Source organism: Magnolia sinica, chromosome 17 (genome assembly GCF_029962835.1).
Source record: "Magnolia sinica isolate HGM2019 chromosome 17, MsV1, whole genome shotgun sequence".
Taxonomy (NCBI): domain Eukaryota; kingdom Viridiplantae; phylum Streptophyta; class Magnoliopsida; order Magnoliales; family Magnoliaceae; genus Magnolia; species Magnolia sinica.
In genome coordinates, this window is record NC_080589.1 from 9,743,656 (window position 1) to 9,887,834 (window position 144,179).

The 144,179-nt window shown below is 41.3% G+C and overlaps 3 protein-coding genes across 5 annotated transcripts; 1 reads left to right on the plus strand and 2 right to left on the minus strand.

Moving 5' to 3' along the window:
- Positions 1-25,572: 25,572 nt before the first annotated feature.
- Positions 25,573-44,278, minus strand: LOC131231447 (uncharacterized). 2 transcript variants are annotated; one of them, XR_009164355.1, is made up of 4 exons: positions 44,005-44,278; positions 43,784-43,889; positions 27,161-27,338; positions 25,573-25,726 (listed from the first exon to the last, which is right to left on the minus strand). XR_009164355.1 is itself a non-coding variant. In XM_058227638.1 (3 exons), the coding sequence occupies exons 1-3, from the start codon at positions 44,158-44,160 to the stop codon at positions 27,256-27,258; spliced, it is 345 nt and encodes a 114-aa protein (XP_058083621.1). In that variant the 5' UTR covers positions 44,161-44,258; the 3' UTR covers positions 26,945-27,255. The 2 variants fall into 2 exon arrangements, 1 of the variants encoding a protein (XP_058083621.1); XM_058227638.1 differs by lacking the exon at positions 25,573-25,726 and having other exon boundaries at positions 26,945-27,338; positions 44,005-44,258.
- A 2,249-nt stretch (positions 44,279-46,527) lies between these two features.
- On the minus strand, positions 46,528-69,101 carry LOC131231163 (uncharacterized). 2 transcript variants are annotated; one of them, XM_058227270.1, is made up of 13 exons: positions 67,978-69,101; positions 65,876-65,957; positions 65,552-65,743; positions 64,920-64,984; positions 64,669-64,828; positions 64,340-64,585; positions 64,128-64,217; positions 63,836-64,027; positions 63,656-63,737; positions 62,569-63,545; positions 51,833-52,343; positions 51,556-51,746; positions 46,528-47,578 (listed from the first exon to the last, which is right to left on the minus strand). In XM_058227270.1, exons 1-13 carry the CDS (start codon positions 68,997-68,999, stop codon positions 47,129-47,131), a joined length of 4,260 nt encoding a protein of 1,419 aa, XP_058083253.1. In that variant the 5' UTR covers positions 69,000-69,101; the 3' UTR covers positions 46,528-47,128. The 2 variants fall into 2 exon arrangements, with proteins under 2 accessions (XP_058083253.1, XP_058083252.1); XM_058227269.1 differs by having other exon boundaries at positions 64,128-64,244.
- Positions 69,102-77,658: 8,557 nt separating this feature from the next.
- LOC131231197 (glyoxysomal fatty acid beta-oxidation multifunctional protein MFP-a) lies at positions 77,659-89,577 on the plus strand. The gene is made up of 18 exons (XM_058227311.1): positions 77,659-77,889; positions 80,966-81,037; positions 81,133-81,198; positions 81,285-81,341; positions 81,884-81,951; positions 82,050-82,131; positions 82,242-82,297; positions 82,678-82,980; positions 83,256-83,342; positions 84,549-84,723; positions 84,849-84,970; positions 85,286-85,449; positions 85,526-85,780; positions 86,210-86,331; positions 86,998-87,119; positions 87,647-87,795; positions 88,085-88,223; positions 89,321-89,577. The coding sequence occupies exons 1-18, from the start codon at positions 77,802-77,804 to the stop codon at positions 89,354-89,356; spliced, it is 2,163 nt and encodes a 720-aa protein (XP_058083294.1). The 5' UTR covers positions 77,659-77,801; the 3' UTR covers positions 89,357-89,577.
- The last annotated feature ends 54,602 nt before the right edge of the window (positions 89,578-144,179 follow it).

The window sequence follows — 144,179 nt, forward strand, 5'->3', positions numbered from 1 at the left end:
GAAACGGATTGGATACTCCCCTGCCACTAGCACGGTGGCTGATGGTCCGTTATATGTGGGCCCCACTATGATGTTTGTGTTTCATCCATGCTGTTCATCCATTTTTATAGATCCTTTTAGGCTTGACATAAAAAATGAGATGGATATAAATCTCAGGTGGACCACACCACAGGAAAACAATAGTGATTAGATATCCATCGTTAAAATCCTCCTAAGGCCCACTGTACTGTTTATTTGACATCCAATCTGTTGATTAGGTCATACAGACCTTAGATCAAGGAAAAAATAAATATCAGCTTGATCCAAAACTTTTATGGGCCCTAAAATTTTTTTTACAGTCAACGTTCATTCAACACTGTTTCTTGTAATGTGGTCCAATTGAGATTGGGATATATCTCATTTTTGGACTCCTACCCTAAAATGATCTAGAAAATTAGACTGCATGGATGAAATACATACATCATGGTGGTGGGGCCCACAGAGCACGGACCACCAGCCATTGGCTGGTTGCAGGGGTAGTAGCCAATCCGTTTCCAAGCTCTGCTCGCCCCATCAGGCCTTCAGCCCCACCATGTGATGATCCAGACCGTTCAACTAGTAGTCCCCAGTATAGTAATCCCAATTTGAAAGGTTTTCACTCTCCGGATATCTTAATATCCATACGAACTAAGGTAGAAATAATGGTCTGATTTTCAAGTTGAGTATATCCTATCGGAGATTCCAGATGAACGGTCTGATCGTCAAGTAGAGGGGGTGCACGTTTTGCAGTTCCTAACCCGCCATAGCATGACTGGAGATGATCAACCCACTCAATGGCTGGATCAGTCTGATTCTCATGTCATGTAATCATCATGGTGTGGCCCACCTTTTGTACGGAATGGATATTGTACGCGTGTGAAACTGCACCTGATCGTTTCTCACATCGCCATCCTGAGTTCCTTGCTCAGGTTTGTAAACTCGCTCAAGTGAACATTATATGGGGCATCGCTCGTGGACAGGAGCCACACGTGTGAGGAATCTAAACCACTAACGAGGCGATCTTCACTATTTTGATGCCATTGAAATCAGGACGAGGCAAGATCACGAGGTGGGCCTCTTGTATTCGAAACAAACGAATGGTCTACAGAAATCGACAAGCAACATAGGTTGTGCGTGCACGTTTCGACCACCATACCGCGACATGCGTACGATTGAATGGTAATGGGATTTGGACACCATTTTGATTCATATAAGTGGGCCTAAAGTTCATCAAGGACTGTGGATCATGTCACGCCCCAAACTTAGAAACCAGGTTCATAAAACTTTCGATCGCTGAATCCGATACCAACAGCCTCTGTAGTACCTCATTCTCGGCTCCCAACGTTCATATGCTAGATTATGATTCTGGGATCCTACAAGGAGGATTTTCCAACGTACATTTGACTCGTAATAAGCATAACCACAAGTTTACCCAAATCACAAAGGCAACATCATCATCACAGATCCACTAATATAAACATTTGAATACAATGCTGAAGGGGAAATACATATGTCAAAATCAAAGCTCCAAGAGTCCGCTGCACGCTCTAAACTCAACGCTGTTGTGACCTAACACCACCTGCACGCATCTGTCGTGCATAAGCTTATAGAAAGCTCAAAGGGTGTTGAAAGTGTGTGCGCAAGATAGGTGCCAAGCACATAGATATCAGAGTAAGCGGAAATACTGCAAGTCTATAAATCACTCAATATCAGAATATGCAATGCGGATCAACTATGCAAATGAAGAGTCATAGAGAGCTAAATATCAAATGCCGATGATGCAATGCAATATGCAAATCCTGAAGAGTCACAAATACCATCAACCTCATTTAGGCCACACATCAAACCTGCACATATCGCGCGATCATGTGGGGATAACTTCGTCTCGTAAGGAGTCCCATAAACATCTCAGCCCAATGGCATTTGCTTTAATCAATTATCCATCATAACATGCATACGAATGATGGGAGTCCATAGAAGGATGGTAGATCTAGTCCAAATATCAAGATAAACTTAGAAATTTAAAACGTGTCATGATAGTTAAGGAAAGAATCCAACTTATAGCCACCACAACATCGGATGATGCTCCCGATGTGGGACAAAGTTCTACCTTCACTATGTGCGCAGTAGCCTGCCAGCACAGTAGCTTGCCAATCACTGGTAGCTCACTCAGGTTCTCATGCCCCGCCCACTTAGTGTCTGCCCACGTGCGCTCGCCCACATATGATCACAGTGATGGTGCGTCACAATATCCCCCACCGTGGGCAGATCCAAGTCTAAGTGAAATAAGTGGGCTTCCTTACCCTCCCTATCGAGCAATAAACTAGACTTCCTATGTGGCTCAATAATTAGGGTCAACCCACTTAGAAAATGATGAGAATGGGTCTAGCAAGGCCTAAGGGAAGGTCACAATGAGGATATTTAACCATCATTGCCCATCAATGTGGACATTTAACTAACATTGCCCCAAGGAGTGGCCCACATAGAGCTAAACGTATCGTGGGCCCATGGCCTCATACACAATATAGTGGGCCACATATAATCTCAATGAGCCTCATACAATCACAACAGACCTCATACAATCACAATGGGCCACATATAATCTCAATGGGCCTTACACAAGGGTCTTATACATCAAGAGGGCTACATCACATGGGCCTTATACAACACATTGGGCCTCATCATACATCCAGTGGGCCACATTAATGGGCCTCATATACATCCAGTGGGCCGCATTAATGGGCCATATCCCATAGGCCGCACCACATGGACCTAACACACATCACGATGGGCCTCGAATACATCACGATGGGCCACTCACACGGGCCTAATATACATCAAGTGGGTCACATCTCACGAGCCTAATATACATCGCAATGGGCTTTGTATACATCAAGTCGGGCCTCATTATATGGTCCGAAAATATATAATAATGGGCCATGTCTCATGGGTCTCGAATACATCACAATAGGCCACACCACCTGGGCCTCGAATGCGTCACAATAGGCCATAACCCATGAGCCTCAATACATCACAATAGGCCACAACCCATGGGCCTCAAATACATCACGATGAGCCTCATCACATGGGCTTCAAATACACATCAGGTGGGCATTGCACATGGGCCTCAAATACATCACATCAGGCCTTGCCATAAGAGCCATAAATACACAACAATGAGCCCCGCCAAATGGGGCCCAAATACACAACAGGTGGGCACTGCACATGGACCTCAAATACATCACATGGGCCACAACCCATGGGCCTAATGCACATCATAATGGGCCTCACTAAATGGGTTACAAAAACATCACAACGGGCCGTATCACATGGGCCTTACACATCGTAATGGGCCGCTCACACGAACCTAATATACATCACAATGGGCCGCTCATGCATCACACTGGACCTCACCCATGATATTCATATACATATACACATATATTATATTATATAATATTATTTTATTTAATATTATTTTTTTTGTTTTTGTTTTGTAGGTTAGTAGTGTCCAGCGTCCAGTGATGGACGGCTGGATAAAATACATACATCAAGTGGCCCATGGATGCCACATGTGTATTGGGTCCATGTGATGGACGACATGAATGGAATACAAACATCAGTGGGGTCCACTTCCCATGGGCGGACGTACAGCCTGGATATAGAGTGCATACATCAAACAGGGGTCCCCACCGTCCAGAAAACGCTGGATGACGTGGATAGAACATATATGTCTGGTGGGTCCCACCGCCCCTTGCTGGACGATGTGGACACCACACCATCAGGTGGGCCACACGTAGAGAGAGAGAGAGAGAGAGAGAGAGAGAAGGGGAGGGACCCCGCCACTATGGCCCTCCCTATACAATGCATACATCAAGATAAGTCCCACCATATGTGGGCCATCAAATATATCATAATGAAAACAACGATGGAAGTCATGAAATCACCCACCTATTGCTCCTCTTCTTTAGCTCCTTGGACTCCCTAGCTCCAAAGCTACAAGTTTGATGGAGGATGATGGAGATTGGACGGTTGGATGGTGGGGATCTTGGGTAGGAAGTGGGCCACACAAAACTTCTTTCTCCATGGAAGCTTAGACGTCCACCTCTCTCACGGGTGTTGCTTGGGAGATGGGTTTGAGAAAGAGAGAGAGAGATGATGTAAGAGAGGGAGAGAGATGGTGAGTGATGGGTGTACTTGACATGTATGGGTTGTGTAAGAGAGAGACAGAGAGTTGACTTTAGGGTTGCTTGTACTTGACATGTGAGGTGATTGATTGATGGGATATTCTCTTGGGATTTGAAAATACGTGAAGTTTTTCTCGAACTGAACGTGGGCCTACATCTCCTGGCCTGGGTATCGCATCGGCACGTGAGATGCGGCGTTGAAACCGCAATGACGGCGCGGTCGCTAGGGTATAAGTTTCGCGTCGAGCTGACTTAAATATTCGGGATGCAACTTAAGGTCGCCCACAAATGCCGATTACAAGTCGTGGTTTGCCGGAATTCGACCGGAAGGACCGCGGGAGTCTACGGAACGGTATGGACTAGGATACAAGCCTCACAGATCATCCCCAGAGTTTTTCATCATCGTCGAAGAGTACAGTATCTGTCTCTGATCCCTCAAACTTGGGCAGATGGCATAAAATTAGGACACTTTTGTTTAGACGGCTTGAATCTGCTATAAGACTATTCTGTTGACCCCACACATGATATATGATGGGTTCAGTAGGTGGGTCCCTTGCGTGGGAAGGGGACAAAAGGCCATTTAACATTTTCTCTCTCTCTCTCTCTCCCCTTAATGCAATAGCTTGCCTTGAAAGTTGAAATGAAGAGGTGATTATGGGTCCCAATTGTTAATATAGTGGGGCCCCGTGGAATTTGGCCAAAGTTACGTATAGGATTTTGCTGGAGATATAAAAAAATCCTCTTCTTTTTTACTAAAACTCCGTTGGAGCTTGGCTGAAGTTGGTTGTCATTGCTGGGGAGTCGGATGTCGGACAGTACAACTACCAATCGTCGAAGATGCTTGGTGTGGTCCCCTCCTCTGAAAAGCAAAAAAAGAAAAAGAGAAGCAAAGGTTAAATGGTCTTTTCCGTGCAAAGGACTCACCTATTAAACCCATCCCATATCTTATGTGAGGCTCATTGGATAGTATTGTAGTATATTCAAGCCATCCAAATAAAATGAGTTTTAATTTCATGACATTTGCTTAAGTTTTAAGGCAAAACTCATCACAGATGGACCACACTATATGAAACAATTCGGAATTAACTCACAGTATTAATGTAGTTGTGGGCTACAAACAATTCTAAATTTTTTTAAATGACCCTACTGTAATTCATGACTGTACGAATAAAGTGAACGAATCAGATCAATTGAAGAGTCGCCCCAATCATTAATTTAGTGGAGCCCACACCCCGTTCTCAATAGGCCATTTCGACTTTCAAAAGAAGCTAACATAGTGAAAAAAGACAGACAGTAAAGGAGTATTTTTGTCATTAAAAAGGTCAAAAAATATTAAGAGACTAAAAAAGATATGTATTCAAAGTATGGTGTAAGTGCTTTTATTACATCATACTTGAGAGTCAATTTAATTAGTAACCCATCAGGAGCAGGTTATGCACCTTCTAGCCCACCCTAATGTATGTTTTGTATATTCACACATTCATCTACTTTTTCAACTTATTTTTTAACACAAGATCAAAACTTAAGCCGATCCAATAACTCTTAGGTAGACCACACTACAGGAAACAGTGGTGATTATCCATTAAAAAACTTCTTACAACCCATAAAAGTTTAGATCAAAATGATATTTGGTTTTTATCTTCATTCAAGTCTTCGTAAACTTATCAACAAGTTGGATGGCAAATAAATATCACCATTTTTAATAGTGGGCATTCATTCACCACTGTTTCCTTGGTGTGGTCCACCCTAGATTCAGATCTGCTTCATTTTTGGACTCATGTCGGGCTTGTTTGGCCAGTGGTATTAAGTTGTATTAAATGGGATTGCATTGCTAATCCCACCTCGAGATTAGGAATGATATGTTTGGAAGGAGCGTGAGATGGGATTAAAATTAATTTTATAGGCTTTGAAAAATGAGCCTTGTATTGGAAAGTGTGAGATGGGATTTCCGGATCCCATGGATGATGAATTTTTCCTTTACCTAAGTGTAATTTGAAAGGAAATCCCGGGACTTACTTTTAATTGCATACATTTCAAACATGGTATTGGAAAACATGGGATACACTCATTCCAGGACAATACCTTATACATGCATTTATTATTACTTTTACAATTTCATCCACCTTAATCCCACCTAATGCAGTTGGCCAAACTGGCTACTGAAGTATGTTGTTAGCTAGTCAGATGCATTTAATGTTGTCAGTGGATGGTCAGGTGGTTTGGGTGTAGACGCCAATCCCATGACCAGCTACGGTTCTGTTTGGGTGTTGTGGTATTGTAACCATCCCACCAACTAAAACGACTTTTCTCTCGAAAATCTTAAAACGACTACCATTTCTCTCTCTTCTCTACCTTTCCTTCCATGGCCGATTCCCGCAACAGCTTCCGGACCTGTGGAGGAGGGGAACGAAAGACGGAGATGCCGAACGACAGTGCCTTTGGGTAGGCCTACCAAAAATCCACACACTCGCCTGATCCTCCCTCCGAATGGTGCTCCAGCAGGCCGAGGACGATTTACAATGTGCCTTCGACATCCATGTCGCCTTCGTCCTCGGCCATCAACGATCGTGAGCTACAGCGAAGAAAAGGAGTCGCTAGTTACAAGTCGTATGCTTTGGGCGGGCAGGTTAAGGCCTCTTTCCGTAAGGGATTCCGTTGGGTCAAGAACATTTGCTCCCATTTCGTCCATGGCCACTGAAATAGAGAAAAATTGACGAAAATAACCCTCACTGATTTTTTTAATTTATTTTCTTTCCTGCTGGAAATCGCTTTTGGGAGATCAAGGGACATTTCTGGGAGAGGAAGGTTGATGGATTTGTATGTCTTTTTGTTTATTTGTTTGGGTGTTTTGGGGGAAGGTTTTCTTCTTCTAGGGGGAATTGATTTCTATAAGCTGATTCTTCGTTTTCTGGGTGATTTCATTCCTGATGCCATTCAACACCACAACACCCAAACAAAACCGATGCAGTGAGAAAACCAGGGAGGGATTTGCTAATCCCCCGTCTCATCAACTCAAATCCCGGGCTATACCCTATCCACCCCAAACAGGATATCATGCGGCAGCTGCTAGATTTAACAATCCAATCCCATGTAACTTGTACGAACACAGCCTAGTGTACAAATGGTGCGTGTGGAACAGGCAAATCTTCAACCTATCTTGACGTCTTGATGGTAACGACAGCCATACACCTTTGGGCGCGGATTAGCTACTGAACACTTCAGTAGCCATGTTGCTACTGAAATGATGTGGTCGCTTTTCATTGGCGCAAAACTTGGCGCTCGAAAGCATTTAATGCCCCTCCGTCACAGAAAAGAAAGGCCGTTTACTGGCCGCGTTTGTACTCGACCACGGAAAACCTTTATTTTCTTTTGCTTTTCCTTCTCCACCAGTGCTGTCTCTTCCAATCTCTCTGTTTTCCTTGTGATAGACACATCTCAAGCTTCAGTATTTCTCCTGATAAAAGTCCCTTCCGCAAGTTGAGGGTAGATGTGGCTGATTAGCCGTGACATTCCCAGTGGCCCTAGCTTCTAAATCATACATCCGCTTGAAATTCAAATTTCAAACCGAACAAATTCGAATTACTGGAAAATCTTGACCCTAATCGTCTAAAGAAAATCCCAGCTCGTGAAAGATTTGGGGAAAAAAAGATAATTTAGGATTTACTATGTGTCGCGCGCAGGAAAACAGAGAGAGGAAGAGAGCCATGTTGCGGAGGGAAAAATGAAGAAATTCAATTGGGTTGTACTGAGTGAACTTTGTTGGCCCCATCCTGAGTGTATGTGGTTTATCCACGCTGTCCATCCGTTTTTACAATTGATTGGAGCGGTTAAGCCCAAAATTGAAGTATATCCAGATCTCAAGTGGACCGTACCACAGGAAACGGTGGGAATAATGATGTTCGACGTTGAAACCTTTTAGCTCCTACAGTGATGTTTATTTGTCATCCAACCTATTCAAAAGATCACACACATGTATTAAAAGAAATCATAAATATCAGCTTCATCCAAAACTTCTGTAGCCCCCAAAAAATTTTCAACAATAGACATTCAATTTATACTGTTTCTTATGATGTGGTCCACTTGAGATTTGTACATAATTCATTTTTAGTCTCATTCTCTTAAAATGTTTGGTAATATAAATACTGAGTGGATAAAATACATATATTACCATGTGAGCCAAGGTGTCACGCCCCAAACTCGGAAACTGGGCTCACAAAATTCCCGATGACCGAATCCGGCGCCGATAGCCTTCGTAGAACCCCATTCTCGGCTCCTAGCGCCCATTCGCCAGGTTCCGATCCTGGGATGCTATGAGGAGGATTTTCAACATCAGTTTGATTCATAATAAGCATAACCAAAGGCATAACCCACAAACAACAATCAAAAACTCCATCAGATTTCCACTATGATCAAAAACTTTGCAAGAACAATGAGCATAAAGGGAAATACAATGACAATGAACAATAAGCTCCAAGATGATTTGCAAAGCGCTCCTGCCTCAGCGCTACTGTGCTCCAACGTCACCTGCACCCAACGGTCGTGCATAAGTTTATGGAAAACTTAGAGGATGGTGTAAGTGTGTGCGTAAGGTAGTAGTTATGCAGTATTAGAGTAATGCGGAATATGCTGACGAATCCATGAATACTATTAGTCATACCAAGGCTATGCGAGCAAGGCATGAATGATGTCGGCCATACCAAGACCATGCAATGTGAGATGTAACTTAAGCATATGAATCCTCATCTAAGTCCACATATCAATACAACTCAATTCTGGAATATAACAGGGGTCTAGTACACTCCAACCAGGTTGCCGCCCCATCGCTCATAATAAGGTGAGTGGAAAAGACCTCACTATCTGCCTACCAATATCGGACTCAGCTCGTCGATAGCGGACCCATTCCTCGAGCTGGTCAAACTCAGCCTAGCTTTGCCCCCTCCTCTCGGGCGGGTAAGGCCGCACCCCCTTCCAACCGACCAAGACACAGTGAAAAGCGCAACCGTCTGGTAATCAGCACTCGGCGCTCATGCACCCACTCGGTCTAGACGTTGGAGCAACCTCCTGGTACCATAAGGGTTTAAGGACTTTCACCCAGGGATATCTATAGCACCTTATGTAGAACAAGATTTTTGGTATCCAATCCTGCCAACCACGATATGCCTGTGGAGGCTACGGCCCTGATGTCGCTAGGGCATAGGGTAACCATGTCACACAATACGAATGCATGAATCACACTATCCAGTTATGCAGAAATCCTGCGTGTGTCGTGTGCTCATGTAGGGCAACACCGCCTATCTAGGAGCCCCTAAACAATCTGCCCGAAGGCATATGTTATGATCAGTCACTTCTCATATCAAGCATACATATGATGCGTATGATCATGAGTTATGGAGCTATACTACACATGTTATAAAGTAATGCACTATCCTTACAATGCAGATGACTTAGACGGCCTACACACAACAAGTATGGGCCAAATAATGGGCCCTAGAGAGAGTTGTAATGTGAACATTTAACCAACATTATACTTGCAATGTGGACGTCAAACCATCATTGCTCCCAAGGCATAGTCTGTCGTAAACATCATCACATAAAACTATGTTGGGATCACACATTGTAATGGACCTTAGGTACATCCCATTGGGCCTTAAATAAATCAAATGGGCCATATCATATGGGCCTTATATTCATCAAGTGGGCCACATCAATGGGCCTTATGTACATTGCAATGAGCCTATATATATATATATATATATATATATATATATATATATATATATATATATATATATATATATATATATCAAAGTAGGCCTCAACCACGGGCCACAAATACATTAAGATGGTCTCAACTAATGGTCTTATACAAATCTCCAAAATGGTTGGACGGTTTGGATGAAACTCATGCATCATGGTAGGTCCCAAAAGGATGGAAGGCATAGATTAATCACATACTCCATGGTGGAGGTCCATACTGATGAAAGGTGTAGACACAATACATACATAAGTGGGTCCTAAGTAAGACCCACCAAAATGTTTGTTTTCCACCCGACCTAGGCCTAACATAATGTTTATTTTCCATCCAAACTGTTCATAGGGTCACATGGACTGAGTGAAAGGAAAAACCCAAATTTCATCTTGATCCAAACTTCGTGGCCCATAAAAGGGGGTTTCAATGGCGGAGGTTCAATAAAAATAATAATGTCCCATTTATAAAATTATATGTGGATGGAGTGAAATTTGGAAGGGGCCCACTGGGAGTGGCCCACCTCGTGAACGGTGTGGATGCAAAATATACATCATGGTGGGGGCCTCGGCGGGGACGTGGGTTCCTGGCCCCCGTCCTGTGCGCAGTGCATCAAAAACTTTTTATAAGCCAAGAAATCCGATGTTTATTTATTTATTTATTTTTTTAAATCGCGTTTTCTTACGATTTTTGGTGTGCGGCCGCATCATGTAAATCTACCCTAGCCATTAGTCTTTATGGCTCATGATAGACCCAACAAGTCCAATATTCAATATATTTTTGGCACATCAAAACTTAAGGTAGATTTTAATGGTAGAAATCACTGTTTCTTTATGCTATGGTCCACCAAAACCTCAGATTGGCTCCATTTTTCTGCTCAATAATGGTCTGGGGAAAAGGTTGGACGGCTTGGATTAACGACATTCATCAAGGTGGGGCCTGAACAAGTGGTCCACCCAAAAAGCTTGTGAATCAAGCTAATATTTTTGTTTCCCTTACACGTCCAGCATCCCTGGACGCTGGATAATGTGGCATAGCACGTCCTTTAAGGTGAGCTCTGTTCAGGTGGGCCACTAAATGATGGATGGTGTGGTCACAACATATATGTAAAGTGGGCCCCACCTACAAATGGCTTGGATCAAATACATGCTTCATGGTAGGGTCCATTCAAGTGGGCCACACAACCATATCATGATCTCATAAAAGAAAATGAACTAGAGAAGGAGAGAGAGAGAGAGAGAGTGGGACAAGCGTGATGGAGGGACCCCAACACTATGGGCCCTCCCTTACACTAAATCATACATCAAGTGGGTCCCATTACACATGGGCTCATTAAATCAAAATCCAACAGTGGAGATCCCTTCTCCACTAAAATAGATGGTCTAGATGACCCTAGGTATACAAGAAAAATAAACAACATAATGGGGTCCATGGAGAATGACCCCATCATGGAATGATCATGATGGTCAAAGTGGGCCATCGACCGCATCTTAGGGTCCCAAGTGAGATCCAAACCATTAGCCGGTTGGCCTCACTTGGCCCATCTTAAAAACATTAAAACTACTATATCAAAGCACTCACCGCTTGATCTTCTTGCTCCCTTGGCTTCCTTAGCTCCTTAGCTTGGATTCTAACGGAGGAGATGCAGTTTGGATGGTTGAGATGGGAGATGAGAGGGTGGGAAGGTGGGCCACACTTGTTGCTTGGGAATGCTTGGAAAGGCTTGGACGTCTGGTGTTTTCTCTCTTGCTTGGGAATGAGTTTGAAAATGAGAGAGAGAGAGAGACTTGTAAAGGGAGAGAGAGTGTGATGGGTGATGGAGTGATGGATGTGGTGAGTGATGGGTGTAAGGGACTTTTTGACTTTTGTGGCTAATAGTGTAAGAAAAGTATGGGCTTTATAAGAACTTTTTGACTATTGTGGTTGCTTGGGAATGGGTGAAAGGTGATGTGTACTTGACATGTTGAGATTGAAGAATTGATTGATTGATGTGACAAGTCGTAGAGATTCTCTCGAAATTTGCACGTGCGGCATTTTTCACGCACCGAACGCTGGCCCACATCTCCTAACCATGGTATCGCCTTGGCGCGCGAGTCGCGACATCAGAACCGCGGCGACATCACGGTCGCTAAGGTATCAGTCTCGGGTTGAGTCGACTCGAATTGACGGCGTGTGAATCAGGGTCGCGTGCAAATACCGGTTAAGGGTCAAAGGTTGCCAAAATTCGACCGGGAAGACTGCGGAAGTCTATAGAACGGTACGGTCCTGGATACGGGGCTTACGGCTCTCCCCTCCTAATAAAAATTTCGTTCTCAAAATTTATATAATCATCGCAACTAGTCATAACTCAAGAGGAAGAAGAAACATAACATCACTATATAAAATCGTAGATAACATACAACATACAACACAATCAATCATAAAAAGATGGGGATAACGCTCTCGAATCTCGGCCTCGCGCTCCCAAGAAGCCTTCTCGACATAATGGTGACCCCACCGAACCTTCACCAACGGAATGATCTTAGTCCGAGGACTGCTCCTTCCGATCAAGGATACGGACCGGATGCTCAATGTAAGAAGCGTCCCCACGAACCTCTAACGATCGCCACAATAACATGAAATGATGTCCGACCCACACTTCCTCAACATGGAGACATGAAAAATGTTGTGGACGTCGACAAGTGAGATGGCAAGGCAAGCCGATAGGCTACGATGCCAACGCACTCGTGATCTCAAAAGGTATTATAAATCTCGGGCAAGCTTACCCTTCGCTCCAAATCGAATTACGCCCTTCATAGGCGAGACCTTGAGATACACATGGTCCTCTACATCAAACTCTAAGGACGATGCCGACGATCAAGAAACTCTTCGCCGGCTCGAGCCGTGCGCATCCTTTGCTCGATGATATCAATAGCATCCGACGCTCTCCCTGCACAAGCTCGGGACCTAGGAGACGACGCTCTCTAACCTCGGTCCAACAACTCGGTGATCTTGCATGGTCTACCATATAGTGCCTCAAAAGGAGTCATGCCGATGGTTGCCTGATAGCTGTTATTGTATGCGAACTCGGCCAATTGCAGATGTTCATCCCAACTACCCCGAAATCAATCGCGCAGCCCAAAGCATATTCTTAAGGATTTGGTTGACCCTCTCGGTTTGGCCATCGGTCGCGGATGGTACGCAGTCTTGAGCCGCAAATCATTTTTCATCGCTCTCTGAAGCTCCCCAAAATCGAGACTTGAACCTCGGGTCTCGGTCGAAAATGATTAGACTGGAACGCCATGCGGTCTCACAATATCCTCGATGAATAATCTCGTAAGCCGGTCCAAAGGCCAAGTCGCACAAATCGCAATAAAGTGTGCCGACTTTGTCAGACGATCCACGACAACCCGGATGGCGTCATGACCGCTGAGTCCTCGGCAAGCCCATAATGAAATCTGCCGACACGTGCTCCCACTTCCACATCGGGACACTCAACGCCTGTAATAGACCAGGGGGCTCTGATGATCGGCCTTGACACGCCGGCATGTGTCACACTTGGCCACAAACCGACGATCCGACGCTTCATCCCCACCCAAAAATAATGTCGCCTCATATCGCGATACATCTTTGTCGAGCCAGGATGAATAGAAAACGGCGATCGATGTGCCTCGGTCATAAGATCTCTGCGTAACTCAAGAATATTCGGGACACATAATCGGCCTCGGCGAAGTCCACCATCGTAACCAATCTGCCACTCCGAATGCTGCCTCTGCTCGGTAATCCCGTAACGACTCCTGTCTGCCGAGCCTCGATCACCCTTGCGACAAGAGAGGGTTGAATCGATAGGCTCGATAATCGAACTATGAAGACTGCAAGCCAAACTCAAAGTCGTACTCTGCTATATCCTGAGCATCTTCCACTCCCGAATCATCATATGCGCCATCGGGCCTCATAGGTTGACGGCTGAGGGTATCCGCCACCACGTTCGCCTTGCCCGGGTGATACGAAGATCGAAGTCATAGTCCTTCAGAGCTCCATCCAACCCTCCGCCTCATGTTCAACTCAGATCGCGAGAAGAGGTACTTCAAGCTCTTGTGGTCGAAAAGAGCTCAAACCTAACCCCGTAGAGATAGTGTCTCCACACCTTCATGCGAAGACAACTGCGGCCAACTCTAAATCATGCGTGGGGTAATTCGGCTAATGGACCTTGAGCCGACGAGACGCGAAGGCCACTAGTCTCCCGTGCTGCATCAGGACAGACCCAAACCAATATGCGAGGCATCGGTGAATACAATAAATCCATCACTCCTAAGGGAAAGAGTGAGGAAATGAGCGGACGTGAGGCGGTCCTTTAACTCCATAAATGCTCACTCGCAGCGTCGCTCCAAATAAACTCGGCGCCCTTCCGAGTCAACTAGTCAACGGGCTGCAATACGAGAGAAGTCCTCAATGAAACGCCGTAGTAGCCCGTCAAACCAAGGAAACTGCGGATCTCGGATGCGTTCATGGGCCGGCCCCACCGACGCACCGCCTCAACCTTCGAGGGGTCTCCTATCACACCCTCCCTCATCACCACGTGACCAAGGAACTTCACCTCCTCATACCAAAACTCGCACTTCTCCAGCCTTGTATACCACTGGTGTGCGCGGAGGGTCTGCAACGTAACCTCCAAATGCGCTCGTGCTCCTCACGGGTCATCGAATAGATCAGAGAATATCATCGATGAAGATTACAACAAACCGATCGAGATAAGGGCGAAAGACCCCGTTCATCAATTGCATGAACATTGCGGGCGCATTGGTCAGTGAAGGACATGACCTAAAACTCGAAATGACCATAACGCGTCCGAAAATGTCTTTGAAATGTCCTCCTCTCGGATCCGAATCTAATGATAAGGAACGCAAGTCAATCTTCAAAAAGAACTCCAGCAGCTGATCAAACAAATCATCAATCCTCGGGAGCGGGTACTTGTTCTTGATTGTGACCTTGTTGAGCCCGCGGTAATCTACGCAGAGCCTCAACAAGCCATCCTTCTTCTTCACGAAGAGTACCGGCGCTCCTCACGGCGAACTGCTCCGACGGATAAAGCCCAACTCGCGCAACTCATCCAGCTGCTTCCGTAATTCCCGCAACTCCAACGGTGCCATATGGTACGGGGCCTTCAAAATAGGCGCGGTATGATGCAGTGATGGATGTAGTGAGTGATGGGTGTAAGAGACTTTTTGACTTTTGTGGCTAATGGTGTAAGAAAAGTATGGGCTTTGTAAGAACTTGTTGACTTTTGTAGTTGCTTGGGAATAGGTGAAAAGTGATGTGTATTTAACATGTTAAGATTGATTGATTGATTGATTTGTGTGACAAGTCATAAAGATTCTCTCGGAATTCGCGCGGGCGTTTTGATCACCTTGAGCTCTCACCGTAACTTGATCTTAAAAACCAGATGAGTGGTTTGGATCTCATCAAATCATCACCATGGGACCCACTTGAGAATTGTTCATGATTCTTTTTCAGTCTCATTCTCTTAAAATGTCTGGTAATATGGATGAACGGAGTGGATAAAATGCATATATTACCGTTGGCCAAGGAGTTTACTGTGGCGTACTGAGTTTCTCAGTACCCAATCTGCTTTCTGTAAATCAAAGGAAAATGAGGATGTTTCTGTGGTCGAGTATAAACGCGGCCAGTAAACAGCGTTTCAGTATTTTACGGAGGACCATTAAATGCTTTCAACGGAGCCCAAGTTTTCGGCCAATGAAACGTGACCACAACACTTCAGTAGCAATATCGCTACTGAAGTGTTCGGTAGCGAAGCCGCCCCCTCGTCTGTCTCCCTCCGAAACTGCGTTGGAAATATCCATGCTTTACCGTGATGTCTGACAGTGGAAAACGTGGAGCCAAACAAGACGCTGTTATTACTCATCACGCTTATCCTTGTAATTCAGGCAGCAAAGCGTAAAACAAACAACCCCTTCCTAAGGTGAGTCCCACCAAGACGAAGGGAAAAAATATCCATCATTAAAATCCTCCTAAGGCCCACTGTACTGTTTATTTGACATCCAATCTGTTGATTAGGTCATACAGACCTAGATGAAGGGAAAAACAAATATAAGCTTGATCAAAAACTTTTATGGGCCCCAAAAATTTTTTAATGGTCGACTTTCATTCAACACTGTTTCCTGTAATGTGGTCCACTTGAGGTTGGGATATATCTCATTTTTGGTCTCCTACCCTAAAATGATCTAGAAAATTAGACTGCATGGATGAAATACGTACATCATGGTGGGGCCCACAGAGCACCGACCACCAGCCATTTGCTGGTGGCAGGGGTAGTAGCCAATCCGTTTCCAAGCTTTGCTCGCCCCATCAGACCTTCAGCCCCACCATGTGATGATCCAGACCGTTCAACTAGTGGTCCCCAGTATAGTAATCCCAATTTGAAAGGTTTTCACTCTCCGGATATCTTAACATCCATACGAACTAACGTAGAAACAATGGTCTGATTTTCAAGTTGAGTATATCCTATAGGAGATTCCAGATGAACGGTCTGATCGTCAAGTAGAGGGGGTGCACGTTTTGCAGTTCCAAACCCGCCTTAGCATGACCGGTGATGATCAATCTCACTCAATGACTGGATCAGCCTGATTCTCATGTCATGTAATCACCATCGTGTGGCCCACCTTTTGTACGGAATGGATATTGTACGCGTGTGAAACTGCACCTGATCGTTTCTCACATGGCCATCCTGAGTTCCTGACTCAGGTTTGTAAACTCGCTCAAGTGAACATTATATGGGGCATCGCTCGTGGACACGTGTCGCACGTGTGAGGAACTAAACCACTAACGAGGCGATCTTCACTATTTTGATGCCATTGAAATCAGGACGAGGCAAGATCACGAGGTGGGCCTCTTGTATTCGAAACAAACGAATGGTCTACAGAAATCGACAAGCAACATAGGTTGTGCGTGCACGTTTCGACCACCATACCGCGACATGCGTACGATTGAATGGTAATGGGATTGTGATCCGGGCACGGAGATATTCCTGTGCCCGGGGCTGTGTGGGGCCCACACTCAGTACGGATTAGGGAAATCGGATTGCGTACTGAGTTACTCAGTACGCTTTTATCGTACTGAGTAAAATCAGTTGGGCCCACTGTGAATGTATGTGGTTTATCAACACCGTCCATCCATTTTTACTGCTAATTTCAAGGGTTGATCCCAAAATTGAAGTAAATCCAAAGCTCAATTGGACCATTACATAGGAAACAGTGTGGAATAATGATTTCCACCGTTGAAACCTTCTTAGGGTCCAAAGTAAATTTTATTTGTCATCCAACCTTTTCATAAGATCACAAAGACATGGATGAAGAGAAACCACAAACATCGGCTTGATCCAAAACTTCTTTGGCCTCAAAAACATTTTCAGTGGTAGAGGTTCAATCAAACTCTTTCTCTTGAGATTTTAATTTACTTCATTTTTGGGATACAGTACTAAACTTATCTTTTAACATGGATTAATAGAGTGGATTAAATAAATAAATAACAGTGGACCTCACACAGTTTACTCAGTACGGTAAGGGTATTGAGTTACTCAGTAAGCAATCCGCTTCCGTGAGAGATATGGGCTTTCATTAGGACATTTGGTCGTACTGAGTAAACTCAGTTGGGCCCACTGTGAATTTATGTGGTTTATCCACACCGTCCATCCATTTTTAATGATAATTTTAGGGGTTGATCCGAAAGTTGAAGTAAATCCAAAGCTCAAGTGGACCATTACACAGGAAACAGTGTGGAATAATGATTTCCACCGTTGAAACCTTCCTAGGGTCCAAAGTAACTTTTATTTGTCATCCAACCTGTTCATAAGATCACAAAGACATGGATGAAGAGAAACCACAAACATCAGCTTGATCCAAAACTTCTTTGGCCTCCAAAAAATTTTCAATGGTAGAGGTTCAATCAAACTGTTTCCTGTAGTGTGGTCCACTTGAGATTTTAATTTGCTTCGTTTTTGGAATCTAGTCCTAAAATTATCTGTTAATATGGATTAATGGAGTGAATAAAATAAATAATAGGATTGTGACCCGGGCACGGAGATATTCCTGTGCCCGAGGCTGTGTAGGGCCCACAGAGATGTTCGTGAGAAATCCTCTCCGTCCATCTGTTTCGCAAGACGACAGTAGGATAGGATTCTTAAAGCAGTCAGATACGACACTTATGTGGGCCATGCCACACAAAACAGTGAGGATTGAACGCCAGGGGGTGACAGAAGTTTTGTATAAGGATGATGTTTCAACGTTGGATGTTTTCATGTTTCCACTGTTTCGCTGGTGTGGCCCATCAGAGTTCTAGATCTGCCTGATTTCTAGAATCTAATCCTATTGTAATATTTCAAAACAGATGGACGGAGTGGATTTGTCACTTACATCTCTGTGCATCCCACACAGCCCCGGGCACAGGTAAATCTCTAGCTGTACCGGGAGTCAGATGGTAAATTGGTAATGGCCTAATGGCGAGAAATTAACGACTGTGGATCCCACCTTCAACGGTGATGTGTTGACATTAGGCTCTCTGGGGCCCAACAAAATGTATCTACTTTCTATCCACGCCGTCCATCAGTTTTTACAACTCATTTTAGGGCATTAACCAAGAAATTAAGTAGATACAAAGCTCAAGGGAGCCACACCATAGGAAACGGTGGGGTTTGTGACGCCAATCGTTGAAACCTTTATAGGGCCCGTCGTAACGTTTATTTCTCATCCACCTTGTTGATAAGGTCACCCAGGCCTGGATGAAGCGAAAATACAAATATCAACCTGATCCAAAACTTTTGTAACCCCAAGAAGTTTTTAATGGTGGGTGTTCAATTTCCTCGGTTTCTTGTGGTGTGGTCCACTTGAGTCTCCATCTACTTCATTTTTGGATTCATGCCCTAAAATGTAGGGGCAAAACGGATGAATGGTGTGGACATAAATTACATAAATCACGTTGGGACCACATCGTCCAACACACCACACCACACCACCAGGGGGGAGGCTTCGGTGGATCCGATCCCTGTGGGGCCACAGTGATCTGTTTGTCTTACATCCCTGCCATCCATCCGTTTTGACATCTCATTTTAGGGTATGATTCCAAAAATGAAGCAGATCCAAATCTTAGGTGGACCACACCACATGAAACAGAGATACCCACCATTAAAAACTTCTTGGGAGCCACCGAAATGCTTATTTGTCATCCAACCTGATGAGGTCTCAAAGACGACGACACAAATAGCAGCTTGGAGTTTTTAATGGTTAAGATTAGGATCTGCTTCATTTTAGATCATGCCCTAAAATGAGCTGTAAAAAGGGATGGACGGCCACATACATCAATGTGGGCCCCACAGTCAGGGATCCACCAAAGCCGTGCCCCACAGCACCCAAGGTGTCAAAACTCTGTGGCCCATGTATGTGTTTTATCCGGGCCATCCATCTATTTTTTTCAGATAATTTTAGACATGAGCCTAACAACGAGGCATATCCAAAGCTAGCTCAAGTTGACCACATCACCGAAGCAAAAAAAATTGAATGCCTACCATTGAAAACTTCTTGTGGGCCATAGAAGTTTGGATCAAGCTGATATTTGTGTTTTCCTTCATCCATGTCTGTGTGGCCTCATGAATAGATTGGATGGCAATAAACATTATGGTGGGCCTTAGGAATGGATGGTGCCGATGAAACACATTCATCATAGTGGGGCCCACAGAACTTTGCCATGTATACACATATATTTTCATCATGACCGGGCCCGTAAAAATCAAGGGTGGAAGTCTCTCTCAATTGTTTCAATTGGTATGGCCCAACTTAAATCATTGATTAGCCTCCTTTTTTTTTGCCCTAGCCTAATATGGGATTACATAGGTAATGATCTAAGTGGATTTCTAAAAAATGTCATGGTGGGCCCTTAAAATTTGAAGGGTGGGCGTAGCTCAAACTATTGTTGGTTCTGAGAAAAATCATACACTTCCCAGAAAGTGGATTAGGTACTAATACTTATGGGCAAGTGTACTTTTTCATAAACGTGGGCGCACCATGATGTATTGGTCACGTATCTGTGCCGCCCCTCAGTTTTTAAAGATCATTTTAGTGCAAGATCCTAAAAATGAGGCGGATCTAAATCTCAAATGGACCACGCACAAAAAAACTGTAAACATTGAACCCCCACCATTAAAACATTCCTAAGGCCCGCCGTGATGGTTATTTACCATCCAACCTGTTCATAATGTCACATGGACCTGAATGGATGGGACGGGGATTAGACACTGACGGGTTGAGTAGCGAGTCAAGTGACATCACCAAGTTCTGTGGACCCCACTATGATGTATGTGTTATATCCACACCGTCCATCCATTTTGAGATATCGTTTTAAGTCATGAGCGAAAGAATTAGGGAGATAAAAACCTGTAGTGGACCCCACCACAGAAAACAGTGGGGAGAGTGATTTCCACCGTTGAAACTTTCCTAATGCCCACCATAATGTTTATTTGAAATCCAACCTGTTCAAAACTTAAAAAAGACATGAAATAAGAGATAACACAAATATCAGATTAATCTAAAACTTTTGTGACATTTAGAAGTTTTTAATGGTGGGTGTCACTGTCCTCACTGTTTTCTATGCAGGGGTCCACTGGAGCTTTGGATTTAACTCATTCTTTAGATATTGGCATAAAATGATCTCTCCAAATGGATGGAAGGTGTGGATACAAAACATACATCATGGTGGGGCCCATGATGTTTATTTACCATCCAACCTGTTCATAATGTAACATGGACCTGAATGGATGAAGGGAAAGCACAAATATCAGGACGCGGACTAGATACGCCATACTGGTGGGTTAAGTAGCCAGTTGGCTACAGTAGTGATGTCACCAAGTTCTGTGGGCCTCACTATGATGTATGTGTTGTATTCACATTGTCCATCCAATTTGAAATATCATTTTAGGGCATGAGCCAAAGAATAAGGCAGATAAAAATCTGTAGTGGACCCTACCACAGAAAACGGTGGGAAGAGTGATTCCCACCGTGAAACTATCCTAAGGCCCACTGTAATGTCTATTTGAAATCTAATCTGTTCAAAAGTTAAAAAAGACGTGAAATAAGGGGAAAAAATAAATATCAACTTGATCTAAAACTTTTGTGGGCTTTAGAAGTTTTTAATGGAGGGCGTCACTATCCCACCGTTTTTTGTGCTGGGATCTATTGGAGCTGTGGATTTAACTCATTCTTTAAATATTGACCTAAAATGATCTCTCCAAATGGATGGAAAGTGTGGATACAAAACATACATCATGGTGAGGCCATCGAACTTGGTGACTTCACTTCAGTAGCCTGTCTCGCTACTTAACCTGTCATTAGCTAATCCGCGCCCCAAATATCAACTTGATCCAAGACTTCTACGGCCTCCGAGAAGTTTTCAATGGTAAGCATTCAATCCCCACCGTTTACTTGAGCTTTCGATTTGCTTCATTTTTTTGGGATTTTTCCCTATATATATATATATAAAATTAATAGCTAACTATTCTTTTGCCAAAAAAGTGGGCTGTTAGAAATCTATTCCAACAAGCTAGATTCAGCTTGTATATGTGTCACTAATAATAAAAATCATTTACTAATTTTCGATAGATAAAATTAAATTAGTAAGGTTAATTTAATAAACCAATTAGATCTATGATATATATTTCTATCATATGGATATAAAACTGGGTGTCACATAAACTCCAACAAGTGGACATTACATGTGGATAAAAAAAATATTCTTATCATTTAATGCACCACTAGTTGGATCAAAGGACGTCAGGCCCTGGACATTATATATATATATATATATATATATATATATATATATGTGTGTGTGTGTGTGTGTAAGTATTGCTCTTATATATAATTCCCTCTTTTATATAATACATATGCTTACATTGAGGGATTTTAGAATGCCTCTAATAGCTACGTAAAGTGACACAAGTGTCAAAGATATAAGCCATTCATCAGTTAAGACTTACTAAAGAGAAATTACGTACCAAAAAACTAAGAAACTACACTTGTAAGGAAATACAAGTGAAAGTATGTATGTGTGTTAAATCTGGATCGTTGGATTGTTTTATTAACAATCAACACTTTTCGTAAGTATTTGACTTGATTAATCATAAGATCATTAAATTCTTTTTTTTGCCCTGGCATGTTGACATGTAATCTATCTAATGCATGGATTTGATTTTGAGTTGGATGGTTCAAATCTATAATAGCATACAGCCCCATCCTACATTTACTCTTCCTCACGTCTCTTCTTCCCAAATATTAGTCTAAAGTTTGCATAACCTTACTGAGAGTAACAGGGCATTGCTTTCGGACCTGGAAGGAAAGAATTCACGTGGAGTAGTTTCATCCCGTCCATCATGTGGGCTACTCATGTTTGAACAAAGGTTTAAAACTAAGGTAGATTCAACACTCGATTGAGCTACACCATGATAAATAGTTAAGATAGAAATTTCCACCATTAAAATCAGTCAAATTGTGTTTCGCCTACTGGCTTATCTATATATATATATATATATATATATATATATATATATATACACACACACACACACACATGTTTCATGAAGTTCCTTCTAGAGTATGGGTCCGTAGCTGGGTTCAACGGTACTCCAACTTGGACTTGTATTAGAAAAATTAATTTCAGCGGACGCTCTATCTTGATTTTTTATGGGGCTCACCTTGATGTGTATATGTGATCCACTCCAACCATTAGATGTGTAATCTCACGTCGGGTACAGAACTTAAAAATCAAGCCCACCTGTAATTCAGGTGGACCACACTGAGGAAAATAGTTGGAATAGAGACATCCACCCTTGATTTTTACAGGGCCCACCATAGAGATTATATCAAATCCACTCCAATCACTAGATGCCACAATAAAACTTAGACCTAGGGTCCAAAATTCAAGTCGAAAATAATGCCACTTCTTTTCTCTGCCAGGCATTGTGAGCATTAATTATCATCTTAAATTAAGCCAAGCGGTAGTATGTTGGGAACAGGGTACCGCACGGACTCCCGCATCTGATTTTCTATGAGCCCACTCTAACATGTACGTGAGATCCACTTGGACCATTATATGTATAATCTAGTTATAGACACAGAACCAAGAAATTAGGCTAACCTGTGATTCAGATGGGCCACTCCAATGGAGGAGGGAGACATCCACCCTAAATTTTTACGGCCCCATCATGACGAAACTGTGAAATCCATTCCATCCATTGGATGTCATACCAAAACTAAGCCTGGGTTCCAAAAATCAGGTCCATACATGATTCATGTGAGCCACACCAAAGGAAATAGTTTAGTGGGTGAACCTTTCCATGTACAATGTTTCCAATCGTGTGGTTGACCTGAACTAAGGATGGGGATGAAATTTGAGATCTTGATCTAATATGGGGTGACATAATTGATGGTTAGGGTTGATTTTACATTAACACCACGATGGGCCCACCCAAGCAGTGGCCCCTTTTCCATGCCAAAATGAAATTAGTATGCGGTGGAAGCATTTACTTCCATTAATTAAGAGGGATTACTTTCAGTCAATGCATGGCTAGTCGGACGAAAATGCAATGTCCAACTAGTTGTACCTGAGCATTACTCGCCACATATAGAAATGCTCACTCACAACTAGTTAGACAATTTAAATTGGTCTAAATAAGTATGTATTACATACAAATGACATCTCTATTTATTCAAATGTAATGCTTTCTTATGAAAGGGTATATGCATCAAGTTTTTATATCTACAAAAGGAATATGTGTCACATATCTAATCTGTTTAGTAAACAAGGTATACTAATTTAATTTTATTTGTAAAAAAATTATTAAATAATCCTAATCACTTAAGCCACACATGCAACTTGAATTTGAATGGTTAAAATGAATTTCTAACAACTCAATTTCCTTGTAGAATATGTAATTATTAATTACAGAAAAATAATATTTTATATATTTCAACGCTTATATATTTATAACAGACCATGACTGTTTAACGGACCAGATTTGTTACACATCTGGTAGATTGACCAAATAAATCACAAGTGTACATATTCTCTGCATATTTATTCCATTTTCTTTTAAAACAAGCTTCCTTCTCTCTCTCTCTCCTCAATTAATCCCTCTTTCCTTCATTAATACTCTCTCTCTCCCCTTGTATTGCTCGAAACGGAAGGCCAAAGCATCCAGCTGCAACCAGAAGCACGATGGGGCCCACCGTGATATTTGTGATAAATCTACCTGGCCCATCAGTTTTGCTGGATCATGTTAGGACATGGATCCAACAATAATATAAATCTAAAACTTGAGTGGCCACACCACAGTAAATGGTGAGGATTGAACTTCCACCATTGAAACATTCATGCGGAAACGAAGTTTTGGATCATGCTAATTTTTTATTTTTTATTTTTATAATTTTATGAACAATATAAATGACATCCATACATCATGGTGAACCCATGGAGGTTTCAACGGTAGGGATTCCCCTACCCACTTTTTCTAGCTGTGCGGCCCACATGAGTTTTGGATTTGCTTCATTTTTAGTCCACATTATGAGATGATCCGGAAAAATGGATGAACAAGGTGGACTTATCATAAACATTACGTTGTGCCTAGCATCCCGTCAAAGGAAGCTACTGCAGACGGCGGCTGGGGCCACCATGATCCACGAGTTCCATCCACACTGTTCATCTATTTTTTTCATATAATTTTACGATGAATTCCTAAAAATAAGGCAAACCTAATTCTCAAGTGGATCACACCAGTGGAAGCAACGGTGATAATGACACCCGCAATTGAAACCCTTGTAGGACCCACTCTACATTTTTTATCTGCTTGATTTTTGAGTTCATGATCTCAAGGTATAAATTTTTATGATTTCGGTAATGGTTGAAATAAATTTTATATAACCCTCTGAATTGTTGCCCTAAATGTAGCTCTACCTAAATCGTGTCAGCATAATTTTTAACGTAACAATGGATGATGCAAGGGATGATTGGCGTAGATTTTACATAAACATCACTGTGTGACTCATAAAAACTCAAGAGTTTGAGCCCCTTTCCTATTGCTTCTCATGGTTTGGCTCAACAGATTTATGCGCTGTCATCCAGAAGAGAATATCAAGGGAGAGAGTACTAAATGAATGGGGGAGAGAGAGAGAGAGAGGCAACCTTTCCAATAAGAGGGTAGTTTGAAGTTGTACTAGTGTAATTTATTCAGATAATGAATCAAATTTATAAGGGATTCAGTCCATTGAACAAATATAGTACCTTCTAATCATGTTATGTAAAATAAATAAAAATTTATTTTCTGATTAGTAGTTAAAATAATTATAGAAGAAATTTGGACAGTTTAAAATGCATTACAACGGTCCAGATTTTACTTGCATCTATGGGTAAAGTAATAGGTATATTTTGATAAAAAATTTTACAAATAATATCTAATTAGCAGGCCCATTTGATAAATGGTTCATAACTTTAACATGTGTACCTATCTTTATTACGTAGGATATAGTATACACAATCTCTTCCGGAGATAATTACGAAATCACACACACACACACACAACTCAGGTAGGCCACACGACAGGTAGCAATGTGCAATCACACCTAAAACCCATAAATTCACTTGTAGCGGGTCAGGGCACTTTGGCAGTGTACCTTACCTGATGAATGGCCAGGATCTGTGACATGCGTGCCATCGAATACTAGGAACCAGGACACACATTCTATCAAAACCAAACCCAAAAAATTTCATCAATCCGAAAATCCTAACCCATCAATCCGGTGGTATGCAAATAGAGGGATAAGAAAGAAAATTATACAAACGGTCCACATCAACTGAAAAGAAAAGGCCATAGATCGAATGCATAGGATATCCAATCAGATTGCTTTTTTTGGACATGGTGCAGCCATGGCGGGACTCACCATATGAACGTTCTGGGCATTACTTGCATAAACTGAAAACTACTTGATCTGACGGCTGTCCTTGGATCAAGGAATGTATTATCCCTCCCATGATCCTATCCAAATCCAGAGTGTAAAACCATGGAGTCCTGATCACCTTTAAAGAGGTGGCCAACCGCACAATGCTCTCAATCTAGCTTTCGATTGGTGGGGCTCACTTACTAGTGATCCGAATTGTTCATATGTGGGTGAGAAATCACAAAAATCTATCTGCATTGGGCTGATCCTAGTTGTCCAATTTGGCGATTCCAGCTCGATTTGAACTGGGTTTGGACCAAGTGGTGAGGCCCGTGGGATGCACCTGCAACAGATCTAGGCCTGATACATGGCTGGGCTGGACTTCGGCTTGCATCTGTGGAAAGGCTTGACAATTGGAGCTATTTTAACATTGGTGAGCTGAGAATGTTGATGGTGATCGCGACCCAGCCCGAGCCAGGTTTGGTATTGGATGGGGGCGGCCTCAGCTCCTCAGGTCATGGAATGGATGTCTTCACCTGGCCAGAGTTATTTAAACACTACACGGCCATTACAATCTTGGCGAGGGAGGTCCATTGCTTGGAAATCCAGACCATTGGTCTCGTGTCCCACCATGGGTGGGGAAACACCCCAAATTACTACCAGATTAAAATATCCCAGCAACTAATATCAGAACCTATTTCAGATGAATCTGGACCATTGTTGTGTTTGTTATCAGTCATTTATTTGTAGGCCACAAATCAAAAGACAGTGGTATCACGGTCCATCCATGGTGGGACCCCACTAGTAAGAACTGAAACTATCATATAATGCGTCTTTTCTAAGTCATTTGATACTTTGCAGAGTATGAGGTCATATGCAGACACTCAAAACTGACCATGGCTGAGCCAGTCCCAACTCCCAAAAGATATCAGAATGGTTGAACATTCCTAACCTCTGATTCATGGATGCTTATTTGTTGAAATAGGACCATTCGACATTTTTCTATTTAAGGGTCATATAAATATCCACCAATCCAATAGTCATACAATGAAAAAAGTGCAACTTTGGGTTCATGATGCATCTAAACTGGGATCATTAATTTGGACCCTTTCATTTGAACTACTTACACGCCACGTATGCAATTTTAGTGCTTGCATATCATCCATCACACTCTGCTAGAATATCAAAGTGCTGACTAGGATTATTCACATGGAAAAGTGCAGGGATGGGGCTTTTACAAGCAAAACTTTGACCGACGCCAAAGCTTTCAATTGACACATTGGAAGTGTGCTGGTTGCATTTGCTGTCTTCCTCGTCAGCATTGTCATCATCGTCAACCGGACTTGAATAATAAGATCGCCTTTTTATCCAAATAGAGATAGACGAAGTGGTTTGTTTCATGAGTCACAAACGAACCTGCATGGAACAGTAGCTAAAGATATCAAGACCATGGTAATAGCTTAGTGAGGGATTTGGAACATTAAAAACCAGTCATTTTAGAAGGCATTGAGAAATTGGAAACTGGGTTCAACAATAAAAACACAGAGTACTTTATACCATTTCCTTGGAAGGTAACAACAGAATGCTTGATTGACAAAGTGATGCAGGATGAGGTTTTCTAACTGAAGATGATAACAAATTCAGATTTCAGATTTTGTGAGCAATAAACATAAAATTCAACAATCTTATATAAATTCAAACAATAATCAAATAACTATATGTAAAGCCCTAAGCTACCATATGCTCGAAATAGGAACCATTAAATTACTATCACCATAGGTCCCAAATCCCAATGGAATTAAGGAATTCCACAATTAACATGGGGTTAGTCTAACAATCAAAGGGAATTATTTGAATCTAAAAGGGATTGGCAAAAATTAGGGTTTAAGATGATCTAGGGTTAGGGTTTTGAGAGAAAATGGGAAAACCTGAAAATTAGGGTTAGGGTTTTAAGAAAAAATGGGAAAACCTGAAAATTAGGGTTTGGGGTTTTGAGAAAAGGGGAAACCAAACACGGCTGTCCGTACGGACGGTTGCACGTGTGGCTCGTCCGTACGGACATACGGATGGGCATGTTCCCACATGCGTAGGTTGGGTTATGGGATGTGAGGGTTTGAGGAGAAGTTAGGGTGGCGAAAATTGAGAAAAGGGAAAAGAGAAGAAGATGTAAATAGAAGTAGGGTTAGAGAAATACCTTGTAGAGGGAAAAGAGAGAGGGAGAAGAAAAGAGCTTGGATTCACATCAAATAGTAAACCCTTGGAATCACACCAAGAGATCGAAGATCTCTAAGCACACAAACAAAGAGAAGAGAAAGCTCAAATTTATTAATTCCTCAAATCATGCACAATGATGGGGGGACATCCAAGCTTTATAGCCTGTTTGGGCTACAAATTACAAAAAACGCCCTCTCAATTCTATTTTCTTCCCACCATGTCCTACTCATAAAATAAATGTACGAAAAGCTTTGGAATCTGAAACTAAACATCTAAACCACTAAATAACATATAATAAAATAATTCTAAAATAACATAATGTCCTTTGATGAAGATGGCCCACGATCAATGGTCCGATCATGTGTAACATGTGATCCAACGGTCCGATTGTCACATTCATCTAATCTAACGGTCCAAATATCTCCCTCTAGCAACCCAAATGCATCTTCCCAGTGCGGGGTCTTCCAGATGCTCGTACATGCTATGTGAGGTGATGGGGACATCTCGCGCACATGCACACCCCCTTACACACGTACGCAAGGAGGAGGGCCCCACCTTTGATCTGGATTGATGACAACATCCATGAAGGGCCTTCTAGTTAGAGGACTGTGTTTTGGTTCCTTGGGGTGGACCCGATTATTATGTGGATCCCATCATTGGATCTCATGATCGTGGCCCACTACCCTAGGTGACCTAGGACTTTGAGTTTTGCTTATTACCGTTATTAGGAACATCATGAATGGTTTAGATTGCATTGATTAGTTGTTATTTTTTATTTATTCGTCTTTAAGTAATAGTATGCGCACATGGCGCGGCTTTTGGGGTACAAGTTTTTCTTATAAATAGGCAACCCCTTGTAGGGTTTTTTTTTTTTTTTTTTCAATGAAGATGATTAATAAAATTCTGTGTTTTCTTGCTACTCTAATTCTCTGAGTTGTCGAAACCTAATTGGGTGCAAAACTCTCCCTTTTTCGAAGGGCTAACTAACGTGGTACGAAGCCACACCCATCCCAAATTGCCCCCATCTCCTACCCTCCATATTTCTCATCTCCTACGACCATTCCCTCATCAAATCCACTCATGTTTGCAGCTAATCTTTCCCCTACAACAGATTTCCAGAATCTGGCCCTGCATGAGGGCTGAAACTTCTGCGGAGCACCGTGTTCAAACCAATCATCCGTTTGGCCTAAAAATTAGAGGGAAGGTGGCCCCTCCCTAGCCGACCAGGCCCTAGCTAGCCGATTTCAGATTCGTGGGCCCCACACACGTGTGGGGAGCCATCCATGCACGTGCGTCAGGCTGGTTTGTTGTCCAAACGTGTGGGCTGATCACAGGTTCCCTCTCATCTCTATTTCACTTCTCTTTCGCCTTATTTCCATAACCCTAACTCTCGATCATCTCAAATCCCCAAGTTCTATTCCACTTTTGAAACCCTAGGTTTTCCTGAATTGAAACGTGAGAATCCCTTGGATTGGGAAATAATCTTTTGCATGTGTGGATGAATCATTTGAGCATTGTTTGGTCTATAATTTTTTAATTGATTCAACTCTAGCATATGTAGGCTTGGACCCTCATAGATTCCTCTTGTTGAATGCTTGACTTTATGTAGGATGTGGAAATATTGTGATTGTTTCTAAATTATTATGATCTAAAGCCTGAAATCTTGCACATCATATCTAATTTTCAAGTCCTGCATCATGAGGTCTTCAACATGTGTACTCACCTAGCCACAGAGAGATTGGGACCCGCCTCCTCTAATATGTGCATTAAGGTGTGTGTGATGTCCTCTTTTCTTTGTAATTTTGCTCCTTTAATATATCTTTGTCACTTTAAAAAAAAAAAGAAAAAAAGGTGTGCGTGATGTGATGTCCTTATCAACTCTCCCCGGCGGAGCAGATTTCGCCTATAGCAAAATAAAACTCATGTACCGCTCAAGTGAATCCATATCGACGCTCTTGGAACTCTCTAGGGGGTGCTTGAAAATGGGCACCACCACGGCCGCCAACTTGGCCATGGCCACGTCCATGTCCTCTAACAGGACCTCCTACCTCAACATGCACAAGGTCTCCCACTTGGGATTGACCATCTTCCCCAGTATTGGGGTTGGCTTGTAGCAAGGCCTCTATTTACCTAACCACCATATGCATTGCTGCCCCCATTTGAGATAAGTGCAGCATTCCCGCAAGAAGCATCAGACAAAGATGAGGAGGTGTTGATACCCGCAACACCCGAGCAAACACATCAGATAATGTTGGAATATGCTCATTACAGAGTTCTTCTTTAACTGGGTCTAAGAATGGGTGGACTGTGGCAAGAAAGAGAACAACTCCTATTTCTTCTCTCTAATGCTATTGTTGAGAATTGTTTGTGGTGAATGGATGATGGAGCTTCCATTTATCAAACAAACCCCTAAATCGGGCATGGTGCTCATGAAGATCTTCTCCCTGCCACATTGTCTGAATTCTTTAAAAATGTCATACAACCGCTGTAAGTTTTTCTCATTCAAGTAAAGCTAATGTAGAGCATCCCAAACTTCTTTAGCATTCTCACCATACATCACATTGAGATAAACATTCTCTTCCATTCTATAGAAGAGCCAACTCATGACCTGACAATCATCTGCTTTCTATTGGGTGTAGGTATCAGTTTCGTCTAAGGTTCAGCATCGGTTAAGTGTTTCAATCTCCCCTTGGATGTGAGAAAGATTCGAACAAAGCAAGCCCATGGCAAGCAGTTATCATCCTCTCAATTTAACGGGGAAATTTACTGATTGTCAATTCTAGAATCTGATTTAGAGTCCACAATTTTTTCAGCCACAAGGATTATAGACCACCAACATAGCAGGGCACAAAGAAGACCAGCAAAAAAAAAAAAGAAAAAAAAAAAAAAGAACAATGTTCAGAAAACCCATGCCAGAAATGGTAACGACAATGGCCAGCAGGACAATGGGGAGGAACAATACATGCTGGAAGAATACCAAACACATATTGGAAGAATCAGCAACACGCTGAAGTTCCAGCCCAAAGAACCACAGCCCACAGTTCAGTGCTGGAGACCTAGCAACACGCTGCTATTGTTCAGTGATCACAGATCAATGGATCTCAAATAGCAACATATCAGTGGCCCAAAACCAAATGCAATGTCTAAGCAGCAGATCTTAACCAAAGAAGGCAGCAGAAAACACACTCAACAGCAGAAGATCTCAAGCAACAGATCACAATCAATGGCCACAGAAATTCACATTCAACAGCGGCATAAAGTCAAAAACAGATTGGACATCATACCGCAGATCAATGGCCCAAATGGCCACTAAAACCAACTGATCCGGTGCACAAACAAGAGAAGTAGATCGTCATCACCGCATTGTACGATCTCACATAGAACCCAACTGATTCTTAAACAAATGAAGAGATCTGATCACGCTTACTTGATCAAAACAGCAGATCTCTTCAAAACGTCCACATAATGATGCCCCTCATAGATCCAATCAACCAAAAGGCCCTTGACGAAGATCAATTCTCTGATACGGTGATAGCCCATGTAAAATCTGTCAAATATTGCGGACAGCAATCAGCCCAAGGTGTGGGCAGTGTGCAATGTGTGCACAAGTGAGGGACGGAGAGAGAGAGTAGCCCTCATGCGAAGAGAACAGAGAGAGAAAGGAGAAGGACGAAAGAGAGGAGAAGTGCTGCAGAGGAACATTTTAGAGTTGCCCTAAACATCCCTCTCTTCCTTTTATTTGATTATCAAGCAAACAATAAAAGGAGCCCAAATGGCCCAGTTGGGCCCAATCCAGCCCCAAGCCCAATAATGTTTAGAATATGAATACAAGAGCCCACTCAACACTTGTCAACAGGTATTCGGAAAAAGAAATCTGATAAAGGCTAGCTACATAAACATTTCAAGAATATGACCAATGATATCTCCAAAAATTTGCTCCCCAACTTTTATGAAGGAAAATGGCCCCAAAACATGAAATAGTATCCATTTTCAAGCATTTCCCAGAAACCAAACATGTGCAGCAGCCCTTGCTAATGGATTCCATTTCCATCAAGGCTACTTTCTAGGAGCCAAATGAACCTCTGAAAATACATTAATTTTCAAGATGGTCTATTATCAGATGGTATCAGAGAGCAACCGGTGCTCTCCAATCCTTGTCTTCCTCGTCATGGTCAACTGTTCGAATCTTTGCAATCTGACTAGAATCGTATACAATACCTACCGTATGCATCGTCTACGATGCCTGAGACATATAGGGTCTGTTGTGTTGTGTTATATCACATTGTTCGAAGAACCCTAGATACTGCCAAAGTAAAGGATTGTCAACTGGGAAGATCTAGTGGGTGTGCCCACTCGTTCTCATTTGTTATGTTTCCAACCCATCCACACAAGTCCTACATGCTGACATGGGTAGTAGAGGGGCTATCTTAGTAGTTGTTGTTAGTATTTGTAATTAAATAGGAGATTTGCTTAGTTGTTAGTATTTACGCTTAAATAGGAGATTTGCTTAGTTGTTAGTATTTGTGTTTAAATAAGAGATTTGCTTAGTTATTAGTATTTGTGTTTAAATAGGAGATTTGCTTAGTTGTTATTATTTGCATTTATCCTACCAGCTAAGCATGATATGTTGCTCTTTTTATATAGTTCTTTAGGAAAAATAGAACATCAAATGATTTTTACTTTCAACCGTGTTTTACACAAGAGGACACCCTTCCCCTCTTTCACATGGACTTGGTATGGTTTGGACCCTATCATTTGGAATCAGAGCCACCCTTCCTAGAGCATGGCAAGGAAGACAGAAGCAAATGATGCCAAGTCTAATGGAGAGACATGTGGAGCACCAGGAGGAAGCTTGGGATGAGATGAACACCAAGCTTGAATCGATCCAACAGATGCTGGAATGCCTCACCTTGCGGCTGCCCCTCACCACCAATATAAAGCAATTGAAAGTTGGAGAATCCAACGTTGCAAATCCAAACGAGCAGAGTGACAGAAGGATCCAATTGCGTTTCACTCAGATCAATTTTTCCCACTTTGATGGGCATATGACCCATTGGAGTTCATTTAAATCTGAGCAAAATTTCCACTACCATCGAACAACAAGAAATGAGAAGGTTCACCTTGCCTCGTTCTACATGGATAGACCTGCATTGACGTGGTTTCAATGGTATAGCCGTGTGAACCCTGACACCTCGTGGAAGGGAACGATGGAGTTCATGTTGGTACATTTTGGGCCAACTGATTACGAGAATCTTGACAACTATGTTGGCAAAATTACAGCACAAAACAGGGACCATCTAAAGCTATCAAGACAAATTTAAGCGCCTTGCCAACCATGTTGAAGGATGGGTAGATCGGGCTCTGATAGGCACATTCATTCAAGGGTTGCGTGATGAGGTTGGCCAAGAAGTGTTAATGTTTCGACCCTCTACTCTGCAGGGGGTGATGGGGTTGGCTTGTTGTCAGGAGAAGAAGCTTGCTCGGCTGCAACAGATGAGCCGACTTACATCCACACGTTCAACACCACTCTATGTCGTCCATGGGATCCAATGTAGTTGGTGGTTCAATTTCTGATGCAACCATTGCATCAGGTGCGGTCAAGGTTGATCATCGCCCACACAAAGAAAATTTCGGGTGAGGAGATGAGAGCTAGGCAGGAGCGAGGCTTGTGTTACTACTATGATGAAAGATTTACACCTGGCCACCATTGTAAGAAGATGCAAATTTACTTAATCGAGGAGTCTGAGGACACGAAAATGACAAAGGTTGCGGCCGAGGATGAAACCCATATAGAGGTATCTCTCAATGCCTTGACAAAGGTCACACGAGCACAAACCATGTGGTTGGAAGGGTTGATTAAAAATGTTGAAGTCAATATTTTGGTTGATATGGGGAGCATACATAATTTTCTCACAAAAGCTACAGCTCGACGACTTGCGTACCTAATCTACCATTCCAAGGCTATCTTCATTGCTAATGAACAAGTTTGCATTACACTCTGATGTAGAGCGGGTCGCGGACACTTTCATATCCAAAATGGAAAACATAAGGCCCGATTGGAGACAGAAGTCATCAAGACCATCAGAAATTTAAAACAGGCATATCTCGCAAACCAGAACGAGTTACTTGGCATACCATATATGATTTTGGGGTAGGACAAGATACTTTAGCCAACCAACCCAACTATGCCGGGTTGCCCATGCCGAATTTGAGAGATTCCATTATATCGACGGTCGAATTCCATGTTCATTTCCGTTTTTATTATTTTTAGTAAGTTTTGGTTTGATTGCAACTCTTCATCCATTGGGCTTTAGGAGTTGTGTGCAACATGAAAAGTGTTTAGAAAAATTAGGAGAATAACGTGGTTAAGCCATATAGGACACTATAAATAGAAAACTTACTATTTATAGTAAGTTACGAATTTTAGAGAGTTTTAGTTATATTTTAATTCCTAAACTTCTTCCAAGTCTTGGTATCCCTATTTAAAGGGTTGTAGATTCGTTTATCAATCATTAACAAATTTATTTCAAATATTTTAGAATTATTTCTATTTCTTTTCCTCGTGTATTCGAGAAGTCTCTGTGAGGAGTCCAGAGAAGCTCCGTGGATTCGGAGTAGTTATCCTTGAGGAAGACGGTGATCGACCTCATCACATTCATCCCTGCGTCAATATAACACATACCTCATGATGAGACCCACAAAACTTGCTGATGTCAATACACCAGTGGACGGTGATCCAGGGATTCGTTATCTTTCGGACAGAATGGAAGCTTTCCACGAGGAGAGTCAGTTGACGATGCAAGGGCTGCAAGCAACCCTCAACCATCTTGCGGATGTGCTGATTCCGCCCTGAGCTCATGGCGATGCTCAACCGCCCTTAGTTGCTATATGGCACAACCTTGATTTCCGTAGAGCACTACCAGTGGTGAATCGTATGGCTACACCAGATAATTCGAACTCTAGTGACGAGGACCTTGATGAAAGCTTTGCCCGACGACCAATCAATGGGGCGATCGTCTAGATCGTGCTGAAAGAGACTATCGAGGTAAGGCCGAACTTCATAGTTTTAAAAGTTTATTATGCATAGAAGATTTCCTCGATTGGCTAGCCGAAGTAGAAAGATATTTTGATTATATGGACGTGCTAGAGCATAAAAAGGTAAAATTAGTAGCATTTAAATCAAAATCTGGTGCATTTGCATGGTGGGAGCAATTACAACTCTCACGTGCCTGACATAACAGGGCACCCGTCTCATCATGGCCACGGATGAGATGCCTTCTTCGATCACGATTCCTCCCTAGTGATTACAAGCAGGTATTGTTCCAACAATACCAAAAGTGTCGACAGGGGTATTGAACCGTCATAAATTGCACCAAAGAATTCCAGCAGTTGGCAATACGAAACGATTTGTCAGAAACGGAATCACAAAAGGCAGTACGATTTATAGGTGAGTTATGATTGGCGATTTAAGACCGAGTTCAGATACACCCAATCGAGACCATGGATGAAGTAATTCAGTTGGCAGGTAGGGTAGAAACACAGCTTGCAAGAGTTCCTATTCAGCCTTACCATTCAACTCGACCCTCCATGACAGATCCCACTCAGGATTCAGAACTGACACGGGGAAAAGAACCAGTAGGAGGACATCTTCAACCTTCTGCAACTAGTGGGAGCGGCCCATCTAGGCCTCAACGCCTCGCAACCCACTTGACCAGTAACAAAGGGGGCATTGAAGGTGACGCAGCAGAAGAAGACCTTGGCTTTAATGAAGATGAACAAGCCACTGAGGGAGGAGCACATGGTAAAGAATAGATGGGTGAGGATCGTGGGGAATCTCTAGTTGTGAGGCGATTAATGTACACCCCACAAAAAGAATTATATCCACGACGACATAATATATTCTGTACGCGTTGCACCGTCAATGGCAAGGTCTGTGATGTGATCATAGACAGTGATAGTAGCGAGAACATTGTCTCGAAAGTGATGGTGGACAAGTTGCTTCTACCTGCGACAAAACATCCTTCCCCTTACTCAATTGACTGGATTAAAAGGGTGAACGAGACCAGGGTAACTAAACAATGCATTGTCTCATTTTCAATTGGTAAAACTTAAAAAGATCAGATACCTTGTGACGTGGTAGACATGAAAGCATGACATATGTTACTTGGTCGACCATGACAATCAGATCGTGATGCGACCCACCGAGGACGAGACAATGTTTACGTCTTCGTTAAGGATGGTCGAAAGATAATCCTTGCCCCTATGGCACCAGAGAAATACCCCAAAGCTTCTAAAGTGAAGGGGAACTCCCTCTTAACTATTCGAGATTTCGTGGAGGAATCCAAGGAAGCCGACCAGGAATCAAAACCCTTAGACATTCCTCCAAGTTTGAGGCCTTTCCTGAACGAATTTAAAGAAGTCTGGCATGATGATTTACTCGAAGAATTGCCCCCCATGAGGGACATCCAACATCACATAGGCCTTGTCCTTGTCCTTGAGGCTAGCTTGCCCAACCGCCCTCACTGTCAAGTGAGTGAGAAAGAATGTCAGAACTTATAAGCAGAAGTGAAGGAACTGATTGATACTAGTCAAGTCAAGGAAAACATGGGTACATGTATCGTGTCAACTCAAGATCCTAATGCCAAGTATAAGAAAATGGCTAATAAATATCGGCATCAGAAGTTATCTCAGAATCATGAGCCAAGTACCTTGAATAACTCGAGGACGAGTTTTTTTCAAGTGGAGGGGTCTGATGTAGAACGTGTCACAGATACGATCCTAGCATGGTTGAACCAAAAGGTGGACCATAAACTGATCGTAACTTTTGATCTAGGTATCATTACAGCGCACCTGACTGAGTTTCAGGAATCGAAGTAGGATAAGAACTCGAAGACGAGTCCTTTTGAAGTGGAGAGGACTGATGTTGAGCGGGTTGTAGACACTTTCACGTCCAAGATGGATCAGAGAAGGCCCGATCGGAGGCAAAAGTCATCAAGACCATCAGAACCTTAAAACAAACATATCTCGCAAACTGAAATGAGTTACTCGATGTGCCATATATGATTTTGGGGTAAGACGAGCTACTTTAGCCAACCAACCCAGCTATGCCGAGTTGCCCACGACGAATTTGCGAGATTCCATCAAATCAACAGTTGAATTTCATGTTTATTTCCGTTTTTACTATTTTTAGTAAGTTTTGGTTTGATTGTAACTCTTCATCCGTTGGGCTTTAGGAGTTGTGTCCAACATGAAAAGTGTTCAAAAAAATTAGGAGAATAACGTGGTTAAGCCACATAGGAAACTTACAATAAATAGAAAATTTACTATTTATAGTAAGTTGCGAATTTTAGGGAGTTTTAGTTATAGTTTAATTCCTAAACTTCTTCCAAGTCTTGGTATCTCTATTTAAAGGGTTGTAGATTAATTTATCAATCATCGACAAATTTATTTCAAATATTTTAGAATTATTTCTATTTCTTTTCCTCGTGGATTCGAGAAGTCTCTGTGAGGAGTCTAGAGAAGCTCCGTGGATTCGGAGTAGTTATCCTTGAGGAAGACGGTGATCGAGCTCATCACATTCATCCCTGCGTCACATTCAGACCCTTGAAGATTGTTTCTGATTTACATGTGTTGGCACTGTTTGAATATAATTTTGGGGAGTCCAATGGTTTCAGACCTTGGGGCTGATCAATTGGGACTTTACCCACATCACCATGGCTTTTGATTATCAAGGGATTCCCTATCTCTTGCATGGGACCCGAAATACAAATAAAAAGACAATTGATCAATCCGACATGCAACAACTCCCAAAAAGAAATTTGTAAGTTGTTGTCATCTAGCTGAATGCAAGCATAGAATAGGGGAATGCTTCCGATGTTCCTGAGAATCTCACTGAAATTTTGTGGTCATATCAATCAGTGTTCCACCCACTGCATGGACTACCCTCGCATCGTGCTCATGATCATCAAATTCCGTTAAAACCAGAGGTGCTGCCAACCAATGTGAGGCCCTATAGGTATCCTCGCATGAAGAAAAATGAGAAAGAGTGCTTTGCCAAAAAAAAAAGCTAGAGACTGAAATATACGTCTTAACACAAGTCCCCACTTCTCACCCGTTCTTTTGGTACGAAAGAGAGACAGATCGTGGTGCATGTGTATCGATTATCAGGCCCTTAATCATTCAACTGTCAAGGACAAGTTACCTATTCTGGTGATAGATGTAATGTTGGATGAAGTCCATGGAGCTCATTATTATTCCAAACTGGACTTGCATTTAGGTTATCATCAAATTCAGGTGCATGAGCCCGACATTCCCAAGACCACCTTCAAGACTCATGAGGGAAACTATGATTTTTAGTAATACCTTTCAGCCTCACAAATGCTCCCTTCACATTCCAAAGTTTGATGAATGGGATATTCAAAGCATATCTGTGCAAGTTTGTTTTGGTTATTCTTTTACGATATACGAATTTATAGCCCCAACTGGAGCAAACATTTGTCTCATGTCAGATTGGTGCCGAAAGAATTTGCAAGCAACAGTTGTAAATTAAAATATCCAAATGAGCTTTCGGACGCACCCAGGTAGAGTATTTAGGCCATATCATTTCAGCCCAAGATGTGTCCGCTAATCTCAAGAAGAGATGGGCCATGGTGGAGTGGCCAAAACCAAAAAATCTCAAGTCTCTACGAGGTTTTTTGGGTCTTATAGGTGATTACTGTAAGTTTGTTCATGACTACGGTCAAATTTGTGCCTCGTTGACTCAACTATTAAAAAAGAAAGTGTTCCACAGGAATGAAGAGGCCGAAGTGGCATTCGAGAAACTCAAGGCAGCCATGTCATCCACAACAATGCTCCACTTACCCGATTTTTTGAAGCCTTTTATTATTAAGTGTGATGCTTCTGGCACGGGTATAGGGGGAATTCTCATGCAAGAACGCCCATCGCATTTTGCATCAAAACCTTATCGGGGACGCATCTCTCACTATCCATCCACATATGAACAGGAGATATTAGCAATTGTTCACATGGTGCAAAAGTGGCGACATTATTTGACGGGCCACCATTTTCAAATTAAGAAGGATCATCAAAGTTTGAAATACTTATTGGAGCAGCGTGTGAGGACTTATACGCAACAAAAATGGGCAGCAAAATTTATGCGGTTGACCACAAGATTGTCTATTGCAAACGGAAGGACAACGTAGCAGCAGATGGTCTCTTGTGACAGTTTCAATAGCTTGCAAATATCATTGAGTTGTTTGCTATTTCAGTACCCTTTTTTTCCGACATCAAGAAGGAAATATTAGAGGACCATGCTTCCAAGTCTCTCCTTGACTAGTTGCAGCGGGACCTGGGGTGTAAGAAGGTATTTTTGGTGGAAGAAAATCCCATTCACTACAAGGGGCGTATATAGTTGCCCCCCTAATTGACGCACATTGGTAAACTTTTGCTTTAGTTCCACTCTACTCCAAAGGTGGGCCATTCTGGAGCATTACGCACCTACAAACAACTGTCACAAGCTTTCTATTGGTCTGGTATGAAGCAGCAAGTACAGGAATTCGTTGCCGCATGCAACACGTGCCAACATAACAAACCAAAAATCTCTCTCCCCTTGGCTTCTGTCAGCCACTGCCATTCCCGATTTTGTTTGGTCTGATATATCAATGGATTTCATCGAAGGGCTTCCCCACTCTCACAGGAAGTCAATTATTTGAGTGGTGGTTGACTGTCACTCTAAGTATGCACATTTTATGGCCCTTTCATACCCTTACACGGCTGCCTCAGTTGCTCAGGCATTTGTCAAAGAAATCACTCGTCTTCATGGAATGCCTAAGTCCATTGTAAGTAGCCGTAACAAGGTGTTCCTAAGTCAATTTTGGCATGATTTTTTTATTACAATGGACCCAGCTATGCGTGAGTGCTGCTTACCACCCTCAAACTGACAGTCAAACTGAGGCATCACCCGTTGCTTAGAAACACATTTGAGGTATTTTACAAGTATTCAACCCAAACAGTGGAAGACGTGGCTTCCATGGGCCGAATGGCAGTATACTACCACATTCCAAGCTTCAACACAGACAACACCCTTCGAACCTGTTTATGGCCAATAGCCTCCTACCATGGCCATGTATACTAATGGTAGTACGATGGTGGGACAAATCAAGACTGAACTCTTGAATCGTGACCACATTCTCTACTACCTTAAGGAGCATCTCATAGCATCATATAGGGTCCTACAGCGCATTGGCCATGTTGCTTACAGGTTGGACCTTCCTTCTTCCTCCAAGCTTCATCCTGTTTTCTGTGTCCAGCCTTAAGAAGCAGTTAGGGTCTCATGTACATCCATACGTGGACTTGCCTCAACTGACCGAGGCCTCCACTGACCGAGGAAGGCCACCACAGCCCCGAGCCTGAAACGGTGTTAGATAGAAGAATCGTCAAATGTCATAATCGTTTTGTCACCAAGTTGCTTTTCAAATGGAAGAACATGCCACGTGAGGATGCCACTTGGGAAGTCTGGTTTGACCTGCAAAAACGGTTTCCTACCTTTACACCACCAGGACATGGGCGAGCTTTAGAGGGGGGCAATGTTACGTCCCCATCCCATCCCATCATCCACGCAAGTCCTACATGCTAAAGTGGCTAGTAAAGGGGTTATCTTAGTAGTTTCTGTTAGTGCTTGTGATTAAATAAAATTTTGGTCAGTTGTTAGTATTTGTGTTTAAATAGGAGATTTGCTTCGTTATTAGTATTTGTGTTTATACTGGCAGCTAGGCAGCTAGGCAAGATATGATTGCTCACTTTATGTAGTTCTTTTGGGGAAATAATGGAACCGTGTTTTACACAAGAGGACTCCCTTCCCCCCTTTCACCTGGGTTTGATAGGACTTAGACCCTATCATCATCATCCATTTCATCCATGGGAGAGATCAAAGGTTACTTGATAAAGATGTGGGTCAAGATCTGATGCATATACACGTCTGAATCCAAATTTATACATCTACGGCCTGTTTGGATGCCTATAACTTTTTTAAGTTGTAAGAAAGTTACATGTAACTTACTTACAGGTGTAAGTAAGTTACAGGTAATTTTGTTTGGATGTAAGTTGTAACTTAGTTACAGGTAACTTTGTTTTTGTGTTTGGATGACCTGTAACTTTCTTACAGGTAATAAGTTAGATATTCACACTAGATAAGAGTTAAAATAGGGAATCGTTGAAAAATTAGATTGACACATAAAAAAGGTGGGATAAAATTATTCCATTTTATTAAGCCCATGTAAATGAACAGTTTGGCCGATGCTTAGCCTAAACTAATCAACAGGTGGGCCATAAAAGTGGGCCCATGTTTTCAAAATGCTAGTAATGTGGCCCACATAAAAGGCACATGAAGGTCAGAAATTGAGGTACTTGCACTAATGTACGGTATGCAGGGCCAGCTGTCATAGCCATGTGCTTAAATATGCTCTAATGCCAGTCATCAGGGTGTTCCTACATGGACAGGCTGTTCCTAAAAAATCATATGGTTATGATAATCCTGACCTTCTGGTCGGAGGATTCTTTCGTGAATTTCAGAGGGTGGTTGTATAAGGTTGGAGCAAGATCCAAGCCGTCCATGGATCTGACCATGCTAATGATCTGGCCCCAAAATCAGGCTGTTCCATTCTTCCAGTGGGCTACTATGTTAGAAACAGTTTAATGGTCTATAAACATATGAAGAAGCATTTTCGAGCCATCAAAAGGGTGAAATCCATTGGCACGTGTGAAAGGGGTTGTAACTTAAGCTCACCTACAACTGGTTGTAGGTACTCATTCCTCATTGCTAAAATATCCAAATGTCAATCCCATCTAAAAAAGTGAAATCCATTGAGTACATTTTCTGTTACATGAACATCACGAAATGAAAGTGTTGCTATAACCCTAACCAGATTGTCAGACAGTAAGTAGAAGATCCAGACCGTTGATCTAATGGGCACACACTGGATAACCCAATATTTTCCAGATTGGAAAATCCTAACCTTTGGACCAGCTGCCCACGAATTGATGATTAACACAAAACAAAAGGCAGCAATTCTCATTTAATTGATGAAGGCCAAAGATCAAATGGTCAAGATCTTCCAATGAAACAAATCTTTGGACATTCTCCCATCAGATCAACTGTCTGATCAACACCAAATCAAGAGATCCTATCATTCCTTACCCAAGAAATGGAAAGAAACAAGAACATCAATCTTAAATCATCAGAACCCACAAATGGAAACTGAAAAATAGATCCTCATTTTTAACAAGAAAAAGAAAAGAAGAACATGAAAAAGAAATTCATTACAACAATATCAAGAAACCCAGATCTTCGGATCGACAGCAATACCAAAGAAACAAAAAAACAACAGAAGTCTAACATGTGATTGAAACAAAAGAAGATAACAAATCGACCTAAGAAATTGAATCCAAGATCTTTAAATGATGTTATCACTATAAAATGGATCAAAATACAAATTCACGAGCCCTCAATGATAATTGCTTTGGCCTTCTACGGTTTTAAGTAAGCCATGAAGGCTATGTGACGTGTCATGTGGGCCCACTATGATGTATTTGTTTCATCCACACCATCTATCCATTACTCCAGATCATTTTAAGTCATCAGCCAAAAAATAAGGTATATCAAAATTTCGGGTGGACCACATCACTGGAAACAATGTTGATTGAACACCCACCATTAAAAACTTTTGGTGGGCCACCAATGTTTTCGATCGAACTGATATTTGTTTTGTTCCCTTCATCCAGGTCTTTATGACCTAATCAACAGCTTGGATGTGAAACAAACATTACAGTGGGCCCTAGTAGTTTTTTAATGGTGGACTTTCAATCACTATTGTTTTCGATAGTGTGGTCCACCTGAGATTTAGATATCCCTCGTTCTTGGAATCAAACCCTAAAACGATCCAAAAGAATGGATGGACGGCATGGATAAAACAAATACAATATGGTGGGCCCAGGCCCCACAGATCATCTGCATTATCCACGCCAAAGTGAAAACGCAATAGAAAGAGAGAAAGGGGTTTCCTACCTTGCGGAAGCTCGATGGGAGAGGGAGAAGTAGACTGAGAGAGGGAGAAGGAGACTTGAGAGAGGGAAACGGAGGCTGAGAGAGGGAAATGCAGGTGCGATTCTTACCAACGATTTTCATTTCAAAATTTTCAACCGTTACCTGTATCAAAGATACAGGTAACTTGAAAAACGACTCAAGCGCCTGTAAGATTTTCGCCTCTTTCTCCTGTAAGAAAGTCACAGGTTGAGAGAAAGTTACCTGTGACTTTCCTCCCCCAAACACCAACTGTAACAAAATCACGTGTAACTTTACATTTTAGAAAATTTACAGGCATCCAAATAGGCCCCTAGTTTCTTCACCAACTCGTCAGCAAACTACACAATTGCTGATAAGCAGGGCTCTCTATGTTTCTCCTCTCAACATAAATAGAAAACGATCTCTGAGTAAAATATACAAACAAGTAGTGGAGCCAATAAAATGCATAGAAACAAAGCAATGGCATTACAAACAATGAAATCGGAACGAAGAACGAAAACCCACCAATCTCCAGAAAGAAATCAGGAAATCGGAGAGAGAAAGAGAGAGAGAGAGAGAGAGAGAGTACCGAAATTGTGGCCGACGATGCAATGCCAGGTGGAACCATGCTTCTTATCAAACTCCTTCTTGATGTTCTCAGCAATGTCCTTCTCGACGCTGTGCTTCTCGAATGCCTGAAAACAAATGCATTTCGATTTCGATTTCGATTTCAATTTCATTTCATCAAAGAAGAAAAGGAAAAGAAGAAATGAGAGAGAGAGAGAGAGAGAGAGAGAGAGAGAGAGAGAGAGAGATAGCGCAGGCAATGGCTTCATTCTGCATGTCGTCTTTCATCTCAGCGCTCTTTATAATCACTTTCCTTTGCTCTGAGGATTGTTTGGTAGAGGAGGATGACGAGGAAGAGGAGAACACTGCTCCTCCGTCTTTCCTCTTTTCATCAGCCATCTCTCCCTCCTCTCTCTCTCTCTCTTTCTCTCTAGAAAGACAGAAAATTAGCTACTCTGGCAGAATGCGATGGATGATACGCAGGCGCTTAGATGTTAATTAGAAATTGCACCAGAGATACGAGTGGCCCCAGTTTAGATGCATCATGAACCAAAAATTACGACTTAATTTTATAATCTGACCATCGGATTGGTGGCCATTCAATTCGAATGAATCAGATGTTAGGCCCCGGCTCCAGATGAATCCACCGTGTGTGGGAAATGGTACTGTGAGGTCGACCTCATGGTGAGGTCGACCTATGTGGGCCCCACCGTTATGTGTTTTGAGCATCTACCCCATCAGCCAGATGCACCATTTCATGATGGACACGGGTTTAAAAATCAATTCAATCCATGACTTGGGTGGGCCACACCACATACAACAGTTGAGAGGGGTTATCCTCCCATTAAAACACTCATAATCATTTATTGGGCCCACTAAGATGCGTTTCACAAATCCAGCCCATCCATTGTGTGTGTCCCACTTGGATGAAGGGTTAGACCAAGTTTAAGCTACATCTAAAACTCAAGTGGGCCCCACCAAGTACTTTTATATGTTTTAGGCATGTCTTCATATGGTTCTAGATGGTATGGCCCAGCTTAGATCTGTATACATCTGATTTTTGAGATATCCCATAAAATAAAGGGACCCATCAAATGCACGGTGTTGATGTTCCACACACATAACATTGGGGCCCACGCAGCCCGACCTCTTGGGAAGTTCCCATGAAGTCGAACTCATAGTACCTAATATATATATATATATATATATATAGATATATATATATATATATATAACTTAGTTGGGCCACACCTATGGCAACAATGCAGGATTGCACCTCAGAACCTCTGAGTTCACGTCGTTAAGTCACACCTATTTTTGGTTCTCTTCCATTTATCCGGATGAGATACACCTCACAAACAGATTTGATGACGAGGTCCCACACAGGCACCCATGGTGTTGTTCCTCATGGTGTGGCCCACCTGAATTCCAGACGTAGATGATATAGCATTGAGGAGCTCACTTGATAAATGGAGTGGATTTCAAATATACAACATGGTGGTTGAGGGTGTTTTGGCCGTGTAAAACAGGTGTTGTATGCATTTCCAGTCTCTCTTTCATTTTTGGTCTCTCTTGCATTGCATGGTAGTGTTTGGTGGACACACGCGCGAGAAGTCATCAGATCCAGTGGCAGTACCAGAGTTTACTATGCAGCCACTGTTTTCTTACCAACATCTCACCTATGTAGACTATCCCATCCAATGTGTCAAAAAGGTGGTATGCAACCTGATGGTCAGCTGTCAGCTGATATGAAAATTTGTATGGCCCACCCAATGAATGGATCAGCTTTCTTTTCGTTTCCTGTTATAAACACAATGAATGGACCAGCTCAGCTTGGCTCAGCCAACAGGTTACCCCGGCTAAAATTTGACTTGGCTCAGTCCTTGAGCTTGACTGGCCAGCTGGACACTATATATATATAAAGTGAACCTGATTTGAGTCGAATCAATTCAAGCCGAGTTGAGTCGAGTTTGAGCTAATTTTTTCAAGCTCAAAAAATCAGATTGACTTGGGTTGAACCCAGTTTGGGGCCGAGTCGATTCAAACTTTTCCGAGTAGAGTCAAGTGAGTTAACTGAGCTCACTCAGTTCGTGTACAGCTCCAGATATAAGGGCTACACAGGGCAATTGATAATGTGAGGCTGACCATGAACAAGCCTGGGCACTTAAATCAGGTTAAACAATTAATCAGATGGGCCACAATCGTGCAAGAAGATAGGGGTTGTTAGAAAGAAATCGCCAGTGGATTATATTCAGTGTATATGTGTGGCCCACATGATGAGTAGACCAGCCTGGATTTTGGGATTGATAAGTGAAGAAATCATCTATTGATCTGCTACCGCCAAGTTTTAATTTGGGGAAATGCATCCCAAAATGGAATTGTAATTTGTAGGCAAGGACTTCATAGTGTGCCCCACCAGATGAATGGCCCTGATCACACAGAAATTTACCACATTGACAAGTATGCTGATACAGCATGCTAGTTCTTAAACATATAATGTGTAGGACAAGAGTCCTGAACAAGATGGGCCCGTGAATATCCCCTGCAATGAAAATCAGGCGAACTCACTAATTAGGTGGGCCACACCTGTACTGGAGTCAAACAATCAGCTTTCATTGACTTCAACATGTGGTCCACGGTCCACCTGGTAAGTGAGCCAGCCTGATTATAACCTAGGTGATCTTCATGGTCTTGATGGTCTGGCCCACCTTCTGAACGGGTCTGATGTCCTACATAAGTGACAATTGGCAGGAAATACAGGGATGCATGTGAACGTTCACGCATACTGCCTACCTGTCTGTGATAATTTCTTATCAAAATATGTTTGTACAAAGCCTGTTTGCTTACAACATAAAATCAGCAGCTGTTTTACTCAAGATAAAAGAGGTAATATGGTATTGAAAAACATCAGCTAACTCTATTTGAGATTGAGATTACAGAAATTTTGTTACAAGAGTCCATACCTGCATAATATTCATGCCCCATCACCAATGGGACAGCCCTGAGAACAATCCAACTCATTTTTCTCCCACTTTAGAATGAAGAAATGGGTAAAGATCAAAAACTGCGAACAGAATCTTGAGCACCCATCACTCAATTGACAAATCCGTTTTCATGCTGTGTTTTTCTTCCCGCTGTTTAATCAAAACCCTGCAGATACTCTTGCATTCACTGCCTGTCTTGTCAACCTGTGGACGCCATTGGCAAATGACCATGCTACGCATTCCCTCAACCTTCAAAACACTAGAAGCCGATCAAAATGAAGTTCGCGGCATGGTATCGAGTCAGCTTCCATTTATTTGAGATTCCCAATGCGTAAAGAGTCTCTAAAGTTTCCCATTCCTTTCACATAAACTTTGTTTTTTCACTATGCTTCTTCATCCGAGTCCTGCACAACCTTGCGCTTTTTCGCTACCCTCTTGGTTTTCATAACTATCTGTTGATCTTCACTATCAGATCCTGAATTCTCCGCTGCTGCAACAGTATCGGCTTCAGGCAATACAACCTTCTCAGACTCACTTTCTTCCTCACCTTCAGATTCCTCACTCGAGTCATTCCGAGATGCAGCAGGATTTACCTGGCTAGGTTCGCGTTCAGGTGGCTCTTCTGGTCTAGCTACCTTTTTTGCATCTAGTATCTTAAAATCCCGGGCAGTGCTGCGCTTGGCATGCCTCAGCAGGTTGACTTTGGTCAATTTGCTAAGTTGGATGAGATATTTCTCGTAATCTTCTATTTGAAAGATCAGATCTGGAATGCATCTGTTCTCTCTTTTGATCTTTTTAATAATTCCCCTGTTTTGCACATTTTCTTGTTGATTCTGCATTGCGCAGTATAACACAACTGCATTAACAGGGCAGTCTCGAAAGTAGAATAACAAGCTTATCTGACTAAAAACACAGGAATTGCGTTATGCCTGATTTCCTACAAATGGGTGTCAACGATATCAGCAATGAATATCATAGATACCGGCAGACCTTCACCAGATTTCTGAATATCACATTTGTACATACCATATTTAGACATCCTTGTAATATTCTCTTATAACTGACCCCTAACTAGAGGATCTAGATTGCTGTAAATAAGGTATGTAACTGACCCCTAAATTGGGGATCTAGATTGCTGTAAAGAGGGTAGAAGATCTATATTATGGACGGGAGAGCTCTCAGATGAGATAGAGAAATTCACCACAAACATTCTTCTTGTGTTTGTAGTATTCTGTCATGCGTGTGTTGTGGTTTTAACATGGTATCAAAGCCAAGTCTCTTGCCATCGTCTTAGAACAATCTTTATACGATTTGTGATTTCTTTGGGCATAAAGAGTTTGTCTTCTTAGGTATTTTCATAGTATCCGATTCTTGGCTCTTTGAAGTTGGATCTTGGCAAGGCGTGGAGGTTCTTCCCCATTAGTTCTGTGGCGTTCGTGGGCAGCATCAGATCTCTTTCTTCTTGATATTTTTTACAACTCACTTATAGAGAAATCTGAGTTCGTGTGCATCAGATTTTCAGGTAAGAATTATTTTACTTGGGACATTGTATCATGTCCACCCTCTGTCAAGCCCATTGGTTGTAAATGGGTTTACCCTATCAAGCTCAAATCTGATGGATCCTTGGACAGATATAAGACTCGACTTGTGGCTCTTGGCAATCGTCAGGAATATGGCATTGATTACGAGGAAACCTTTGCCCCGGTAACCAAAATGACCACTGTTCGTATAATTCTAGCTATTGCGGCTTCTCAGGATTGGACTCTCCACCAGATGGATTTCAAAAATGCTTTTCTTCATAGGGATCTTAAAGAAGAAATCTATATGCGCCCTCCCCCGAGTATTTCTGGTTCTAGTGGTACCGCTGTGTGTCGCTTGAAACGTTCATTGTATGGGCTGAAACAAGCCTCTCGTGCTTGGTTTGAGAAGTTCCGGCAAACACTTCTTTAACTCTCCTTTGTGCAAAGCCACTATGATCATTCTCGATTCCTGCGCAAGAAATCTTTGGGAATCATATTTTACTTGTATACGTGGATGATATTATTATCACCGACAGTGATAGTGTAATGATTCAACAACTTCAAGCTTCCCTTCATTCCTCCTTTCACATGAAAGATCTTGGCGCCGTCACCTATTTCTTAGGACTTGAAGTTCATAAAGGTGTTAAAGGTTTCTTCCGAAATCAGCAGAAGTACATCACAGATATTACTATGTCTGATACCATGTCACAACCACAACATACACAAGACAGAATACTACAAACACAAGAAGAATGTTTGTGGTGAATTTCTCTATCTCATCTGAGAGCTCTCCCGTCCATAATATAGATCTTCTACCTTCTTTACAACAATCTAGATCCCCAATTTAGGGGTCAGTTACATACCTTATTTACAACAATCTAGATCCCCAATTTAGGAGTCAGTTACATACCTTATTTACAGCAATCTAGATCCTCACGTTAAGGGTCAGTTACAAGAGAATATTACAAGGATGTCTAAATATGGTATGTACAAATGTGATATTCAGAAATCTGGTGAAGGTCTGCCAGTATCTATGATATTCATTGCTGATATCGTTGACAATGGGTCCCACCATTCACTGATCAGATCATTGATACAATAGGCATCATCGTGATTGGGGAATGTCCCCAACAATTCTCCAGGTTGGATGATCCTAGCCACCCACCCAAACTTTGGCCTTTTCAGTTTTAGTCCACAGACTACCACATCATATCAAGAAGATCAGAAGGTCCTCCCAAAAATGGTGGGACTAGAGAGATATGGAGAGGCAACTTTCAGAAGTTGGATGAAAATGCAAGCACCGGAATGGGGATGGAACTAAGAGGACCCCCAACTCGAACGGTTGGGAGGGCATGTGTATTATCATAGAATTTGGTAGGGGAAGTAAATCTAGCCTTAACAAGGATGAGGAAAGGAAAGGCTGCAGAAACATAAGATATACCTATAGAAGTGTGAAGACACCAAGTGAAATCTGATTATTTTGGTTAACATTTTCAGTAAAAATTTCCAGACAATGAAAATGCCAGATGAATTGAAGAGAAGCATAGTGATATCTAAAGAACAAAGGAAACGCACAAAGCGGTACAACCAGGGGATCAAACTTATGAGCCACACAAGGAAGCTTTGAGAGGCGGTGATGGAACAAAAATTAAGACACGAAATAACGATTTCAGAAAATCAATTTGGTTTCATGATAGAGATCAACCTTTCAAGCTATTTTTCTACCTAAGGGGCACAAGACGACTCTCTCTAAGGAACTCAGAAAAATAGCCTCATAACTTCGGGGGAAGGGGTGCCTCCTCAGTCCTCACAACGGGGGTCGCAGTGACTAGGCCCAGGCTACTGTTTACCAATAAAACAGGTCTCTGCAAAGTCGTAAGACCATGAATGGGGGCTGACGCCTGCCCAATACCAGAAGGTTAAGTTGGTGACCTGATGATGGGAGTGGCCGACCGAATCCCTAGTGAACAGAGGACATAGCTATAACGGTCCTAAGTTAGAGAAATTCCTTGTCGAGTAAGTTCTGACTTGCATGAAAAGTGTTACGATCTAGGCACTGGGTCAGAGATAGGCTCGATGAAATAGACATGTCTGTGAAGATGCGGACTACTTGCACCTGGATAGAAAGAACCTGTGAAGCTTTACTATTCCCTAGGATGGGCTCTGGGCCTAAGTGCAAATATAAGAGGAAGAATCCAGACATGATTTTTATAGATCAAGCAAAAGCATATGATAGAGTACCGATGGAGATCTTTTGGTGGGTGGTGGGGGTAAGGTGTTCTAGGAAGATATATGATACCATTGAGGAATAATTCGAGGATACCATTACAAAAATGAGAATGATATGCGGTGAGATTGATGAGTTCCTAGTAGTAGTGGCTATTCATGAGGGGTCAATATTACGCTCTTACCATTTTAAAATTGTTGTAGATGAATTAACCACAAGTGATACAATGAGGTCCCACTGTTAGTGCATCGGCAAAGAATGAGTGTGGTCAGAGATGAGGAATTTTTATAGTGTGTGAAGACTAGGAAGGATGGAACTTTGAAGCCATTTGGAGTAGCCACTTAGTTCTGAAAACAGAAAATAATAAATAATTGAAAGTAGATTGAGATAGTATGGTCATGCGAAACAAAGATTGAAGGCTGTTTTGGTAACGAGGAAACATTGGTTAGGGTGGAAGTGCCTGAAGACCTAAAAGGAATCATTTGGGGTGCTGAGAAGGGAGCTTAAGGGGGCGGGATTGGATGCACACCCAATAGGGGATTTTGGCAACTAAAGACCATTTTGAGCCAAACCCCTTTTCGAGATGTGCATTTGGATGCACTTTCGCAACTCCTCTTTGATCCCCCTCTTGATGAAATAGGTGCTAAAAAGACCACTTGCCAAAATCCAATCAGATTTAAGGGCAGAAACTCCCTTTTGTGGAAGTTGCATCCCAAGTCCCCAAGGCTTGTCCAGTTATCGAGGATAGGGGATTGGATCGATTGGTGAAACAAGATATGTAAAGCCAACCCAAATAGCTGGGACAAGGTTGTGATGATGATGGTGATCAATTTTCAAGCTGCCAATCGAAGGTCAGGATTATCCCAATTCCCATCATTATTTCATGATCCATTCATAGGGCAACTCTTTGGGTAAATGGTCAGGATCCTCGAAAATGGGCCCCACTGATTGGAAGTTAGGAACTCACGGCCAACTATTACTAATACCACTACCAAGGAGGAAATTGGGAGAGTAAACTCCAAATCAACAAAAGTAATACAAGGCAGCAGAAAAAATACAATACCCTTTGCATCAAAGCCACAAAGTTGTATAGTGGAGCAGTAAGCTTTTTGCAAGTTACTTCAGCTAGCCTCTGGAACTTTTGTCCAGGTAAAGGTTGTTTGCACCCTTTAGGAGCAATCCTAAGTTTTGTCATATGAGCCAAATGCTTGTAGAACTTTGCAGTTGATTTTAAGAATTGCTCTGCATGAGGATCTGCATGTTAAAAATATACATCAAAATTTCATGAAAAAAAAAAACTCAAGGTCCGATGTGCTCAACTTCTTAATTGCAAACCTTACCTTTGAGGCTCATCTCTGCAAAAGATGATAACAAATTCACCAGAGCTTCTGACCTAGAGTAAAGTGCCTCTTCCAGTATCAGTCCAGGTGCCCTTTCCCCACAAGGATCACTATTGTCAAGGTTGATGATTTCATGACCAATGTTGGAAAATGCCTTCAACTTCTTTATGGCCCAGTCTACATCAACAAGAACAGATTCAATAAATTGCAATAACATAGTAGCTATTGCATTCTCTGTTGAATGATTTATCACAGGATAAATTTCGGACTTCTGTAATGCGTCCCTCTCATCAGACCCAATGACTTTCAAGAGCTCAGATGCCATGTCTTGTGCAACCATTAAATCATTAGGAGGTGAACTTAAATAGATGACAAGTGCTACCACACGTTGAGCAGCTCTGGAATTCACTGTTGAATTGCTCTTGCAAATACAAACGGCCCACGACCCATAGAAGTTCCGTAGCTTACATGAAAGTTTGTTCCCAATCATCAACATCATCTCGGAGACAACCTGACAAAGAAACAAAATCTCAAGAGAGGGGATCTTCTATACAGAAATACAATATCAAGCATTTGAAACAATAGGCACAAGTGACATGAAGCTATGGGAAATCCTGCCAGCCCTTCACATCCCATGATTGACAATATGGGATCACAGAAAAGGAAAAGAAAATGAGGGCAAGTTCAGTTTTTCACATGAAATGCTAATTAGTGTTTTGAAGAAGAAGTCACTAGCCTTTCTCCCAACCACCCGCCCAAATCATACACGCACACCTCAAAGGGCAAACAAGCAAAGGAAGGTTAAGGAGGGCAGTTGCCAGGCATGCTGCTGAGCATGGAGCGCGCACACATTGAATCGAGGTTCCTAATATCTGTGTTAAAGGGTGCATCAACTGGACCAAAGATCAATATGATACAGAGTGTATTGGACCTTAACCAGAAAAATAAAAGAAAAAAGGGAAAAAAGGGAAACACAAGAATATATAATCTGTTTGTGTTTTTCGCATGATGTATCAGTCCATCTTTGGAAAGAATTTGATACAGGACATGAAATTAAATATGACATGCATGATTTCAAGCTTTAGATCATACAAATTTTAAACAGTCTCAAATTTCACGCCCCACATATGATCAAACATTCAACAAGGGAAATCTACGGGGGTCCAAGCCTACACACATTTAGGGCTGGATCAAATAAAATTATAAACCAAACAATGTCCAAAGGAGTGTAAGATTCATCCACTCTTGCAAAGGATTGTTTCTCAATTCAAGAGATTCACCATGTTTCAATTCGGGAAAAGTCTAGGGTTTACAATAGTTGGAAAAACTTGGAATTTGGGATTATCTAGAGTTAGGGTTAGGGATTTAAGGCGAGAGAGGAGTGAAATAGGGGAGAGAGAATAACCTGAGACAGTCCACATGTGTGGACAGCAGCCCAGCCCAGACGCATGTGCATGGTTTCCAATCCACACGTGTGTGGGGACCACGAAACTAGAAATGGCCAGCTAGGGGTTGGTCGGTCAGGGGAGGTCTACCCTCACGCCAAGTTTCACATCGATTCGCGGTCCGGTGCATGCGTGGTACTTTGCCGAAGTTTCGGCCCCCTGGTGGACCAGAATCTGACAATCTATTGTAAAGGAGAATTTGGGTGCAAAGAAAAGATAAATCTGAAGATGGAAAGGTTGTGGGAGATGATGGATGCGGGGTGTAGGAGGTGGGGATGATTTGGGATGGTTGTGGCTTCACACCACGGTAATTAGCCCTTCGAGGAAGGGAGGGTTTCACACCCAATTAGCTTCTTCAACTCCGAGGAATAGAAAAGAAAAAAATGCAGAATTTTATTCATAAACTTCAATGAAAAAAGACCTACATGAGGTTGCCTATTTATAAGAAAAACCCTAAACCCCAAAAACCGTGCCATGTCGGTACACTATTACTTAGATACGAAGTAACAAAAATAACAACTAATCAACGCAATCAAAACCGTTCATGATGTTTCTAATAACGATAATAACCAAAACTCAAAATCCTAGATCATCTAGGGAAGTGGGCCACGTTCATGAGATCCAATGGTGGAATCCATATGATGATCGGGTCCACTCCAATGCTCCATAACACGGCCCCCTAACTAAGAGGTCCTCCATAGATGTCGTCGTTGATCCAGATCGATAGTGGGGTCTTTCTCCTCCTTGAGTACGTGCAGGGGGGGGATGCGCGTGCGCATGATGTCCCCATCAACTCTCCCCGGCTACAAAGATTTCGTCACTGACGAAACAAAACTTCCGAACTGCTCCAAGATGTCAGGATCAAAACTCTGAATCTCCTCCTTAGTGAGCCACATACTGTCTAAAGTTGGGCGTGACTTCCACTTGACTAGGAACTTTTAGAATCCACCGTCCGACGTCGATACTATCTGATGGTCCAGAATATCCTTTATATCCTTTCTGGGTGTGGGAAGGGTAGGTATGGGAGGTAAAGGCTGAGAAGATGGGTCGGGAAGAGACCATGAATCAAGAAAAAGGTCTGGGGAATCAGGATGGTTCGGTCCAAGGCTAGACAATGTATCAGTGGCCCCCTGAAATGCAATTAGATCCCCCACATTGAATGTGGAACTAATTCTCATGGAAGGTAGAAGATCTACCACATACACATTAAGAGTTTCGTTTTATAATTTTGAATGGTCCAGCGCTACGTGCGTGTAATTTACGAATGACTCCTTGAGAGTACCGTTTTGGCCCGATGCAGATCATCAAAGAGTCCCCTATATTGAATCCTTGAATCGTTTATGTTAGTCTGCAGAAATTTTGTAATGTTCATTACTAGTATTGATCTTTCGCCTGATTTCTTGATGCAATGAATGAATGTGATGTGCAAAGGACTCTGCAGACTCTGATGACCTATGGGACAAGGACATAGGGACAAGATCAATAGGCTTGTTAGGTTTATAACTAGTAGCGACTTCGAAAGGACTTAAACTTGTGGATCTATTGACAAAACTATTAAATACAAACTCGACGATAGGTGGTGCAGTGTCCCACGTCCTGGTGTGCTCCCCAAGAGTTTTTCTTCTTCTTCCTTAGTTATTTTCATGCTTTTCTTAAGAGACTTTAGTCCAATCATGTCTATGGTTGGATAAACCTCTTAGGAGGTGTGAAAGAGGTGAAGCTTGTAGCATGATGAGATGTTTCTATTGCTTTGATTCATGTTTATGTTGAACTCCATGGATTCTAATTTGATATTTAAGGAATACTTTCAGTTTTTAATGGTTTATTGTGACTCAAATTACAGTAGATCTACAATAGCTTTGAGTATCTTCTTTTCTTGATTTGAGATTGTGAAATTAGTAAGTCCTATTGTTCACCATCGTCCCTTGGGCATGGTAGGGTGATGGAATCCTTCCTAATCTTCACAATTCTCCTACTTTGAGATTATGGGATTGGTAAATCCTGTTGTTTGTCATTGTCTTCTAGGCATGGTTTGGTGATGGAATCCCTGCCAATTATCATAGTTCTCCTTCATTGAGAATTAGGTCAATGGAAGTTCAGATTTGGTTTTATTGATATATTTTCCAATTGGATAGGATAGGACTCCAATTCTAATTGTGTTACTTGAATCAAGCAAGAGGGCTCCCTGATCACTACAAGTGGATCCTTGGCACCCTAGTTCCCACCTTTAAATTCTTAGTTTTAATTACTTTATTCACAATTACTCTCTCAAATACTTGAGAATTAATTTCACATCTTCTTCCAGTTCTACTTCTAGTTAATTTCAGAAACTTACAAGTTTCAATCCCTGTGGATTTAACCTCGGTCTTACCGAGATTATTACTACATCGTGACCCGACACTTGGGGTTGTGAACATTATTCCTTGCTATTATTTGGTCATTTTTGTTCCATAGAACATCGGACTAAATGTACCATTCAATGTCTGCCCATCAATAAGGAACACCTTGGTGCCCTCTCCCGTGCCATACTAGTGGGCAAAGTGACCAAACCCCTGACATCTAAAATACCTAGTCACATCACTTTTGCGTGAGCTAGACTTGACAACTCCTTTACTCTTATCATCCTTAGGCACAGATTGAATACTACTAGAAGGCTTGTATTGATATCCAGTGTTAAGCTTAGCCCTAGAAGGGTTGGCCTTAGCGCCAGAATCACGAGGCTCAAACAGCCTTTCCACAGGTGTTTTAAGGTATTGCCCGACCTCCAACACTACTTGATACATCTGTTCAATAGTGTCTATGTCCTTAGCAAGCAACTCTCTCCTAATGTCAGAACGGAGGCCCGTCTTAAATCGAGCAAGTGTACGGGATCCTCATCAACTTCACACCGAGTCAAGTACTCTTCGAACTTCTCAATATATTCAGCCACACTCATGGAATCTTGTCGAAGAGACTATCATTCTTCCACCAACCTCAAGTAATAGGAGAAAGGAAGGTACTTTTCCTTAAGAGTTTCTTTTATTTATCCCCAATGGACTATTGGGGGCTCCCTCGACCTTTCTTTCTTTCGCTCCACAGTAGCCCAAAACGTCTTTGCTTGGCCCACAAGCTTAATCTTTGCAAATCGGACTCGACGAGCATCCGACATGTCGTACCACTCAAGATAATGGTCCATATCCGCCAACAAATCTAGAGAAGTTTTAGGGTCCAAGTGGCCATCAAACGTTGGGGCCTCTACTCTAACTCCCTGGAGGAGTCGCGCATCTGGGTCATAGTGATCATGATGCCTCTCGCGGGGTGGGTGCATGGGTGCGCGCCCATGAACATTTCCTTGGCCACCCTCATTCCCTTGTCTATTCTCCTGACCACCTGCCTGAGATTGGGCATCTTCCCCAATAGCGGGATTTGCCCAGGTGGAGGTCTCTAGTTGCATATCGCACGTTGCTGCATAGTTTTACAAGCATGATACCGTTTAATGGCCTCGATTTAATTGTGTTTGTGATGCAGAGTGTATTTACGAGCATGGATCAAAAAGGATGCTTAAAGCATGGATTTAACGCTCCGATGACACCAAAGCATGGGATGGACTCAGGGACCAAGATCAACGCCAGAGATCCAAGAAAATCGAGAAACCGAAGCTCAAACTAATAAAGATCAGCCATAATGCAAGATCACAGGGTTTCTACCATCCGTTCGGTTCGAAACTTCACATATGGCCTAAAAACTAAAAACTAACCGTACATGTCAAATTTCAGCCATTGGATCCCCTGAAGTGGCCCAACGGACAGATCAGCCCATAAATCAGTGAACTGAGGCCCGCCTGGTGTCTGAAAGTGCTTCAATCTTGGGCTCAACGATTCAAATGAGCCGACAAAACGGACAGACAGATGGATCTCTCAAAAACATCATAATGGACCCTATGGGAAGCAGTGCATAGTGCAAAAGTGCACTCTCGTGCACCGAATCAAGCCGATCGGGTCGCACTGACCCGATCCTTCTCGCAGACGGACAGCGGCGGACGCTGTTTCCGTTTTCACGTAGTGGGCCCCATCAATCACAGCTTCTCGACGATCGTAACTGGCCCATATGCTCGCAAGGTGACTAACACCGTCCGCCTAGCTTTCCTTTTTGGCCCATGCACACACACAAAGGCAGATTACCTGATAAACGTCAGATGGACGGCGGAGTAAGCAAGCTTATGGACCACACCGATTTTCTCCAAAAAATACTCATTTTCGGAGGGTTTTTCGTCCTGAACCTAGTGGACGGAATGGATTTCTCAAAATACATCACCGTGGGGTCCACCTACCATCACAGCGTTCAAACGTGCAGGCTCTGTTTCGCAACAGAGCCTGCGGTGGATCGTTGTGGGGGAATCAGGATGGTTCGGTCCAAGGCTAGACAATGTATCAGTGGCCCCCTGAAATGCAATTAGATCCCCCACATTGAATGTGGAACTAATTCTCATGGAAGGTAGAAGATCTACCACATACACATTAAGAGTTTCGTTTTATAATTTTGAATGGTCCAGCGCTACGTGCGTGTAATTTACGAATGACTCCTTGAGAGTACCGTTTTGGCCCGATGCAGATCATCAAAGAGTCCCCTATATTGAATCCTTGAATCGTTTATGTTAGTCTGCAGAAATTTTGTAATGTTCATTACTAGTATTGATCTTTCGCCTGATTTCTTGATGCAATGAATGAATGTGATGTGCAAAGGACTCTGCATACTCTGATGACCTATGGGACAGGGACATAGGGACAAGATCAATAGGCTTCCTAGGAACAACATCACACCAAAGTGTGGCTTTATATGATCCAAACTGAATAGGAACAAAACAACGGTGCGAGACTGGACTGGAAGGTTCATCAAGCCAAGACACTCCATAGGGTTGAGGGAGTGGAGCAAAAGGGTGGAGAAGTAGTCACCAAGAGTTCTTCTTCTTCTTCCTTAGTTGTTTTCATATTTTTCTTAAGAGACTTTGGTCCAATCATGCCTATGGTTGGCTAAACCTCTTAGCTAGGGCTAAGAGGTGAAGCTTGTAGCATGATGGGATGTTTCTATTGCTTTGATTCATGTTTATATTGAACTCTATGGATTCTAATTTGATATTTAAGAAATACTTTCAATTTTTAATGGTTTATTGTAACTCAAATTACAGTAGATCTGCAATAGCTTTGAGTATCTTCTTTTCCTGATTTGAGATTGTAAAATTAGTAAGTCGTGTTGTTCACCATCGTCCCTTAGGCATGGTAGGGTAATGGAATCCTTCCTAGTCTTCACAATTCTCCTGCTTTGAGATTATGGGATTGGTAAATCCTGTTGTTTGTCATTGTCTCCTGTGCATGGTTTGGTGATGGAATCCCCGCCAATTATCATAGTTCTCCTTCATTGAGAATTAGGTCAATGAAAGTTTATATTTGGTTTTATTGATATATTTTCCAATTTGATAGGATAGGACTCCAATTCTAATTGTGTTACTTGAATCAAGCAAGAGGGCTCCCTGATCACTACAAGTGGATCCTTGGCACCCTAGTTCCCACCGTTAAATTCTTAGTTTTAATTACTTTATTCACAATTACTCTCTCAAATACTTGAGAATTAATTTCACATCTTCTTCCAGTTCTACTTCTAGTTAATTTCAGAAACTTACAAGTTTCAATCCCTGTGGATTTAACCTCGGTCTTACCGAGATTATTACTACATCGTGACCCGACACTTGGGGTTGTGAACATTCCCTCTTCCTCATCACTAGGGGTTTCTGTTGGCTCATATTCTTCCTCCTCACCGTCACTTTCTGAGTGCAGTACTTCTACTTGCCCATCAATAAGGAACACCTTGGTGCCCTCTCCCGTGCCATACTAGTGGGCAAAGTGACCAAACCCCTGACATCTAAAATACCTAGTCACATCACTTTTGCGTGAGCTAGACCCGACAACTCCTTTACCATTATCATCCTTGGGCCTAGACTGAGCACTACTAGAAGGCTTGTATTGATATCCATCTATAGGCTTAGCCCTAGGAGGGTTGGCCTTAGCGCTAGAATGACGAGACTCAAACCTCTTTCCTACAAATGCTTTGAGGTATTGCTTGACCTCCAACACTACTTGATACATCTATTCAAGAGTGTCTATGTCCTTAGCGAGCAACACTCTCCTAACGTCAGAACGGAGACCCGTCTTAAATCGAGCAAGTGTACGGGATCCTCATCAACTTCACACCGAGTCAAGTACTCTTCGAACTTCTCAATATATTCAGCCACACTCATGGAATCTTGTCGAAGAGACTATCATTCTTCCACCAACCTCAAGTAATAGGAGAAAGGAAGGTACTTTTCCTTAAGAGTTTCTTTTATTTATCCCCAATGGACTATTGGGGGCTCCCTCGACCTTTCTTTCTTTCGCTCCACAGTAGCCCAAAACGTCTTTGCTTGGCCCACAAGCTTAATCTTTGCAAATCGGACTCGACGAGCATCCGACATGTCGTACCACTCAAGATAATGGTCCATATCCGCCAACAAATCTAGAGAAGTTTTAGGGTCCAAGTGGCCATCAAACGTTGGGGCCTCTACTCTAACTCCCTGGAGGAGTCGCGCATCTGGGTCATAGTGATCATGATGCCTCTCGCGGGGTGGGTGCATGGGTGCGCGCCCATGAACATTTCCTTGGCCACCCTCATTCCCTTGTCTATTCTCCTGACCACCTGCCTGAGATTGGGCATCTTCCCCAATAGCGGGATTTGCCCAGGTGGAGGTCTCTAGTTGGGTAACGCGCACGTTAAGTTGATCCAAGTGTTGGTCAATACGTTATTCCAAGTGCCTACCTAAAGACTCAAACTGTCGAGTTATGTTTTTCATGGACTCTTGCAATTGCTCCATGTTTAGTGCAGAGTGCAAAACCAAAACCACGACCAGTATGTGTGGGCATACAACCACTCACTCAACTCAAAGACCCTCTAATGCAACTATATACGTCTAAATGGGACTAAATGATCATATAGGACTCTATATGAAGGAAATTACACAACGCTACTAAAATTCCAGCAGTATAATTGCCCAAATAATTTGTTAACAGAAAATTCAGCCATGAAATTTGTGAATTTTTGACAACAAAAAATTCAGCAGCCCATGTTATGAATTATGGGTCCTAAACAATCCTATATGAGAAGACTTGATGCATAATGGACATAAATAAACTGAACCCTAAACATGCAATGCATTCCCCTATAAAAAAACCTAAGCTCTGATACCAAATTTGATGCAGGACATGAAATTAAATATGACATGCATGATTTCAAGGTTTAGATCATACAAATTTTAAAGAGTCACAAAATTCCGCGCCCCACATACGATCAAACATTCAACAAGGGGAATCTACGGGGGTCCAAGACTACACACGTTTAGGGCTGGATCAAATAAAATTATAAACCAAACAATGCCCAAAGGAGTGTAAGATTCATCCACTCTTGCAAAGGATTGTTTCCCAATTCAAGAGATTCACCATGTTTCAATTCGGGAAAAGTCTAGGATTTGCAAAAGTTGGAAAAACTTGGAATTTGGAATTATCTAGAGTTATGGTTAGGGATTTAAGGCGAAAGAGGAGTGAAATAGGGGAGAGAGAATAACCTGAGACAGTCCACACGTGTGGACAGCAGCCCAACCCAGATGCACGTGCGTGGTTTCCTATCCGCACGGGTGTGGGGCCCACGAAACTAGAAACGGTCAGCTAAGGGTTGGTCGATCAGGGGAGGTCCACCCTCACACCAAGTTTCACGTCGATCAGCGGTCCGGTGCGTGCTTGGTGGTCTGCCGAAGTTTTGGCCCCCTGGTGGGCCAGAATCTGACAATCTGCTGTAAATGAGAATTTAGGTGCTAAGAAAAGATAAATCTGAAGATGGAAAGGTTGTGGGAAATGATGGATGTGGGATGTAGGAGGTGGAGACGATTTGGGATGGTTGTGGCTTCACACCACGATAATTAGCCCTTCGAGGAATGGAGGGTTTCACACCCAATTAGCTTCTTCAACTCCGAGGAATAGAGAAGAAAAAAACATAGAATTTTATTCATAAACTTTAATGAAAAAAAACCTACATGGGGTTGCCTATTTATAAGAAAAACCCTAAACCCCAAAAGCCGCACTATGTCGGCACACTATTACTTAGAGACGAAGTAACAAAAATAACAACTAATTAACGCAATCAAAACCGTTCATGATGTTTCTAATAACGATAATAACCAAAACTCAAAATCCTAGATCATCTAGGGAAGTGGGCCACGTTCATGAGATCCAATGGTGGAATCCATATGATGATCGGGTCCACTCCAATGCTCCATAGCACGGCCCCCTAACTAAGAGGTCCTCCATAGATGTCGTCGTCAATCTAAATCGATAGTGGAGCCTTCATCCTCCTTGAGTACGTGTGTAGGGTGAGGGGCGTGCGCATGCGCATGATGTTCCCGTCGGAATTTGTCTGTCAACCTGACCTATTGAAAACTACGTTACAGGAATCACCACTATCCATAATTAAAATATATACGATTACAATCACAGATATCATGTAATTAAAATATATATGATTACGATCACAAATATCGTGAATGCAAGAATCCTCCACAACTAGAACCTTCACGTGCACAACCAGCATGTATTTGAATAGACTAGAATCTTCTGATAAATATAATATCTTAGCTTATAGACATACATCAAATTGCAGAAAATAAGCATGGTTAAGATATCTCACAATTATGACACGACTTATTGCAAGAATTTCTCTATTAATAAAGAAATGCTTGATCTCTGGCAAGATAAATCACTTGAGACATCATCAAGAGGAAATCTAGGAATTTATAAAGTAATGGCAAAGCGTTAAAAAAAGAAAAATAAAAGAAATCAAGTACATAAATGAGTTTATTCTAATTGTCTAAGTTTCGAATCATATGTACTCTGTGTAGTAATATGGGGACATGATTTGCAATAAAGATTGTGTTTCTTTCAAATTTCTGACCGCATGCACTGATTCCAATTATTTTTTCACACACATGGGGAGTTGTTTTCTTCAATGACCAACTTTTTGAAAACATAGTATTGCATCCAGTTTCTGAATATATTTGCATATACAGCATACTATTACCTCATTTAATGTTTCAGGGGAGGGAAATACATTATGCAGTAGAGAAACAAGGCAGAAGGTTATGGATTTACATACAGCATACTATTACCTCATTTAATGTTTCAGGGGAGGGAAATACATTATGCAGTAGAGAAACAAGGCAGAAGGTTATGGATTTACCTCAGATTCCCGGTGAAGTGAAAGATCAAGTAGCTCAGAGAGCAAAGGCTTGATTCTTTTTTCTAGGAACAAATGCATACTTCTCACATGTTGATCATCAACCATTGTGGCTACCCCACTATCACCATCCCCACAGGCATCTGCACCATTTTCTAAATCATGTTCAAATGAGGATGCAGACACCAAATCCTCAATCAATCCAGTCCAATGAGGCCCATGTAGACTTATTTTAAGCAGTTCATGCAAACAAACCAACGACTGGAGGATCTGTTCCCCTCGATCTTCCAAGGTTTTCTTGCCCTTAGCTTCTTTTTTCTTTTTATCCCTCCCTGACTTAGAGCTTGACTTGAGCAGCAACACCAACTGCAACAGTGGGCATCCCAACACTTTGATATCTCCATAGATCAAGGTCTTCAATGGATCATCATTTGGCATGGCAGGGAAAGATTTTAGTAGATGAAGGCAAGCCTTCAACACAAAGGCAATCAGTTTCGAACAGTGAAATGATGTCTTGGATGAAGATGATGATTGGCTGTGATTCTGAGAAACTGTATGGGTATTAGAAGCATCAACATTATATAACTTCAGTGCGGTCACTAACAGCTGATGAATACTTGAAGTTGACAAGAAAGGACTTCTTGCTTGAGACAATTTCAGGAGGGTGGCACGTGGACCTTCTTTGGTGTTCTGATCAGACTTTTCCAGGATATCTTGAGTAATAGATCTTGACGATCCCTTTGCAAGACCATTCCCTTGTTTAGTATTGCATGCAACCTTTTGCAAAGAATCATACAGATTGATGAGCTCCAAAAGTTCTTTTTCAAGATCCACCTTTTCTGTTTCTGTAGCTTTCTCCAACTCTGTTGCAACTGCATTTAACAATACCTCGACAATTCCTGACAATATCCAAGAAGAGTAGCTACCCTTCTCTCCTTCAAAAGCACAAGAGCCTGGATCCTGACACTTGGCTATAACATCTGATCCGATATAGAAAGAAATTAGAAAAAAGCAAGTTGGAAGACAAAAGCTTTTAAGTTAAAAGAAAATTTGGAAAGGAGGCACAATATCAGGTCAACATTTCACAAACCTTCCAAACAGCCATTTCTCAACAACTTCCGTATATTTAATAAAGCATTTGAGAAAGATTCGCTAGAGGAAACTCTTCCTGCCTGCAGTAGCTTCAGAGAATCAGTGTGGCTACAGGATTGTATTTCAATACCATCAGTTCATACACCATCAAGTTGGTCCAAAGGAATGATTGAGATACCTCGTTCTCTTGAGAAAGAGAGAACCCAAAACATGGCCATGAATACTCTGATGGACGATCTGTTTTGTTATGTGACTGGAGGAGAAGAATCCAAGAGACACACGATAGGAGGCAATCTAAAGGTTCTTCAAGGCAAGCTTTGCCATTCTCCAGTTTAATGCAACTGCTAACACTAAGCTGGACGTCTTCATCCTGCACTAACATAGTGCTTGAATGTCAAGTGTTGCATTTGGCAGCACAGATTGCATTTACATGGGCAAAGTGAGGTTGAAACAAGATTTGTACTCAATACCTCATGGTAAAAGGAAAGAAAGTGAGGCCACAGGAAATCAAAGACAGGCCCTGCAATGAACGGGTCCAACATGACAAGTTTCACAAGCCCCTGATACATGACCTCTTTAACTCTAGCCTGATTAAAGTGATTAAGTGGTAAGCAGAAACATGGTTGGAAATCTATATGCAATGATATATGATGGATATAGACTGATTAAGAGAACAGCAGACCTGTTGTGAAAGGCATCTGCGGAGCAATCCACTCAGGTCTTGAAAGAGGCCTGTTCCCATCCCACAGGGAATCCCGGCTTGCTGGCTGCAACTAGCTTGGCTGGAAGACTCTTGCATTGAATTTGGACCATTATTCTTGGATTGTTTGTCCGCGACAATCAGATCAATAATAGCATTAGTAGCAGCAATACGGACTGTATCTTCTCTTCTAAACATGGCCTTCCGCATGACCAAAATTGTGTAATCCTGAAAAATTGTCATCAGAAGTATGCATCTCACTACTTTACGTATTGGTCTTTGATTGAATAAGACTGCCAAAGAACCAATACCTGCAGATCACGGCTGAATTTCATGAGTGGCAATATAGCAGTAACGAATGAGATGGAAGTTTTATCATGCATGAAAGTGAAGTAATCCAAAAGTTCCTTCAGCCGTGCAACATGTTCGAGCGTGGGATAGGGATAACTCTGAACCAGACAGCTGATCAGTCTGAAGAGAAAAAAATACAAACGAGTGAACAGAACATATGATAAAAACATGAAAAACAATCATCATCATCCTGAGATTATATTGAATTTACCTGATGATTGGCATGGTTTGTTGAGGCTTCAGAGAAAGGATGCGAAATTTGCACTGTTCAATTATCTGCAACCAGGCAATGAAATGACCATCAAGCACATTATCTGAAAAATGAGAATACTGCATAACATCCAATCTGGATTGGGAAAGTGTGTAACAGTCCCACAATGATCCAACCACAAAGGACAAAATGCATAGGAAGAAATAAGACATTTAGCAAATCTGATGGAAAATGGATGACAAACAGCACAAACACCTGGCAAATTCTAGGAAAATATTGAGGACAAAATAAAAGAGGAAAGAATTGAAAAGATTATAAAAGAACAAAGAGACACCTTCTAGACCAATATTTCATACTTCTTTAAATGCTTTCTCTAGGATCAGAAACTTGTTAAGGTTTGGGCATCTACTGAATCTCACAAGCAGTTTTAAATCCTGTTCTAAACGTGTTTGCCAAGAAACATGAGGCCCTATTTGGATCGTGGTATTGGCCAGTTTGAAATGCTTGTACTGGCTAATCCTAGATTGAGCAATACAAGGATCCAAACGGGCCCTAATCTCATGCAGTAAATGCATTTTCATTAACTGTGACAAAATGCTTCTATTGTTTCCATCGATTCCTATCAAACCAACCTCGTTTCTTGCCATGTCATGGACTTCAAACAGAGTCTTCAGTATCTGAATGCCGAGTTCTCCGGTGCCCATCAAACCATCAGAGTCGGAAAAATCTTCTCCGTTGGAGCCTTCAACTGATTCTAGCAAACCAAAGCCAAACTGAATGATGCTGGACACAATGTGCTCCCTTCCATAGTTGCTCTCATTAATCTACAGCACCAGGAAAGGAAAAAAAAAAAACACACACACACACACACAAAAAAGGTCTTGCACGGATTACAACAGTATTCTTACAAAACAGTCCAACACATACACACAATAATGAAGCAAGAAGACTATTACAGCTCGTATCACAGCCTTCTCCACTCTTTTAGCTGTATGGAGAGAGTCTTTTTTCAAACTATCCGGCAACCATTTACAATCTCTGCAAGTTTCAGAACAGAGTTATAAAAGGTCTAGACAAACAAAATATCATTCCCAAAAGTTAATTATCAGACCACAAGTAGTCCATTAGTGAACCATCTATGCAACCGCCAAGTGAAATTAGAGTATATGTGGGCCAAGTATAAAGACTATCACAAGTGTTTCTCTACCGCACATATGATGCATGAGTAGCTGATTGGAGCCGTTCAAATCATAGGCCCTCTGGTGGACAGGCTACAGCTCCAATATTGAATCTAACTATCAAACCAATAGACATATGCTCGCCAAACAAGGACTGTTGTGAAAAGCTTGGATAAGTGGGTCCACAAGATCTTATGGCATTAAAGTCGAAGATGGACAACCTACATCCAGCGGTCCGCTTAACTACATAGGGAGCATAAAGGATCTAATCACTCCTCTGATCCTACGGTTGGGATGGCCCCTGGACACAATCAATTGTTTAAGATCGTCTAGAGGCAGCCTAATGGACATTGAATTTTCTCGCTGTTCCTTTCTCTATTTTCACTCTAGGGATTCATTCAGATGGTATGCCTTACCAAGGGAAGGCAGATCAAGAGGAGTTCAGATGAGATACAGACAAGGCATTCAAAAACGGTTACATGACGGTAACAGTGATGACCATTATGCATTATGGGGTCATAACGGTCATTACAGAAAAAATGGCCCATAACGGTCCATTATGGGCCAAAACAGGTTTTTTCAAAAAAAAAAAAAAAAAAAAAAAAACGTAATGGCCATTGCGGCTTGTATCATAACGGTAACAGCAGTGGCCGTTATGGCCGCCATTACTGTTACGGAATACCCTAGATATGGATACCTGTCTCGTCCAATCTCTCTTTCATATCCCAATCCTCTTTCTCATTTAAACTCAAATCCAAAATTTAAGCCTCGAGAGTACAAAAAAAAGGGATTTCAACCTGGAGAAATTCCAAGGGAAAACCATGTGGGGCCTACCCACAAGTGTGGCATGCTGGCCCATATCCAACACATTGCTCATTTTTCCTCCTAGCCAAGCATGTGTAAGTGATGTAAAGCAGGTTGCAGACACTTTCATGGCAAAGATGGACCAGAGAAGGCCCGATCGGAGGTGGAAATGATCCGGACCATTAGAACCTTAAAACAGTCGTATCTCGCAAACCGGGATGAGTTTTTTGACATATCATATATGATTTTGGGGTAGGAGAAGCTACTTTAGCCAACCAACCTGCTACACCGCGTTTTCCATGCCAGATTTGCAAGATTCCATCAGCTTAACGGTCAAAAGTCCCTTTCATGTTCATTTTTACTATAAATAGTAAGTTTTAATTCAAGCATAACTTTTGATCCTTAGAGTTGTAGGAGTCGTGCCCAACATGAAAAGGGCTTAGAAAAGTTAGGAGAATAACGTGGTTGGGTTGGGCCAAATTGGACACTTACTATTTTTGGCCGAAAACCATGAAGTCTAGTAGGAATGGAGACCGTCTGAAAATAGCGAGTTTACTATTTATAGTAAGTCACATTTTTAGGGTGTTTGAGTTGGAGTTTGAGTCTAAAACCCTGTCCCAGGTTTGAGCTCATTATTTAAAGGGTTGTAATTTCGTTTTTTATAATCAATCAATTTATTTCGAATTTATTAGAAATTATTTCTATTTTTATCCCTCGTGGATTCGAGGAAGCTCTGTGAGGAGTCCAGAGAGCTCCGTGGATTTGGAGTAGATATCCCCTGAGGAAGACGGTGATCGACCTCGTCACGCCCCTCCTTGCGTCAGTAAGCTACAGCTCAGCCACAAAGATCGTCGCATTAGTGTCAAAAGTAATGGCCGATCCATGGTGGGATCCACAATTTCAACAATCAAAGTGTACAGTAGCAATGCCTTCAGGTGCCATTTATAATACAGGGAAAGCACATGTATAAAACAATTTACAATTTATAATTCCAAGCATCCATTCTACTTTCATTTCTAATCAAACATCTGCTGCAAAATGCAAGAAATACCAACTAAAAAACTCAAAGTCGGTACCTTGCGAATCGGTACCCTCGATACGTCGTAACCACGGCCATTTTCAGTACACCCATTGCGCTCTCACTAAACCTCCGAACCCTCGCAACCGACAGCAAAACCGTGACCGCAAAATGATTAAAAACCCTCATATCTGATCGCACGATCCCCAAAACCTCCTGCCCCAGCGAAGAATCTTGCTTCACCGCGAAATTCACATGCAGTAGCACCGTCCCCTCAACCTGCCGGACAATCGCCGCCGTCGCCCTCGACCCCACCACTGCCCCAAAGAAGCCTACTATCCCTTCAACCACAGTCCGCTTACCGAACCCACCCTTTGAACCCAGGAGCAGCAGCTGGTAGACAAGTGACGGCAGGTCCTGCAGATCAACGTTCCTCATTCCATTAAAAACCTTCTCGAGAAAATCCCTCGCCCGGGCTTTATCCAGCGGTGGGAATTCACGGAGGAGGGAGACAATCTTGATAAGTAGAGCCTTGGACCAGTCAACCGACACGATCTGGCCAAGCACAGAGTCGATGTAGTCGTTGGTCCCTTCGATCTCATCCGATGACCGGACGAGGTCGAGTGATCGAGGGAGGAGGTCGAGAGGGTGGGCGTCATCGGGGCCTGCAATTTCGGAGAGATTGGAGAGGATCTCGGAGATGAGAGGAGGGAGGGGTATTTTGGGAAGATGGAGGGAGAAAAGATGGAAGATTCTGGAAGAATTCGAGTCGTGGGGGATTTTATGGGAGTAGAAGAGGCGGAGGTAGGAGATGAGAAGGGAGGACATTAGGGAGGAAATTGAAGGGCTTGGAGGGGCATTTTGGGAAATGAGAGATAGGAGGGAGGAGAGGTATTCGGTGACGTGGACGGAGGGGGAAGGAGAGAGGGAGCGGGCGTGGAGGAAGGAGAGGAGGGTGGATTGCGGGGTGGAGGATAAGAGGGTTGCGCAGGCTTGGGGAGGCTGAGGGTGTTGGTTGGCGAGGCGTATGATATCAGCGTCCGTTAGCGGTGGGGTAGGGACGTGGGATTCGGTTTCCATGGCGGGGGGGGTTTTTTCTTCTGCGCTTTGGTAGAGGGTTTTGAATGTGGGAGGGATGGAAGCATTTGCGCGGGAAAGAGTCGAGGGCACCCTGGGAAGGATGGGGACCGGACGCGGCTTGGCTGGGGACCGAACATCAGCTAGCTAGCTGGTGGGCACCACCATGATGTATGTCTTTTATCCACGCCGTCCATTCATTTTTTTTCACATCATTTTATGGCATGAGCCCAAAAATAAGAAGATGAGAATCTCAGGTCAACCACACCATAGAAAACAGTTGAGATTGAACACTAACTGTTGCAAACATTTTGGGCCACGGCGGTTCTGAATCCAGCTGATATTTGTTTTTTCATTCATCAAGTTATGTGTCACGATTAGAGGTTGTACCTGATTAGGTCCAACTCTTGCAAGCACCTTACCCAAACTTGAACTGATTTGGGAATGAATTCAGCAAGGCTGACTTGATCGAACTGATTTTTTGCTGGCCTTACCCAAACGTCAATTCGAGTCATTTTTTATTTTTTATTTTTAAAAAATCAAGAATTTTTAAAAATTTGTAAAAAAATAAGAAAAAGAAATTAAGGATAACTTTCCTAAGTTAATAAAAAAACTAATTTTACATATTTAAAATATATTTGAGAGAAATAAAATCAATCAGACAATGAATTAAATAACAAGTGCTTGAATTTTGATCAGCTGGAACCAGGGCGGCCCACGAGCGGCTTGCACGACTGCACCTGATGTCCCGAGCTAGGGCGGGCCACCAGTGGCCTGCACGGTTGCACCCGAGGTCCCGTGATAGGGCGGGCCACCAGCGGCCTGCAAGGCTACACCCGAGGTCCCGAGCCAAGGCGGGAGCTCAAAAATACACAGAAAAAAAAAAACATATAAATGGAACATACCCAATGAATGGACGAGGATGATCGGTGAAGATAGGGTGTTGGGCTGCTGAGTGGCCTATATTCCGATCAAGTTCAATACGGCGCTGGCTCGGGTAAGGTTAAGGTTCAAGTAGACAAAGGATAAAGGTTATTTTAAAAAAAGACTTTATACTACCCGATTTTGGCTCGAATCGGGTCTCAGATTGGATCGGATCTAACCGAATCGAGTTGATGCGTGACCCGAACTCAACTCGGTCGAGTGTCGGATCCGAGTGGGTCTACTCAATCTGACCAGACCCTAGCTTTCAGTTCGGGTCGAGTCAAAACCGACCAGTTCAGTCGAGTCGGGTCTGATCCTGCCCGCCTCTAATCACCTTATAAACATGTTGGATGACAAATAAATGTTACAGTAGACCTTATGAAGTTTTAAGTTGTGAATGTTCGATTAATATTATTTTTCCATAGAAACTTGGGATTTGAATCAATTTCATTTTTAAGCTTGTATGCTTAAAATAAAATTGAAAAAAATAAAATAAATATATAATGGATGGAGGTGAAACACATATATCATGGTGAAGCCATGGAGCTTCCACAACATCTAGTTTGCTGGTGTTGGAGTCACTAGCCAAACCACCTTCGGAATAAATTGGGCCTTTGAAGGGTTTTATCCACACTGTCCATCCATTTTTATGGTCCACTTAAGATTTGGATCTTCTTCAATTTTGAACATATGCCCTAAAATGATTTGATAAAATGAATGGAAAACATAAATATATAATTCATATATCAAGGTAAGCGCCACGATAAGAGCCACAACAGAGAAGGCTGGGGCACACATAGTCCGCTCCCTTCTGTGTTATCTAAATCATAGAAATCATTGCATTAAATGAAAACCTTTTCTTTTCATTTGCTTTCCCATGAAGCTTTCCAAACCTAGCCTTCTAAGAGGAAGAGGATTTATACAACACAGAAGATCAGATAACTACTAAAGTCAGAGGCCAAGATCTGTTGATCCGAACCATTCGGTGGGATGGACCTTACCGTGGATGGGCCATGAACCACAACTATCTTATATTGTAAGATTAAATGTGGAAGAAATTTTTTTAATCCATTTATGATTTTTTTTGGATATCAATCTAAAAAATATTAAATTTATAAAACCTTTTCTTGTAAGTGATGCCCTACTCATTTTGCATGTGGGTGAAAATGCCAATGTAGGATAATATAATTTATCTCACTATATCAAATACAGAAATATTAACTTATGTATGACGATCAAACAGTCGATTACATGAGTTTTGCCGTAATAATTGGATACCTAAAAAATCTAAGTCTACAAAATCATTAAGTGGCCCACACCGTAAAAGACAGTACTTATGTGATAACCTTGGATCGCTCTAATATTTGTGTTTTCAGTTAATCCTGGTTTGTTAGAATGGTGTTATGAACAGTTTGGATGGCACATAAACATCATGGTGGGCCCGGGATGGTTTCAATGGTGGGCATTTTCATCCCATTGCGTTTCTCGTATTGTTGTCCACTGAAGTTTTGGATTTGTTTCATTTTTGGGATCATGCCTTAACATGAGCCGGAGAAACTGATGATCGAGGTGGATTGCTCACGGACATCTGGGTGGGTCCCAAGTAGTTTCGGACAGTAGAACTTGTGGGCCTGGACGCATGCAACTGGCGTCCTGATGAATAGTCAGGCCTGATTTTTATCATATGACGTGTGCCCCAAGGAGGCTTATCCGATCAACGTTCCAGATCTCGTACACATGTGCCAATTTGGCACGTTCGTGCAATTGTGATCAGCGCTTGAAGATGGTACATCTGGAATCGGCATCGCTGACCGGAATTTGTATTGGACGCGGATTGCGTCGGCAGGGTCTCTGTGGGGCCCATCGTGATGTATGTATTTTATCAACGCCGTCCATTCTTTTTTCCAGTTATTTTAAGTCGATGAGCCGAAAAATGAGGCAGATCCAACACTGAATTGGATCACACAGTGAGGATTCAACGCCCACCCTTAAAAGCTTCTTGAGAACGGTGAAAGTTTTGATAAAGCTGATATTTGTGTTTTCCTTTCATCCAGGTCCACGTGGAACGCGTTGGATGGAAAATCTCACGGTGGGCCCAAGGTTTCCCAGGTAGGCATTATTATCACCACTGCTTTCATATCATGTCGTGTGGTCCACTTGAGCCATGGATCGGCCTCCCTTTTGGGTTCGTGCACTAAAATGATATGTCAGAATGGATGGACGGCGTGGATAAATCTTGTACATCACGGTGGCCCACTTCGATCCTGGCAGGGGCAGGACCCAATCCGCGTCCCATTTCATTCATTTGATAGTTGATATCCTGGCTGTGCACGCAGAATGTATTAACTCAAACACTCAGTGCCTTCAAAAGTTATCCTATAAAAATTGACGCGGAGACGGAGTGCGTCGACGTGCTGGGCGACGTGGGGCTAACGTGATGTATATATTTTATATCCACGCTGTCTGTTACAGGTGAAAATGGACCGACTAAGAACAAACAGTACGAGAGCGACACGGATTGCGTCCTACTCAATCCGTCCGTGCAGGGCTCTGTGGGACCTACCGAGATGTAAATGTTTTATCCACGCCGTTTTTCTCGGATCATTTTAAGGTATGATCCAAAAAGTGAGGCAGGTCCAAGGCTTAAGTGGACCACAATGTGGGGATTGAAGTTCTACCAATAAAAACATCTTCGGAGCTGGAGAAGTTTCAGATCAAGCCGATATTTGTTTTTTCACTTCATACACATCTACATGACCTTATGAATAGGTTGGATGGTAAAAGAACATCACGGTAGCCCTTAGAAAGGTTTCAATGGTGAGTGTCATTATTGTTGCAGCTTCCTTTGGTGTGGTCCATTGGAGCTATGGAATAGCTTCATTTTTAGTATTATACCTTAAAATGATCTGAGAAAATTGATGAATGATGGGGATAAAACACTTACATCGCGGTGGGCCCCATAGAGCTTTGCCCGAATGGATTACTGTTCGGGCAGGGGTAGGACGCAATCGGCGTCCGTATGAGAGGGGGTAAAACATTTCAATGGAGATATCTTTGCGTCGATAATTGATTACGACTCCTACTAGCAGCTCCACGACTTGACCACTAGTGGAGGATCTCTTGTTATCGAGAATGACGAACTACCATAAGGATCGACCCGACCTACCTCGAAGGAAGGCTCAGCCACGATCAACAGTTCAACCTTGGCAGATCGGCCTCGTCCCTCTCTAATTGGTAGGATGGCCTCGGCCTTCCCACCCAGAGGTCGGCCTCGGCCATCTACCCCGATCTCTTCAGATCCCGACCACTCGGAGATCTTATCAAAGAGATATCTTCGAGATTCCTGTTGAAAATATTGAAGAATAACTGCGACACACTTGGGGAGATTTCCTGTACAATATGCACCTACCAAGTAGGAAAATTACCATCTATGCCACTAGTGCCTAGTAACTGTAAATGAGAGCCTTGCGTACGGTGAAAGGTACGCACAAAATACACACCATAAACCTTACATTTGATTAGACCTAGTTGGCTTGCACTGACTTTGGCATCGAATGGTCCCTTGTTGTAGCCAGGGTTTCTATTGTTGTCTCCTTTTGCGGTTCCATAAATGGTCTAAGGAGGACGTTGGGATTTCAGCATCAACACCGTCAATCCATTTTGCCATGTTATTCTAGGGCCCAAAACTGAACAACATTCGAATCTCAAGTGGATCACATCATAGGAAACAACGATGACCGTAGCAATTGAATGCCCACCATTAAAAGCATATTGGGGCCACAAAAGTTTTGCATCGGGTTGATATTTGTGTTTTCCCTTCATCGAGACCTTATCAACATATTGAATGACAAATAAACATTATGTTGGGGCATAAAAAGGATCGAATAGTGGGTGTAATCATGCTCACTATTTTCTATTATGTGGTCCACTCGATCCTCTGATATACTTCATTTTTAGGCTCATGCCCTAGAAAGAGCTAGAAAAAATGGATGGATGACACAGATGTAGATCACATACATCATGTTAGGCCCCATAATGCCAACACATAGACAGACTGCTGGGGCGGTGGGCAAGACCACCTTATCTCCTTCCGATTAGTTGAAATAAGACCATTGGATATTGGGTATTTTCATTTGAATGGTTTAATAATTACGTAGACATCTAATAGTTAATATAATTAAATAAGATTTTTATTTTTTATTTTATTTTATTTGTTAAGGGTACCTCTGATATAGTAACAATGGTTTGCGCCATTTAGTTTTAATTATTTGTGTTCACTTTAATTCAATCAAACTTGATTACTCATGTAAATGAGGGTATAAATTGGATACACGTGTGTGAGTAGGATGTGTGGATATATCAAAATTTGTATAACTCAATAGTTGATTGAATTGTTGGTGTGCCCTTCATAAAAATGGACGAAGTGAAGATTGAGATCGAAGATCAAGAGTACTCTTGGCCACTAATATTAAGATCTGTTTAGATGACTAGTAAAAAGATATAAAGCTAATCTTTTCAAATGAGTTATTTTTGCCCTGTGACAATAAATACAAGTCTATAACTTTAAAAACTTGTTCTTTCATTAACACTTAAAGTTTGAAAAACTTCTCCCCGGATGCACATTCAAATTAAATAAAAGTGAAAAGTTGCTGATTTCATTAAGTATTACAAACTAATGTTTATTACAACAGACAACTTCTGATAATGCCAAATGAATAAGTAAATGAAATTGATAAACACCTAAAATGCCAATTGGAATTGAATCGAAGCAGGTGTGATCAACCAAGTCAAAATTTAAAAGGTCATGATCTACAACTTAAAGTTGTAGAAAATCTCTTTACCCTTAAGGTATTGCAGCTAGAGCTCTTAGGTGGTAGTTAAATTAAGTTAAGTTAAAAAATATAAATAAAAGATAGATTAATGTGTTTGACATAGGTAAAACTGATCATTTCAAAGAACGTTGAGGCGATAAAACCCTTGTTAGGGATTGTTCATTGTTTCTGAATTTTGCATGCTCACATCGACGGCTTCCCACATATAAAAGTCCTCATAGTAAGATATGGAAACTCTTAATTAAAAAAGTCTTTGAAAAAAAAGCTTTCAGATGTTGGATCTCATATTTCCAATCCTACGCATAGGATGTTCTCTCATCGGACTTAAAAAGCATTTTTTGCTTAATCACAATAGTTCATCTAAGCAATCTGGTCTAGACCAATCAATTCTTGACTGGAGAAGTGAGATTCAACGCCTACTATAGGTCTGTTATTAGCGGTGGGCTAGATCCTTCAAATCTTAATCCATCATTGGGTATATCACATTCTTCTTCGTGCCCGACGCCCATTCGTTTGGTTCCAGTTAGGGCATGACGGTGGACCTAACCCAAGTGATGTGTCCGCTTCTTCGTAATATGAGTCTGAGCCACAATTGGGCCAAACCCAAATCTTTCATTTTGAATTGACTGTGAGACACGGACTTATCAAGAAAATTATGGAACGTGATAAGATTTTTACTCTTGGAAGATTATAGACGTGGTAAACTTACTGCCTCATTAATAAAACATGAATTAAAGTATGATGATTTATTCTTTAATATTTATAATGTAATGCTATTACCAACAATGATCTTCTCAAATGACAACAATTACAGTTATGCGCATCATCCATCACTCGGTAGCAAAAGCACTTCTACTTCATTCAAATCCTCCCTTGATAGGCGTGAACCTTGGAAACATCGTCACCCAAGTATATCCAAGGAATCGCAGTTACTCGACCCGAGGACTGACAATTGTCGTGGCGGTTGCCGCAAACAGAGACCGAAGAAGCGAGTCGCAGCATACGTGCCGAAGTAGCACATCGTACGGGTTTACGATCCGCGACACTCGTTGCGATGCACTGTGATCATTCACTTTACAAAAATAAAATGGTTCCACTCATTTGGTGGGCCACGCATGCAAGTTGAATATTGGCCGTTGGAATTTTGTTTTTTCGACTTTTCTCATATCCCTGTGGCCCATACGACGATCGAAAGAGCGATATTTCTGGAGCATGGAAATTTAGACGTGTTCCGTACAAGGTGAATGGTCTGATCTCTTATATGCTGCGAATCGCATCTCAATCTTTACTCGCGCAAATGATCCCAGTAGTTCTTCCGAAGGATAGGTCTTGGTTAACTCCTGATCCAGACCGTTTATATGTTCTCTCGCACCGAGGATCGACGATTTGCAATTACTCCTCACGAAAAACAATCGTATCCTTCCCATTTGTAGAGAAATACAAACAACTTTCTACATTCAACTACAAAAAGAGGCCCAAGACTGAATCTGAATATGATTTTCCTTTTGTCAAGATGTAAACACGAAGGGTTTCATATGATCAACGGTTCGGATCAATGAAAATTGGGCCACAACTGACAAAATAGAGACTCGAGTAAAACTGTGTTCGTCCTCGGGCCGTGTATCCAGTGATTCATCCATTCTCCGTTCTCTTCTAGACACCTGACGTGGGCCTACCGTTGCAGAAACGCGATCAGGATGGATTTCAACTTCCAAAAAAGAGGCTCCTCTTCTCGTAGTCCGCGGGCTACAAAAGTGAATACATGGCCCGCTAGTTGGGCCAGTGAGTGGACTGGGCTGCCAACGGGCTGTTCCCAGGCTAGGCCGGTCTGTCCAAGCCCAGCCTCTACAGGAAAGAGGCCTAACAAGGCCACGACGGCTACACCAAACAGGCCCAAGCCCGCTTGATGATTTGCACCAAACAGGTCCACCTGAGATTTAAATCAGCTTAATTTTTTGGATCATGAGCTAAAATGAGCTGTCAAAACGGTTGGACTGCGTGGATGTAAGGAACATAAATCAAAGTGGGCCCCACAGTTAGGGATCCCACCCACCTTAGTGGATCTGTGGGGCCACCTTGACGTATGTTCCTTACATCCACGCCGTTCAACTGTTTTGAAAGCTGATTTTAAGGCATGATCTTAAAAACGAAGCAGATCCAAATCTCGGTTGGACCATACAACAGGAAACAATAGTGACTGACGATTAAAAACTTCTTGTGGGCCATAAAAGTTTTAGATCAAGTTGATATTTGTGTGGGCCATTTATCCAGGTCTTTGTGACCTTATCAAAAGGTTGGATGGCAAATAAACATTTCAATGGCCTCCAAGAAGTTTTTAATGGTGGGGATTCAATCACCACTGTTTCCTGTGGTGTGGTTCACCTAAGCTTTAAATCTGCTTAATTTTTTGGATAATGTCTTAAAACAAACTATCAAAACAGTTGGACAGCATGGATGTAAGTAACATATATCAAGGTGGGCCCCACAGTCAAGGATCTCACCCACCTAGGTGGATCCGGGGATCTACCGAAGCCGCACCCTCTAAACTCAGCCACCCAATTTTGTGCAAGACTCAGGTCGTTCATTGAGTGGGCCCCATCATGCGGGATATATGAAAAAAAAAAGCCCTTGAAATCCAAAATGGGCTGGTTATGGGCTCCTAGACACAGTGATCCTAGCCCAATCAGTAAACGGGCTTAATTGTAGGCCCACCCAAGTCCAGCCAGAAGTGGGCCAGGACCAATGGTCCATTAGCAGTCGCAGAGAACCGTTCATGCCTATCCACGAGCCGATGGAGGAAATGGCCCGGCTGGCGGACTACGGTTTCAATTTAGTGGTCCGAGGAGTACCTGCCGTGTATCGTCGTTTCCCGCGATCGTGTATATATATTTATATATATATTATACACGCAGAGGGCGAGGAAGACTGAAAAGGCCTAAACGCAGCTTCGCTACAAACGTCTCTTACGTAAACCCCTCAACAAACGTCCGATTTCTTTCTCATTTATAGAATCCCCACCAGACTCTGAGAGAGAGAGAGAGAGAGAGAGATGGGAAGAACACAGATGGAGGTGGGAGCTGATGGGGTTGCTCTTATCACCATCACAAATCCACCCGTCAATTCCTTGTCCTTTGATGGTAATTCTCTCTCTCTCTCTCTCTCTCTCTCTCTCTCGGGCTCTGTTGTGTTTTTTGAGATTGGACAGGAGGGTCCATTGGTCGGTGATCCAGTCCGTTGGTCTGATCGGCTCGACTGTGGATGGGTATCCATGGAAACTCCTCTTGCTCGTTCAATTATAACCCATCTACCAGTGGTCTGGAAATTGACGGCAAGGATGAATTCCGGAGTCCACATTTGGTGCGAAAAAGATCAAAATGGGCATGGGTTTCCAATTCATGCTGGGGCCTAGTTGATCAACGGTCTGGATTCTTGATCCATGGGCCACATTCGTCTGAATGCAAGCTTGAGGCTCAGTCTTTCATTTTGTGATCCTTGAACTTTTCCACCTTTCAATAAAATCTTTGATGTGTGGTGGACCAGCTAAATACATACATCCAAGAAAACATGCATAACACCTCAAAACCACTTAAGAGCTTGTTTGGGAACTTGTATTTGGAATGCATTGGATACAGATTACAAATAAGGTGATTCTGAATCTTTAGTTGTATTTGGCAGCTTGTACTCGAATGCACTTTAATACAAAAATATCAGTGCATTTAAATTCTGTAGTATATTTATAGGAACTTGAATTTGATTATGTAATCAACTTTAATATCTCATATTAGTGTAGATATGTGATATTTGATAGAATGAGTGTAATAAGCCCATTGAAATATATACTTTGTCAAAAAAATGACCAAATTCTGTGGCTTGATGGGTCATAAGCATAATGATAAAAAACGGACGACTCCCCAACATTTTTTAACTATCAATTTAATTTACATGGCCAATGTTTGGACGGTTCAGATCATTCTATTGATGTGATTTTTGTGATGCAACTGATATTTAGAATGTTTTGGGTTATCATTAGTGCGGCATGTGTAAAATGGATTAGTAGCCTAGTGACACTTTTGTTACACGTGAGACCCTTCTACTTTTGAAATGTAGCCAAAAAAAGGCATTTCACTCGGAATACTGTAGTCACAACCAAAGGATGAGATTTCAAAATACACCAAAATTGTGTATTTCATTTACCTCCGATTCCATTTACTCCCAAATCCATGCTACAAAATAACTTTTGGATTCCAAATGCACTAAAAAACACCCGAACTTGTGTTGCCAAACGAACCCTAAATGATGTTTGAAAGTAGAGAACACCAAAATCATGCAACTAAGGCAATGTATTTATTTTTGTACCCACTTTTTTATTGTAACAAAGAGCGAATTCTCTACAAATGTTGCACCAACTTTTCTGACAAATGCCGGTCTCGATATGAAAAATGGGTCTCGCATAAAAACACACCCTTAACATAATGTGCAAGTTCAGTTTATAGCTATTTTCTGTGGTATATACAGACTATCATTTGGACTTAGTCTCTAGAAATGGGAGAGCCCAGGGTCTGGTGATCCTATCTGTTGGTCCAACAGGTCCAACGTTGCATGAATCATGGCCCAAAGATCTCCTCAGTGGACAATCTAATCCTTCCATGGTGTAGTTTGAAAAATAAATAGTTTAGAGAGGTGCAACCATAGTCCATGTTTAGCTCAATAAAGGCTGAAGATTAGATGGTGGGATCTTTCAACGTTGGAGATTTTCAGAGACTGATCAATCTGTGTAGGGTTCATCAAATCAATGGTATAGATCACTGAACCATTGGCCCACATGTACAAACTTAAAAAATCAAGTATCCGATGCATTTCCTAAGCTCTAGGATCATTTAATTTCTAGTTTTTTTATGTTTGACTTGGCATGTTTCGGGCTGTTTATAATCTATCCAATCAAAACTATGGGCCCCATTTATGCAAGGCCCAAGAACACCCTTTGGTCATAGGTCACGCGTCTTCTTTTCCTATATAAAGAATTCAGTGGGTTCTAGTATTACTTTCGAGCAAGGTAAAGGTTCTTTCCTTGTAAAGGTTTGGATAAAAAAAGGTTGAAACACAACCTTAAACAATCACAACTGTATCTAGTTGTAAATTCCTTTTGGTTCATATGAAGCAACATAGACCAATCGGAATTAAATTGAAATAATTAATTGAGCATAATGTAACTAGTGGACCATCTGATTGCATGTGTGTATGCCCCACAGGTCAATTAGACCATTGGCTCGGCCGCTTGACTATATCTGTGGGTCCCACATTTCAATCAGACCATTGATTTGATCTAGATCTGTCCCCAGACCATGGATCTGATATAGATCCTCAATCAAGCCATTTGGATCTAATGATGTGGCCATATATTAAATAACAACATTTGGATGCTCTGGAAATTTAATCTGAATGGTTGTATGGTCTGTATCCTCAACATGAATTGTTGGATTGTTACTCTTTATCTGGATCTTCCTGGATGGTTGGATCTTTAATCTAGGCCCATGGATGGGCCTATTTTTATTTAATCTAATGGGGCCAGATCTTCAATAGGTCAGCTTCTGATTGAACATGTATGATTTTGGATGCATCATCAAGCATCCACGTGGTAGCCATTTGATAAGATGCCTACAATCATCCATCTGTATAAGTCCATGGCCCATCCAAAGTGGGGTGAATGACTGGGATTGTCTGAATTGATGCACATCTGTGCCATGTGATGGAGGATGTTGGAGTGGGTGGGATCTGCCTACTTACCCGAAGCATGGTCTAAGTCAGTCATAAAACTCTGACTGGCTGATTGGTGGTTCAACCCAAGACAGGAATCAGACTATCATGGGTCCATTTTGCACAATTAGCCATAAAATGTTGAAAAATATTTTCATGTGGTCTAACATAATTATCAGGATTTTATGTTTCTTGTAGAATAGATCTAACTACCATTTGCATCTGTATATCATTAGCTATATTCGTAGACAATATTGATCTTTCTGCACGGATTGCACATTTCCTTTGTTTGATTTTCAATTGCTTATCTGGATTATGTAAACCATCTCAATGTAAATACTCAAATCATCATGTTTGAATTGCTAGAATGCGATCTACTATCTTGTAGGATGATGTGATTTCTCCAAGTTTTTTTATAAAAAAATACCCCCCTTTCTTTGGCTTTCTTTTATTTTCCAGTATTATACAGCTTAAGAGATAATTATGAGCAAGCTTTACGAAGAGATGACGTGAAAGCGATTGTTATTACGGGTAACATCAACCGATCTATGTCCTCCTAATTTTTCTATAAAGGGCAGGAGATGATTGACAGAGATATAAACTTACAGTCTGAGTTAATCGAGCAGGTACGAAAGGCAAATTTTCTGGGGGGTTTGATATCACTGGCTTCGGTGGAATGCAAGGGGGAAAGGGTACGATTATCTTTTTACATGCCTCAGTTCTCAAATTCTTATTATGTAATACCAATTCTTTAAGTTTCTGTGTGTGTACCTTGCAGTGGCACTGCCAAAGCCGGGTTACATTTCAATAGATGTTTTCACTGACATGTTTGAAGGTACGGACGTATGGGATTTCCTATCCCCCTGAGTTATTATATCATGTTTGATCGAGTATATGTTTGACCCAATAAATTGTATATGTGATCCAAATTGCTCCTATGGTGGACAGCATGGTTGATAGGAGATATCCCAAAAATCTTGCCCTCGGGAGGATCCTAACCCTCTAGTTGGGTCCCTCTTAAATGTGGAGATTGTCCACACTAACACTCCATACTTCTCCCCCAAAAGGCGATTTTAGTAAACCGAATGCAGTAGTTGGGCTAAGGGTCAATTTGGCATTTTTTCTTGCATCTCCCCTAGGAGCCCAGGTATCATATGCACCCCCAAAATAAAGAGCCCCCATCTTTATCTAATGGCTATGATGATGACCAGGTTACTCTATGGTGGGGCCTAAACTATGCCATTAATGAGTTGAACAAAGAAAACAACATTTCTTTTGATCAAGCATTAAGTTTCCCTGGCTAAGGGATTGATTGGTTAATGCTGGAGTGGATTTTTGTTGACTATCCCATGGTTGTGTTGATATTTTGCTTTTCAGCTGCGAAAAAGCCTTCAGTGGCAGCTATTGACGGTCTCGCTCTTGGCGGCGGACTAGAGGTTGCGATGGTACGTGCAGTATTTGTTTTTCAAACGCGTTATCATATCGACCGTATGTTCATTGCTAAGTTGCCTTTTGATAACATGGTTTTTCTTTTCCTTGTCAGCTTTGCCATGCACGTATTTCTACTTCGAATGCTCAACTAGGACTGCCTGAGCTTCAACTTGGAATAATTCCTGGGTTTGGAGGTAAGATCGTAAGATCGTATGTGCTTTGCAGTATTGTTGCTTTTAAAAAAGCACTCCCCTTTAGTTATCAAGATAGTTCTGTGGGTATGATAGTTGTGTGTCTGTTTCAGGAACGCAGCGACTTCCTCGCCTTGTGGGCCTTTCTAAGGCCCTTGAAATGATTCTGGTATGCTGTTGTGATCATTGCGTATAGTTCGGTATTTAATGAGTTACCAAAGATTGGGTTTCTGCGATCTGGGCTGTTCATCTGATCGGCCAGACCGTGTGTGTGCTATGGCCAAAAATCAAGTCAGTTTGATCGCGACGTGTCTGTAGGTGTATGAAAAATTGGGTGGCTAAAAAAATTGGCCAATGTTCACATTCAACTTATACTTGTGGCCCACTTGATGACCAGACTAGCCTGATTTTTGGGCCATGCACACACCGAGTGGAGCCCACCTGAGGAATGTCCATGATCTCATGCACACATGTCAAGGAAGAGTGAGTAGCAATAGCAGTGATCAAAAGTTGTAAGAGCTCATTCTCTATCTCTATATCTTTCAACAGATGTCGAAGCCGATAAAAGCAGAGGAAGCTCATGCCTTGGGTCTTGTCGATGCCATAGCCTCCCCGCAGGAGTTGGTAATGACAGCTCGTCGTTGGGCTCTTGATATTGCTGAACGTAAAAGACCATGGGTTGTCAGCCTTTACAGAAGCGACAAGCTAGAGCCCCTTGGGGAGGCTAGGGAAGTACTCAAGTTTGCAAGAGCTCAGGCCCGAAAACAAGCTCCCAATCTCCAACACCCATTGGTTTGCATCGACGTCATTGAAGAGGGTATTGTTTCAGGCCCCCGAGCTGGACTTTTCAAGGTAACTCTCACATCATGTTCCCCATCCATGCTACAGCGGGGCATGTTTGGATGCTCAATTAAACTGAAGTTGTCCAATTCAATATAGGAGAAAAAACCAAAGTGAGTTTCACATGAAATGGTAGTAATTTCAATTATGAATTTAGTGGGGCTAACCCCACTTTGGTTATATCCACTTTATTGAATTGAATTAAAATTTTGCAATTCTATTCAATTGAGCATCCAAACACAGCACGGGGTTGTACAGAGTGATGATACCATGTCTGGTCTTGGCAGGAGGTGGAGTCTTTTCAAAAACTTATTCTAACGGACACCTGCAAGGGCTTGATCAACATCTTCTTTGCACAACGTGCGACCTCAAAGGTTTGAATAAATTTAGAATTTCCATTATGTGCATGTTTATGTGGATGTGCTTGTGTTTGTTTACGCATGTGCTATGTACTCAGAGAATAGCAGAATCTCAAATTGATGACCTCTTGATTGGAAATGGGCATGCACTTGATTGCAAATCTTTCATATTATACAAAGGATGGGGCCACATTTGATTTTTCTGCTACTTCTGGTAAAGGAGCCTTGGTGCTCCCCTTCCAACCTCCCAACACACACACACACAGGCGCGCGCGCGCGCACACACACACAAACCTAAATACCCTAAAAGAAAAGACGTGTATTTTAAATCTGCCATGTTCCTAAACTGAAATTCCATTGGTTTTGGTTTTTAACTCAACGATTCTCAGTCTTATGATATGCAGGCACTTAGGAAATTGTATACATGGCATAAATCAACTCAAATCAAACTGACTAAACTGTGAACCTACTGTGACTAAGCTACATTCTCAAGATCAGATCGCTTGAACGGTCCTAACCTCTTATTCATGGAAAGTTGTTTGTTGAAATAGGACTAGTGGGTATTTTTCATTTTTAAGCATTCAATTAATGTCCACCAATCTGGACCAATAGGGTAATAGGATGACGGAAAGTAGATTTAGATGGTTTGGTCATTTGCAATGAAGACCAAGAACTGTGCTGGTTAGAAGAAGTGAGTTGGTACAAGTTGAAGGCTCTAAAAGCGCAATTGGAAGGGCCAAAAGGACGTGGATGGAGGTAGCAAGAAAAAACTTGATGAACTATGGACTAATTGAAGGTCAAACCCCTGATAGAGTGGAATGGCAGAACAGGATTCATGTAGCCGATCCCAATTAATTGGGATAAGGCTTAGATGATGATAATGATGGTGAATCTGATAGTCAGACGATCAAATAACCGTATATTTCGTTCATCATACATAGAAACTCGGATCGTAATTTGTACGGTTTTCTATGCCAGGTATGCAATTTCTTAGTGCATGCATATCATACATTACACTCTACTAAACTCTACTAAAGTTCTTCTCTTTCTATTTTAATGCTGGTGCTTTTGCATTTTCTTTTCCCTTTATATACACATTCATACCCACAGACATGCACAATACATCTATTTTACACATTCATTTGTAGCTGCTTACATGAATTCATGCTCATATCAGTCATTGATACAAATGATCATCCTTTTCTTCTATGCTTACATCAGGTTCCTGGGGTCACTGATTTGGGTCTTGTGCCAAGGAGAATAACGAAAGTAGCTATCCTTGGAGGAGGATTAATGGGCTCTGGAATAGCAACTGCCTTGATACTTGGTAACATTCCCGTGATTTTGAAAGAAGTAAATGAGAAGTTCTTAGATGCTGGAGTTGGCAGAGTCAAAGGTAAAGCATCATGCCGTGTCTTGCATAACTTTATTTCGCACACATTTCCTTTCCAAATCCATAGGACTTCCATTATTTATTTATTTTGAAAGATTGATTTCAAATGCAATTCTACTATTTTTCAGCGAATCTGCAAAGCCGTGTTAGGAAAGGAAACATGACTCAAGAGAAGTTCAATAGAACCTTCTCCCTTCTTAAGGGTGTTCTTGACTATGAAAGCTTTAAAGATGTGGACATGGTCATTGAGGTGAGTTCAGATTATTTGCTGATTTTGGCTGTGTTTGGATGTTCACTTGAATTGAATAGCAACAAGTTCAGTTCGATTAAGAGTAAATAACCAAAGTGAGGTTAGTCCACTCTACATTCATAGTGAAGAGCTGCCCCAAATTGCAGCATCCAGAATTGCAATTGGGGAGAATTACTTTGATCATTTCCCGAATTGTAGAATTGCAATTCAATTCAATTGCTCATCCAAACACACCTTTAGTTTTTTTTTTTCCATGCCCAGTTTTTCATGGCTGATGTTTGCTATGGTTTATTTGGAAACTTGTGTCTTGAACAGGCTGTTATCGAGAATGTTTCTCTAAAACAACAAATTTTTGCTGATCTTGAAAAATATTGCCCGCGCCATTGCATACTTTCAAGTAATACTTCTACAATTGACTTGAATTTGATTGGGGAAAGGACAAAGTCCCATGATCGTATTGTTGGGGCACATTTCTTTAGGTAATATATGTAATAGTTCTATGCATGATTCTTTTTCCTTCTCATTGCTCAAACTGACATACGTTTTTGGTTTCAGTCCTGCTCATGTCATGCCGCTCTTGGAAATAGTCCGTACTCATAGAACATCCCCTCAAGTGATTGTAGACTTACTGGATGTCGGGAAAAAGATCCGTAAAACCCCAGTTGTGGTTGGGAACTGCACAGGTTTCGCTGTCAACCGAATGTTCTTTCCTTACTCGCAATCAGCGCTCTTATTCGTTGATCGTGGTCTAGATGTCTATCGGATTGATCGTGCAATTACGAAATTTGGAATGCCAATGGGCCCATTCAGGTAAAATTCAGCATATTTGGAGTTTCGTGTTTCAATAGTCATCCATTGCCACGTTTGGAATTCAATGCACCGATGTAGCACACCAAGTCTTGCATTTGGCGGGACCCACCATGTAGATGGCTACAATAATGTGGACTGGCTTTCCTGTTTGAGTTGATCCGCCTGATTTCAGATGATTTACACGATATATCCTCCCGTCTGATGCACCATTCAGATGTCCCACATGATACAGCTTCATATAGAGGTGCATGTGTGGGCTTACACAAATCGTGATAGGTCTGGTCTGCAAACTTACCATGTTCTTGTAGCATGCAATGGAAATGTTCTTGAAAAAGAAAAGATGTTTCCTTCCCAACAGTGGTGATTTGCCAAAATGGTGCATGTGAAATATGAAGTGAATCAGCTGGGAACTAACCATCTTTCATGCAGAATGGTTGATCTCGTCGGTTTCGGGGTAGCAGTAGCAACAGGTGCCCAATTCGTTCGGAGCTTTCCAGATAGATGCTACAAGTCAGCACTAATGCCGCTGATGGTTGAGGATAAGAGGGCAGGTAAGGATGCAATTGTTATTTGAATTTTTTGGAATATTGAAGTAATTGGAGTAAGCTGTTGCGGTCATCATTTCTTATTATTCATGTCGGAAATGTCACTGTATCACCTTTGTTTGGACACATTAAGGGTGCATTAGGACGCACTATCTAGTTGAATTCCGATTATTAGTTCAATGAGGTGGTAGTAACCATATTACGATTTCCCCTTCTTTACTTTCATATTGGAAGGTATGGGTCCAAATGGTTATTTTTTTTTCAACGTTCAAAAAAAAGAAAAGAAAAAAGAAATGAAATAACTGCAATTTGAGGGCTCATTCCTCAATATGAGTAGTAGGAAGCATTACTGGTTTATTTTATTTTAATTTTCTTTTGTAAAACCATGGTTTTAAGTCTTGGTGACTTGGATCCTGAATCGAGATGTGACTTGGCCAAGTCAGGGGTGACTCGGATGAGTTGGGCTGAGCCACTCATTATTTTCAGTTTTGACTCATGGTTGTCGAACCAGGTCGGGTCTGACCGATTCCGAGTCGATTCAGATGAGTTGCACGGGACAACTCCTATCTTAAAACCTTGATTAATACTGAAATTCGATTCTCTTGTCCATCCAAATTCACACTCAAAATTGGAGTATTTAACCTTTATTCATCTTTACGTTGTTTCTCTCAGGCGAAGCTACTCGCAAGGGTTTCTATGTATATGACAATAAGCGGAAGGCGAGTCCGGATCCAGAAATACAGAAATACATTGAGAAGTCGAGGAGCATAGCTGGCGTAACAGCTGATCCCATGGTCTCTCTCTCTCTCTCTCTCTCTCTCTCTCTCTCATTATAGGGTCCTGGTCATCAGCAAACTGAAAGTTTATTGATGTTCCGGATTCTATACATGTGGGGCGATGCCAATCAACCTTTCAGGTTGGAAGATCCCAACCATTTGATGAGGTGGTCTACAAATAGATGTTTAGTCAAAAAGTACAATAGCTATCCACAATCAATGGAGAAAAGGCCAGATATTGAAGGGGTTGGATCTTTCAATCCAGACACTTCTGAGCCATCCCTAATCCACTGTGGAGCCCATAATTCAACAGTTTGGATCCCCAAACCATGGTCCTTAAATGAACAGAATCATCTATATGTGCTATAAATCAGATATCTTTGGCAGTGCCCCATCCATTTCACAAACCAAAGTCACATCTTTTTCTTTTCTGGGATTGCTTTATCTTTCTTCGTGAACTTTCAGTAGGAGTCCCATTTAACTAGAGGGTGATGTGCCCATGTTGAGAAATCTAATGGGTTTCTCTTCTGTTGTCTTGAATGCAGCTTATGAAGTTATCAGACAAGGATATAGTGGAAATGATCTTCTTGCCTGTTGTGAATGAGGCCTGCCGTGTCCTTGCAGAAGGAATTGCCGTCAAGTCATCAGACCTCGACATTGCTTCTGTCATGGGCATGGGGTTCCCTGCATACAGGTCTGTTGCTTTCCTCCATAGCTTGGTTTACGATATCATTTGAGACTTGAGTCTACTCATTACTGGCCTAAGACAAGACAATTCGGAGACCCAATTCATACAAATAATTAGAGAGCTGGGATGAATTGGGTTTTTTCCTTATTGCAAGTCATGTCCATAATGATGATACAATACAGACTTGACACCAAGTCATCAACTGAGTCGAGCATGGAGACTGGTGTTTTAATCCATGCTTCATAGATGGAAGATGGACATCTCAATCTAACCGTTGAAATTTCTCTGTGGTCAGGGGAGGTATCATATTTTGGGCCGATTCTCTTGGGTCCAACTACATATGTTCGAGGCTGCAGGGATGGTCAAAGACCTATGGAAACTTCTTTAAGCCTTGCTCCTACTTGGTGGAAAGGGCTGCCAAAAACGCGCCTCTGGTGAGAAGAAAATGTTTTTGGACACGAATATTGTCTTGATATGTGGAGTCTGTACAGGTGGGGTGCATGGCCTGGTGATCCAGATCATTGATCTAGCCCTATCACGAATGAGAGACGGCCCAGATGTCTCCTGCACCCTTGAAAGAATGCTCTACAAATAGGCAGATGAAAAGGAAAAAAAATAAGCAAGGGTCTGGGAAACGCTGAAGACTGGATGAATACTGTTAGCAATGGCATACTTTATCCACCGTCTGGCCCGGGAACTGTGAATCACTGAACCATGGGCACCACTGTACAGAACATAGTTCTAATTCTAGTTCGCTTGACTCGAAACTCGGCCGAGTCAACTTGACTCGCTGAGATTTTGAGCCAGCTAGGAAAACTCCCTTGTGGGTATGACTATTTCAAATCGACAGGATGCTTGGCAGCCAATGAGTTTCAATGTTTAAATTCAACACAATCTGTTGTGCTGTTTATTCGAACTTGTTTTATATATTTTACCGAAAATGCTTGCGTAACTGCACATAGTCATGTGGGGGCATGACTATTCACTGACGTGGATGGATCCTGGCGGACTTATGTGGAGTAGATCCACCCCGTCCATCAGTTGTACCACTGTGTTTGGACCAGGCCCAAAAATCAGGATGAATCAATGCTCAGGTGGGCTACACCATGGGGAACAATTGACTGGGAGGTCCCACCATTAGAATTGTCCAGATTGGTGTGGTTTCTACCATTGTGTGTATATGCATCCAATCCACTAATTTGACGTGGCACACCAGGATGAATGGATTTCCCGAAAATCAGGATGTGTGTGATTTACGCTGTTCCCTAGGGTGTGGCCTGCCTAAATCTTGGATTGGACTGATTTTTAGGATCCATGGTGAAAATGTGGCAGCACATAGTGAGGCTTGCACAGTCCTATAAATACCAGGTTGAATCCAAGTGTCGGTCGAGTCGAACCGACTCAGCTGGTTATCGAGTCAAGTTTTTGGGTTTTGGACTAGGACTCAGGATACTTACATGTCCTTAGTATGCATTGTATGAAACTCATTTACTAATCTAACCTTCATCTGATTTCATGTAAAACAATGCAGAGTGGTGCGGCGGAGCAGGGCAAGTCTCGACTGTAAAACCAACTGGCTGTGCAATCGCATCCCTCATGGGTCTTCTCCCGGAGGGACATTTTTATGTGGGGAAAATCATTTCAATAAAATGAAATGTTAAAACATAAAAATAAAAAGATGTTAAGCATCTCAATTTGGGGTGATTTCGTTTTTTCGATCGAGGCTACTGAGTCTGTTGTATTGATGCTTTCACTTGATTACTAATAACATAGAATTAGATTGCATTATCACTTTGCGAAGTCCTTTGAACCTGATAGTTTGCCCCACATGGATAATATGTTTGGTTCGATAGGTGGTGCGCCTGTGGAAGCAGCAGATTCGCAACTCGGTTTGATTCGGCCCCAGTTAGTTACCGTATCCATATGATGATTTGTTTTGTTTGGATCAAAGCCTGAGGCGATTTCTTAAACGATGGCTGCAGCCCAACAGATAACTTGCTGATGAATCAGCCCGACTTGGCGAGTTCAATTACCACTGAACTGACTCTTCTCGAGTCTTGAGTTGAGTTACGACTCGCCTGAGTTGGGAGTGATTCTGTCTGACTTGGCAAGTCGGCGGTGGTTTGTCATTGTGACTCATGGTGCTGAATTGAATTGGGTCCGACCCTAGCTAACACTGATGAGTCTGCATTGGACTTCGAGAGTTTGTTTTGCCTGTTTGGCGACTCGGTCCCCATTAGGCCCACATCGTGAAATGGTCTGATGAATCGAATGGCCCCTGTTCCATTTTCTGGATGTGACCATTTACAGATACTGACCATCAGTGTGCAAATAAATGAAGAATATAAGAATAGAAAATTCTCAAAATCTCACATTCAACTCCAGAATCAAAGGTCAGATTATGGTTTCGTCATGATTATTTGTAGAGAATCATTGGACCTCTGGAAGTGGGCTACATGGGCTGAAACATAATGGCGATCTTGAGTGGAAACACAGGCAAACAGCTTGATGTGAAAATAGCCAATGCCACCAGATTATTGTATGGGCCCTAAGCTTTAAAGGGGACATTGATTGCTCTTTATTCTTGTAATTATTTTAGGTGGTGGTTCAACTAAGCTTTGTATAGTTAATAGATTCTTTGTGACCTGCATTGCCTGTACCATAATTCGTCTAGGTGGGGCTCACCATTATGTATGGGTTTTATCCATACCGTTCATCTATTTTGAAATATCATTTTAGGATATGAACCCAAAAATGAGGCAGATCCAAGGGTTCAAGTGGACTACAGAGTGGGGATTGAATGCTTGTAATTGAAAACTTCTCGGGAGCTGCAAAGGTTTTGAATCAAGCTGATATTTGTGTTCTCCTTCATCCAGGTCTATGTGAACTCATGAACAGGTTGGATGATAAATAGACATCATGGTGGGCCCTATGAGGGTTTCAATAGTGGGCATCATTATTACTGCTTCTTCCCGTGGTGTAGTCCATTTGAGCATTGGATCTGCCTCATTTTTAGTCGATTATACTAAAATAATCTGTAAAAATGAATGAACGGCGTGGATAAAACCCATACATCATGGTGAACCCCACGCGAGTGCAGGATGCCGTCCACTTGGGAAAAATTGCTAAGGTTTTGCCATTTCATAAAGAATATAACTCACAGCTTGTAATTGCACGTTATCTCTGGCTTCCAACAGAGCATGCGAAAAGGCAATGATAAAATAATCCCATTAGCTATTTCATATGTAACTACCGGTCAAAGTCAAACCATAATAAAATATCTTTTCTTGAAAGGTGACATAGATCCATTCTTTCTTTTTTTTTTTTTTTCATTTTTTTTTTGTTCCTTACATTTTTTTATTCCATTCCTGGTGGTATCAAGATCACACCCATGTTAGGCTATCTTACCTATTTAGAAAATGGATCTTTCAAAAAGATTTTCAGATCTTTCCCCTTCCCTCTTTTGACCAATACGCTACTTGATTTCTTGTATTAAATCCGGTGAGGCTATAGTTCCTTGCCATTATTATCAGGGAACATTGGGTAAGATATCCACTTCTTCAGGAAGCTGAGAAAAAAAAATCTCAATTTATGTTGAGCTTTTTTAAAATAATAATAAAAAGTTTATAAATGAGAATTTAGAGAAAAAGGGTCGTGGCTTTTGGTGATTGTTTGTGGCCATTTATTTGTGAATAGTAGTGCCTTTTTATAAATAAAGCATCATTTGAATTCTAAATGGTGGTGAAAAAATGCCACTAATGGAGGGATGTCATTGTTAAAAAGACACCATGTAAGAAGATGTATTTCCATGAAAATGATTTTAAACCATCTCTTATGACTCTATATAAACCTATCTTTTGGTCAATTCGAAAATAACAATTTCAATAATCTCCTCTTCATCTTCTTCTTCTTTTTCTTCTCTATTTTCGGTTTTAGATGTTTTTTGAAAAGTTGCAGTTTTCAGGCACTAAACTATAAACAATTTCTAGGTAGTAAATTGCAAGCAATTTTTAAGGGGTAAGTTGTAACAACACAGAAGTCAGGAGTGTACGTTATAAAAGTGTGTTTGGGGTGCGGTTTTTCGATTTTGTAGGCCGAAGCCAATATTTTTCGCTTATTGTATCCTGGAGTTGGATTTGCTGTAACCCTCTTACAAATTAATTTAATCACCAGTAGGGTGTGAATATCACCTTAAAGATAGCGACATGTAACACGCCTTAAGTTTATTTTTAAGTGATTAGTTTTCTATCTTTTTACTTCAACCCTAATAATTTTAAGATGATATTATGACATTTTCTATGAGTCATCTTAACTTTATTCGAATTACACTGTTTGACGGCTTAAATTTTCTTCGATGACTATTAAGGGTGCATTCTTCCTTACATCGACCAAGTTGGATTACGTTCTCACTTAAGATCCTCATTCACCACCATCTAACAATGATACTACAGAACAAATTCAAAAGTGACAAGATTGAGAGCGTAAGGACTATCTATGCGAAGGTCATATCTTCAATGCTCTTTCTAACTCGTTGTATGCTGTTTACCGTTAAAAGAAGAACGCTAAGATTTGTGGCCGCTTTCTAATGTTCGAGAGTTTTGGCTGCTCTTATAAATTCATGAATCCAGGATAGAGCACAAAGCCGTCAATGTGCTATAATTTTAGAACACATGTCAATTGAAATATATGTGTGTGTGACATATCCGGTTATATCATATAAAATACTTAGTTTAAGACTATAGTTACTAAGGATTCTGGTACAATTTTGATTTGTTTACAATAAGTGAAGGTTTAAGTTCATAAAACACATTCTCCTATCTATATATTTTCATTACATATCGTGACCTCTTTATTTTGAAAAATAATGAGGAATTGTTGAGGTTTTTCAAAAAAAAAAAAAGGTCTTCTTTTTAAACTTATAAAAGGGAATTTAGGAAAAAAATAGTTGTGACTTTTACTGATTGTTGGTGACCATTCATTTGTGAATGGTGATCCCTCTTCGTGAATATAATATCATTTAAATCTGAAATGGTGGTGAAAAGATGATATTAATGGTGAATGGATGCCATTATTGAAAAGACACCATGTGAGAAAATGTCTTTTCATGAAAAAGATCTTAAATAATCTCTTGTGACTCTATATAAACTTGTATTTGGGTCAATCCAAAAATAACAATTTCAACAATCTCTTCTCCATTTTCTTATTCTTCTTCTCCATTTTTGATTTTAGATGTTTACAGGTGCTAAACTGTAAACAATATTTCAAGCAGTAAATTACAAACAATTTTTAGAGAGTAAGTAGTAACAACACAGTAAAAGTTTGTTCGAGGTGCGGTTTTTCAATTTTGCAAGTTGAAACCCACATTTCTCCGGTCTTAGAGAAGATGCGAATTTGCTGTAACCCTTTTGCAAATTGGTTTAATAATCGATAGGAAATGAATATCGCCTTAAAAATAGCGACATCTTAACGCACCTTAAGCCTATATTTAAGTGATTAATTTTCTATCTTTTTTTTTTTTTTTGGGTTAACTTGTTAGTACACACCCATGTCTGTACACACACTCCATGTTAGCCACCCCCACTAGGGATCGATACCAATTCCTCAAGTGTTGAAACGAGGTATCTCCACTGAGACTGCCAGTTGAGCGATGGATCTGGGTGTCTATCCCTAACAATTTGGTTTAAAATATACAGTTTTTTTTTCCCTTCAAGTGACATGTCATTTGTGTGCAGCATTCAACAGGTATGCTGCATCATAAAGTTCTCATGGGCCAAAAAGAAACTAAGATGGTCCATTCATTAGGTGGGCTACACCATTGAAATCAGTAAAAAGTTGATGGTCTGACTCAATGTAAATGTTTGGTCAACCCCTGAAAGTGGATTGTCCTGGTTATTCGGTGGTATCGACCATGATGTATGTGCTATGTGGACCCACCATGATGTATGTTTTTTATCGATGCCATCCATCCATTTTGAAAGATAATTTTATGGATTAATCCCAAAAATTAGTAGATATAAATTTCAGGTGTACCACATCATGGGAAAACAGTAGCAATTGAATTTCCACCATTAAAAATCTCCTAGGGCTCACTGTAATGGTTATTTGACATCTAACCTGTTGATTAGGTCATACAGACTTGGATGAAGGGAAAAAATATATATCAACTTTATCCAAAGCTTTTGTGGCCCCAATAAGTTTTTAATGGTGGGCGTTCAATCAACACTGTGCGGTCCACTTGAGATTTTAATCAACCTCATTTTTGGGCTCATACCATAAAATAATATGGAAGAATGGTTGGACGGCATGGATGAAACAATACATCATGGTGGGGCCCACAAAACACCGACCACTAGCCATTGCCTAGTGGCAGGTCAGTAGCCAATCCGTTTCCGTCTCGAACTTAGCCGTATAACATGATGTTTGCTGATTTCCCATGGATGTGGAGTGTCTTCATACACATTCAGCACACGTGCCAATATGTAACATATGTAAGAGATCTGATCTTTCTATCTGGTTGGAAAATAGTTAGATCTTGTAACTTAAAAAAAAAAGAAGGTAGCTTTACATTTTGGGTGGGCCACCATGTACAACGTAAAACTATGGTTAAAAAGATTTTGTACGCATTCATTCTTTGTTGTTTGTGACCCACCTAACCTATGAAATCCTCTTATATTTAGGGCTGATGATCTAAATTGTATATTCTACCAAATGGAAAGTTCTGATCTGATACAAATATAGATTATTGGAACATATGATTGTCCATATGTAGGAATCTTAATAGTCCTTTGGAAAATCCAATTAAAAAACCTGCACTATTTAAGATTTTACGTACAAACGCCTCTCAACCGTTTATATTTTTTTGAAAACGAAATTAATTGACAAGGGTCAATAACTTTCCCAACAAGAAAGCGACGTGGGTGTAACTATCATGAGATCTATCCCGTCCATTAGGTTCGTGTCCCAGTGTAACCATTAAAATCAGGAAGCCCACCATTAGTTTTGTGCCGGGGCCTACCTTGCTGGTTTATGGACGCAGATTGGGTACTACCCCACTAGGACCTAGCTAGAGATGGATGGTCCGGTCAGGGATTTTGTGGGCCCACCATGATGTATATGTTTTATCCATTCCATCTATCTATTTTGACAGATTATTTAAGATCACGATACCAAAAAGGAGGTAGATCGAATACTCAAGTGGACCACACCACAGGAAGCAGCGAGGATTGAAAGCCTATCATTGAAAACTTCTCAGGGTCAGCAGAAGTTTTGGATCAAGATGATATTTATGTTTTCCCGTCATCCAGTTATACGTGACCTTATAAACAGGTTGGATGGAAATTAAACATCATCGGTGGGCACTAGAAAATTTTCAACATTAGGTGTTTAATCCCCACCGCTTCTTATGATGTGGTCCACTTGATCCTCCAATCTGCCTATTTTTTAAGCTCATGCTTTAAAATGATCTTTCAAAATAGATGGACGGCGTGGATAAAACATATACATCACAGTGGCCCCACAGAGCCCCCAACAGGAACAACCATCTAGCTAGGTCCTAGTGGGGACCCGCATCCACACCTGCTGTTTACGTACCATCCAATCCATTTATCTCATGCACCACATCGTGATAAAAGAATTAACAAAAATCACATAAATTTAGAAGTTTTAGTTATTATTGTATAGGCCGCCCACGTACAAGTTAAATTAGTCTATTTTCCGAATCGAGGCCAAACAAGGTATGATTCATCTGTAGGACGCCGTATATTTTATGCATTAGGTCATTTACTCATGTTAGTGAGGTTTCTTCCTTTCTCTACCAGTGAGCTGGTGGTCACAGAATTGCAGGGCAAGGGGGCTTTGGTCTGTATCCCTTAAAAACTCCCCTATGCTTGGATTATTGCCTAAACGACCTTCTTTAAAAGACAATAGAAACATATGGACCAAATGACAAAAAATACCTTGTTGGTAGAGTTCCTCTTCGCCTGCGTGTGGGGTCCAAGTACGAAAAAGTCACTCCACTAAAAATTAGACCATAAAAGATTAGCCCATCCATTCATCAAGTAGGCAAACAGCCAAGAATGTTGACAGATGCCTTAAATCTGTCTGTTTTTAGGCCGCTTGACTAGTCGAGGCCTGCTTGACTCAAAGTTCAGCGACGTATGTTTTTTGGTGTCCGGGCCGCTCGACCAGTCGAGGGGATGGCTCGACCGGTCGAGGGGGTCCTTTGACTAGTAGAGGCCTCGGCTCGACTAATCGAGGGTTACGCAGCTAGTACGTGGACTGCGTAAATTTGACGCGGTTTCCAGACTTTTTCAAAGGAGATGTGTAAGTGGAGTTTCCTAAATTATAAATAGGGGTCCCTAGGGCTATTCTAAAGTATTCTAAGGTTCTAGGGTTATTAAAGGGCGTAGCAAGGGTAAGATTCGAGGTTGTTCGAATTGGGTAAGTCCTCTTTCTTTGTAATTTCTATTTCATTCTTTGTAATTTCTATTTCATAGTGGAGATCTGTCGCTTTGTGTCATATGGTTTTTTCCCGCAAGGGTTTTCCACGTTAAATCTTTATGTTCTCTTGTGTATGCTTGGTGCCATTGGATTGTTATCCCAGATCTAGATCTATGTGATTTCGCAGCACAAATCCCCAACAAGTGGTATCAGAGTAATTGTTGAGGCACAAATCTGAATATGCGGGATTAGTAATAATGGGAAGCACTAGGTATGAGATTGAGAAGTACTTAAGGAAAAATAATTTTGAGTTATGGAAGATCAAGATGATGAGTTCCTTAATCAAGCAAGGTAAAGATGATGCTCTTAAGGAGATAAAGTTACTATGACTGATGATGATTGGAATACTCTTCATAAGAAGGCTTTATCATCAATCTGTTTATGTCTCACGGATGAGGTTATCTACAACGTCATGAGGGAGAAAACTGCAGCTAAGTTATGGGTGAAGTTAGAGAATGCATATGTAAAAAAATCCTCTGAAAATCGCATACACTTGAAGCGGCAGTGGTATAACTTCAAGATGGCAGAGGGTGGAGATCTGGAGGCTCACATCAGCAACTTTAATAAATTGGTTTACAAATTGCTGGATATGGAGGAAGTGATGAAAGATGAAGAATAAGCATGTATGTTGCTGAATTCTCTTTCTGCATCGTATGATTCATTCAAGGACACTATGTGCAGCACGAATAAAATCCTAAGTGTCGACACCGTTATCTCGGCCCTTCAAGGGAAAGCTATGAGAAAACTTAACGTCGACATGGGGATATCTTCTGAGGCACTGCTTACAAGGGGTAGGAATTCTGAACAAGGTACAGGTTCTTCAGGCTCTAGGTCTAAATCCAAGGGCAAGGGCAAAGGAAAGGTAAAGTGCTGGAACTGTGGGAAGGAAGGACATGTGAAGAAGGATTGTGAAAATCCTAAATCGAAGAGAGAAGATTCTGAGGCTTCATACAGGGAGGTCAATGCTGCCACGTCAGATGGATCGAGTGAATGCGATGGTAATGTTTTGTCTGTGTCTACGATCAGACGGCTATATGATGATCATAAGGGTGAGTGGATTTTAGACACAGTGACATCTTTTCACATGACTCCCCATCGGAGTTGGTTCACCAGCTATTAGGAATGCGATGGTTGACAGGTATTTATGGACAATGATATTGTCCGTAATATTGTGGCTATTGGTACGGTGCGCATCAGGATGTTTGATGGGGTAGAGCGTACCTTGATTGATATCAGGCACATTCTTAATTTAAAGCAGAATCTGATTTTTTTTGGTGTACTTGAGGCAAAAGGATGCAAGTACACAGGTATTAATAGTGCTCTTAAGGTATCTAAGATGGCACAGGTAATCATGAAAGCGCAACGACTCGGTAACTTGTACAGGTTAATCGGGAGCACTTCAAAAGGTGGAGCTGCAATGGATGTAGCGGATTCCACCTCTGTACGTGTATGGTATGTTGGGCATGATCACATGAGCGGGCAGGGCAGGAAGGCTGAGAAGCACGGACAGGGATACAGAGCAGGTGGAGCAGCCACCTGTGAGAAGAATCGCATGGCATGATTGTAGGATATCGATGAGGTACATGGATGACCCCAATATCGCAGAGGATTCATCTTCTATTCAGATGGCTTTAGGTGAACCTGGTGCTGAGACTTCTGTTACGTCCCAAACCCGGGGACAGACACCTTCCGTGATGCCCCGAATTCAGACTCGACTTTCATACACCAAGTCCCGAGTTCGGCACACCACAAAGAAGATTTTTGACTAATTTTTTTGGCATATACATATAATAATACCGAGCATGAAGATCCATGATTAAAATACCAAGCAACACTTTCCATTATAAATCCCGATGGTTACAAGTACAATGCTTTCCAAAAGGTACACAACGCCAACATTGCCAAATCGAAAAATAGATGCAATGCATCGAGAAAGCTAAGTTTTCCAAGCTACTCCAGCCCTGAAAAATGGAAAATACAAAGCTTAGGAAAAAATCCTAATGAGTACACACGTGTGTGCAGTGTGTCCTACATGCAAGCAAGATTAATATGCTATAAGAAAATCATACCACAGCCATAACCATATTACATGCATTCGTAATTACATCATCATCATCATATTGTCATGCCATAATTATACAATATCAGAAATACTGACAAGTCCATGAGTCATACAATATCGAGTACGCAATATAAATCACTATGCAAATGAGGAGTTATAAAGAGCCAAATATCGATGTCGAGGATGCAATGCAATATACGTTCCCGATGAGTTCACGAATACCGTCACCCGTATCTAAATACTGAAACATAGTAACTTGAAATGCTAAATATTACTAATGCAATGCAATATGTGGTGCGAATGAAATGACTATCCTCTGCAGTGAAGTCGGGATGATAGTACGTAGTATCGCGAGCTATGGGGTCAATCACAAGGAACTTTTATCCAAACCAGTCCCATACCTAAATTTAGATAGTCAGACTCGATGTGGTAAACTCCTGATCTCAGGTTAATTGTGTGCCCCAACCGAAATCATGGCCATTGTGAAGGTACACGTAATAAATAGTTGCACACCACTAGCTCGAGTGGATAGTGAATGTATGAATGAATGAGTATACAACTCCTGCTCAAATAGTCCACATGTCAGTACTATACATCTTTAGGATCATTAATGGGGTCTATTACACTCTACACCAGATTGCTGCCTCATTGCGCATAACCAGGTGAGTAGAAGAGACCTCACTATCCACCTGGCCAGTAGTCAGCTAATATGTACCCAGCACATCGATAGCAGACCCATTTATGAGATGGTTAAACTCAGCCTAGTTTTGCCCACTACGAATCGTGCGGATCAGGCCACACCCCATCCCAACCGACCACGACATAGTGAGAGATGTGGCCTACTGGTATTTGGCACTCAGGCGCTCATATATCCACTCAATTTTGACGTTGGGGTGTCTCCTGGCCTCGGAGGTTTAGGGACTTTTACCCATGGACATCCAAAGTGCCCAGATGCTCGAACCAAACATTTTCGGTGTCCCATCTGGCCATCCATGATATGCCTCGTGGAGGCTACGACCCGATATCGCTAGGGCACACAATGCAAGATACATGAGCCATACAATCCAGTCATGCATCAATCCTGCGCATACCGTGCACTCATGTGAGATAACCTTCGCCTATCAGGGAGTCTCATAACAATCTGCCCAACAATATATGCAATGGTCAACCACATCTCATAACAAACATGCAGATGATGCGTATAGACATGTATAATGATGCTATGCTGTCACATACTCATAATCAGTATCAATAACCAGCCTCAACAATCGGCTTCGATAATGTGGACATTTAACCAATATTGCCCCCAAGGAATGGCCCACATAAACATCAATACATACATCATGGTGAAATCACACATCACATCGATCCTTAGATACATCACTTTGGGTCTCACACAAGGGCCGCACATTCATCGCATTGGGCCTCACTCATGGGCCGCATATACATCACATTAAGCCGTATCATATGTACACTACACATCGCAATGGGCCTCGGCTCATGGGCCATGAATACACCACATCAGGCTTCACGACCCATAGACTTCAAATACACAATAGGTGGGCCCTACACATGGGCCTCAAATACATCACAATGAGCCTCATCATATGGGCCGGAAATATATCTCAATGGGCCTTGCCCATAGGCCACGAATACATGGCTACACCAATTATGATAAGTCTTATACTACAACCACTTCACACGTCACATAGTTAATGGCTCATATTTGGTGCTGCATAGTTAAGGGCCAAGAGCCACATTTCATCGTACCATTTATGGTTTAGAGATCATAGCGTATAGAATCCAGGACCTTGATAGCATTAGCTTGGGTAACATAACCCTACATCACATTCGGTTTAGTGTACAACTTAGTTATATGTGATTCAAGTGGTGGTATCTATATCGATAAGCACAAACCTACGTTGTTGAATGACCATCAATGCCACTTGATTTCATACGGTTAGGTGGCCTTGTACGTATTTCACATTCATACAATTAGATGACTACATATACTACATATACTCCACCATTGCCTATGATTAGGTGGCTATATATACATCAAATACCTACATGATTAATGGACCAAACAGGTATATCACACCCTCACACCACTAGAGTCTACATATTTGTTATAATTAAACATGTTTAAGGGTTTAAACACAAGTCACATGATCCTATTACTTAGGGTCGTACTTTAACCAAAGTGCCAAGTGATCAAGGGCTGTCCACGATCAACCCATTTAAGGGATTAATCATCATTACTTCAAAAATTACAATACCAGTTCGTCATATGTTTAACACATGGAGATTTCAAACTCTTATCGAAGAGACCTAATGGTTGGCCCAAGGCTACCACTGATGGGCCCACATAGCATTCACTTAAAATGACCCTTAACATTCTTGGACCCATAAATAGATGGAATTTACAATGAGTTATATATGATGGAGCTCATGGGGCTTTCCCATGAGGTTAAGTCGTATGTGACCCACTTAAGATTTAGGTCTACTTTGATTCTAGTCCAAATCCTAAAATGATATGAGGAAGTGGATGGTCCGCATGGATTAAATAGATACCCCATGGTGGCCTTAGGTTGGATTCAATAGTTAGGTCCTTGTTCTCACAGCCTTGTATTATATGGTCCAATTGAGATTGGATTGACTGATCTTTGGGACAATGCTCTAAAGGGGACCCGGTACATGGGCTAGATGGGTTAAATATCTAATACATCATCAGGATGACGCATAATAATTTTTTTTTTTTTGTGATGAAAGTTCAATTTACATAATGTCATAATGTACGACTATCTAATCATTGAATGGGCCTGAGTCTTGGTAACATACCGTCAAAGGGATTGATAAACTAGATAAACAATAAGGATCTTGAATATAAATCATGTCATAACCATGGTGGATTAAGTGACATAACACCTATATCAAAGTGGGCCATACCACACACAGGTTGAGAGGATTACCCTCCCTTAAATATTCATAATTATTTGTTGGGCCCACAGAGGTGTGGTTCATAAATCCAACCCATCATTATGTGTGTCCCACTTGGTTAAGGGGTCAGACCAAGTTTCAGATACATCCAAATTTTAGGTAGACCTAACACATGATTTTACATGCTCGAGCTTCGAGTTGTACGAATGGTTCAAGGAGATCAAAGTTACATAGGTCCCAAAGTGATGTGTTTATTACATATACAGAGTTCATCTATTTATTTATTTATTTTAGAGATCATTTTATAGCATTATCCAAAAAATGAATCATATCCAAAGATTATCTGGACCTCACCACAAACAGTAGTGGAGATAATGATTTCACCATTAAACAATTTACAGGGCCCACCTTAATATTTATTTTTCCATCCAATTTGTTCTTAAGGTCACAAAGACCAGAATTAAGGGGAAAAACTAATTTCATATTGGTCCAAAACTTCTATGACCCAAAAAGGGTTCCAATGGTAGACGTTCAATCCCTGGTGCTTTTGTAGTGTGGCCCACTTGATAGTTATATCTATCTTTTTTTTTCTCAAGCCTTAGGACAAGCTCACCAAATGGATGGATGGTTTAGATATAACATATACCACATGATCAGACCCATAAAATTGCTGATTTATTCAGCTTCATCAATTTATTTTTATTTTTTTGATGGTGTGGGCCACCTGAGTTCCGTGTATGGCTGAAATTTGGGGGTGGCCCATTTTTAAACGGGACCCATCAAATGCATGGGACTGATGTTCGACACACATCATGGTGGGGCCTGTGGTGGGGCCCACCTCTTTCCAGCGTCAGCAGAGACGCTGCTTGCTGCAGCATCAGACGCTGGCAGCAACAGCGTCAGTGCTGTTTTGAAATTTTTTTTTTCATATTTAGGGCCCACAACAGGACGATCTAGTCCATCTGTTGTGTGTGTCCTACGTGGTGGAGGGGTCAATCTAAGTTTCAAATGCATAAAAATTCCAAGTAGGCCCAGCAAGTACTTTTATATGTTTTAGCATGTCTTCACATGATTTTTAATGGTGTGGCCTACCAGAGAACTGGATTAGTTTCATTTTTCGACTCAATGACTAAAATGAGCTGGAAAATTGGATGGACGGCATGGATTAAATACATACATTATGGGTGGGGCCCGTTGTGGGCTCACAGCCCCCTGCCCCTTTTACAATGCAGCTGGCTGGATGCTGGCAGTAGCGTCTCTCTCCCTCTATATATATTTTTTTATTTTTTTAAATCATTTATTTATTTATTTTCTTATATATATATATATATATGCACATGTGTGCATGGGGGGATGTGTGTGTGTGAGAGTGTGTGGCCAGCCTAATGGGCCACACTTGGATGATTTGAATGTTATACAAACATTTTTTATGGGGCCCACTATTAATGGGTCCCACATGAACTCTATAATAAATTAATTTTTATTTTATTTTTTATATATGTTTTCTCCTATCCATCCACACCATCAATAACATCATCATCATTATTACAATTTTCTTTACCATGAATCATACTATTTTCATCATCCACACAATTCCTAACATTTATTGCAATTATCATCACCATCAATCATACTATCTCCATCATCCACACCATTAATCATATCATTATGATCAACATCATCTCCACCATACAAAAACACAACAAAAATAAAATAAGAATAAGTAGGGTGGGTGTACTCACTTTCATGAATTAGATGGATGGTTGAGATAGATGGAAGGGATGGGATTGATGGAGTTGATGGCCCACTAAGATCACTATTTTCTCTCTCTCTTATGAAAAATGGTGAAATGCTAAGGGATGGAGGGGTATTTATAAAGAAATGGATAAAATTTTGGTTAAGTTAAGCTAATGTGATTAATATTAGCTTAGGTTAGGATTATGGTAATTAATTCATGCTTTGTAATTAATGGTGGATTAAAGGAGCATGGGATGGCATGGTGTGATGATGTCATACATGAGGTGTGGCATGGAAGAGAGTTGACTTTTCATGCACATGAGAGAGAAGAGGTATGAGTATGTGACGTCACACACATGGGTAGAGATTTTCTCACCCATGTGTGGCATGTACATGTGTGCATGCAATGTGTCGTGCACATGTGTGGAATGAAATACATGGTGCCATGCGCACATGATACACTTATTATTCTTCATGGCGTATCTCACTAACAGAGTATCATATCGACGCACGGGTGGTACCTACGCGATCGCAGCGACGGGGCGGTCGATATGAGATAGGTTTCGAGGTCTTGGGGTTCTGGTCAGTTGGGTGTGTACTATGAACGGCCAATCCATGTCTAGTTAAGGACGTCGATCATCATGTACATAATCATAGAAAATAGTACGGAATGGACGGGGTGTTACATGGTGTGTGACTATGGACGATGTGATGGAATCGTTGTATCAGATCGACACATGGGAGTTAGTGGGCTTTTAGTGGGCTAGGAAGCTGTTGGATGCAGGTGGATCTTCAGGAGGATACAATATAGATACAGAGCGAGGTTGGTGGTGAAGGGTTATGCTCAGAGAGAAGGGATCGGCTTCTCAGAGATATTCCCACCGACGTTATAGCAGGTATCTATTACATCCGTGATTGGCACTAGTTGACCAATGTGATCTTGAGTTGGAAGGATGAATATAGAGTTTGCACTTCTACAAGGAAAATTAGAAGAACAGATTTACATGAAGCAAATAGAGCGATTCGAAGTTTAAAGGGGCTGAGAAAAGATTTTACATGAGGTCGTGGTACGACTGTCGCCTAGGCATGTGGTTTGATTTCTTCATGGTGGGTCAGATATTGTATGTTGATGACATATAAATCGCCAGTTGTGATATGTCTGATATCAATATATTGAAGACTCAGTTAAGTGGGACATTCAGGATGAAGGATCAGGGGGTTGCAAAGATGGTTCTTGGCATTGAGACTGAAGGAGGAGTAGACTTTGGTAATTACAGGAGGAATACCTTGTGTGTAGGTATTGATCTAGGATATGATGAACCAGGCAAAGTCAAAGAGCGTTCTCGACTCATCTCTTCTCAAGTTTTCCTGAGGACATGTCTCAAAATAGATGAGGAAAAACATGATATATCTCATGAGCCTTTTTCGAATGCGGTTGGCAGTGTATGCCATGGTCTGGATTAGATCAGTTATTGCACAGGCTATCAATGTTGTGAGCAAATACCCCGACAAACAATATTGAGTAGCGGTAAGATGATAAGAAGACTACGTCTTTCCTTTTGAAAAGACAGGAGCAAAAGTGTTTAGGCATGTGGATTTTGATCCGGCAGACATGCTCACCCAAAACATTCCTGCAGAGAAGTTCAAGTTCTGTGCAACTTCTCTGGGCTTGGCGATGGCGGAAAAGAAGGACGGAGTGTGCATGAGAAGCTATGATGTGATGCAGAGATAAGAGAAGAGGTCAAGAAGCTACACGGTTGAAGATTGAAGACATGGTGGAGATTGTTATAAATTGGATGTCTTAAATCTTGGCGTTGCTTGACCAGTCGAGGGACCGGCTCGACTAGTCGAAGGGGTCCTTCGACTGGTAAAAGCCCGCTCAACTCGAAGTCCCGCTACAATGTATTTAAATTTGAGGCCGTTTTCGGACTTTTCCAAAGGAGGTGAGTAAGTGGAGTTTCCTAAATTATAAATAGGAGTCCCTAAGGCTATTTTAAAGTATTTTAAGGCTTTCTAAAGGTTTTCCAAGGGTTCCTAAAAGGGTTTTAGAGTTTTTAAAGGGTGTAGCAAGGGAGAGATTTGAGGTTGTTTGAATCGGGTAAGTCCTCTCTTATTGTAATTTCTATTTTCATAGTGGAGATCTGTCGCTTTGTGCCGTGATTTTTTCCTGCAAAGGTTTTTCACATTAAATCTTTGTGTTATCTTTTATGTGCTTGGTGCCATTGGATTGCTATGCTAGATCTAGATATGTGTGATTCCGCAGGCCAAAATCCCAACAAAGAAAACCTCTAAATTCACACAGTTTAGGGCCACTAAATGATGGGATCTGCTTGATAAATATGGTGTCTTATTTTCCCAGTAGGTCGGAAGAAATACACAGTCATGTGGGCCCACATGTCTACCATTAGTTGCGCGGATGAGGGTACTACTCTCACTAGGACCTGGCTAGAGATGATTTGTCTTATTAGGGATTATGTGGCGGTCACCATGATGTAGATATGTTATCCATGTTGTCCATCTATTTTAACAGATCATTTTATGACATAAGCCTAAAAAGGAGGCAGACTAAAGGCTCAAGTGGACCACACCATAGGAAGTAGTGGGGATTGAACTCTTACTACTGAAAACTTACTAGAGCCGACAGTACTGATGCTTATTTTCTATCCAACCTTTTCATAATGTCACATAGATCTGGATGAAGTAAAAACATAAATATCAGCTTGATCCAAAACTTCCATGACCCTCAAGAAAAATTTCAACAGTCGGCTTTCAATCCCCACTGCTTCCTGTGGTGTGATCCACTTAAGCCTTCAATATGACTCTCCCTCTCTATTTTTTTTTTTCCGGCTCATGTCTTAAAATGATCTGCCAAAATGGATGGATAACATGGATAAAACATATACATCATGATAGGCACCATATAGCCCCTAACAGGACCGTCCATCTCTAGCTAAGTCCTAGTGGGGGCAGGATCCAATCCATCTTAAAATGGTCAATTACTAAAAGATATCAGTGTTAATAGATGGTGATTCCTTGTAGGAGGAATCTACAATGAGTCTTGGTCATGGAAGGGAGGTATCTGTAATAATAAAAAAACTGAGGGGATGCATATATGAACTGTCGTATAATTTCATATAATTGATTTTAGAAATCTAAAACAGTGAAAATCCAGGATGTTACACATTCTCCATTCTCTCTCCTCCTTCAAGATATCCATCTTTCCCTCTCTCTCTCTCTCTCTAATTTACAAAACCATAGAAAACAGAGATCTTCTTCATCTACAGAGAAACCAGGTAATCTTCATTTCTTATATTAAATTCATTGCAATTCTTTCGAACGTCTCCGAAAAATCCGTACAAAGACCCGAGTACCACCTTAGACATAAATCACTAAGGACCGAACCCTTTAGAAATTAGACAAAAATTATTAAGTGCTAAACTAGATTACCGTGAAATTAGCACTAATCACTTTAAATACGATCCGTAAGACCCAAAATGAGTAGAACCGTTAACTCTATATCACGTAAAAACTTAGGATCAATTTCAAAACCCGATTGCTCTTGGGAGCGCGTTGAAACTCCGTATCGGACCTGCACCACGCGTCGAAAGTCCGATGTCCATGAAACTATACGGTTATGATTGCCTTACCGGGCTTGACTACCACCTCGAAAATCAAATCTAGATAGTGTCTAAACACACAACTTGAGCCTGAGCGAAGTGTGTGAGAAATGAGAATATCTTTACAAGCCAATTTTAAGGTTTCAGATCGATAGATTCCGACCCAATTACACCCTGGATCGTGAACATTTTTTAACACATGTCAAGATACTTGTGGCCCCGATCGAGTACCGTGACCGTTGAACGAAACAGTCTTTCGCGGTCGATCCATCGATCCGATCGGACCGAGATCTTAACCTGGCGTAGATCCATCGCCATGGGGCTTACTCCCAACCGTATGCAGAAAAGGGGCTCCAGATGAGCTTCGTTGGCCCGAAACAAACAACTTTTAGCTATAACCTAAGTATACCATGGCCCTGGGGCCATTCCCATCAGTTTTGGGCCTATATAAGGGCCTTAAACCCTCTCTCCCTTCACATACGAATTTGCAACCCTAGGAGAGAGAAGAGAGCAAAGAGAGAAGGAAAGAGAGAGAAAGTGAGAGAGATAGTGGGAGAGAGTTCCTGGGATTCGATCCCATCGCTCCACGTGCTTAACCACCCTGTCTGTATCGCTATTCCGGCGACTTTCAAGCCCGTTTAAACCCAATCACTTGATTTTCTCAGATCTTTGGCATGTAAATTCTTCGATCTCGGTGAAATGGGGTCCGTCCCTCGACTTGGTGATTTATGAGCGTTAAATCCATACTGTAGTATTCACTCCCCAAGCATAGGGTTGTGATGGAGTAATAAACTCGGTGAGACCGTGGTCGACTCCCACGGGACCGAAACCTGTACGTAATATGAAACTAAATAGAACTAGAACTAGACTAAGATGTAATCTAAATCAAGCGAATATGAAGGAACAATTGTGAAAAAATTAACTAAAAACTAATAAAAATAAAGGTGGGAACTAGGATGCCAAGGATCCACTTGTAGCAATGGGAAAGTTACCTAACAATGATTCAAGGACACAACTGAAATTAGAGTCCTATCCAATCCTGTTGGTAAGAAGAGATTTGTCAGGTCTCTGAACTTCTCATGGATCTAATCATCAACAGATAAAATTGTTGAAGATTTGGAAGTGATTCCGTCACCTAACCATGCCCAGGAGACTATGGTAAACAACAACAATTTACCAATCTCACAGCCAATCACAAGAGAATTGTAAAAGTTAGGAAGGGTTCCATCACCCAACCATGCCCCGGAGACAATGGTGAACAACATGCCCTCCTAAGTTCACAATCTTATAATGAAAAGAACATACTCAAAGCTATTGTAGATCTACTATAATTTGAGTCATAATAAACCATTAAAAACTAAAAATATTCCTTCATAATCAAACTAAAATCCATAAGAGTTCAATAACCATGAATCAAAGCAAAGCTAACAACCCAATCACACTACAAGCTTCACCTCTTAGCCCTAGCTAAGAGGTTCAGCCCAACATGAATGGGCTGGATCCCTTAAACAAAACAAAATAAAAAGAAAAATAAAAAGAAAGAAAGAAAAAAAAAACAAACTCTAAAACTATCTCTACTCTCTCTCTTCCTTGTGATGTACGTCCAACCGAGAGCCTTCTCTAGATCTGAATGTCTGCTCCCCACGTCCAAAACCTTCTTTTATAGCTGCTGGAGGCGGTGGAGGGCTGTCGCAGCAGCTGTCGCAGTCATAACGAAAGCTTTTTCGCAGTCAAGTTCGGAGCTTCAAAACTCCCTACTTTCCTCGCTCAATTTCTAAAGAAACACCGTCCCTTAGGACGTTTTTGAGCCCTCTACATGATGGACAGTTCAAATCTGTCATATGATGAAAGATGGTGGGCCACAACCGCCTGGAAAAGTCAGTTTTCACGGATCTGCGAAAGCTTTCGCACTCCTTCGCTGTCGAGATCGGTGGGCCCCATAGAGGTATTTTCTGAGAAATCCACCCCATCCATTGCATTCAGGATGAAATTTCAGTCAAGAATGGATGGTTTTGAACGTCCATTGATGCGGTCCAGAGAAGAAATCACGCTAAGGTTCGTTTTAAACGTTGCAGGGCAGTCTACTTGTGACCTCTGTATCACACACGTGTGTACGTATGGGTACAAAATTTCAGCAAGGTTTTGATGTGCTCGAGGTCCTCTACACGGTGAATGGATCAGATTGGTCGGATGGGCCATGTAGGTGGCCCACCGACGTCCACAAGATGGCCCGCTCCGTCCCTTACACGGAAGGCCGAAAACTGCAACTGCCATCGCTGACCTGGCTTAGTCAGTCAGTTGCTCGGCGAGCGTGTGTACACCATGTACACACGCTGTACATATGGAGTCCACTGTGATGTTCTTCAGAAATCCAATCCGTCCATCCTGTTTATCATCTTATTTAAATCGTTGAGGACAATTTTGAAATATATCAAGATTGTAGGTGGGCCTAAAATTGGAGATTAATGGGCTGATCTGTCCGTTGGGCCACTTCCCGAGTGATCCAATGGTTGAAATTTAATATGTATGGTTAATTTATGGTCCCCATCACATGTATGAAGTTTCAAGTCAATCGGATGGCGGGAACCCTGTGATCTTGCATTTTGGACCATTTTTGGGCCTCTTTAACATGAACGGCTTGATTTTCTCGGATCCCTGGCGTGTAAATCCATTGATCTCAGTCCTCTGGAGTCCGTCCTTTGCTTTGGTGACTTTGGAGCGTCAAATCAATACTTTTAATACTCTTTTTCAGTCAACGCTCCTAATTACACCCTGCAATAAAAACACGATTAAAATATTCCATTAAGCCTTATCATGGACGTAAAATTCGGCAATACTCAGGGTCTGATATGCAATATTTGACCCTCATCATTTAGTATCTCACAGCTTTGAGGTTATGGTTTTCAAGGATTTTAATGTCATAAATGGTATAAGACAGACATGATACCTATCAAATGTGCTTAGATACGATGTTTTCCATATATTACATATAGATATAAACTATGTTGAGTTTAATGCGTTTTATGTGTTTGTTGAAATGTTTAAACGACTATGGAAATATGATTTGTGCTTGCCATGCTTATAAATTGAGAATTTTTTATCGTTCTATGAGTAGTAGCTCCTTTGTGAAAGGATTTGCCCTAATGTTTGTTGGAACTAGTATATTACACGTATGTGTAATATGTAGTCTAAGTGTTTGACAAAATGCCTGTATGAGTAATTAGTGGATGCTTTGTATTTACGAGGTTTGTTGAGATAGCATTCTCAACCACCTTAGCTATATGTATACTTTTCTTCATGTAGCTTTAATTTCAAATGCATATTTGTGTAACAAATGTATATGTAGAATATCAGGTTACATGTGTTGAATAATATGCTCAAATGATATGTACGTTGGAATTGGTTGTTAAATGCCATATGACTATTATGTATGCTTACTTCTAGCATTTGATTGTGATTGGGACTACGACGTAGTCCAGGCAATCGGTAACAATTCCTGTTTGAGTGGCCGAGCTAGTCTCACCACATTTGATGCATTCGGGGAATCCAAGTCGTACGATGATTGTCGACAGTGGTTAATGCTCCATGGCGATTAATTCAGCATATGCTCGTACCAATTGAACTTGTCAAGTAACCCGATTTGCCCACTGTGTATTTACCATGTATGAACACTATTGCTTGAACCTAAGGTACCCCTTACCAATGTAAAGACCTGTCTCAACCATGGTACCACGATCCGCTAAGACTTATGAGCAGACCATGGTGGTATGGGATACCGTGGTCGAGCTGTCGGCCTACGCTAGGATGACGAGCCTCCCCGTAGTGACCAGTGAGCAACCCAAACTCGTGGGCCGAATACGGTGGTATGAGATATCGTATTCGAGCTGTCGGCCACTGGCGCAGCTGGCTGTGGTCCCCAATCGGGTTGGTGACGAGCCTTTGAAAATAGACTGCCAGTTAGTAGGGCGTTGGTGGAGTGACCTCAAGCATGAAATAGGCTTACCCCGACGTAGCCTGGCTGTGGTCCCCAGTAGGGTTGGTGACGAGCCTTCGAAAATAGACTGTCAGTTGGTAGGGCGTTGGTGGTAGTGACCTGAACTTGCCTATCGTATGTGATTAATTAGAATTAACGACCATAGATGGATCATTGTTTAGGTAAATGATACAAGGGGGGTACCTTAGCTTCCCAATCTTGTTGTATGAATATGTCTAATTAAGAACTTGGCTAACACGACCATGCATCGCATTGCATGGTGCTTTGACGAGGAAGTGCACAGAAGAAGAGGTGCATGCCGTGATCGTGAGATGATATCGCTGAGGGAGTGTAGGCGAGGGCATGCATCATTATAGTATATCATTCCTTCATTAACAAGAATACTTAGGACTTGATTGTTGTACTGTTTTATCATTACTATTTGACTGAATTGATAACATGTTAACCTTTGCCTTATAGCTCCACTGAGTTGATCACTCACTCCCACTCTGAGACGGTGTTTTAAAACACCAACCAGACTCTGTTGTAGCTGCAGGTGATGGTGAGGCTTACGAGATCGAGCCTAACTTTTATGACGACGAGGAGTTCTCCTACATGCAACTCTCTAGCAAGTTTATGTAGACCTAGATTTGCGTCGCCGAGTTTACAGGGATACGGATTAGATGTCATCGCATTGTATTATTTTGTAAATTTTAGAACTATACATGTAATTATTTAACCGGGTGACATGTTCATACTCTAGGGACTTGCAACCACTTATATGCTTTATATATGTATCACAGTCTTCCGCTTGCATAATCTAATTGTCTCTAAAGTATGATATGTTGAATTAGTGTAATCCCATTCATGTTTAATGCACTAATACGAACAACATTCAATCATCGTTATTTATGTTGCATAAGTGATGCGACGGACCTTGGGAGTTGAGCTCTGCTCGACCCTCGAAATTCGGGGCGTTGCGATTCTTTCGAATTAGAAGAACGCGTCCCGTTCCGATCTCCATTTCCGTTTCGATTTTCTCTTTCCCTCGATTGGGACCGTCTCGATTCGCAGATGATTTTCTGAATCCCGTAGCTGGATCTGTTCTCATGATTTCGTCGGTTTCGTTTTAGATTTTCTGTTGAATTCCGTTCGGTGATTTTTTTATTTTTATTTTTGGTGTCGTTTCGTAATTGGAACGTGGTGGATGATTCTCATATGGGGAGCAGTGGCGGCATTTGAATTATGATTGGATGAGAAAGCGAAAATTTTTCTTTCTCACATTTCGTTACGGTTGAATCATGACATTGTTTTACACCCAGCGATGTTGGCATAGGATATTCTTTTCCCTTTTTCTTCATGATTTTAAATTTTGTTTTATGATGGAGGGTGATTATATTCAATGGCCGGTGTCTGGGAGTGCGGCGAGAGAGAGGGCAGAGGGCAGGGAGTGCGGCGAGAGAGAGGGCAGGGTGTTAAAGGACTTAGGCAACTTAAGCTTTTTTTTTTTTCTTTTTTTTTTTTGGTTTTAAACTACCTCGGATCGACAGTTCGGCTCATGTCTTAAAATGATCTGCCAAAATGGATGGATAACATGGATAAAACATATACATCATGATAGGCACTATATAGCCCCTAACAGGACCGTCCATCTCTAGCTAAGTCCTAGTGGGGGCAGGATCCAATCCATCTCAAAATGGTCAATTACTAAAAGATATCAGTGTTAATAGATGGTGATTCCTTGTAGGAGGAATCTACAATGAGTCTTGGTCATGGAAGGGAGGTATCTGTAATAATAAAAAAACTGAGGGGATGCATATACGAACTGTCGTATAATTTCATATAATTGAGGGGAGGTAGATGCAATTGATCCCTTCTATAGACTTTGGAGTATGCATGATTAGTGTAATTCATACAACCCGTTGGATTGGATGTGAACTTTGCAGGCCACACAGCTAACGTGCGAACATGTAATTACGTGTTACGACTCGAGCCTTGCTAATGTGGGCTCCACCATGAAGATCGCCAGGTGCGAAAATCAGGCTCGTATATATCCATCTGTTAGATGGGTCTTGCTGCATTAGAAAATTAATTACAGGTCCGGTCCATCTGTCAGATCGATCATCCTATATGTGAAATTGGATGGTCTGTACGAGTTTGGCCGAACGGACTTTTTGCTGGGTGATCTTCATGGTGGGGCCCACCTTATGAATATATAGGCTGGCACATGAGCTGGATCGCGATCTCTTTATTGTTGGGCATCTATATCCAATGAAGCAAGACATTGGATTGCTTAGCATGAGATAGCAAAGATAATAAAATAAAGTAAGATACAGTAATATAGTATTATATCATATAACAATACAATTAAATATAACATAACTATGTTATATTATATATTTATATATTATTATATTAGAAAAATGATTGAGTGGGTTAAGTGCAAGGAAATCTTCCAGAACCGTCCACTGGATCTTCTCTTCTTTTGTTATCTAAAAAATAGCAGCAATTGGATGGCCCTACACAGATGTGATGTAGCACAACCTAATGGTCTTATCCATATCTTTTGAATGTAAGGTTTCAATGATCCAATCCGTTTGAATTTTTAAAGGTGGGGGGTGGCTTTGAAGGGTGAATTAGACCATATGGACAGTTCCTATATGTGGTTCATTTGGTCTAATTCACCCTTCAAAGCCACCCCCCACCTTTAAAAATTCAAACGGATTGATCATTGAAAAAAAAAAAAAAAAAACCCATACAGGCTCACACGCGGTTTATGTGCAATTACCTGCATTAAAAGGTTTGAAATGTTTTCATGTAGCAGAAATGAAATAAATAAATTTTGACATACTTTTGTGAATTAATATGAACTTAAAACCAAGTATGTGAATTAATATGAACTTAATTAGGGGTCGTTTGGCACCATTGGGGGAGGGGATTTGAGGAGATTTCAAATCGCTGGGTTGTTTGGCATCCAAGGGGTTTCAAATCCCCTCAATCAGAGGTTTGAAATCCAAAGTGAGCCCTTCGACTACATCTAAAATCATTCCCATAGTTGCATGTGTAATAGGGTATCATTAGACTATTAATCTATTGGACACATGACCCACTAATGATATCCTAAAATAATTAGATTATCAATTGCATCACTACAATTACTTTAATACGATGATCAGCACCGTCCAAACACCGTCCACATAAATCAACGGTTAAAAATCATTGGTTAGTCACTCGGACGTGATCTTGTGTTTGTGGCCCATCCGAGACTTGAAATTTTATCATTTTTTGGCAAAATATATATTTCAGTGGGCTTATTACAACCATTGTGTCAAAAATTACATAAGTTCACTAATTAGAGATATTAAAGTTAATTTAGTAATTAAATTCAAACCCATGCAAATATACTATGAATAGCTACTTTTTGATTAAAGTTGATTCTCTATCTAGGGTGCCAAACACAACAAGAGGATTTGAAATCCACGCTCCCAAACAGGCCCTTAGGATTTCTGCTTTAATGTGCCAAGGAAGGTTATAGTGGGTGTGAAAATTTGTAAGAATTCATAAGCAGCTTTTATATATATATTTATAGATTTGTAAGTCTTTGCCACCAAGTTTTTTTTTTTGTCAAACATGAATTTCCCTAGGGCAATTCTTAAACCGCAAGTAATAGTTACAATATACTTAAAGCATTGCATCCGTCCCCCACTTGGACGAACACAGTCTAAGCAGGGGCTTTGTGGGCTCATTATATATGTATGGGTTTTATATATGGATGTGATCCATTCATTTTTCTGAATCATTTTAGGACATGAACCCAAAAATAAGGCAAATCTAAGGCTTAAGTGAACCACACAGTGGAAATTGAACTCTTAAAAGTTAAAACTTCTTAGAAGCTATAGAAGCTTTGATGAGGCTGATTTTTGTGTTTTTCTTTCATCCAGGTTTCTGTGACCTTATGAATGGGTTTGGCAAATAAACATCATGGTAAGCTCTAGAAGGGTTATCGCTGCTTCTTATGGTGTGGTCCACTCGATCCTTGGATCTACCTCATTTTTGGGCTCACATACTATAAAGTGATCTGGAAAATGTATGGACGATATAGATAAAACCCATACATCATGGTGTGGGTCTTACAGGGACCCTACCTGGATCAAGTCTATCCAGCAGGGGCAAGACACAATCCGCCTCCCTATATATTTCCCTGATTACACAGTAACTTTGACTAAGCCAATTAAGTTTGTTTAAGTTTGATGTTTTTCGGTGTATGCCACGTGGATTATGTGACTATCTTGTCTCATGTTATCACACACATATTCTTCTTATCTCCTTAATGCCCTGTCTCTTACGCCCACAATATCCTATGACTATAATTGATAAAATAAATAAATAAATATGAATATTGTTGATTATATATATAGGGAAAAGGTACTATGCGCTCGACCTCACGAGTCCGTCCCATGAGGTCGAGTTGTGTGGGCCCCACCGTGATGCATTTCGAACATCTACCCCATCAGTCAGATGCACCATTCCATCATGGGCCTAGGTCTCAAAAATCAAGTCAATCCATGACTTGTGTGGGCCACACCACATACAGAAGTGGGGAGGGGCCGTGCACCATTAAAACATTCATAATCATTTTTTGGGCCCACCGAGATGTGGTTTGCAAATCCAGCCCATCCATTATGTGTGTCTCACTTGGATGAGGGTTCAGACCAAGTTTCAGCAGCATTCAAAACTCAGGTGGGCCCCACAAAGTGCTTTTATATGTTTTAACGGTGTCTTCACATGATTTTAGATGGTATGGCCCACCTGAGTTTTGTATACGGCTGATTTTTGGGATATCCCATAATTTAGAGGGGACCCATCAAATGCACGGTGTTGATGGTCGACACGCATCACGGTGGGGCCCACACAGCTCGACCTCACGGGAGCTTATCGTGAGGTCGAGCGCATAGTACCTTTTCCCATATATATATATATATATATATATATATATATGATGATGATGATGATGATGATGATGATATCAAAAATAATTATTTAATAAGAATGATTTATAAAATTAGTTTAATTGGCCATGTTGATTAATCATTTCACTTTCTTGTAAACTTTTAAAGACTTTAGATCATTTGTTGAAAATCTTAATTTTCATGAGAACGCGTCAACTCACCACGATTTACATAAAAGGCTTATAAATTGGTGAATCGAAGCAATTTATCAAATCTGCTCTACCAAGACTCTTTTAATTAGTATAAGCATAGCAAGCATGGGAAATACATCTTGAATTCTTAAATCCATTTGATTTGTACATATGCACATGTCTACACATGTGGGGATAATGTTCCATGGAATAGACTTCCGATACACATTATAATCTCAGCATGTATAACGCATTACAAGTTAGGCCTCACAATGAATTTTATATTGAACTTGTTCTATTTTAATTATTTCCTAGAAATATAGATACTTGGATGAAATCTTCTAATAAATTTGTCTCAATCATATCTATTTCATTTATATGCATAACAATGTTCAATAAACAAAGCATTAATGAACAAATATATAATTCATTGAACTAAAATGGCATCAAGTTTTGTCAATATGAGACAATGTTGCGAATGAAATGATAGCACGGTTTAAAATAGGTGCATCAGGTATTGTATGAACCGTTGTAGCCTATCAAGCTGTCTTAGGCCGACACATGCCAATACAATTGTATCATTCGTGGATGATTGTTGTACATATAGTTGCAACTGATACTTAAACTTTGGATGATAAGATAATCATATTGTGTGTATACTATCTAATCTTTGCATCAAGTGAGCCCCACCGTGATGATGGAAGTATCAAGTCTATATAATCATTAGGTTAGCCGCATAATAAAAAATAGTGGACAACCACTTGAAACATCTAATTAATTCATGATGGTGACTCACATGATGGTTTGATTGGCTTAATTTTTGGGTCGTCCAACTTTCATAATGGGGAGACTCTATAGGAGAAGTTGAGAGTGCCCAACACATAATCCAGCTCCATAGAATAAGCTGATACTAAAGGGTTTATCTTAGGTACTAATTCAAAAAAGGACTTGCATAGCAAACAGACTCTTTTAGTGCCACCAACCAAATGATGGGACGGGCCTGAGTTTTGGGCATCCCATCTCATGGTGGGGCTCCACTACTGGATGGGTTGCATGGCATACAGAATCATTGAACACTGGGCCCCACAGTCCACAGAGGCAACAGTGTATAAACAGGTGAGGATTGCTTTTGACTCGCAGGATGTGGTGAGAGAGAGATTATTAATATTGGCACGTGAATAACTTGTAGAGGTGAATCACGTTTAAAGGTAATGAATAATGGACGTGGATTGGGTGCGATCCCCGGTCCAGCCAGGTGGGCTGTGGGTGTGGTCTTGACCGTGGGACCCACCTCCATGTGGACGCCGATTGGGTTTTAACTACGCCTGTTCTGTAACTCGGCACATGCAAGGGCTCTGAGGGACCACTATGATGTTTGGGTTTTATCCACACCGTCTATCCATTTTGACATACGATTTTAGACTATGAGCCAAAAAATGAAGCAGATTTAAGGCTCAACTGGACCACACAATGGGGATTGAATGCCCACCATTAGAAACTTCTTGGGAGCTGCAGAATTTTGAAACACGCTGATATTTTTGTTTTCCTTCATCCAAATCTATATGGCCTTATGAACAAGTTGGATTGTAAATAAACATGAAACACGTTGATATTTTTGTTTTCTTTCATCCAAATCTATATGACCTTATGAATAAGTTGGATTGTAAATAAACATTACCATGGGCCCTAGAAAGGTTTCAATGGTGGGCGCATCACGGTGGCCTCCTATGATATGGTCTCCTTGAGCCTTAGATTTGCCTCATTTGTGAACTTATACCCTAAAATGATATAACAAAATGGATAGATTACATGGATAAATTCCATGTATCACAATGGCCCCCTTAGAGGCTTAGAGCCCCTGCCTTTGCAAGGTTGGGGTAGGCGAGGGTAGTTCCCAATCTGCGTACCCTTGATGTATGTATTACATATCCGTGCGGTCCATCATTTTTTCCATATCATTTTAGGGCGTTGCCCTAAATAAAGCAAATATAAATCTCAGTAAGGATTGAATTCCTACTACTTTCCTACTACTAAACGCATCTTAAGAGCTGCAAAAGTTTTAGGTCAAGCTGCTATTTGTATTTTCCCTTCATCATCCGGGCATGTGTTACTTTATCAGCTGGTTGGATGGCAACTAACGTCATAGTGGACTAATGAAGTTTTTAATGGTGGGTTTTCAGTACCATTATTTCCTCTGGTATGGTGTGGTCCACCTAAAATTTGTATCTGCTTCATTTTGGGACCATACTTTAAAATTAGCTAGAAAAACAGATGAACAGTGCAGATATATATACAACACAAACATCAATGTGGGCCCCACATTCAGGGTTGCACTCAGAGAGAGAGAGAGAGAGATAGAGAGAGTAGCCTCCAAATATAATATGGAATTTCTTTAGTCACGTTTGTTTGCTCCCCATAAAGAAGGGCGACACCTCCTGACCTGTTACACTCTACATCTAATTAAAATACGAATTAGATGGTATGTCACTTTCAAAGAAATTTATTAATTTAGACTATAGTTTAAGAAATAATCAACTTGTCTGCACGCTTCGTATAATTAATACTAGTAAATTGCACGTTGTAACAGATGGATATAATATGGTCCATTTTATATGAAAACTCGAATGACCATAAAATAAAAAAAGCAATTGATCCAAGCATTGTAGGCCCACATGATATGTGTATGAGATCAACTCATCCAATAGGTGCACCTTACCATGATGATACCATGTTGATTTTAGGCCTTCTGATAATCATATATACCAGGCGTGGCTTTTGATGGGATTGGATATCATGAATGCCTCCTCCGAACCCACAAGGGCGACACCTCCCGACTTGTTGTACCCTACATCTAATTAAGTAAGACTATGATAGTATGTTACTTTCAAACAACTTTGTAATTAAAAAATAAAAATAATTAACTTGTGTGCAGTCTTCTTACTACAAATACTATTAAATGGCATGTGATATGCGTGGAAGAAATAAAGTCCAGCAATATGAAAATTACTTTAGTCACCCTGAAATGAAAAGGTGGTTAATCCAAGCATTGTGGGGCCTACTTGGTATGTGCATGACATTGACTCATACTGCAGGTGCACTCCAGTGATGATATCTGGTTGATTTTGGAACGTCTGATAATTACAGTGGGGTGTTTTTTTTATTATGAAGTGGATGTCATGTGTGCAAGGGTGGAGTTCACAATATTTATCAGTTTAGATAAAAAGCTAGGGCAAAGGGAATTTTGGTCATTTTTTTTAAATAGATAATTTTAATATGTTAAATTAACAAACCATGAGATATTTTGGAAATCGATTTCTATACTTTTTCTTCGGACTCCAGCTTCTCTTGAAATCAAGTTCATTAAAAAATATATATATATATATGCTCAGCTGGACACCTTCTCACATGTTTTCGTGAGGACGTTTTTTAGGAACTCATTACAACGATATGAGCCTAAAATATGAAACGTTCAATTGATGCAATAACCTATGAAACCCTCGAGTCGCAATTTTATCTTCTAAAATTCTGATGGGACATGGCAAAAGGAAATAGTTTTCTCTTTTGATTTGTTTCTCTCTTTGTCATGGCCTACTAAAGCTTTTGATTAGGGTAGAAGTTGAGCCCTATAGGTTTCATAGGGTGATGAATTAGGTAAACAGTTCAAATTTTGAGATCATATCACTAGAAATAGTTCCTAAAAAGTTCTCACCAGAACCTATAAAAACTAATGGCAGACACACAAGGGGATATTGTACTATGACGACGACCCTATGGGAACTTCTCATGAGGTTGAGCTGTGTGGACCTCACCATGATATGTGTCAAACATCTACTCCATTAGTCAGATGCACCATTCCATAGTGGGCCATGGGCTTAAAAATCCATTTAATCCATGACTTGGGTGGGTCACACCACTTATAACAGTTGAAAGGGGTTGCCCTCCCATTTAAACATTCATTATCATTTACCGGGCTCATATAGATGTGGTTGACCTATGCACCAATCTTTTTGAGAATTACTTAAAAACTTTTTGAGAACTTATCTCATGTAATATGAGCTCAAAATCTAAATGGCACATGTAATACAACACCCATGAAATTCCCTGAGTTCAACTTTTACCTTGATCCAAATTTTAATGAGCGGTGAAAAAAGGAAATAGTTTTCATGGGGTGCCATATCACATAGACAATTCACATTTTGGGCCCATAATACCTGTGTAAAAGGTGCGCAGGTTAGCATGACTCTCTCTCTCTCTCTCTCTCTCTCTCTCTCTCTCTCTCTCCATATGAGAAGAGAATGTCGGATTCGATGGAAATCAAAATCATTCTTGCAGTATCTTACTGAATCGAAGACAAGGATCGTCCATAGGGCTGTACATGAACAGAGTTAGCTCAGTTAGCTTGCTTGACTCGACTTGAAAAAGCTTGATTCGACTCGGTTCAAAATTGAGTTTGAGTTGAGATGAGCTGATTTTTTGAACTTGAAAAAATTTTGAGCTAAGTCCGAGCTTGCCTAAGCTCGACTCGACTTGGATCAAACCCCAACTCAAATCGAACTCGAATCAAACCAGTTCAGTGACTCAGTTACATTGATATTGATGTTGCTCACCATGTACTTAATGAAATGACACAACGAAGTGTTAATTGGTGGCAAGGAAGGTATGTATATGAAAAAAATCCATTTTTCTTAATTTTGATGTTTCTTACCGGGTGTTTGACGAAATAGTTATAAACTGCTGCTAAACCGCTATTGCTGTTTTATATATAATGAGAATTTGAAGGTACAATTCATATGTTTGTGAAAATATTGTATAGGCGAACTTGGCCTGAACTTGGTTCGAATTGGCCCTAGTTGCTGACCAAACTGGGCCGAACTATCCTGTCAGGCTCGACAACCGAGCCATGCCGAGTTCTAATCTTTCACTCAACAGTTGGGACATACTGTTGAAATCAACGAACAATTGTTGGTCTGACTCAATTTTTGTGTGGCCCTTTTCCGAAGTGGATTTTCCCTGCTTTTGTTCCCATCCAAGGTCGATCCCAGTACTTGGGTGGTATGGATTTGATGCAACATGTCATTTAAACGGTTAGGGAGCCTCACGTGACCTTTCATCTCCGTACATGCACTCGTGTGGCTGGTGGCTCAGGTCAACACAGACTACAATAATAGATCACGATTATTTAAAAAAAGGTGGTGCTCGCCTTTGCACACATGGTAAATACTCGTGATATCCTAACCATCCTATTTGTGAGCCCATAGCTGATGGAATACATTTTGAAAATAACTCAAATCAACAACTGATCTAACCCATTGAATTTGGACCTCCGAGTATTTTATTCTTAACCTTACAATTGGTTTCTCATAATTGGACGGTCAGTATCATTTACTAGTGCAATTTCCAGGTTACCCCTCATCAACAACGGGCCCCAAAGATTGATTGTTCTAGACCGTCATTCATGTATGACAATCTGCATGTAGACGGTCCGATTTCAACATACAGGTATCCACCAATCTGATTAGGACTATAACTTAGCCACAGTCAGTTCCACGGTTTAGTGGGTTTAATTTCATGGCAGGGACTGTTCCCTGTTACCGGGGGATAAGCTTAATCCCCTTTTTGGTTTGCAATACAGCGGTACATTGAAAGTATATACCCACCATCATTTGAAACTATTGACAATAATACACGTGTTATATCTAAACCGTTCATTTGTTTTGTAACCTCATTTTATAACATGGGCTTAAAAATAAGGCAGATCCAAAACTTATGTGGCCCCAAAGAAGTTTTAAACAGTAAGTATTCTATTCCCATTGCTTTCTATGGTGGGGTCCACTTGAGCTTTAAATTTAACTGGATTTTTGACCCATGCTCTAAAATGATCTTGAAAAATGGGTGGACGGCATGGATATAGCCCACACATCATGGTGGGACCTACACAACTTACTAACATTGAGTGATATTAGCACAGGACCCGATACGATTCCATCTAGCCTACTTCCAAGCTTTTCCACTCTTCCCAAACATGGAGTGGAATTGGCATAGACGGTCCGATTTCAACATACAGGTATCCACCAATCTGATTAGGACTATAACTTAGCCACAGTCAGTTCCACGGTTTAGTGGGTTTAATTTGAATTATCATATGCTGACGTGTACAATTTTTGAGTGCTTGCATATCAACGGCCACAAAGCTGGAGTATCAAATAGCCCCCCTTACAATTATCAGTAATAGGACGTCCCGGACCATACGTTGATCTAGGGCTATATTTTGTGATCTGAACCGTTGACTTGTCCGTTCATTTTTCCTTGCATAATTGTTGTATGCGATCGCTATATATATATATATATATATATATATATTTTCATTCAGTATGCTCAACATGCGCACCTTTGCACATGTGTCAAGCATCTAATCTGAACAATTCATGTGATGCGAAATCCCAAGAAATCCAAAGGGAAAAATTTTCACCTTGATATAAAATTCTGATGGGCCAAATGCAAACTAAGGGAGGAAACTATTTTCATTTTTCATGGCCCACCAAAGTTTTGAATCAAAGTAAAAATTGGGCTTAGAGGGTTTTATAAGGTACTACTTCACATGGACCATTCAAATTTTGGAGTCACATCACATACGATGAGTTTTCAAACTAGCATTCTAAATTGGGTTTTTTGTTTCCTCATCAGTGGGTTGTATTTGAGGCTTTGCATGGTTATCCACAGGGATCTCGGAGTTCGCTACTGCATGGACGACCACGCTGCTCTGAATGATTGTAGTGAGAATCACAATCCGTTCTTTCTCAAAAACAATGTTTCTTAAATTCGTGATCTCACTATCTTCAGTATTCTCAATAAACATAGTATTCGCAGTCTTAATAACTCTTATGGAATAGGATGGATAATAGAATCTGAATCTTTTGGATCTTTATGGATATCTAATAAAGAAGCAATTAGCTGTTATAGGGTCAAGCTTTCTTTCATGTGAGTTATATGATTTGGCTTTTGCAAGACAACTCCAACATGAAAAAATATCGAAAACTAGGCTTTCGCCTGTCCACAATTTATATGGAGTTTTCATTATAGCTTTACTAGGTACTCTAGTAAAGATATGCACATGTATCACCGTACAAAGATACTGATAATGTTGAATTATTAATCATAAACCATATTATATCCTTTAGAGCATATATATATATATATATATATATATATATATATATATATATATATATATATATATATATAATCACCATTAAAATATAGTTAGGTCGTATCATCACAAACAGTGGGGATGGAAACATGAAAGGAGGCATGTGTTGAAAGGTGGTGACTTCCACTCAGTCTACCACTTGAGCTATGGAGCAGGGTGAGAGAGATTATTCGATGGCTATGTCCGTTCGATTTAGTTTTCAAAGCATCATAAGAAGAGTGACCAGACATAATGGACGGTTCAGATTCGTGAATGCCAACGAGTTGAAACGCATCCAGGTGCATGTGAGGTTTCGCATGCATGAATCTACCACGTCATTACTCTCGAATTGATCATGGAAAACGCGATGCACATGGATGGATGGGACCATCATAGGTGCGAGATGGAGAGAGGGGCCACGGCCACATTGCCAAATGACAGAGGTGTAGAGATCTGAGCCATTCACCAGATGGGGCTCACCTGAACATGCCTCAGCTAAAAAATGTGGTTCCCAACTCATGCGTGCCATGTTGGCACGTGTTTGCGAGTAATATCACCCACCGTACTGTTTGCTGACATAACTGATTTCATACACGTGGGAACATGCGTCATTGATCCAAACCGTTCATACGAGGGTCTCATTCTGGAGGGGGACACCCAAAAAAAAGTTCTCCAGATTTCAATATTTTAAACCTTTATTCATTAAATATTGTACTTTGAATATGGACCATTTGCATGACCATCTTTTAATGGGTCATTAATTGAAGGGTTAGGATCTTAATCTGAGGATTTTAGAGGCCATACACCATGGGAAGTAGTTAAGATGGAAGTTCCACCATTAAAATCGTCCAAATTTTATATGGTGTCCATCATCATGTGTATATGCTATCCAATCCATTCATCAAATGTATCACACTAGGATGACTATATTAACCTAAAATCAGTACATTCCAAGTCTCATGTTGCCCACACCAGTGAATTTACAGTTTTAGGCATTGTTTACACCGTTCCCTACCGTGTGGGCCACCTAAGTCTTTTATTCGACTAAATTTTAAGAAATTTAGTGGAAATATGACAGATCATTGGATGGACGGGTTGGATCTGATGCATATTTTCCCCACTTAGCTACACAAATCAAGCTAGCGCGGTCCATACACACACCAAGACTAATATTATAATTTGGTACTTTCTATCACTAAAAGTACGTTTATCAATCATGGCATGATTGGATAGGCCCAAAACAAAATGGTGAGAGCCACCAGCCTCCATGTCACATATAAGATATCTGAACCGTTCATTCGTTCGGTCAAATAGTGAATAAGCAACAACGAAAAAAAATCACGTTAGTTGGATTATTGTAACCGTTTAATCGGCATGGAAAACGGATATAAGTTAGGGATAGGATTGTTATTTGAAGGAAGTTTTTGGATAGAAGCCAATCTACGGAGAGGCCCACCGGATGCATGGTTCAGATCATCAAACATATGCGGTCGTGTACTGTACATGATATGAAGTGCTTGGAGTGGCAGTTGACTGCTTCCTAAAAAAATCAATATTTTCCACGGTTAGGTGACTTTGACAATCACATCATGTGTGGAGCCCACACGCATGTACAGGTCGCTGATGCACATGTCGCCATATACGACAGAATGGCATGAAGGAGAAATATCATGTGGACCCCACTATGTAGATGCGAAAAATAAATGTGGATCACTCATTATATGTGCCACGATATATTAGAAATAATTGGATGGGTTAGAAAACTTCACCCGACTACTTCAAAATCGTGCACTGTTCACTTAATTGTGGCCCAACTGATGGGTGGAACAGGTTCTTTCTTGGGACCGAGAATCTAAATAGTGGTATCCTTGTGATGGATGGCTTGGATATTTCTTCCGTCTGCCACAGTGGCAGATGTAGTAGAGTGTGCATTAAATAACTGTACACTCGTGTGGGCTTGGCAGTGATATGGTGATTTTTATGGCTACTATTTTTTTAACGGTGATATGGTGATTTTTATGGCTGTGTGGGACCCACAGAGATGTCTACGACAAATCTACTCTGAAAGACCAAAATTGGACTGGAATCTAAAAAATAAGGTAGATCCAAAACTCAAGTGGGCCACACCAACGAAATAGTGGGAAAAGAAACGTCCACAGTCGAAACCTTCCTGGAGCTAACCATGATGTTTATATGCCATCCAAAACTGTAGGCACAAATATTTTCCTTATACAAAACTTCTTTCACCCTAGATGTTCAATTCCTAACCCTTCGTGTGGTATGGCCCACATGAGTTTTGATCTGCCTTATTTTTAGATTCCTGCTTTATTTTGGTCTTGCAAAACAGATAGACGGGGTGGATTTGTCACGGGCATCTCTGTAGGCCCCACAGTCCGGAATGTTTCTCATTATCTGCTGTACCTCTAAAATTGAAAGGTAACTTGAAATATCAAGTCGTCCTTGTCGGGACGCCTATATCCATAGCTCAAGTGGTAGACCGAGTGAAAGATACGTCGTTTCAACATTGAGGTCTTGGTACCGATCCCTGGTGGGGGTGGCTAACACTGAAGTGTCAACTAACAGTGTTGTGTACTAACAAGCTAACAAAAAAGTCCTTGCAAGGCGCTTGGTATCGATCCGTAGTGGGGGTTGGCTAATAGTGAAGCGTGAACCGACCTTTTCTGATCCATCTTGGCCATGAAACTGTCCGTGACGCGCTCTACATCACAGTAGCAATGGTCGCTGCTGGACAGTGCTGCATCTTATGCGGTCGCTATCCATTTTGGATCTTTATTTCAGGGCATGATGAAAACAAATAATTAAAGGGGATTTAAAACTCAGGTGGACCACACGTACAACAGCAAAAAAGTAGTGATTGAATGCCTATTATTAAAAACTCATTGTAGATGACTGCTGCAATGTTTACTTGCCATCTAACCTGTTAATTAAGTACACCCTGATTCATAGCGCAAGTGGTAGACTGAATGAAAGATACCTCCTTTCATAGCTCAAGTGGTAGATTGAGTGAAAGATACCTCATTCCAACACTTAAGGTCTTGGTATCGATCCCTAGTGGGGGTGGCTAACAGTGAAGTGTCAACTGACAGTGGGGTGTACTAACAAACTAACAACAACAACAAAAAAAAACAACCTGTTGATCAAGTTATATAGACCAGGCTCAAGGCAAAACAAAACTTGTGTGGCTGTAAGAAGTTTTTAACGGTGGGCATTCAATCATGGCTGTTTTTTTTTTAGTGTGTGATTCATTTGACCTTTTATCTACCTCATTTTTGAAATCATGATCTAAAATAACTGGCAAAATGAATTGATGACGTGGATAGAACACATATGTCATAGTGAGACCTAGTGTTAGGCATTGAGTTGAGTCGGACCGATTTAGGGCTGACCTGACTTGATCCAGTTTTGAAATAGGCCTGTCCGAACTCGACTCGACTCGGTACCGAGTCCAGTATGTTTGAGCCAATCCGAATCTGGGTCTAGCCTATACTAATTTGGACCAAGTCCAACCCGGTCAAAAGTACCGAGTCGGTTCGAGTTGGCACTGATTGGGATTGCGAGATGAGGGAGGGGAGGGGAGAGAGGAGGATGGTGGTGGGTGGCTGCCGAGCTTGGAAGAGGAGGGAGGGAGTGGAGAGGAGAGAGAGAGAGAGGAGTAGGAGGAGGAGGAGAACGGTAGTGATGGTGGTAGGTGGCGGCCGGACTTAGAAGAGGAGGGAGGGAGTGAGTGGAGAGGAGAGAGAGAGGAGAGGGGTGGTAATGGTGGTGGGTGGTTACCGGGCTTAAAAGAAGAGGATGAGGGAGGGAGAGAGAGGGTTAATTTGGAATCGGGTTGGGGTCAACATATATGGTTAGATATATATATATATATATATATATATATATATATATATGGGAAATGGTTCTATGTGGTTGAGCTCAGGGGAACTTCCCATGAGGTCAAGCTGTGTGGGCCCACCGTGATGTGAGTGGAACATCAACGCTGCATTTGATGGGTCCCTTTTAGTTTATAGGATACCCCAAAAAAAAAGCCGTATACGAAACTCAGGTGGGCCATACCGTCTAAAACGATGTAAAGACATGCCTAAAACATATAAAAGTACTTGGTGGGGCCCACTTGAGTTTTGGATGCTTCCAAAACTTGGTCCGACACCTCATCCAAGTGGGACACACATACTGGATGGGCTGGATTTGTGAACCAAACTTCAGTGGGCCTAACAAATGGTTATGAATGTTTTAATGGGAGGGTAACCCTTATCAACTTTTGTACGTGGTGTGGCCCACGAAAGTCATCGATTGACTTGATTTTTAAGCTTGAAGCCTATCATGGAATGCTGCATTTGACTGTTGGGGTAGATATTCGACACGCATCACGGTGAGCCCCATAGGACTTAGATTTGATTAACTAAATTAGTTTTCATATCCCAAATATATATATATATATATATATATATATATAGAGAGAGAGAGAGAGAGAGAGAGAGAGAGAGAGAGAGAGAGATATTTGCCCTATACGTCAACTACCCAACCCATTGGGGATCCAGCTCTGGGCCAAGATGGTTAGTGCATCGGGCATGGGTTAGTCGAGTATGACCTGATCGAGTTTCAGGTCGGTTCAAGTTGAGTTATTAGGTAATTTGAACTTGACTCGGTTTGAATTCAGATTGGGTGAAGCCTACTCCATTCGGATCGACTCACCCATTTGGTTCAGGTCAAGTCGGGTCTGAACCAGTCGGACAAGTCAAGTCCGGCGAGTGCCCAGCTCTAGTAGGCCTCATAGTGCCTAGCAAATCTTCGTTGAAGGGTCACCACTCAATACGCTCCCTTCGCTTCCTACAATGTGTCAACGGAGCAGGCTGGAGCATGATAAATCAGAATTATGAATAGGCCCGGCTGATGGCCTAGCCCAAAACATTTCAAAATGCGGGCTGATACCTACCCCAAGCCCCGCCCGCTGACAGCCCCACGTGCAAGGTATTATTAACAGCCTTTTAGGGGATATTTGATCGGAGCGGATTAGCTGTTACCCTGGTAACACCTTAGTGGGTGTTACCTTAACCGTGTGGGGCCCACTTTTATGTATTTTTTGTATATCCACGCTCTACATCTATTTTCACATATCATTTTAGGACAATCTCAAACCGTAAGAAGATCCAAATCTCAGGTGGACCATACCATTAGAAACAGTGATGAAACAGTGATGAATGACCATTAAAATCTTTTTATGGGCCACAAAAGTTTTGTTTCATTTTGATCATTGTATTTTCCCTTCATCGATTTCTTCTTGACATTATCGACCGTTTGGATGGCAAATAAACATTACGAAAAACTTACTATGGGCCCTTTGGAATTTTTAATGGTGAGGCACTCAATATCCATTGTTTCCTTTGGCGTGGTCCACATGAGATTTGGATCTGCTTAATCTCTGGGATCAGGCTCTAAAATGAGCTGGAGAAACGGATGGACGGCGTAGATATATAAAAAATCTTCAATCTGGCCCCAAGGTAAGGGTATAACACCTAATCCGTGCCCATATTTGACACGCTGACAGAGTATGGTAATCTGTATTAATGCACACTATGTACACGTGGCATATAGCCCAATAGTCATACTGAGCTAGATAAAGGTTCAAATTTCAACAAATAGATATTCATTAAATCACATGCTACCTTTTCACAACGGTTCATTTAATTGTGGCCCACATGATCAACGGACCAAATTAATTCTAGGGATGGATAATCTACATAGTAGTAACCTTCTGATGGATGGCTTGGATATTTCACGTGCCTACTAAGCTCCCATATACAGCAGAGTGTACACTAAATCATTTGTACACTCGTGTGGGCTTGGAAACATATTACATATTTATTGGCTTTTATTAAAAGGCAAGTGGGAGAACATGTGCTTCACGTTGATCAACGGTCATATCTGCTTTTATTAAAATCATTTGTTCACTCATGTGCTTTTATTAAAATGAGCTTTCAATATGGATAGATAGTGTGAATGTGTAGACCCCCCCCCCCCCTCTCCCCCCACCTAGGCTAATATCTTGAGAAGGCTAAGATAGTCCGAGAACCATGATCCTATCCGAATCTTGAAACCCTAATCCGCACCTTGAAACCCTAATCCGAACCTGAAACCTTGATCCAAACCTCGAAACCCTAATCCACACCCCTAAACCCTAATCTGAACCCGAAACCTTGATCCAAACCTCGAAACCCTAATCCACATCCCGAAATCCTAATCCGAACCCCTAAACCCTAATTCGAACCTCTAAATCCTAGCTTAACCTCAGCCTAGACCCTAAACCTAGCCTAACCTGGATTCCAATCCGAACCTAAACCTTGTCAAAATCAAAATATATATGCAATTCAACATGGAAACCCACCAATTTGAACCTAAAAGCCTGAAAGAAGACTATTGGATGAACCAACGCACCAAACGAGGCCCACCGACTAAAGCCCAACCCAGACCAGGCCCGGCGGTACTTTGATTACGTCCGCTCGTGGGGCGCATGTGTCCTCCAAGCAACAACTGTTTCTACACCCGAGAGTCAACTTTCTCTTGAAATTACCATTCCAGCCGATACTATTTACCTTTTTACCAACCCCAAGAGCAATGGGAGTACGCCACATGGCATTTCTCTCTTCTCAACTACTCCCAAGTTGCCATGTTAGCTTTCACTCTTCACATCCCCAGAAATTACCACAATACCATTGGAGAAGGCTATAAATAGCCCTCTCCTCTTCTCATTTTCAACAACAACAAAGCAACAACACAACGCACCAATAACCGAGAGAGAGAGAGAGAGAGAGAGAGAGAGAGAGAGAGAGAGAGAGAGAGAGAGAGAGAGAGAGAAGGGATTGAAATGTTAGTATTATATTTTATTTTTTATTTATTTATATTATTATACTTTAATCTTTCATTATTAGCCCAAATTGGTCATGGTTCGATCCATGTTTTAGCTTATTCAAGTTTAAGCCAAAGATCCATTCATCTCATACACAAGCATTCATCATGACATTTATTCCCTTCTCAACCCCTCCGCTCCTTTAGATTTCTAGTGAACGTATGCTCCGTGACTTGCCGTACATCAGATCCTGTCATATTAGAAATTCCTAGTAGTCTAGTCCACTTTTCTTATCTTGTTTGCATAAGCATCATTTCATCCGCCTTCTAGACACACCCTTGGACGTATGTTCTATGGCTTGCCAAAATCTCAGATCTTGCTACATTAGAAATTCACGTGTGTGCCTAGTCTCATCTCGACTGCAGCATCCATCATCCCTTGAGATTGTTTTACCACACCAAGTAGAGATCGTACCTTTGTACAGGCAGAGAGGGTGCCTAATAACTTCCATCTTTGTAACCGAGGTCCCTTAACCAGAATCTCGGATCACAGACCAAGAGTCAATCTAAGGTAGGAGAGTCTTCAAATTTCTCCAACCTTATGTATTTCATGGGTTCTAACTGACTGCCGGATTCTGAGATCAATTGGCTAGTGACGACTCCAACATTCACAAATCAGCCTAGTCACCCCCACCATCAAAATCCAAACATACAAATCAGCGTAGGTGTCGATTTTCATCGTCCACAGAATGACAACTCCACTGAGGATTTGCTAGCTCGTACTAGCCGAGGCCCAACTCGAAAACGTGTGAAATTCCAAACTCAAGGGACACGCATCACTGCATTCATACATAATAAAAAAACTAAATTAATCAGTTTTTGGCTTACACTTGCTTAGGCATCAATTCGAACTATGACCATTCGATCCCGTGCAGCCATGGCTTCTCAGGCTACCCATGAAGAAGAGTCGGTGACTTAGCCAGCTCCTGAAACATCAGCACCAGCACCGGCACCAGCACTGACGCTGACACCTCTAGCAGCTCTAACAGACCCACCAGCTAATGTAACCACGCATGAGATGACCCAAAGTTTCCGTGCATTGAAAGAGATATTACTTCGCCTAATGCCAAGTGCCACACCAAACATGCAGGCAATACAGCCTAGTGTGTAAAATAACTCAATCCCTCAAACTCCTTTTGCCTTCTCCCTCATCCCTCCAGCAAATCTTGTTCTCCCTCTCCCAAAAAAGTCAGCACAAGATCAACGGCAACCAACAAACGGGAGCAACCCTCCCACACATCATTACTCAACACATCACAACAATCAACTTACAACACAGGCTCCCCCTAACGGGAATCACAGATAAGAACTGGCGGATGCCCATGAAGGGGGTCAGTTTCGAGTCCAACTCATTACCCCTAACGGGAGTAACATTCCGGAATTGACAGATACCCTATGCGGGAGCCATTTTCGAACATCACACCCTCCTCCGAAAGGGAACGACGTTCAATTCTAATTACCTCCCGCCATTGAGAGTCCATCTTCTTTCTAGCAACCCCCCATTCTCGGAAACCAAAGGGTCGAGGAAGTCGATCCTTATGAGAAGGAGACAGCCCAAGCCTTACAATAAGGGGCAAGATATCTGCAACACAACAAGTCAGAAATCGAGGAGCTGCGAGAACAGCTGCAAAGGTGCAAAATCAGTTGCAAAGGCAACAAGGAATAGATCACCCATCCACCAAATTCAGGGATCTGTGTCTCTTTCCAGATGCTCGGGTGCCTCTGAACTTTGTGGTACCCAAATTCAAAAGATATGACGGTAGTGGGTGCCCCCACAACACATCTGAAAGCATTTTGTGGGGAAATGCGACAGCAGGGAACGATGGAGCTTTGATACGACTCTTTCAGAAATCTCTTAAGGGTAATACTTTGGATTGGTACACATCACTGGATAGCCACTAGATTAGGACCTGGGAGAGATTCTCCTAAGCATTCATCGACAAATTTTTATACAATCTGAACATGGCTCCAAGAAGGGCAGATCTGGCTGCCTTGAGACAAAAAAGCGACGAATCATTGTTAGCATATGTGGGACGATGGCAGGCCATAGCGGCTCGAATGAGAAACTCCATCGATGATGAAGAACAGATATCCATGATTGTTCATTCAACAAGTCCAAGTATTTTAGGATATCTAATATCGTACCCATATGTGAACTTCTCCCAGCTCATCGGAGTCGGAGAAAAAGTGGAAGCCGGGATCAGAGTCGGAACCATTTCCCTATGGTTGCACCAGACCTCCTCAATCAAAAGAAGCAAAGTCGAGGGAAAACCCGTCGGATATGGGAATGGAAACGGCATTGCTCCTGCAGAAAGCACTACAGAGGTCAATAGTGTCGTCGCCAACAATCAATGCAACCAGTACGCTCCGCAACTAGAGCTACAACAAGATAGGCAGTAATAGCCACAGTAAGACAGGCAATACAAGCTACAACAAGACAGGCAATATCAATGACAACCAAATAGACAATACTAACCACAGTAAGCCCAATAAGGATATCAGGTACAACCGCCTCAACAACAACAACAACAGCCTACGAAAAATGCGCAAAACCTATACAAACAAGCAATGTTAGGCAGGAAGTTCACCCCTCTAGCACAAACATACAGTTAGGTCTTGATAATGTTGATGCAAAGGCAACTTCTAACACCACTCCAACCTCGACTTCCGTGAAATCCCCTGCCAGCAGGATATAATGAAAATCAATATTGCGCATATCACCAGTCTCCTGGCTATCTAACAGACCGCGATTTCGCCATGAAACACGCGGTCCAAGATTTGATTGAAAGCTGAAAAATTACAATCATGGTTTGGTCCATGTTTTAGCCTATTTAAATTCAAGCCAAAGATCCATTCATCTCGTATACAAGCATTCATCATGACATTTATTTCTATCTCAACCCCCTACTCCTCTAGATTCTAATGAACGTATGGTCTGTGACTTGCAGTACATCGGATCCTGTCACATCAGAAATTCCTAGTAGTCTAGTCCACTTTTTTTACCTCGTTTGTATAAGCATCGTTTCATCCACCTTTTAGACACATCGTTAGATATATGTTCTATGGCTTGCCGAAATCTCGGATCTTGCTAAATCAGAAATCCGCATGTGTGCCTAGTCTCATCTCGACCATAGCATCCATCATCCCTTGAGATTATTTTACCACACAAAGTAGATACCGTACCTTTGTAGGGCAGAGAGGGTGCCTAACATCTTCCCTCTTTGTAACCGAGGTCTCTTACCCAGAATCACGGATAGCAGACCAGAGTCAATCTAAGGTAGGAGAGTTTTCGAATTTCTACAACCTTACGTATTCCGCGGATTCTAGCCGACTACGGGATTTTGAGATTTATTGGCTAGTGCAACTCCAACATCCACAAATCAGCCTAGTCACCCTCAACATTAAAACCTAAATATACAAATCAGCGTGGGGGCCGGTTTCCACCGTCCACAGAATGTAATCACACACACACACACACATATGCTTTTTTTTTTTTCCCCAGTGATATTTTATCTAATTCAAGTCATTTGGCAAATTCAAAAGTTTAAGTACTTAATATGATTTTTCATCTTTTGACTTAACGCTATAAACACAATAAGTTGAGTTAAAACATTTTCTTAAATAACAACTTTGCCCTTTCTTACTTTGCTATGTTGATGTGGCATAGTTCTTTGGGCCATCGTAATATGTTTGACATCCACTTTGTCCATCCATTTTGCCACATCATTTTAGGCCATGAGCCAAAAAATGAGGCAGACCGAAAGCTAATGCAAAACATACCATAGAAAGCTGTGGGGACAATGAGGCCCACCGTTAAAACCTTCCTAATGATGCTTATTAGCCATCCAATCTGTTCATAAGGTCATGTGGATATGGATAAAGGGAAAAAACAAATATTAGCTTGATTTAAAACTTCTGCAACCTCCAAGAAATTTTCAATTGTAGGCGCCACTGGCTTTTACGTTGGTTCAATTAGCTTTGGATCTGCCTCATTTTTGGGCTAATGATCTAAAATAATATGACAAAAATGGATTGACAGTGTAGGATCTAACACATACATCATGGTGGAGCCCACATAACTTTGCCAAATCAACATGACACCAAGGAGGTGTTTTGTTGTGCGGATGCAGATTACTTATTGATGCTGTGAGTAGCCAGTAGCTACTTGACGGTGCTCTGTGGGCTCTATATATATATATATATAGATATATATATATATATATATATATATATATATATGTTTCATCTAAGCCGTTCATCCATTTCTACATATCATTTTAAGCCTTGAGCACAAAAATATAGTATATTAAAGACCGAAGTGGACCACACCGTGGATTAAATTTATACGATCCGAATCATATTCAACCTAATCCGACTCGGTTTTCTTGACCAAGTCGGACTCGGTTCAGGTCAGTCCAACCCTGCTTCGGATCTGTTTGAGTCAGGTGACTTGGACTCGGTACCGGATCGGATCGAGTTCGGGTCAGACCAGGGAAATTTCGGATCTGCTCGAGTTAGGTCTGATCCGTTCCGATATGGACTGATGCCCAGCTCTATATGACCTAGATCCAAATCTCATGTTGACCACACTCAGGAAACAATGGTGATTGAACACCCACCATGGTGGGCAAACATTAAAAACTGGATGGCAAATAAATATCATGGTGGGCACTAATCTTCTAAATTAAAAAGATTTCTCTGTAATAGTCTTTGTCTTTATCGCACTAGTAGAGTGGTTCATATTCTATGGGCAAGATCAAATGATCCGTATCATCCGCTTGGTGTACTTGTTCCCTAGTGATACTGATCAAAGGGTTATAATTATTATATTAAGAAGAATATAGTTCATAGTCCATCAATGGTGTGACCTGTCTCACCTAGCGCTCTGATCATAGAACTAAAGGCAACAAACAATGTAGAAATTTAAAACCAAAACATCTAGTGCATATCCTTGGGACAAGTACAACTACTTGTCCCCTTACACAATTAATTTATGTTATTGTAAATCGCAAACATAGAAGATCCAAACCATTCATTCACTTGGCTTTACTTGTGAAAAAATTATTAAAATTTCGTTGGATGATGTATAGGAATGCTAAATTTGATCGCATGAAAATAATAGCCTTTATCTTATACTCTACAAAAGATAAAAATTAAGATAATGAGGACAAATATGACAATGCTAATTTTCAGATATATTTTATGTGATTACTAAACAAGTTTTTATGAGGAAAAAAATACTTATTTTCAAAAGTTAGTGCTTTTTTCAGCATTTTAAGTTTTCAATACTTCAATTAATTTTTAAACCTTTTTTGGTTTTACCAAACGACACCTTACTAAACATGATAAATTATGAACAAAAACACCACTTTAAGTAAAACAGGAAAAACACTATTTTGAGAAACCCAAAAGGAAAACCAATTCCATATCGGAACACCCAGATCCATAGCTCAAGTGGTAGACTAAGTGAAAGACACCTCGTTTCAACAATGAGGTCTTGGTATCGATTCCCTAGAGGGGGTGACTAACAGTGGGTGTACTAACAAGCTAACAAAAAAAATAAAAAAATAAATTCCATACCGGAAGAAATGAATAGTTTTTCAATGACAAGTTATATGCACAAAATGAATAATTACTTGCCAAGTCATGACTGTCGGAAGCTATATATAGCATAGGTTTAGTTGTTTTTTGTCTTAGTTTGAATCCTCCAAATGATTTCTTTCAATCATGGCCATCCATTAAACTACCACCTATTCTACATTAATTCATAAGGTATGGGTGTTTGTATGGCCATCAAGGAAAGTTATTTAATTGTTGACAACACTTTTGTATGCAAAAACTTAAAAGGCTCATTTGATTTTCCAATTTCCTATGAAATGCAAAGCAAATGAGCCATTATTATTGCGTATTGTTTAATCAACAATTATGACTCATAAATCAAGTGTCAAATATGCACTTGTGAAAAAAAGAAGGTAAAGTAAATTATAATCATTATATTTTTATATTATAAAATTATAATTTTTACGATAATTTATAGATAAAACAAACATTATAGCAAAATCATCATTGCAGTTAGTTATGTAACCATCATATTACAAGAGTAAATAATCATTATTACTGTTGTAATTGGAAAACCAAACAGGCCCTAAGAAATGATACATGTGGCATATGTTAACTCAAATTAAATCAGTTAGAAGTGTAGGACTCGTAATCTTTAAGTTACAATCCAGAAATAAAGTTGGGCGAACAATCTCAACCTGTGTAGAACCCACCATCCTTAAGTTATAATCCTTAAGATCATTGAATATTTGTCACTTCTAAGCTTGATATCCTCTGATCCGATATTTAAATAATCAAATAAGTGAAATTCTTTAGTTCATGATACATCTAAGCTTGTAGACATAATTTGGACAGTTTAATCTAAAGTACTTGAATGCCACACACACACACACACACACACACACACATATATATATATATATATGGGAAAAGGTACTATACGCCCGACCCTATTATACCTTCCATAAGGTTGAGTGTTGGCGGTTATTTTTCTGATGAGAGATTGTATAGGGAACTGAAGAAGCAACCTGTTATTAAAATACTCCTCCACCTCTTTCTCATGCTTATTTTCTGCAAAAAGCCTTGTGCTAGAAACTTAGGTGGGTCCTACCGTGATTTTTTTTTTTTTTTTTGTGAAATCCACCCTGTCTATTTATTTTTTCATATCATTTTAGGACAAGAGGCTGAAAATATGAGGATTGAACGTCTACAGTTGAAATATTCGTGGGGCAATAGAAGTTTTAAATTAAGATAATATTTGTGTTTTAAGTTCATCTCAGTAGGAATATTGCTATGAACGGTATGGATGCAATTGAAACATCACTTTCGACCCAGAGAGGTTTCAACGGTAGGAATTTCCCTACCCACCTTTTCCTTTAGTGCGGCCCACTTGAGTCTTGGATCCGGCTCATTTTTGGCCCTATGTCCTAAAATGATCTCTAAAAACTGATGGACGAGGTAGATTTCTCACAAACACTAAAGTTTGCCCTTACCAAACACTGTGCCACCCCGAGAATTTCTTAGTGATAAAAGTTCAATTCACGTTGTTTCCATCCACTTTGTGCACGGATTAGATACCGACAGGATGAGTAGCTAGACTGGCTACTGAAGTTACGTCACCAAGTTCCGTGGGCCCCACCATGATGTATGTTTTATATCCACACCTTCCATGCATTTGGAGATATCATTTTAGGGCAACATGCAAAGAATGAGTTAAATCCAAAGATCCAGTGGGCCCAACACAGAAAACGATGAGGATAGTGACACCCACCATTAAAAACTTCTAAAGGCCACAAAAGTTTTAGATCAAGCTGATATTTGTATTTTCTGTTATTTCATGTCTTTTTTTAACTTTTGAATAGGTTGGATTTCAAATAGGCGTTGGGATAGTTTCAACGGTGGGAATCACTCTCCCCACTATTTTCTGTAGTGGGGTACCCTACAGATTTTTATTTGCCTCATTCTTTGACTCATGCCCTAAAATAATATCTCAAAATGTATGGAGGGCGTGGATACAACATATACATCATAGTGGGGTCCACAGAACTCGGTGACGTAACTTTAGTAATCGACTCGCTACTCAACCTGTCAGTATCTGATCCGCATACGTCCACTTGAACGCGGATTGCGTCTTACTTGGCATGGGTCTGTGGGCCAACGTGATGTAAGTGTTTTATACACGCCGTTCGACGATTTTCTCATATCATTTTAATATATGAACCAAAAAGTGAGGCAGGTCCAAGGCTTAAGTGGACCATAAGGTGGGGATTGAACATCTACCATTAAAAACTTCTTGCGAGCTGGAGAAGTTTCGGATCAAGTTGATATTTTTGTTTTCACTTCACTCACATCTACATGACCTTATGAATATGTTGGATGGTAAAGAAACATAACGTTGGTACTTAGAAAGGTTTCAATGGTGAGAGTCATTAATTATCAGTGCAGCCTCATTTGTCGTGGTCCACTAGAGGTGTGGATTTGCCTCATTTTTAGGATAATAACTTAAAAAGATCTAAGAAAATCTTTTAACAGTGTGGATAAAACATTTACATCACGGTGGGCCTGACCACAAAGCCCTGCTCGGATGGATTACTGTCTGTGCAGGGAAGGACACAATACATGTACGAATTCTATGGACTGGTTATGTCACCAAGTTATCTGGGACCCACCATAAATGAATATGTTATATCCATACTGTCCATTCAGTTCGAGATATCAATTTAAGGCATGAGACAAAGAATGAGCTAAATCCAAAGATGGAATGTACCCACCATAGAAAACAGTGGATAGAGTGACGCCCACCATTAAAAATTTCTAAGGGCCACAAAAGTTTTCGATCAAGTTGAAATTTGTGTTGTCCCTTCTTTTATGTATGTCTTAACTTATGAACATGTTGGATCTTAGATAAACATCACAGTGGGCCTTGGTAAGGTTTCAACGGCGGGTGTAAGACTGTAAGACTTTTGCAGAAAATATGCGAGAGATAAAAATTTCACCATTCGAAGAACCAGCACTCGCCTTTATTCTTCGGATGGTGAAATTTTTATCTCTCGCATATTTTTTGCAAAAGTCTTGCACCCACCGTTGAAACCTTAGTAAGGCCCACTATGATGTTTATCTTGAGATCCAACCTATTCATAAGTTAAGCCATAAATAAAAGAAGGGAAAACACAAATTTCAGCTTGATCGAAAACTTTTGTGGCCCTTAAAATTTTTTAATGGTGGGCGTCACTCTATCCACTGTTTTCTATAGTGGATACATTTCAGCTTTGGATTTAACTCATTCTTTGTCTCATGCCTTAAATTGATCTCCAACTGAATGGACAATATGGATATAACACATACATTTATGGTGGGTCCCAGATAACTTGGTGACGTAACTTGTCCATAGAATCCGCGTCTAGCGAGTCCATTACGACTTTTAATAGTACGCATATTGTGTCCTACCCCCGCACAGACAATAATCCATCCAAGCAGGGCTTTGTGGGGCCCACCGTGATGCAAATGTTTTATCCATGCTGTTAAAATATTTTCTCAAATCTTTTTAAGTTATTATCTTAAAAATGAGGCAAGTCCACAGCTCTAGTGGACCACGACAAAGGAGGCTGCACTGATAATGACACTCACTTTTGAAACCTTTCTAAGTGCCAACGTTATGTTTCTTTACCATCCAACATATTCATAAGGTCATGTAGATGTGAGTGAAGTGAAAACACAAATATCAACTTGATCCGAAACTTCTCCAGCTCGCAAGAAGTTTTTAATGGTAGACGTTCAATCCCCACCTTATGGTCCACTTAAGCCTTAGACTTGCCTCATTTTTTGGTTCATGTATTAAAATGATCTGAGAAAATCGTTGAATGGCATGGATAAAACACTTACATCACATTGGCCCCACAGAGCCATGCCCGGACGGATTACCGTCTGGGCAGGGTAGGATGCAAGCTGCGTTCAAGTGGACGTAGGCGGATTAGATACTGACAGGTTGAGTAGCGAGTCAGCTACTGAAGTTACGTCACCAAGTTCTGTGAGCCCCACTATGATGTATGTGTTGTATCCACACCGTCCATCCATTTTGAGATATTATTTTAGGGCATGAGTCAAAGAATGAGGCAGATAAAAATCTATAGTGGACCTCACTACAGAAACAGTGGGGAGAGTGATTCCCACCGTTGAAACTATCCCAACGCCCACTATACTTCTCGAATCCATGAGGAAAGAAAGTAGAAAATAGAAATAAATTCTAAGAAATTCGAAATTGATTAATTGCTCAATAAAAACGAGTTCACAACCCTTTAAATAGGGGTACCAAGCAATGGGAAAGAAATCAGAATCAAAATACAACTCAACCTCCTAGAATCCGCGACTTACTATAAATAGTAAACTTACTATTTATAGACGGTCGCGATGTCTACTAGTGCGCACAAGGTTTTCGGCCAAAAATAGTAACTGTCCTATTTGGCTTCACCAAACCGTTCTCCTAATTATTCTAAGCTCTTTTCACGTTGGACGTAACTCCTAAAGCTCGACGGATGAAGAGTTATAATCAAACTAAAACTTACTATTTATAGTAAAAATGAAATTAAAACAGAGAAACAACTATCGATCCAGGGGTATTTCACAAATCCAGCTTGCGCAACCTGGCATAGCGGGGTTGGTTGGCTAAAGTAGCTCGTTCTATCCCAAAATCATATATTTTACGTCAGGTAACTCATTCCGGATTGTGAGATACGCCCGATCTAAGGTTCGATGGTCCAGATCACTTCTGTTGTTGACCGGGCCTTTTCTGATCCATCTTGGCCATGAAACTATCTGCGACCCGCTCTACATCAGTCTCCTCCACTTCAAAAGAACTCATCCTCAAGTTCTCGTCATGCTTTGGTTCATGATACTCGGTTAGGTCCGCGACATTGAAAGTCCGTGAGATTGCCATGTCATCTGGGAGATCAACAACATAAGCGTTGTCATTGATCTTTCGGATGATTGGTACCGGTCCAATCTTTTTATTTTTCAACTTGTTGTACGTCCCGGTCGAAAATCTTTCTTTGCGCAGATAGACCATAACGCGGTCGCCCACCTCGAACATTTTTTGTCGCCGATGCTTGTCCGCTTGTTCCTTGTACTTCTCGTTCGAGGCATGTAGCTTGGTCTAATGCCTGTGATCTTGTCTGCCATATGTTCTGCTGTAATGCTCGTGCCTGGGTACTTAGGCAGAGGGACCAAGTCAAGTGTGTGGCGAGGCACTCGTCCGTAAATAATCTGGAACGGTGATCTCGCTGTCGAGCGGTTCACCATATTGTTGAATGCAAACTTATATATTTTACGTCACATAACTCATTCCGGATTCCTAAAATACAGCGAAGAAGGTTTCCAAATGTGCAATTCACAACTTCGGTCTGCCCATCAGTTCTGTGGGTGGTAAGCACTGCTAAATTGAAGTCGTGTATTGAATCGAGTCTATAAAATCCGTCAAAAGTGGCTAATGAGCTTTGTGTCACGATAAGAAGTAATGATCTTGGAGACCCCGTGTAGCCGTACGACCTCCCTTAAGAACAAATTCGCCATGTGTGTTGCATCGAGGGTCTTCTTGCATGGGATAAAGCGTGCCATCTTGGATAAACGATTTACCACCACAAACACCGAATTCATGCCGCGTTGTATTCGTGGGAGACCAAGCACGAAATCTATTGATAAATCCTCCCAAGGACCGTCAGGCACAAGTAACGGGGTGTAAAGTCCCGTATTCTGAGATTGCCCCTTGAAGGTCAGACAAACATGACAACGTTATACGGTTTTTCCCACATCACGTACTAATTGCGGCTAGTTATACCGCTCTTCCACAAGAGCTCGCGTCTTGTCTCGCCCCTAGGTGTCCACCGAGGCCACCTCCATGTAGCTTTTAAATAATCTGCTCCCTTAGAGAACTTTGGGGGATGCATAATCAATTCCCTTTGAAGAGAAAATTATCCTGTATATGAAGGTCACGGGTGACCTTCTTGGCACTTCATCCAAAAATTTTGAAGTCCTTATCCTCGGCATACAACTCCTTGAGACAGCCAAAGCCAACCACCTCGTTGCTCATCGTAACAAGTAGTGATGCACAACGGCTAAGTGCATCAGTCATCTTATTCTGCTACTCTGATTTGTGCTTCAGAATGAACGTGAATTCCCGTAAAAATGCAACCCATCTAGCATGCACACGATTCACGTTCGTCTGACGATTAATAAACTTTAATGCTTGATGGTCGTTGTACAAAACAAACTCTCTTTGAATTAGATAATGCCGCCAATGTCACAACGAACAACTACGTACAACTTAAGTTCATAAGTCGACCACTTCTTTCGGGTTTCATGAGCTTCTCGCTGTAAAAGGCTACCGGCCTGCCTTCCTGTGATAATACTCCTCCAATTTTGACGTACAAAGCATCACACTCAACTTCAAACAATTTGTCGAAATTAGGAAGCACCAAAATCGGTGTTGTAGATAAATGATGCTTGATCTCATGAAAGCTCTTGTCAGCTTTATCGGTCCACTAAAACGGTCCTTTTTTTATGCAATCTGTTATAAGCGCGACTATGGTGTTAAAATCTGGCACAAATCGATGATACAAAGTCGCCAACCCGTGAAAACTCCTCACCTCATGAATATTTATCAGGATCGGCCATTCCCTAATAGATTGCACCTTTTCATCGTCCACACGAATGCCTGTGGACGTTACAACAAATCCTAGAAACAATAGGCTGTCAGTTAAAAAACTACACTTCTTCAAGTTGAGGTACAACTTGTTAATTTGTAGGGCCTGCAGCACCTGCCTAAGATGTTTCCTGTGCTCTGCCTCATTCTAGCTATATATCAATATGTCATCAAAATATACTACCACAAATCGGCCAGTGAACGGCTTTAGAACTTGATTCATCAAACGCATAAAAGTACTTGGTGCGTTCGATAGGCCGAAGAGCATGACCAGCCACTCATACAACCCTTGGTCTTGAATGCCGTTTTTCACTCATCACCGGGTTGAATACGAATTTGATGGTACCCGCTCCTTAGATCTAGTTTAGAGAACACCTTGGCCCCTTCTAATATATCGAGCATGTTGTCCAATCGTGGTATTGAAAACCGATATTTGATGGTAATTTTGTTGATTGCCCGGTTGTTGACACACATACGCCAGCTTCCATCTTTTTTTGGCGTTAATAATGCTGGTACGGCACATGGGCTCATGCTCTCTCTCAAGAGACCCTTACGGATCAATTCCTCCACTTGCCCCTGAAGTATCTCATACTCCTCCGGACTCATCTGATAATGAGGGCGGTTGGGCAGGCTAGCCCCAGGGATGAGGTCTATGTGATGTTGGATGTCCCTGATGGGGGGCAATCCATCAGGTAAATCCTCAGGCTAGACTTCTTTGAATTCATTTAGCAACAGTCTTAAACTTGGAGGGATGTTTGAGGGTTCCTCTTCCTCGCTCTTCACCACTACAGCGTATACCTTGCCGGTTTCCTTGGATTCTTTCATAAAATCCCGAATGGTCAAGAGGGAACTTCCCTCCACTTTAGAGGCTTTAGGGTGGTTCTTTGGTGCCATAGGGGCAAGGATTATTTTTCGACTATCCTTGACGAATACGTAAACATTATCTCATCTCCGATGGGTCGCATCATGGTCCGACTGCCAGGGTCGACCGAGTAACGTATTACAAGCTTCCATATCGACCACATCACAAAGCATTTGATCTTTATAATTTTTACCAATTGAAAATGAGATAGCGCATTGTTCAGTTACCTTGGTCTCATTCACCTTTTTTATCCAGCCAATTGAGTACGGGGAAGGATGTTTCATCGTTGCTAGCCACAACTTGTCCACCATCACTCTTGAGACGATGTTCTCGCTACTACCATTGTCTATGATCACATCACAGACCTTTCCATCGACGGTGCACTGAGTACGAAATATATTGTGTCGTTGTGGATGTAATTCCTTTTGTGGGGCATACAACAATCGCCTCACAACTAGAAATTCACCACGATCCTCGCACATCATTTTATCGCCACATGCTATTTCTTCAGTGATTTGTTCATGTTCATCAAAGCGATGATATTCTTCTGCGGCCTCATCTTCAGTGCTCCCTTCGTTTATAGTCAAGTATGTTGCGGGACGTTGAGGACAAGTATTTGATAAGTGGCCTGGTTGGCCGCAGTGGTAACAATTGTTCGACCTTAGCCGAGCATAAGGATTTAGAATCCTACTCGGACTTGCTGTTGTAGGTGCTGTACGTTGAGGCTTGTATGAGCTGCTCCCTATATCATGGTTTGCGGTTGTAGGAAGTTGAGGTACTAGGTCTTTTCCTCGTGGCAGCACTGGATCCTACGTGGGATCCGTCATGGGGGAGTCGAGTTGAAGGATATGGACGGCGGAGCTCTTGCAAGTTATGTTTCTGCCTTACTTGCTAATTAAATCGCTTCATCCACGGTCCTGACTAATCTGAACTCGGTCCTGAATTGTCGGTAGTAACCCACCTATAAATCGTGCCACTTTCTATGACTCGATTTTGAGATCGTTTTGTGTAGCCATGTTGGAATTCTTCGATGTAACTGTGACTATTCGATTTTCTTGTCTGTAATTTTGATATTCTGGAATAATATCCGCTCATAATCACTAGGGAGAAATCGAGATCGAAGAAAACGCCTCATCCGTGGCCATGATGAGATGGGCGCCTTGTTTTGGCGGGATCGTGAGAGTTGTAATTGTT

Bases quoted from the DNA above. Each gene is read 5' to 3' on its own strand.
- LOC131231163 (XM_058227269.1), bottom strand. From the start codon at position 68,999: ATGGAAACCGAATCCCACGTCCCTACCCCACCGCTAACGGACGCTGAT. The intron at 65,744-65,875 runs GTAATAGTCTTC...CTGGTGCTGTAG, and splicing joins AGAAGGCTGTGATACGAGCT to ATTAATGAGAGCAACTATGG. The intron at 52,344-62,568 runs GTAAATCCATAA...TTTCTTTGTCAG, and splicing joins CACTTCACCGGGAATCTGAG to GTTGTCTCCGAGATGATGTT.
- LOC131231197 (XM_058227311.1), top strand. From the start codon at position 77,802: ATGGGAAGAACACAGATGGAGGTGGGAGCTGATGGGGTTGCTCTTATC. The intron at 77,890-80,965 runs GTAATTCTCTCT...TTTATTTTCCAG, and splicing joins CAATTCCTTGTCCTTTGATG to TATTATACAGCTTAAGAGAT. The intron at 82,132-82,241 runs GTAAGATCGTAA...TGTCTGTTTCAG, and splicing joins AATAATTCCTGGGTTTGGAG to GAACGCAGCGACTTCCTCGC.
- LOC131231447 (XM_058227638.1), bottom strand. From the start codon at position 44,160: ATGGCTGATGAAAAGAGGAAAGACGGAGGAGCAGTGTTCTCCTCTTCC. The intron at 43,890-44,004 runs CTCTCTCTCTCT...ATTTGTTTTCAG, and splicing joins CCATTGCCTGCGCTATCTCT to GCATTCGAGAAGCACAGCGT. The intron at 27,339-43,783 runs GTACTCTCTCTC...TGTTCCATGCAG, and splicing joins CATCGTCGGCCACAATTTCG to GTTCGTTTGTGACTCATGAA.